This window comes from Microtus pennsylvanicus, chromosome 12, assembly GCF_037038515.1.
Source record: "Microtus pennsylvanicus isolate mMicPen1 chromosome 12, mMicPen1.hap1, whole genome shotgun sequence".
NCBI lineage: Eukaryota > Metazoa > Chordata > Mammalia > Rodentia > Cricetidae > Microtus > Microtus pennsylvanicus.
Window position 1 is genome coordinate 31169874 of NC_134590.1, and position 144179 is coordinate 31314052.

At 35.1% G+C, this 144179-nt stretch overlaps 1 protein-coding gene across 1 annotated transcript; it reads left to right on the forward strand.

Annotated features, from left to right (window-relative positions):
- The first annotated feature begins 7169 nt into the window (after positions 1–7169).
- Gabrg1 (gamma-aminobutyric acid type A receptor subunit gamma1) lies at positions 7170–80157 on the forward strand. Its single transcript, XM_075943179.1, has 9 exons — positions 7170–7422; positions 37234–37382; positions 49521–49588; positions 59481–59701; positions 61093–61175; positions 62340–62477; positions 62580–62732; positions 65670–65881; positions 77747–80157. Exons 1-9 carry the CDS (start codon positions 7319–7321, stop codon positions 78014–78016), a joined length of 1398 nt encoding a protein of 465 aa, XP_075799294.1. The 5' UTR covers positions 7170–7318; the 3' UTR covers positions 78017–80157.
- Positions 80158–144179: the final 64022 nt, after the last annotated feature.

Sequence of the window (144179 nt, forward strand, 5' to 3'; positions counted from 1 at the left end):
AGTGAGTGAACATAAAATGAAGCAGGAGAAAGAGGAATTTTCTTCCAATAGAAATTTGAAAATATTTCAATATGCAAATCTATCCAAATCAAATAGAAGAACTAGTCCTCAGTAAACTACACATATTTACCAACTGTCAGCTCTTCCAGGAATTGCTAGTAACATCTCTTGTTGAAGACAACATAGTCAACTCATAGAATAGAGAAATAAAGTTGGTATTGATGAAGAATCTTTATTTTTCTATATAAAGGTATAATGAATACTATTGTAGGACAAATTTACCATAAATATTACTCATCACTGAAACTTCCTAGCTACTAGGATTTTGATCCTGTTATACCAGTGGCACATATGTTATGGAAGTAACCATACATGGTATGCATGAGCATCTATTTGCATGTTAATTAAAAAACTACCTTTAAGACATGACCTACAAGATGGAATGATAGTTTTATTTTCTAGAATCTATGTCTAGCTAAGACATAGATCCTATGTCATGTTAAATGGACATAGTATTAAAATGACTGTAGTGGTGTATTGTTATACCCATGAATTGTGCATCTTTCAGCCTTTATCAGAGAATAAGAAAATACAGTCTTCCATCTTAAAAAGTACATACCCAGAACACTCCTTCTTCCAGAGCTCAAAGAATATCATGAAAGAGAGGGCAAAGTGATCTTAAGAGGTGGTAGATTAATTCAAGGAAACAGGGTTTACTGCCCAAACATTGCAGTTTCACGCATTAATACATATTGCTCAGAGCATGCACAAGATCTGAGCAAGATCATGCTAAATTAAATCCCATCTTGGAGAAAAGGGGCAGACTTGTAATCTAACACCTATCTGAGGTGCTATTGGTATATAATGGCCGGAGAGAGAAAGAGGAGAGAGAGAGAGAGAGAGAGAGAGAGAGAGAGAGAGAGAGAGAGAGAGAGAGAGAGAGAAACAGAGAGAGGAGAAACAGAGAAATTTTGTTAAGACTCTTAAAGCAACTCATCATTTAAGAATATTTGAGCAGCACAAATTGGGTTCAATAGGTTAAGAAAAAAAATGATAACATAGTTTGGTGAGTAGGAAGTTGGGGTAAATTTTGGCGGAGCTGAATGATGGAACAAATAGAGTAAACATGCAAAAATAAATTGTCTGAAACTCTCAAAGAATTAATGAAAATACTATAGAAAATTGTCACATACACCCCTGAAAGTTTGCAAGCTCAAGACTGTGCCCTTGGTTTGTAGAAGTAACCACTAAAAAGTTAGTTAAAATCGAGGGCTTAATTAGTAAAATATTCTTCTGGTAGAAATAGAATCTGATGTGATTATTTGGGGTTTGATGTACTAGAAGGGTGAGTCTGGTTTAAGAAATTGGTTACTGGGAGCCAACAGTTGAAGACTATATTTTGATTCTAGATTTTTATTCCCAACTCTTAGATGGGAACTTCATTTTTTTAATCTTCATGTCAAAAATAATGTATTCTTTGCAAATTATTTATCATATTTATTTATTTATTGTGGGACAAACAGGTATGGAGATCAGATGCTGGAGCTGTTTCTCTCCTTCTAGCACATGGGCCTCAGGGATCAAACTCAGATGGTCTGGCTTGAAGGCAACATCGTATCAACTGAGCAATCTGCCCCTGCATTAGCTTTTAATATGAACAAGGTGCTTGATTATTCCTATAAAGATAAAGAAAGGGCTAGAGTAAACATTTGGTGAGATAACTCAGCAGGAAAAAAGAGTGTGGACCTGCTTAGAATCCCTGGAACTTAGAGGAGAAACGAGTAATTAACACCAACGTTTGTTCTCTGACACCGATAGGCAACACACTAATCAGAAAACAAAACGAAAACAAAAAGAACAAAAAGTCAACACATTTATAAAAAACAAACCAATGAAAAGTCCAAACAAACACAAGAAAATGAAATAAATTCAAATGATAAAAATAACTTTTAAATAAACAATATAAAAATAATTTTTTCTTAAATCTACATTTTTGTGATTTGTGTGTTATTTTTTTTTATTTGTCACTCCCCACCAAGTCTTTGCTACTGACAGCCATGAGGCGATCACATTTCTCTGCTATATTATACACAATGATGTTCTGCCCCCTTTTATCAACCATTTATGGACTGTATTCTCAAAAGCTGTGAACCAGAAAATCTTCTCTCTTTTAGCTGTCATTTGCAAACTCTTTTTCATAGTGACAAAAAGAACTAACACAAATGAACATGTGTAGCCAGTACTCAAAATGTCATATGTCTGTCCTATATTTCAGAATATTCTTCAGTGAGAAATTAATAATTATTTCTCAGAAAAATGACAATTAGGTAAATGCAGTGTCATGCTGACAATGGAGGTGGGAGTCCCATAGCCTAAGAGGAGGGTATGCAATAGAAGAAAATACTGTGCTATTTAGTGGTTAAGTTTAGAATCACGGGGTTCATAAAAGAAACATAGCTTTAGAGATAAAAATTAAATAAAAATTTACCTTTTCTCTGAAGAAGTCAGATATAGAGATAATGTTGAGGGCATGCATAATGTGGTCATTTTCATTTACCTTCTTTAGAACTTCAGACTCTTACTATTCTGTCAGTTAGACAAACTGAATTATATTTTAAATATACCATGAATTAGGTATAGCAACAATAACCAAAATTTGGACTTATTTCTATTATAAAGGCAATTAATTATATGGATAACTCGATGTAATCCTGAAAGCAACTTGTGCTCTATGTAGAATTTATACACACACACACACACACACACACACACACACACACACACAATACACAATGTGTATAGGTATCAAAGATCTTCCTGCTTAGTAAGAGACATTGTCTCAAATAATAAGGCAGACAATGATAGAAGTAATCATCTGTTGTTGAGCTCGGGGCTCCACATGTCAGTATATATCTGTACTTGCGCATACACACACACACACACACACACACACACACACACACACATACACAATCATGGCGAAATACCATGCCGCACAGAAAAACTAAAGCAAGAAAAGAAAGAAGCTAGGGCATAAATCTGTACTTTTGTCACCACTGTATTTTACAATCAGTCTTTGTATCTAAATCATAGTTTATGAATGACAGGTTGGATCGTTAGTACTTCTTGTCTGCTTAGTGTCAGGGCTGCATGTGGCACCATCATGCCACTGTATCACTAGTCATTTTACAAGATGACAGAATGGCAAGGTCTCCCAAATTATGGTATGTGAAAATATTAAGTGTTTATTACTATAACATCTAATCCATTTGTACCACCTGTAGGTATAACAACTGTTTTAAAGTGATAGCATAATAAAAAAAAACCACAAAACTTTCTAAAATGAAAGTAGTATGGCTACAAGTTGATAGTCATTGCACATAGATATTAAACTAATAGATATGCAATAGGTATGAGTATAGGATTCTATGAGATAATACTCTTGTAGATTGTAAACTTTTGTCACTTGTATTAGTTTAATAAAATGCTGACTGATCAGTAACCAGGCAGTAAATATAGGTGGGGTAACCAGACTGGGAAGAGGGAAGACAAAGTTGAAATCACCAGCCAGATGTAGAGGAAACAAGATGAAATGCCTCACTGAGAAAATGTAGCAAGCTATGTGCTAAATATACGTAAGAATTGTGGGTTAAATTAAGTTGCAAGAGCCAGTTAACAATAAATCTGAGCTAATTGGTCAAGCAGTTTATAACTAGTAAAAACCTCTGTGAGTTTCTTTGGAATAACTGGCTGTGGGACTGGGCAGGACAAAATTTTTATCTACAGAGCAATATATCATTAGAAGTTACTTTATGACTTTGTGCCTTTCATAATAAGATCAGATAATCATTCAACTCCCATTGTGATTGAAGCTTATTTTGCTGACAACGGTAATCAGCACAAGGGCATACAGTTGACAACAAATAAAGACTGAGTTTCTGGAACACTCGGCACTGTGCCAGTGGTGGTGGATGACTCCGAGGAAACTCCAGATACAAAAAAGCTGCTGAGCATAAGGTTTAAGAGAGACTGTGAGGATACATACAAAACCTGCCCAGATTTCTAGGACAGAAAATAAGAAGTAGACCCAAAGTCTTACCATCACTAAGAAGCTTTTTTTTTCCCAATTGATAGTTTCTGGGAGGGAAAACAAAATCACAATTGCCTAATGGAGTGTTACTGGGTATGTCAACCATATTCCAGGTCAGGCTCCATGCTAAGTAGCAGTTGGCCAACATAAAAATGATTCCATATTTCTTTTTATTTTAAATAAATTATCGTAGTATGTGTAACTTTTTTGACTTTTTTGTTTAGTTTGCTGTGATATTTTGTCTTATTTTTGAGGAAAAAAAGAACATGAAGTTGGATGATAAGGAAGTAGGCATGATCTTTGAGTGAAAATATGTACAAGTATATTGTATGAAAGCTGTTCAAATAATAAAAAAATTAACAGGTAATGATTATGGTCCAGTCATTCAAATGAATGAGAAAGAGAAGAGTGACTTTAATGACAGTCAATGAAAAAAAAAATAACTGTGGTATAGTATACTTACTCGTCCCCTTCACTCCCCTTCTTTTCCTTGTTACCACTGAGAGTTTATGCTTGAATTCTTCATCATCGGATGAGTTTTCATATATTTCAGAGTATAAACAAAATATTAGCTTCCACTTAATAACATTCAATAGTTGACTACAACCTATCTTCACTCCACAACTGCAACAACAAAAAATGTCTCCCAACTTTAACAAATCTCATGTCAAAATTGTCCTGAAATGAAAATAACCACCACAATGTTCTCGTTCCAGTTCCTCACCTACAGCTACTTCTGGCCTCAACCTTGAAGTCTAGGACACATGGCCTGCCCTTCCTAAGTGGTCCTCCTGTGAAAAGGTGGTTAATTTGATGGATACAGGGGAACTTACTATATTTATTCACAGCCTAGACTCCCTAGTCACTAGTCACCATATGCATATGGCTATTTTATCTTGTCCAAAAAAGAAAGACTGTTAGAGTCAAATTATCAAGTTGTAACCAGTACACAAACCTATCATGGTTTTTTCTTTCAGATAACAAAGAGCTTACATCCATTTTACAAAGATTAGAGAGAACTATAATCTACAATTCTAGCTACAGAGAGTGAGACTTTTTTAGATGTCTACCTCAGCACATTTTGGGGAAATTTTATTTTGGAAAATGTAGAAAACTCCCATTATCACATCCCTTTCCGTTTTATGAGTGTAAGTATACTATCCAAGGAAACATCCTTCACCTTTCCTTTCCATTAATTTCTGGGAACGGCTGTCAGCACTTTCCAGTAACATATGAAAATAACAAAACCTTTTTGAAAGTTTTTGGTAGGATGGTCTAAGATTACTGTTGTAGAACGTTAGACTGTATCATCAATCCGCTAAAATGTTGAAAAACCCCATTTAATATTAGGAAAAGCCAGGAGTAACCAGAAAGTATTTGCTATGGACTAGTTATTTCCAGGGAATTAATTCCTGCCTCACTGGTTAATCATATCCTTGAATTTAGGTGTGCACCCTGTGAAATAGTTAAATAATAATGCACGACACATTGTTAATCGACGTAGAAAAATAAATAAAAACAGCTTATTTATATGGACGTCACAGGCTACGTAAATGCACTTGCTCCAGAATCTATTATAATGTACTTCAATTGTTATTTGTATTATTATTAGGTATGAGCTGCTTTAATTAACATACTTTGTGGAAGAGAAAAATGCTAAATAGCGTGGAGTAAGAGAATAGGAACAAGGAAGGTCACTACATATTTTATAGATGATAGGGAGTCAGAGAAAAGAAAAAATACTGCAACATCTGCTATTCTGGGCAACAAGAGAGGAAGAAAGGAAGGGAGAGAGACAAAGAAAGTCTATCAGTCTGTAACCCCGTTATGCTCATCTGGTTCCTTTAATGGATTTCAGTGGCTGTTGTAGCAACAGTTCCCTGGCCGCCGCCGTGCATGCACAAACAGTTACTTCTGCTTTGAACTGTCTGCTTCTCAAGTAACTACACGGTACATTTCATTTCATCTCTGAATTTGGGCATTTCCAGGTGGTGTGGAGTGATTAATGATGCAGCTTAGGACCCCCATCCTTGGGCGACATCCCCGGGAAGCAGGGATTTAGCAAGGCGTAAAGGCAGAAGATGGCTGGGCACTGAGCCCTTTTCTCCATAGCCACGGTCTTTGCAGTACAGTTGTTCCAGCTGCCAGAGGCTTTCTGGTTGCCATGGCAACCCTTGGGCTCTGTTGAGAACTCAAAGCAGAGCCTCTGAAGTTAGGAACCAAACACAGAAGCTCCACAAATGCAAATGAAATGCGCTTGAGCAGGGGAAACACAAGAATCGCCCGTGTCATCTGCTAGGACGTCTTTGACGGCGGAAGCTAGTACAATCAGTTTTGTGTTTGTAAAACGAGAGAGTTCTTGCCTGGTATTCTTCATTACTGACATCTTCCCGTGATGGGAGATAATACGTTGCAAATCGGCGCACTAGAGCGCAGGCTGTAGCAGGGGGAGGGACCGAAACGTGCTTAACGGGAAGGCACCCAGACGGCTCATTCATTCACTTGAGTTTTACATTGTCCACCTCTAGAGAGCTCATTTGTGCAGGGCATTGTGTCCCGTCCTACATCTGCAAAAAGAAACAAGACACTGTCCCGGAATCAAAATGAAGTAACGATAATTACTCAAAAATAACAGGATTCTCGCAAGCCCGAAGAAAGTCTATTAAGCTCTTTCCACAGAGGGAGAGTTCCCTGGGCATTCTCTTGAAGGCAAATAAAAAAAAATTAAATGAATAAATAAGTAACTAAAAGGATAAATAAATAAATAATTCCTAACTCAGAAGAGGGAAGAGGTAGTGACCAGATACATTCCAATATACGGAAGGGCAGCAAAATAGCAGCGTTTCCCTTGGGAGCCCAACTGTCAAGGCCACGCCAATGTTTCTTACAGGCGCTGGAACGGAGAAGAGGTTTATTTTTCTTTCATTAAAAAAAAAAAAAAAAGCGGAGCTCTTTTCCCCACTGGGCTGGGCTTGATTTCTAGTATGGTAAACCCCGCCTTTCTGGAGCACTGATTGGTCCAACTCGTTTTGAGATAATTTATGCCGGCGTCCTCCCCGTCTGATTGGCTCCTTGGCTCAGTTCTTCTGGGAGTCGCATCCTACCTGGTTAGGAGGTGTCCTGTCTTTCCACACTCTCCCTTGTACTCACTGGGCGGCTGCTGAGGCTTGAGACAAACTCTGGGCTTGGGGACTGAGCTAGCAGAGGAGGGACCATAAAAACGACCTGATGGGTTCTAGGAAAGCCTTCCTCTTCTCTCCTTCGCTCCTGTGGAGTCAAACTAGAGGAGTGAGGTTGATGTTCCTGTTACTAACCCTGCATTTGGGAAACTGGTGAGTAAATTCAAAGACTTAAAACTGTCTCCTTTAATTAATTAATTTATTTTGTCCCACAATCATTACAAGAAATTTGCATTTTCCCGGGAACATGTGCAATGTTTGCCGTCATTGTATTTTCTGAGCTATCTGTTTACTTGGAGACAACATGAAATCAGCCTTTTCTGAAGCCGGGGTGTTCACTTGTTTTTGAGTTCTATCGGGTTATAAACTAATAGAGGAACTAGAAGTAGAATTGATTTTCCTGCTGTATTTGGAATCAGATACTGTTGACAAACTTTATGCATTTTAAATAATTTCAGAAACTTCTTGTTACATGTCATCATGTATATACTATTTGTATATAAGCCAATATTGTGATTTTTTCTCATTCGTGTTGGGGTAACTTTCTTGATTAAGTCAATCTTTTATATGCTATATTTGACCACGTATCTATCAGCTATGAAAAAATATATATCTCAGAAAGAGTTCTGTGTGTTTCATTAGAATCACTTTTGAAAGTCTTCACTGTAATTGGTTGCTTACTAATTAAAATTAAAAATATTCTGAATGTCTTAGCTGCATTTTTGTGTGATCATACCAAGCACAAATCTGCAGTCTGACAGGAACAAGAGTGGACTGTAAAACATATCAAAAACTTTGAAGTTGTGCTGATAGTGAAAGAAAAAGCTCACACTTGGACTAGGAACAAGCAAAGTGTGGAAGAAGTTGCCACATTTGCTTAAGACATATATTCTTTAATAGCTTTTTAAAAATGTACTATCCATGCATTGCATTATTTGTTTTATATACATTTACATTCAAGGTTGTGACATTTGATGCTTTAGTGCTGTTTAGAACTCCAGTAGAGCCAAATTACTAGGAAGATAATTTTATGTAGATTTTCCTTCTCTTTACCAGTAGATAGAACATCTGCAAAGCCTCAGAATGTAGGCACTGAATATGATCATAATTAAAATTGGCCTTCCTGGATTCAAAATTTGATATTTGGTATGTTTGTGTTTCATTTGGGAATTGCAATTTTATTTATCTTTCTGCCTTCGTATTTTAAATGTTCTCTATGTACAGACAATGTAATAAATGTTTCATCCTATATAATGTCCAGTAATGGGTTATGTCCTTGAATATATCACATTTATAGACGATATTTAAGTAGAATAGGTACTTTTACACCACTGAACAAGTAAAATCAGATTGGCCCACTGGTTTTCTAGAGTAAGAGCCTGCATGCTCTTTTTGTCTTTATAGCTGCACATTTCTATGTAATCGTGTAAGGATACTGTCTTACAGAGAGCATATTGTCAGTCCCAATAGATACTTCATTTGGAAGAGTTTTACATTGCATTCATTGTTGCCAGCTTCCAAACTCTCATCAAGCTGATACAGGGTAAAGTGTGCTGCGGTGCAGTGGGCAGGGCACTCACTGGATTTCCTACTCTTATGTGCCACAGCTCTTTAAACACACTCCATACAATAGTTTCTTCTGCAACATGTATTATAGCAGTAGACCATGATGACTGCTTCCAATGTTCAAATTCATCTCTGATTTGAAATGAAATATGCAGTGATTTAAGGGTCTCTTCACAGGCCTGAGTAGTAGTAAAGAGGAAAATTCTAATATGACTACCATTCCCTATTTTTTTACTATATGTTTGAAAGACTGAAATTAAGTTACAAGGTTCAAATTTATGAATAATTTATTTTATCTTTATTGTATATATAAACTGGATTTCTTTGTCAAATGAACAAATAAATATTGAAACAAATATATATATATATACATACACACACATATATATGTTGCTACTATAACTATGGTTTGAGTGCTTGGGTTATGAGTTTTTATGACTTCGTTTTATATAGCAGACAAATTTGTTATAAATTTTATATTCTTTCAATATAGATTTGGAGAAAATTGGCATCAATACTTATAAACTATGTATGATCATATATATATATATATATATATATATATAGTTTCCTCTTTGTGTGTGTAGCTTATTTTTATAGCAAATCACAGACAGTTCTGTTTGAAGGAATTTCAATGTCATACTAGTTTTAAAATACACATTCAATGCCATCTATTTGGAGATTACTAAGTTGGATTATATTACTTTTTATATAAATTCAATGGGCAGGTCTTATCTCTATTAGTTTCCATGAAAAGTGAAGGGAGACAGTGTATTGACTTTCCTCATTGCTGAATTATGAAAACGGATCCTAAAAGCTCTGACCTGTTGTATCTAAAAGCTCTGACCATGGATGCTGTTCTTCATTCTCCAGGAGAATCTGTGGCATCCTGACAACTTGGTTCATATTTCATCTGCTTGATTTCACTCTTTGTAATCTAGAGACAAATATGAGTGTAATCAAGTTTAGAAATAGTTTGAAAAGTATCTTGAGATCTTAGATATTCTAAAAGGTAATCTAAATAGTAATATTTGTCTGAGAAGTTACTTGAGTAGAAAACCAAAGAAATTCAACTTATTTTAAAAATTTCCATCAATAAAAACATTGTCATCCAATTTTCAACATTAAGTTCAAATGCACTTACTTTTAAAATGTACTATTTTAGGTTATTTCATAAATAAGTTTTGGGGTGTTGTGCTTAATAAATGATTTTTCTTCAGGTTTCTAGCTTTTAAACTTACTTTTGTAGTATAAACCAATGCAAATGTTACACAATTACTTGTTCAAAGGACCCAAGGATAAACTGATTTTGAGATAAGATTGCAATTGATAAAAGTCCCCAATTGAAAATCTTTTAAATTACCCAAACACAAAATCCAGTCCAGTTGCTTTCCATTCTACAGATTGAAACACCTGTTGGGTAAGTAGAAGAGGAAATGCTTCATACTGAATTCAAATTTCATAAACATTTTGTATCTATATTCATGTTATTATGTTTGCTTATGAGTATAAGAATAAAGGTAGAGCCCCAAGGAGTTAGAGGCAAGGAAGGTAGGATATAAAGCTGAATAAGGGCTGTGGAGGTCGTGGTAAAATGAAGGTAGCATGTGGCAAGTGACTTCCTAGATGAAAGGGAATGAGTGGGAACAAGCTAAATGAAAAATTTTAGGTGAAAATTGTACATGGGAGGTATCAAATGAGAATTCTGATCTTTGTTGTCCAGTTTCAATTTCAGTTCCATTGTCACTTCTTCCTGAATGATTTCAGACAAACTTTTGGGGCACATCGAACTCATTTTTCAAAATTATTTCAAGAACATTAAAAATATTCAGGAACAGGACAGAAAAATTTGGGAATGACATAGTAAGAAATATGCTATAGACTCATCATAATTCTCATATTATTTATCTTTGTTAAAGTGGTTTGAAATACAATAGAATTGAATATCGAATGTTAGATATTATTAAATACCCAAAAGGAATATGTTTCTTTGCTTGGTTCTATATGTGGTATATTAAAGAAATGTATCTTTCTTATTGTTCTTCCCTTAATGGCGAGACCTTGTAACATGTCCTCCACCAATGTTGGGATGATAAATGAAATTTATTATTTAAATTCTGTTTGGGCAACTATACAGTTGAGATTTCATGGGTGCAGCTTCCCTGTCACATCTAAAGAACCCTATCTAGCAGAAAGTGTCCTGATCCTTTGGCTTTAACAATCTTCTATCTCCTCTTCTTCCATTTTCTGTTAGCCTTAGTGTACGGGTTGCATTGTACATGTGTTAACTGGTGATGAGGTACTCCATGGTCTCTGCATTTTGGCCAGTTGTTTATCTCTACAATCTTCTTAATTTGTTGGAAAAGAAAGCTATTTGATGGGCTTATACTCTTATTCATGAGTATACAAACAATTATTGAGAAAACAGTTAACTATTATATTAGTTTAGGAAAAACTGCTAGGAGGTGCTCCTCTAGTGTTTATGATGTCTCTAGTCAAGGGTAGTTGGCTAGGTTGTAGAATCAGTTATTAATTCCCTCCTATTGAGTAGGCCTTAAGTATGATTAGACAGCTGTTGGTTACCCTCCAATTAAATAACTCATTATTATACCAGCGGTGGTTTCTCATCAGTTGGTAATTGTTGTGGCTAACTGGCTTTATGATGGATAGGAACAGCAATTGCTTTTCTCTCTTGGCAGGTTACACAGCAATTTCTGATAATACAGGAGCTAGCACTCCTTTCAGAAGTGGCTTTCAGAACACTCCCAGCTTGGTTGCCTCAAGTCCTGTGACTGAACTGTATGTAGTCTTACCTTTGAAGTAAGCCAAGAGTAGTGGTAATAATCTATGTTGTTTTGAGAGTCTATTTGACCCACCTGACTAACTCAACAGGCAGTGTCTCATTACTGATATGGAAGTTTTGTTAGATAGTCTGTGGCTACAGGGATGAGCATTATAACCCCATAATGAGTAGCATTATGAACATTGTCTCTCTCAGGATAATTTTTCTAGTTCCATCATTTGTCTGCAAATATTGTGATATTTTATTTTTAATAACTGAATAATACTCCATTATGTAAATGTACCACATTTTTTTTACTCATTCTTCAGATAAGGGACATCTAGGTTGTTTCCAGGTACTGGCTATTATGAATAAAGCTTCTAAGAACACATTTGAACAAGTGTCCTAGTGGTAGGATGGAGCATCATTTGGCTATATGCCCAAGAGTGGTATAGCTGCATCTTGAGGTAAATTTTTTTCTCAATATTTTGAGAAATTGTCAGTTTCCAAAATAGCTATACAAGTTTGCATTCCCACCAGCAATGGAAGAGTTTTCCCTTTGTTCCACGTCCTCACAGCATGAACTGTTTTGATCTTAGCCATTCTGACAGGTGTAAGATGGAATCTCTGGGTTGTTTTGATTTGCATTTCCCTGAAGACTAAGGATGTTGAACACCTCTTTAAGTGTTTCTTGGTTGTTTCAGATTCAAATGTTAAAACTTCTTTGTTTAGATCTGTACCCCATTTTTAAATTGGACTGTTTGGTTTGTTGTGTCTAGTTTCTTGGGTTATTTATATATTTTGTGTATTAGCTCCTCTGTCACATGTGGAATTGAGAATTTATTTCCCATTCTGTAAGCTGTCATTTTCTCTCATTGATGGTATTCTTTCATATTCAGGTTCATGAGGTCTCATTTATTAATTGTTGATATTAGTGTCATGCTATTGTTGATCTGTTCAGGAAGTTAAGTCAGAGAAAGTGAAAATTAATTTTCTCCACGAAAGAGCTTCCTCTTAGTTTATCTAATCTGACTGCTCAGCCATTGTATATAAGACCAATCCTTAGTAGATTCAATTGGATATGCATATATGTAGTAGGATTTATGGCCTCTCTAATTATGAAGAGCCTAGCCATATACATATAATAAGAAAATCAAATATGAAAAGGAATAGGATTTTGAATACTGCTACTTGCCTCATTTTACAAAAGGAAAGAGAAAGGCACAGATACTTTTAGAATATATTAAGAGTTATCGTTTACTTAAGTGACGAATTCAAGATAGAAACTCACGTTTCTGTCCAGAATCTACATTCTTTTTTTTTTCCAAAGAGCAGGTTTTATTGTTTTTATTGAGCTATACATTTTTTTCACTCCCTTTCCTTTCTCCCCTCTCATCTTCTAGGAGTGTGCTCTGCCCCCCACACTCCTAATTTACTCAGGACATCTTGTCTTTTTCTCCTTCCTAAGTGGATTCATGTATGTCTGTCTTAGGGTTCTCTTTGTTGTCCACGTTCTCTAGAGTTATGCACTGTAGGCTGGTTATCCTTTGCTTTATGACTAATATCCACTTATGAGAGAGTGTATACAATTATATCTTTCTGGGTCTGGGTTACCTCACTTAGTATGGTTTTTTCCTAGTTCTGACAATTTGCTTGCGAATTTCAAGATGTCATTATTTTTTAGCACTGAGTAGTATTCCATTGTGTAAATGTACCATATTTTCCGTATCCAGTCTTTGAATGATGAGCATCGATGTTGTTTCCAGGCTCTGAATATTTTAAATAATACTGCTATGAATATAGTTGAGCAAATGGCCTTGTAGTATGAGTATGCATCTTTTTAGTATTTGCCCAAGAGAGGTGTTGCTAGGTCTTGAAGTAGATTAATTCCCAATTTTCTAAGAAACAGCTGTACTGATTTCCAAAGCAGATATATAAGTTTGTACTACCACCAGTAATGGAAGAATGTTCTCCTTACTCCACATCCTCTTCAGCATAAGCTGTCCTTAGTGTTTTTGTTCTTGGCCATTTTTATAGGTGCTATCTCAGAGTTGTTTTGATTTGCATTTCTTTTATGACTAAGGAAGTTGAACATTTCCTTAAGTGTTTTTTGGCTATTTGAGATTCGTCTATTAAGAATTCTTTGTCAAGAGCTGTACCCCATTTTCTAATTGGATTATTTGGTATGTCTAAGTTTTTATATATTTTAGAGATAAGTTCTCTGTCGAATGTGGATATGGTAAAGATCTGTGCCCATTTTATAGGCTGCTGTTTAGTATTGTTGACTATATTCTTTGCTTTACAGGAACTTCTCAGTTTTATGTGGTTCTATTTATTAATTGTTGCTATCAGTGACTGTGATACTGGAGTTATATTTAAGAAATGCTTCTTGTCCTGTACCAATGCATTCAAGGGACCTTCCCACTCTTTCTGGCACAAGGTTCAGTGTGGTTAGTTTTATGTCGAGGTCTTTGATCCATTTGGAGTTGAGTTTTGGGCATGGTGCGAAAAGTATGATTTTATTTGCATTTTTCTAAATGTTGACATCCAGTTATGCCATCACCATTTGTGAAAGATGTTTTCTTTTTTCCATTTTATGATTTTAACTTCTTTGTCAAAAATCTGGTGTTCATAGTTGTGTGGATTGATATCTGGTTCTTTGATTCTATTCCATTAATCCCCATCTGTTTTTATGCCAATATCAAGTTGTTTACATTATTGTAGCTCTGTAGTAGAGTTTGAAGTCAGGGATGCTTGCGCCTCCAGAAGATACTTTATTATACAGGATTGTTTTTGGCTATCCTGTTATTTTGATTTTCTGTATGAAATCAACTATCTTTCTTTTGAGGTCTGCGAAGAGTTGTGCTAGGATTTTGATGGGTATTGAATTTAATCTGTAGATTGCTTTTGGTAAGTTTGCCATTTATACAGTATTAATCATATCTGTACAAGAACATGAGAGCTCTTCCCATTTTCTGATGTCTTCTTTCATTTCTTTCTTCAAAAATTTAATACAAGTCCTTCATTTGTTTGGTTAGATTTCCCCAATATATTTTATGATATTTGGGGCTGTTTTAAAGGGTGAAGCTTCTCTGCTTTCTTTTTTAGGCTATTTATCATCTGTATATAGGAGAACTACTAATATTCTTTGAGTTACTCTTGTATCGTGCTACATTACTGAAGGTGTTTATCAGTTGTAGGATTTCCCTGGTAGAATTTTGGGGATCACTTAAGCATACGTATTGAATCACCAGCAAATAGTCAAAGTCTGACTTTTTCTTTTTCAATTTGTTTCCCTTTGATCGCCTTTTGTTGTCTTATATTTCTTACTAGAATGTCAAGTACTATGTTGAATAAATATGGAGAGAGTATGCAGCTTTGTCATGTCCTTAATTTCAGTGGGACTGCTTTGAGTTTTCTCTCTATTTAGTTTGATGTTGGTTGTTGGCTTGCTGTATATTGCCTTTATTATATTTAGTTATATTCCTTATATTTCTGCTCTATCCAAGACTTTTATCACAAAGGAAATTTGTGTTTTCTCAAAGACTTTTCAGCATCTAGTTAGATGATCACGTGTTTTTTTCTCTTTCAGTTTATTTATATGGCAGATTGCATTGATAGATTTCTTTTTTTTTTTTTTTTTTGCATGCTGAACTATCCCTGCATCTCTGTGATGAAGCCATCTTGGTCATAGTGGATGACTTTTCTGATATATTCTTGGATTCAGTTTGCCAGTATTTTATTGTGTATTTTTGCATCAATGTTCATGAATGAGATTGATCTGTAATTCTGTTTCTTGGTTGAGTCTTTGTGTGGTTTTGCACCAGGGTAACTGTAGCCCACCAAAAGAGTTTGACAATGTTCCTCCTTTTTCTATTGTTTAGAACAACTTTAAGAATGTTGGTATTAGTTTTTCTTTGAAGTTCTTAAAGAATTCTGCACTGAAAATATCTGGCCATCGAATTTATTTATTTATTTATTTATTTGAGAATTTTGATGACTGTTTCTATTTACTTAGAGGTTATAGGTCTATTTGCTTATCTGGTTTTGATTTAATTTTGGTAAGTGATATTTATCAAAATATTCGTCCAATCCCTTTGTTTTCCAATTTTGTGGAGTACAGGTGTTTGAAGTATAACCTGATAATTATCTGATTACCTCTCTGTCTATTTTTATCTCTCCCTTTTCATTTCTGATTTTGTTAATTCAAAAATTCTCCCTTTGTCTTTTGGTTAGTTTGGATAAGGAATTGTCTATTTGTTGATTTTCTGGAAGGACCAAATCTTTGTCTTATTGGGTCTTTGTCTTGTTTTCTTTGTTTTTATTTTGTTGATTTCAGCTCTTAATTTGATTATTTCTTGTTATCTAGACCTCCTGGGTGAGTTTCCTTCTTTTTATTCTATAGCTTTCAATTTCTTTTTTTTTTTTTTGTTAATTTGCTAGTGTGAGATTTTTCCAACTTCTGCATGTAGGCACTTAGTGCTTATGAACTTTCCTCTTTGCACTGCTTTCATTGTGTCCCATAGGTTTGAGTATGTTGTACAGTCATTTTCATTGAATTTTAGGAAGTCTTTCATTTCTTCCTTAGCCCAGTGGTGATACATTTGAGCATTGTTCAGTTTCCATGTCTTTGTGGGCTTTCTGCAATTAGTGTTGCTGTTGAATTCTAGCTTTAAGCAATAATGATCCAATAAGATACAAGGGGTTATTCCAATTTTTTTGTGTGTGTCTGTTAAGATTTGATTTGTTACTGAGCACCAGGAGAGGAAGCCTCAGCAACGTAGTAAGCCGTGACAACAGGAGTGGCCTTTGGAGATTGTCTGACCACCAGTGCCTCATCCTCAGTGCCGACTACAACTGGAGGAACAGCTATAGGTGCAATAGTCATGCCTGTACCAGGAGGAATGCCCATCTGAGTTGTGGGCCTGTAGGCACCTGGAGTAATGATTACAGAAGGCTCTGCCTGGCTTATACTTCAAGGAAACTTTAAGGGAACCACAGCCCCCAGCCATAACAACTGGAGGTAAAGAGACACTCCTGAAATGTAGGCCCCATCTGTTCCAATTGGAGGAAGAGATGAGTAGACAACAGGGTAAGAATACACTCAACAACCATAAATAATAATACAGCACCACCAGAAACAGGTGTTTGTACAACAGCAAGACATAAGCATCTTAACACAGATGAAGCAGAAGAAAATGACCATAAAAATAATTTTATGAAAATAATTGAGGCCCTTCAAGAGGAAATGAAAAATTTCCTTAAAGCAATGGATAAAAAAGCAAATAAAAATTAGAAAACATCAGCAAAACCCTTAAATAAAACCAAGAAAAAGAAATCAAACAGGTTAAAAAATGCTTCCAGATCTGAAAAGGGGAAATAGAGGCAATAAAGAAAACAAAAACTGAGGGAAATCTGGAAATTGAAAATCTAGGTAAATAATCAGGAACTACAGAAGCAAACACAAACAACAGGATATAAGATGAGAGAGAGAGAGAGAGAGAGAGAGAGAGAGAGAGAGAGAGAGAGAGAGAGAGAGAGAGAGAGTCTGAAGTGTTGAAATATGATCGAGGAAATAGATATGTTGGTCAAAGAAAATGTTAAATCTAACAAATCCTTACTAAAAAGTATCCAGGAAATCTGGGACACCTAGAAATAACTGAACCTAAGAGTAATAGGGATAGAAAAAGAAGTTCAACTTAAAGGCACAGAAATATATTTAATAAAATGATAGATAAATAATTTCCCAACCTAAAAAGGACATGCTTATGATGATACAAGAAAATTACAAAACACCAAATAGACTAGACCTGCCCCCCTTTAAAAAAGTCCCTTTGCCACATAACAATCAAAACATTAAACATGCAAAGTAAAGAAAGAATATTAAGATCTGGAAAGAAAAATGGCCAACTAACATATAAAGGCAGACCCATTATAATTATACTCGACTTCTCAGTGGAAACAATGAAAGCCAGAACTTCCTGGTCAGGCACTGTTCAGACACTAAGAGACCACATACGCCAGCTCAGACTATTATATCTGGCAAAGCTTTCAGTCAATATAGACAGAGAAAACAAGATATTCCATGACATAACCAGATTAAACCAAAGCTGTTCTCAAATCCAGTCTTATAGAGAGTACTAGAAGTAAAACTCCAATTTTCCAGAAAGTTAGCTACACCCACAAAAAACACAGGAAATAGAAAATCCCACACCAGAAAACCCCAAAGAAGAGAAAAGCACACACAATACCACCACCACCATCATCAACAACAACAACAACAAAAAACAAATATAACAGAAACTGGTCATTAATATTACTTAATATAAATAGATTCAACTCACTTATAAAAATACACAGGCTAACAGATTGGATACAAAAACAGAACTCATCTTTCTGCTGAATACAAGAAAAACACCTCAACTTCAAAGACAGGCATCACCTCAGAGTAAAGCGGTGTTAAAAGATTTTCCAATCAAATGAACCTAAGAAACAAGCTGGTGTAGCTATTCTGACATCTAACAAAATAGACTTCAAATTAAAATTAGGCAATAGAGAGGATGAAAGTCATTATATATTTATCACAAGAAAAATTCACAAAAATGAAATATCAATGCTGAACATCTATGTTCCCTCAATCACAACAGATATTACTAAAGTTTAAATCACGCTTCCAGCCCCACACATTAATAGTGGGCCACTTCAGTATCCGATTCTCACCACTGGATAGGTCTACCAGACAGAAACTTAACTGATAAATAAAGGAACTAACATATGTCATGGCTCAAATGGACTTAACAGATATCTGTAGAATATTTTAGCCAAGCACAAAAGAATATGCCTTCTTCTCAGCATCTTATGGATCCTTCCCAGTTCCTAAATTCTAAACCAAACATTTCATATCACAAATACTTTGTAAGTCAGATCAATGGGTTTAGTTCTGCATGGAGGTAACTGGGGAGAGAAGAAAGAGACAATGAAAATACTGTGTAATATCTTTATTACATAATTTTAGGAGAAAAGGGGAGAAGAGAGAGTAATGAAAACCTATGGTAGTGTAGTTGTGGGTTCATTGAAGCAAGCACAATAGGTAGGAAATCTATTATGTACCTATCACATGGTTCACTGACTCTCTTATGCAATGCTAGCTTCATTGTTTAGGGAAAACGTTCGGCAACCTGGAGTACTTGATCATTAAAAATTTGCCACAGAGAGAAGAATTAAAAGTAAGAACTTACATTTTCGGTACATTTTGTTTTACGAAGTGGCTACTTATTTCTCAGGGTTCTATAGAAAGTTATGGTGAAATTTGTTAGTTATGGGTATACGGCACACTAAACTAATAATAAAAGTAACAGGAGTCACAGTTTCGCTACACAGAGATAAAGGATAGCTCATCACCAGACCCATTCAAGCAGAAGCTTGTTAGAATGTTCCTGTACTCAGTGGGAGGCTGATGAGATTTATGGGTTTTATCTATTTTTAAGCAGTATCTAATTTTCTCAGTACTAAAATAGTTTGGCCAATTGAATTCTAATGCTTTAACAAATAGCCTTAGCTATTAATCCAGTCAACGAATATTTCTTGCCCATTATTCATCCAACAACTATTTACTCAGTGCTCACCATGGGTTAAGCAGCATTTTGGAACCTGGTGCTAAAGTGGTAATCAGAAAAAAAAATCCTTAGGTGCCTTGTGTTTTTAAGGAATAAAGAAGGACATAGGTGATACTCAAATGCCAGATGCCAATGGCAGAGATGTGGTGTGTTATTACTATTGAGCCTGAGTTCTCTTGCTCTGTGGATTGGTGGTTTGTTGATAGAAATATGTAAAGCCGTGTTCCACATGCTAAAGGAGGTACAGGGCTAATGGTGAATACTCTGCCATCAATGCAAGGCCGAATAAAGACCATATTCTATGAGCTTTGTTAAAGCTGAGTTCAGGACAGAGTTCAGAAAGAAAACTTATGTGTGGGAGGTGATGTCAGTGTGTTTGGTAGTAGCAGTAACTTTATTTTGATCTTCTCATGTGGCATTAAGCATCAGCAGCCTTACAGTATGGGTTCCTTAATTTTCTATCAGTGAGGTTCTGAAAATCAGGTCAGAAAATCAGTGCTTTGAACTGGGTTTGAAGACCATTCCCTATGGATGGATTCCTTACTCTGTCTTGGTAAAGGGGGAATGGCCTGGTCCTGCTTCAGCTTGATATGCCAGACATTGCTAACTACCCATGGGAGGCCTTACCTATCCTGAGGGTTAGGTGGGAGGAGTATGGGAGGTGGCAAACTGGGATTTGGAGGAGGGGAGGGAGGGGGAACTATGATTAGTATGTAAAATGAAAAACAAACTTTTAAATAAAATAAAAATAAAATTAATACTTAAAACATGTTGGGTTTAATATTTACATTTTACTCTTGGTGTGATCAAGTTTCTGAAATATCTTTAGAAGTATTAGAAGGAGGGTTCTGGCAACTCGTTAATGACTGCGTGTACTCTGAGATGATCTCTTATGGTTGTGTGATGTCTGAATTGTGTAAATGTACAGATGCATCTGGTCCTTAGTCATCCTAGATGCATGTACTCACAGAAGACTCATCTAATATGTGTAATTCAGGGTCTACAAAAAAGAATACATTTTCTATAAAGTAGCCATATTGACTAGATTGAATCTGATCTCAGACAACTGCACTCTGTTAGGTAGTTAGTTATTTGAGCAACTGATGTGTGAATAAATGCTTATTTTAAGGATTTGCTTAGTAGCAATTCCTTAACAGCCTCAGACTGCCACAATTAGCATAGATGAAGAAGAAGGATTGCATGTTGCTGCTATACTCATTTGTCTCCCTTGTCTTCTGAAGGGAGTGCTCCAAGAGTATCTTATGCTAATGAATATTGTATTCTTATTTTAGATCCCAAGACAATAAAATGGTGTGGGCCTCTTATTTGGATATATTCATGCTCAATTCTTTCACTTTTAAGATATTTCAAATTGTTCTGTAATAGAGTAAGAATCAACATGATGCCTTTACACAATTCTTGCAGACTTAAAGCATTTATCTGATGCATAAAAGCATCAAAGATTTAGAAAATGTGAATATCGTTAAGGATTGCATCACATATAAATCTAATTTATGTCCTGTCAGGCTCTCTGGATATAAATTGAAATGGTGACTTGGCTGTTTATTTTAATATAGTTTATACACAGTGGTAACTTAAAAAATACTGTACTAAAGATTATGCTAGCTTTCTTTTCCTCAAAAAAGCACGATAATGCTTACATGGAAGTACTTACAGAAGATATTTATAATATTTGGGTATTTACCATATCCCTGAACACTTTTCATAGGACACGTAATTGTTCATTTTCTAAAGATGATTGATTTCAGAGAGTTCTCAGAAGACCAAAGTTCAGTTCCTAGAATTCACATTGAGTGGCTGGAAACTTTAAATCCATTTGCACTCCAGTGTGTTCATTACCCTGGCCTGTCTTCCAGAGGTACTTGTGCTTGTGTGTATAGTAAGGAGGAAGCTGCTTGTTGGTTCCTGGCCACCCGGCTAGCTTAGACTGAAAATAAACACACAGAAACTGTACTAATTAAATTACTGCTTGGCCCACTAGCTCTAGCTTCTTGTTGCCTAACTCTTACATTTTAATTTAACCCATTTCTATTGATCTGTGTATGGTCATGTGACAGGAGCTTACTGGCTAAAGTTCTCAGCTTCTGTCTCCAGTGGCTCCATTGCTTCTCTCTGACTCTGCCCTTCTTTCTTCCAGCATTGAGTGCAGCTTTTCCTGCCTACCTAACTTTTGCCTTGCTATAGGTCCAAAACAGATTTTTTTATTCATTAGTGGTAATCACAGCAAACAGAGGGAACTTGCACATCATGTGTGTATACCCCACCTCCACATATACAGAGTTAAAAATAACCTTTCATTTAAAGGACAGAGTTAACACAGAAAATAAACAAAACATAGACAAAAACAAAAATGTTGGTAAGTTGCATGTTTTATTAGTAAGATTTGTTATGATATATGGATAGCTGTTAGTATGTTATAATAGTATATTTTTTCAATAAAGAAAATATAAATTTCAGAATTATTATCTAAAATATTAAGAAAAGTATTTTTATCATTTGATCTTTTTTATCTTATTCCTAAATATATATGCCTATCATCATGAATTTTTTAAAGAAAATTTACTTTCCTATTATTTTGTCTCTTTATCATTAGTGAAAAAGTTTTTAATTTTGATAGCTCTAATATAATTAAATAAATTCTCTTGCAAAAGCTTAGGAATTTTCCAAATTTTTTTCTAAAACAATAGTGATCTATGAAGGCTCCACTCCTGTTGGAGAAGCTATGAGCGGTTGGTAGATGCTAAGAGGAGATTCACTGGCCTGGCTGCTGGTTGGCTGCTTGAGCCCCATTGGACAGACACGGACACATATCTGTGTGTACAAGGGGAGCACTAATAGGAATTTCCAGGTTCTAAAAATAAAAACAAAATACAAAAAGAGGATATGAAGCTTGGGAAGGAGGTAGAATGAGCCTCACCAGCTTCCCCATCCCACTCTCCATTCATTCCTCAGAGAGGATAAGGGGAATCATCAAAGTCTGCAATACCAAGTTGAGGCAGGACCAAGCCCCTTCCCACTGAATCAGGCTGGGCAAAGTATCCCGCCATGGGTAATGAACTCCAAAAAGCCAGTTCATGTACCTGGGATAAGTCCTGGTCCCACTGCCAGAACCCCGACTCCCACCTAAGCATATCAAGCCACATAACTATCATCCATATTCAGAGGGCCTAGTTAGGTCCCATGCAGGTTACCCAGATATCAGTCGAGAGTCCCTTAGCTACCCCTAACTGGGGCTGGCTGTCTTTGTAGTTTTCCCCATCACAATCTTGACCCTCCTTGCTCATATGATCCCTCCTCCATCTGTTCAGCTGAACTCCAGGCGGTCAGCCCAGTGCTTAGCTCTGGATCACTGCATTGTCTTCCATCAGTTACAGGATATAGGTTCTATGATGAGAGTCATGGTGGTCAGTAATATGATTACAGGGGAAGGACAGTTCGGGGACTCTCTGCACTACTTTTAGGAGTCTTAGCTGAAGTCATCCTTGTTGATTCCTAGGAGTTTCCCAAGCAGGAAGTTTCTCCCTAACCCAATATGACTCCTTCTATCACGATATCTCTTTCATTGCTCCCCTCCTCCATTCCTTGCCTATCTTTGCCGTCTGGAAACCTCATGTTCCCTTTCCCCATCCCCTCCCTTCTTATGCCTCCCAGTTTATGTGAGAGATCTTAACTATTTCTCCTTCCTGAGATCTTCCTTGTGTATCCTTCTTAGTGTCCTCCTTTTTTACCTAGCTTCTCTGGGACTATGGATTATAGCCTGGTTATCCTTTGCTGTACATCTAATATCCACTTATGAGGGAGTAAATATGGTGTTGTCTCTCTGGGACTGGATTACCTAACTCAGGATGGTTTTCTCTAGTTCCATACATTTACCTGCACATTTCAAGATGTCTATTTTTTTATTACCACTGAGTAATACTACATTCATTGCTCAAGACCCAGCAATACCTCTCTTGTGCATGTATCCAAAGGAAGCACATTCATACCACAAGGACATTTGCTAAACTATATTCAAAGCAGCATTATTCATCATAGCCAGAGCCGGGAAACAACCTAGATGCACCTCAATAGAAGAATGGATAAAGAAATATTATACATTTACGCAATGAAGTATTACTCAGCAGTAAAAAACACAAGATGAATTTGACAAAACACAGCATTGGAAGGGGAGGTAGGCTTGAAATCTCACTTTTTTTTTTAGACGTTTAAACTTTATTTATTTTATTTATTTTTTTAAAACTTTATTTTTTTTAAATTTATTGTTTTTATTAAAAATTTCCGCCTCCTCCCCGCTTCCCTTTTCCCCCCTCCCCCCACTCCCCACATCCCACTCTCCTCCCCCTTCCTCTCCAGTCCAAAGAGTAGTCAGCGTTCCCTGCCATGTGGGGAGCCCAAGGTCCTCCCCCCTCCATCCAGGTCTAGGAATGTGAGCATCCAAACAGGCTAGGCTCCCACAAAGCCAGTACATGCAGTAGGATCAAAACCTAGTGCCATTGACCTTAGCTTCTCAGCAACCCTCATTGTTCACCATGTTCAGAGAGTCCGGTTTTATCCCATGCTTTTTCAGTCCCAGTCCAGCTGGCCTTGGTGAGCTCCCAAATCAGCCCCACTGTCTCAGTGGGTGGGTGCCCCCCTTGCGGTCTTGATTGAGCTCCCAAGGTACAAATGAGGAGCAGAAGGAGGGAGAACATGAGCAATGAAATCTCACTTCTAATGAGGAGCTATTAGCAACGGATAGCTTCTGGAAGAGGGAAAGTCAGTTTTCTTACATGGCGTGGACTCTGGTAGTTGGACCTTACTCCAGTGGATACATCCGAAGGAATTTGAGCAACACAATTTGGACTCAAAGGGGGATGGGAACGACACATAGTTATCTATGTGGGAAAAGAAGTGACTCTGTGGAACTTTAGTAGGGTGTTGAATATGACCAAAATGCATTGTTTAAAATTTTCAAAGGTCTAATATAAATGAAAATAAACAAAGTTTGTTTTTCTAGAGCAGCAGATCACAGGTAGGATCTGTGGAGGAAATGCAAATTTTGCTCAAATATTTATATGTGATCTGTTACGTAATTTGTTATTTTGGAGTTTGATATTTAATAAGGGGAAAAAGTAATATACATTGAATATATGTGTGTATTTATGTGTGTGTATATACATATATATTCATAAGCATACATCAAATGTTTTCTGTGTTGAAATAATTTTAATATGAATTAAGTATTTAAATATGTGTGGATTTTAGAAAGATAATGGGGTTTTAAAATAAAAAAAATACCTTAGCCATGGAGGTATGGAATTTGTAGGCCAAATTAAAATTTCACAGAAAATGATCAAGTAAATATTTCATAAACAATAAAAGTAGCTGAAATGTTATGCAAGATAAATAAATGTTTGACAAGAAAGAAGTTGGGAGACTAGATTGTGTGGTCTGTGGGAGTTGCTCTTAGTTACATAGAAAACCATCACACTAAGATCCAGTACTCTGAAAATGGAGAATTCATATATATAAGTTGATATATGTATATTTTATATAAGTATATATATTCTGATATCTGTGCCTGTATTTTTAGAGCATTTCAGTTGTTATTATGTTTTTCATTGAGTACAGGGACACAAGAGTTGAAATAGAGATATGTATGAAAGTGCCTTCACAATTTGGGACTTTCTAGTGAGTTCTGTCTTGCAACTAGAAATGTGAATTTGGGTAAGTTCTTCACACCTTTCAGAAAGTCCTTATATTTACTTATAAAATTAGGCCATAGGATATCTCTTATGTAGGGTGCATACACATTTATTCAGTTATGGAGCAAATAATAATTGAGAGCCTGTTTTTTTTGTTTTTTGTTTTTTTTTTGCCATAGAGTATCATAGACAATGAGCCTGCATCAGAAAACAAAACAGGCAAACTCCAACAGACAGGGTTCCTTTGAGAGTGCATGCTCAGAAATCAGAAGAGAGTTTATATTTTAAGATTGTCTTGAAGACAGGAATTCATTTCAATGTAAACAAGTTCCAAGATCCTCAGGGGAAGAATCGTGTACATTTATCTACTACTTGCTGAATGTATATGTGCACAGCAGTAAGAAAACATGGACTAAAAAGGCTGAGCTGCAGTTCCAAAGCCTGAGTTTACAACTGCTCCTCAGAGATTTACTCTCACAAATGAGATTACCCTGACAAAATCATGGCGCATTTAAAGAGCAGGACCTTAAAATGTTTGGATTTACTCAAACTATATAATTTCTTTCTTTAAATAAGAATATCTACAAGAAAAATTTGGACACCTAATAATTATTAAGCATAAAATATTGAGTATGGCCAGATTAGTTAAGCTGAGCAAAATAGAACCAAACCTCTTAAAATTAACTTGAGAAAAAGATATGTATTAGAAAATATGAACTCACTTTGTTTTTCTATTAAATGTTTCCCCAGTAGTAAAAGATTCTGAATAATTATATATTTCACACTTCTCATTTTCTGCTATACAAAATCTTGGTTATATATTTCCAATTGTTTATGGAGTAAGGAGCATTTCTAACACACTTTTGAAATATTTACATGTTCAATGAATGCTCAGAATGTGCTATGAAATTCATTCTTTTGTTACACTTATGTTTCATGTTTTGGAACCATGTCTCTTTTGCTTCTCTCCTACCAATAAATATAAGACAGATTGCATATCTTTTTTCCCTTAATTTGTTTGTTTGTCTGTCAATGTGTTTTGAACTATATAATTATACTCATCCTAAAACAAACTGCATTCATACAAACCAAATAAGTCAAGTATATGCACATGATCTACATAGAAGTGGTGATGTGATAATTATAAGAGCCATAGCTAGCGACTCCAAGGAAAAAGGCTCTTCCTGACACAGGAAGGTTGATGAACATGCAAATTCTCAAAGAATATAGTATGCACAAGACATGCGCAAACTCAAACAAAATCACAACTGGAAAGGGGGAAGTAGGCACAAAGTTCTACACCAATCAGGAAGATATTACAATTGATTCTTGGAGGAGAAAAATTAGTTTTCTTTAATGTGATACTTTAAGTGTATCTAAACACTCAAATGACAGGCGTTGTGTTAGTGAACTATTCAATAACACAACACGTGTGTGTGTGTGTGTGTGTGTGTGTGTGTGAATTCATTCTGTGTGTGCATGAGCGCTGTTATATTTGATACCTTTTTGGTTTTCGTTATTGTGTTTTTGAGAGAGAGTGAGCAAGAGTGAAGTTTGGTGGTTTTTGAAAAGGCAAGATTTGGAAGGACTTGGAGAAGGGGGAAAAGAATGATCCAAATATATTGAGCATAATAAATGAAAGAAAATATTAGCCATTTAGCAAGAGACAATGAGGTGCTATAGAACTCTGAGGAAAAATAATTCTGTTCAATTCCTTGTTTAAATTTGACCTTTTGTAGAATCTATTTGAGCAATTGCATACAAACTCACAACATGTAGTTTCTTAAAACTGGCAGTGTGTGTGTCTGGGAGAAGCGTTGTGGTATTGATCAAGTCCCTATGTATTACTTACACACACACACACACACACACACACACACACACACACACACGCCAATTTAGTGTTGTTATGGAATTACTAAGTGTACAATGAATGACTCTCTGATTCTTTTGCCTTCTCTCTCTCCTTTTTGGCCTTCTGTTAGTTTGTTTTGCACAATTTCAATGTGTTAGGTTTTGTTTTTTATCTTCTCTTTTATATTTTATTGTACTATTACCCATGAAAACCTGTTTGTTCTCTAATGAGACAGAAATGGCATGGTTCTGCATGGAAAGGGAGGTGGGATATGATCTGGGGGGTTAGAGGGAGGGGAAGCTGTTTTCAATAATTGGGAAAAACGAATTCATGAAACTGAAATAATTGTCTTTTAAATTTTTATGTTTTAAATATAATAATTACTACTTTTTCAACTACTCTCCACATCATTTATGTATGCGGGCAGCAAAGTTAGGCAGCTATGGGGCTCTTCATATTACAGCACCTCTCCTGCTTCAGTAAAAAACAGCTGTGTATGCTATGGTTGTTATCTTTTGCTGTTCTTTAAGCTTCACTGAATTGATTATCTTTAATTTTATTTTGCTTTATGCAAGTGAGCTTTAGAATGGACCCATATCTGCTGCCCGTTCATTTGTCTGAGTCTTCATGGAGGGTTTACCTCCGACTACAGAAAGGACCATCTTCTAGATTCCCAGATGGGTACAACCCCATTGCTCATTGCAGAGTTTGGGTTTTAGAAATCTCCTTTCTAGGCAACGGTAGTGCTTGGGAAACACTTGCCCACTTTATGACTTCTGATTGGATTCTGAGAAACACAGAGTACCATAAAACTGTAACTTTAAAAATACAGTATTCGTCCATTTTCTAAAGATTTTCAAATACATAAAATATAAGAACTCTGTGTCAAAAACTTTTAATGCCTTGTTAAAGCCTCACAATTTCATTAAATGATTAATACTAATACAGACTCTAAACCTTCTATTTCCAGTTTTCCTCTGTGAGTATTATTTATTCAACCCTTATATGCTCATCATTCAAAAATAGGCCAAGTCCATAATAATTACCCAATAGTTATTGTAAGTAATATAATTTGTTATAATACAATGAATAATAATGTATCATTTGTCATATTATAAATAATTGTAAATATAATCATGTTAAAGTAGCAATAAAATTGAAGATGGACTATAATTCACAGAAGCTATGTGGTCTAAGCAATTTTTCCAAATAAACTGGTGCTATATGTTGAACGTTATTCTATTTCACTCATGTATTATTATCAGTGACCCATTTTCCTAGCATTTAAGGGAATTATGTATTATTTCATATTCACTATAATTACAAAATGAATTATGCAATTATATTCATCAATATATAAAATGTGCATGTGTCATTTAGTGATATATATATATATATATATATATATATATATATATATATATCCAGCAAAATACAACTCTAATACTTAAATTTGCTATAATATTCTGGCAATAAAGAGGGAGTAAATCAGATGATTGTGCCCCTTAAATGGTTGTTAAGTTCGTATATAGTTGACAATTGTATTATTACCTATGATTTTAAAAGTTAATATTTTAAATAATATTTTAAGAATTAATATTGACATTATTTAAGATCAAAAAGTTCATATAATTAAATATACAAATGATGTTAAAATAAGATCAAAACTTGTAGTCACAATATCTGAGGTTATTATTTTTCCTTTGAAAATACCTAATGGCGTCAACTCTGGTTTACTGTTCAAGTACACTTTTCCTTCACCACTTAATATCTATTACTCATTCTTATTTCTGGAGAGTCAAGTTAGTATAATATCAAAAAATAATACTAAAGATAATGTAAATTATGAAATTCTGTATTTTTATAAGCTTAGTAGCAGTAGTAGTACTTTTTCTTGTGATGGTATAGTAGTTATCACTGAATTAGTCTCAAAGTGTTAAAGTATGAGTAACAATAGAAAAATATGTATTGTATTTGTTACTCTGAGATTCTTTTCATATATACTCAATACAATAGACTGTAATGAGCCTGTCTTTTCCCAGAAAATATATAGGGAATACCTATATAAAATTTATGGCCCTGTCAGTGGATGTCACTTGAAATTATAACCTTTGTTCAAACCATGGGAAGCAGGCAGATCAATACTCCTTCAAAGTTTAGAGAAATTCCTTAGGCAATTCATTAAACTGGTCTGGATTACACCGTGTTTTCTTGTAGATTAATGGGAGAGGTTCCCTCGTGTGTCAGAATCAGAACACACTGCCCTTTTTATGTGTGCTATCTATGGAGTTGCTCTATAATTCATCATCCAAACTAGGTCATCTTGTAAGTGAGAGGGAGGTGCCTGGAATTATTCCAGGGAAACAGTTCTACAATAGTCTTGTCCTGAGAAAAGTTAAGAATATTCATCTTCTATGTGAACATTGGTCAGTAGCAGTTGCTTGATATGCTAGTCCCATCTCTTCATTTGCCTTTACTTAAATTGTTGCTTAAATTCCAGGTAAAAGCACTTATGCTATGAAAAATAGTAATATAGCCATCAAAGTAGTTTTTATGTGTCAGAACATTGTATAGTGCTTTACAGGAAGAGCTTAGAAAGCCATGATCCATATGACTCAAAAACTTTCGCTAGTAACTAGTCATAAGAACTGTAGAAACAGAAGCCTCAGAGTAAAATACAGTTGCCAAAATGAGACGAGAGATGTTTGAGACATCTGAGTGAAAGGTATGGGAAAAGTTGATGGGACAGGAGGCATAAAGGAGAGAGAAGCTTTGTGCAAAAGCACAATTTTCCTATCTGTGACGCTGGAGAGGGAAGAGGAAGTTTAGGATGGAGGACTCAAGAGGACATTGCTCTGCTAAGAACCTTCACGTTCAATTATTGCCTGACCGCAGCTTTGATAGCAATGGTCTGCATAGTCTCAGGGCTGCTCCCAGGTGCTAGCAGCTGGCTAGCCTGAAGAGCAGTGTTCCCAGGCCAGTGAGCTAACAGTCAATTTCAGGGCTGTCATGACAATTTGTTGACAGAAAAATGTTCTATCTCTCCCGCAAAAAGGCTCCCTTTATTTATTTTTTAAGATTAGAAATTCAATTCAGAACAGTTTTTGGTATAGACAGTGCAGCAGTTTATTTTTAGGTTAGGATGTCTACTATATTAACTCCTTCCTGTGTATTAATATTATAAATTATGTACTGGAAAACTGTATAATACTATTGAATAAAAAAGCTTCTATAGTTCTTCTGATGTAGAATATTAGGTATTTTTCTTCTCTGTTTCTTCACAAAACATTTAGAATCATTTTACACATAAAGGATGATAGCAGCCAACTTTTTACTGTTATTTTTCCTATGATATTGTGATTATAATATCATATCAAATAGACTTGGTTAAGTAATGGTATGTAGAAAGATTTTTCTTTTCCACCTGCCTGTTCCCAAACTGAACATGGACTGAATATTAATTATAAATATTCGACTGACAGCTCAAGTTTGCTACTATCAAACCCTTCCATTCATATTTCTTATCTGCCCTCAGCCACATGACGGCACCTGCCCTCAGCCACATGATGGTACCTGCCTTCAGCACAGCATGTTCATTTGGTTCTCTGCTTCTCTCGAGACTCCTCAGACTCCATGTTTCTTCTTCCCAGCATTCTCTTTGTCCCCAAATTCCTGCCTGTCTCTAGACCCATCAACTTTTTGTTAACAATGAAAGCAACATATTTTCACAATTAACCAAAGGAGTATTCCACAGCAATCCTGAAGATTGATTTTCAGACCTTATGCATGATAGAGAAGTGCTTGAGCTCTCAATTTGCTTTGCTATGTTTCTAGCCTTTTTTGCAAGTCATCTATAAACACTGGTTGGTTAAATGTGCACAATGTATGATATGCATATTTCACTATTTATTAAAACATCCTGTTGTTTAAAATGTATGCCCATTTTTAAATTAAGTAACCACTGTTGTGTTTGATGTTTTCCAATATCATTTGTTTCAATAGATCTGCCCCATTCTAGGAAATATTCGCTACAACAGGAACATCCCATTATTTGTTTTTGCATTTCCAGAACTTCACACTTTTTAAATACATGGTAATTGCTCCATAAATGAATGAAAATTCCGTGCTGGAGACAGTTCCTTAGAAAGCCTTTTTCACAGAGAAGATGTGATTCATTAATAGTCACACTTTCAAAAGTGTGATCTCTTGAGGTTATTATTTTACCTTCTTGGTACCAAAGGATGACTGAGGAGGCTTTATAAACTTATGTAGTCTAACAAGCTTCCCAATTGGATGCTATTTATGTTGTGCTCCTTCAAAGTAGCAAATCCACATCCCACCATTTGGATTATTCAGAAAGGATAAATCAGATGATTCATGGAATTATCATAAGGAACATGTTTACAGTTTATATGAATCTTTAGAAAAGAAAAAAAGCTATTTCTACTATTTATAGTGATGTCCTGTAAAACAAGCCCATTCTTATCTTTGAGCTAGAGATGTAAATGTGGTTTCCCCAGAATTAATGGAGATTAGATGACATTACATATGGTCAGAACCACCACCGGATATTTTGTAGGTTCAGTTCCTTAAAACCATTGATATTTGTTATGCCCAATTGGTGATAATAACAATTAAACCATCAGTTATAGTATACAATTGAGAAAAATCACATATCAAGAGGCAAAGACTCATTGAGGTTACAATTGCATGAATTTAAATTACTTGTAGACTTCTTTGAAAATGAATTCAGAAATATCTATAGTGTCAGTAAAGAAAAACGAATAATGAATATTTAGTTCCTATAAATGAATAGGTGTCTAAAATAGACCAGTTTTGTAGTATTCTCCCATCTTTTTGCAATATCTACATATCTAGTAGAGTGTAACAATTATGTTTCAAAACTGGTGTTTTTAATTATCCACATAATACCAAAGTAATGTTAAAATAATTAACAAATATTCTGAAACTGATTTGAATAGCTTGAAGTAAAGTGTAAAGAAATTAGCACTAATGAAATTCCTTTCTGTGCTGAGATAAAATCAGAAAAGAAAACTCTAATATAACCAAGGTCAATTTTCTCTGCTTCCTGCAAGAGAAAATATAACTCCCTGGGAATGTGTGATTTTCTTTATCAAAATGTTGTTACCATACAAACTAGAGTGAACATCCTTTAGTTTATTGAGAAATTTGACTACAATCATGTTTCAATTGAAGACTGGACACTTGTATGTTCAATGACTCTTCCATATCCAGCAAATAGCTCTTTCTATGAAGGAGGGATGTAAGGAAGACTAAAACACAGCTTATTTACAATTCTCCAGTAAGTATAATTTGATATAATATTCTTCCAAGTTGGCTCACCAGCCGGGAACCCAAGAATTTCAATGTTTGAGGTATCTCAGTTTACCTAAATATGTACTTGTTTATTTTAGAGAAAACAGTGAGAAAATGTTAAAGGAAATAATGTAAAGTTCTATGAGAAGAAGCACTAAATATTTTAAAAACAATTCAAGAAATAAAATATGTGAAAATCTAGTAACTGCATATGTATGGCACATTATCTTTGTACTCATGATAGCTATTGGAGTCTTTGAAGTGCGGCCAAAAGCCTTCATCTTCATTTTAAAGTTTACCACAAAGAAAGCAGTATTTAATTGTCTTTTTTATAGATAATATATACTTCTTAGTTGTTTATTTTAATTTCAGTTTTTATTGGTTTTATTGAGCTATACATTTTTCTCTGCCCTGCTCCATTCCTCTCCCTTCCCCTTCAACCCTCTCCCATGTTCCCCATTTTCCCAATTTACTCACGAAATTGTTGAGGGAGAGAGGGCCTGCCTTTTGTCCCAACCACCTAGCTAGCTTACATCCGAAATAACCACACATAAATTCTATTCATTTAAACACAGCCTGGCCTATTATCTCTAGCCTCCTATTGGCTACCTCTCACATCTTGATTTAACCCATTTTTATTAATTTGTATATATGAACACGATGTCATGGCTTACTGGAAAAGATTCAGATGTCTGATTCCGGCAGCTCCATGGCAGTTCTCTGTCTCTGCTTTCTTCCTCCCAAAATTCAGTGCTATCTTCTCTGCCTACCTAAGTTCTTCCCTATCAAAAGGCCAAGGCAGTTTCTTTATTCAACCAATGAAAGCAACATATAGACAGAAGGACCTCCTACACCAGGAAATCTTGTCTTTTTTCTACTTCCCATGTAGATTAGATTCATGTATGTCTCTCTTAGGTTCTTCATTGTAGTCTAGGTTCTCTAGGGTTGTTATTTGTAGGCTGTTTTTTGTTGTTTTATGTTTAAAGCCCACTTATGAGTGAGTACATGTGATAATTGTCTTTCTGGGTCTGGGTTACCTCACTCAATATCAAGTTTTCTAGCTCCATTCATTTGCCTGCAGTTTTCAAGGTGTCATCATTTTTTCCCATAGTGTAGTACTCCATTGTGTAAAGGTACCACGTTTTCCTTATCCATTCTTTGGTAGAAGGGCATTTAGGTTGCTTCCAGGTTCTGGCTATGACAAACAATGCTGCTATAAACATAGTAACATCATCTTTTACAATAGCCACAAATAGCATAAAATATCTAGGAGTAGCTCTAACTGGAAGACTTGTATGACAAGAACTTTAAATCTTTGAAGAAAGAAATTGAAGAAGACACCAGAAAGTGGAAAGTTCTCCCATGCTCTTTGGTAGGTAGAATTAACATAATAAAAATGGCAATCTTACCAAAAACAATCTACAGATTCAATCGAATGCCCATCAAACTCCCAGCAAAATTCTTCACAGACTTTGAGAGAATGGTACTCAACTTCATATGAAAAATCAAAAAATTCAGGATAGCCAAAACGATCTTGTACAATAAAAGAATTTCTGGAGGCATCACAATCCCTGACTTCAAACTCTACTACAGAGCTACAGTACTGAAAACAGCATGGTATTGGCATAAAAATTGACAGGAAGACCAATGGAACCAAATAGAAGAGCCCGGATATTAATCCACACACCTTTGAACACTTGATTTTGACAAAGAAGAAAAAAATATTAAATAATATTTAACTGTCTTTACTGAGCAGGGCAAGTGTGAGAATCTCAGAACCACCTGTGTTTTGTGTGTCAAACAATTAATTCCTCTGGGGCTATTCCAGGTCTATAATGTACAGAATACAGAGAATATGGCAGAAGTGTAATGTTGTGGCCTAGCAATTGCCTTGTGACTCTACAAAGGATATTTCTTGATGTTGTGCAAAAAGTACATTTTATTCATTTGAATTTAATCATTTAAAAGATAAAATGAAAGGGCAAAGAGCTTACTCAGGTTGCCTGGTTACTTGTTGTGGCCTTGGTGAGAGAAACTGATGAGCATTTAAGGAAGTCAGCCTGAGGCAAGAGTAAATAACACATGTTCATTTGTTTCCTAAAATATGAAATAAAAGTCAAACAGACTTTCCTATAAATAAAATAGGAAAATGCATATTTTTTAGCAACCTTTGTTATTTTACATATCAATCCCAGTTCTCTCTCCCTCTCCTCCTCTTGCTCCCTCAAATCAATTCCAAGTCCAGTCCTCAGAGAGGGTGAGGCCTCCCACGTGGAGTAAACCAAGTTTGTCACATCACTTAAAGCAGGACTTCTTCCCTCATCCCTGTATGTAGGCTGAGCAAGATATCCATCCATAGGGAATGGGCTCTAAATAGCAGGTTCATGCACTAGGGATAAATACTGGTTCCATGTCTGGTGGCCCCACAAACTGCCCAAGCCACACAACTGTAACCCACATTCCTAGGACCTGGTTTGGTCCTAGGGAGGTTCCTGAGCTCTCCACCTAGAGTCAGATCCCACTAGCTCAGGTTAGCTGTTTTTGTGGGTATCTCTATTATAGTTTTGACCCCTTTGCTCATGTTACCACTCCTCCCTCTCTACAACTGGACTCCAGGAGCTCACCCCAATGCTTATCTGGGGATCTCTGCATCTGCTTCTGTTAGTTACTGCATAAGGTTCTATGATGACAATTAAGGTAGTCATTAATCTGTTTACAGGGGGAAGGATTAGTAAAGGCACCCTCTCCACTATAGCTTAGATTCTTAGCAAAGGTCATACTTGTAGATTTCTGGGTATTTCTCTAGTGCCAGGTTACTTGCTGACACAATTATGGCTCCCTCTATCAAGATATCTCTTTCCTTGTTCTCCTTCTCTCTACTTCCCCCAGCTCAAAGTTACAAATCACTCATGGTCTCCTTCCCCTTCTCCTATCCCCACTCCCTTTACACACTCACACCACACTCCCCAATTTACTCTGAAGATTTTGTGTATTTCCCTTTCCCATGGGGTATCTATTTATGTCTCTCTTAGGGTCCCCCTTGTTTCCTGGCTTCCCTGGGGTTATGTACTGTAGTCTGACTATCTTTTGCTTTATATCTAATCTCTACTTATAAGCGAGTTCACACAGTGTTTGTCTTTATGGGTCAGGATGACTTTACTTGGGTTTTTTTTCTAGTTCCATCTATTTGCCTGCAAAATTCAAGATGTCTTTTTTTTTAACTGCTGACTCCATAGTGTAAATGTACATTTTCTTTATCCATTCTTTGGTTGAGGGGCATCTAGGTTGTTTCTAAGTTCTGGATATTACAAATAAGTAATATTTGTACTTATTTGTACATAGAACATAATTGAGCAAATGTTTTTTTTTTTTTTGGTATGATTGAACATCCTTTGTGTATACTCACAAGAGTGGAATTGCTGAGTCCTGAGGCAGATTGATTCCCAGTTGTCTGAGAAATCACCATACCGATTTCCAACGTGATTGTTTGCACTCACACCAGCAATGGAGAAGTGTTCCCTTTACACCACATCCTCTCCAGCATAAGCTGTCATTAGTAGATTTGATCCTAGCCATTCTGACAGGTGTAAGTTAGTATCTCAGAGTTGTTTTGGTTTGCATTTTCTTGATAGATAAGGATGTTGAGCAATTCCTTAAGTGCCTTTCAACTATTTGAGATTCCTTTGTTGAGAGCTCTCTGTTTAGCTCTGTACAGAAACTTTAGATATGTAAAGATATCATGAAATATCTGTGACTTTCAAACTTAGGCTACTTGATTATTATAGTTCAAGTGTGTCTTGTCCATGCCACTCTCATTCTTGGACTGAACAGATGGAGAGAGGTTAAATGTAACTAATCACCTGCATGGTAAATTAATATGATATTAGACTTTCTGCTTGGTAGTGATAAATATTTTTCAAAACCATTTAAATAGTCAAATATAAGTTTAAGAGGCCAAGGTTTGTACAATCCTCTTGGATTGCCAAGTCAAATCCTCAAGGATGGCCAAGTCAGAAGCCAGTGGGTTGATAAGTGTTTTTCCATAGAGAAGAAAGGACATTGATAAGAAATACTTGGGATAAAAAAACCCAAGTCATTATATGCTCAACATATCAGAATTACTGAGGAGATAAGCTAAGAAATAAAGTTCTTTTAAATTAAGCTTTGATTTATTGTATTAATATTGCATTATTCATCTCTTTGTACTCTAAAAAATAGCTGATACAATCAATATATGTGATAAAAAAATTGTATTTTAATCTATTCTGTGTTTCTATTTATAGATGTAAGCAAATATACATATAGGTACAATATAACATGAAGAAAAGAGAAAACAAAGTTAAATGTAAGGGGATGAGTAAGGACTGAATGTAGTAACAATGGGCATGAGTTAGAAGAAAAGATATACAGTCAGCTTTTTTTTTTCAAATTCTAATTCTGTCTTGGAGTTTTTAGTTTTGATTTTGGTGGTGGATAAATGAATAAAATATGTATGTTGCTGAAAGGATAAAATTTAACAAGAAGCTGCACAGCCTCTGTTCTCAATGATGGTTCACACTATATAAATTCATTGAGTTGTATTGACTTTAAGTCTTGTTAACTATGAAGTGTGATGTTTATTTATTTGCAAAGTTTTATAATATACTTTATAAAATTAAATAGAAACAATAAGAATCAATAAATTAGTTTAAAAGAATAAAGCTGGGAAAGAAACATTAAAATATTACCTAGACTGTTGTAGTTGTGTTCCCAGTTTTGTGGGTAAGGAGACTTATGTTTATCTGGTTTCCTTCATTATCAGTGTTTTACTTAGAAACTAAATTCTTAATATTTAGAAGTCAGGTTCTCTGCATTCCCTTAACATATATTAAGAAGGCACGTGTCCCTTTATTGATCTCACAATCAGAAAATCCTCAATATTTGCTTTAGCATGCTTATTAATTATTGATTTTGATGTATTTATTTTATCAGCTAATAAATTTTAAAGTGTTATATATGATCATACTACTATATGTTAGAATAATTCTGAAATAAATTATATATTTTAATTGAGAAGATTTTGATGGAACTTTTACTATACAATGTTCTCTTTGAATCATTTAGTGTTGATAAAGCGGATGATGAAGATGATGAAGATTTAACCATGAATAAAACATGGGTTTTGGCACCAAAAATTCATGAAGGAGATATCACACAAATTCTCAATTCATTACTTCAAGGTTATGATAACAAACTTCGTCCAGACATAGGAGGTAAGTCTGATGTTATCATCTAGGATTTTGATGACTTCCCTGGTGCAATTTTAGTCCTTTTTGAATATCCAAGGCAAGCTACAGATTGTTATAGTTGAGGGTACTTAACTGCAGTGGCCAGGGTCTTTGAGGAATTCACAATGAGAGAAGAAACAGAAAACAAGGCCCTTTAGTGTAGTGGTTCATCAATAGGTGATATAAAAGGTGTTAGCAGAGAGTTTTGATGAAACTGTTTGTAGAAAAAGAAGTTCCTGAAAGTAATTGTGTTGACAAAAATGAAAGGTTCCAATTTCGTGACAGTGGAAGACATTTAACTAGCATATAACTATATTAGTGATAGCAAAGTTAGTGGAGGCAATCGACTTTGTTTAAGATTGTATGTCTAAGTCTATTGCAAATGTGGATACATTTAACAGTACAATTAACTGATAAATTTCTCTGAGTGACTTTAAAACAAAACCAAGTAAGCAAACAAAAATAAAATTTTAATAGAGAATTTAAGATTACTAGTAACAATGAAATCTTTACATATTTAAATTTCCAGGGGATAAGATATTTAATGTTGTAAATTATTTTTCCTTAAAAAGTTATGGTAAGAAACGTTATCTTTTTCTTTTTGTTTGTTTATTTACTTGGTTTTGTTTGGTTTGATTTTTTTCTATTATATTTCTTATCAGGGGCACTGCAGGGGTGAGCAGAGGGCATAGAGGAACTGACAGCTAAGTGGAATTACGATGAATGATGTATAATTCCCAGAGATTCAATAAAATAAATTATGTTAAAGATGAATAAAATTGCTATGAACATAAAAAAGAAATGTTGTTAAATATAATTAGATATGTTTGAAGTTTTATGAATAGTAATTGTATTTCCCTAAAATAAGTACTTAGCTTATATAAAAAAATCAATTTTGTATATTTACTCACAATTGATTAAACTTCATTACTTAATGTGAGATAATTCTTCATTTATGTTAGTAATAGAAAAATGTAATTTGTTTACAATAATGAATACTTTACTTGTTTAATTTCATTCCAAGTGCCCTGGCAGGACAAAAGCACAAAGTTCAATTGTTTTGGATTGTTTCTGATTATCAGAAGCCAACTTCCATTTCATTACTATTGAGGAATGATGATGTTTATGAGAAATTGTTAAGACCCTCCTCTGCTTGTTACTTTCTGTTCATATAGAGCAAGGGTTATTGTTTTCACTGAAACTTCATATGCTTTATAATATAGAACATGCATAGTTTGTCCATAATTTTATGGTCTTTCCTCTAGAAATAAGATTCAATCATTTATTAAATTTAAATGGATTTAATATTTTATTAAAAGTATATGTGTTTTTGAGTGTGTATTTGATGTTTTTTTTCCTGGAACACAATTAGGATGGTCCAGATGGAGGAAGGACAGTGTTGGAGAGCAATGAAAGAGATATCTTGATTGAGGGATCATTATGGGGCTAACAAGAAACCTGGCACTACAGAAATTCCTAGGAATCTACAAGTATGATACCAGCTAAGACCCTAAGCAATAGAGGAAAGGTTGCCGGAACTGGCCTTGCCCTGTAGTCAGATTGATGAATATCTTAAATGTCACCATAGAACCTTCATCCAGCACCTTATGGAAACAGAGGCAGGGAAATCCAGTGCAGCACTGGGCTGAGTTCCCAAAGTTCAGTTGAAAAGTTGGAAGAGTGAGAATATGAGCAAAGAGGTCAAGAATATAATGGGGATGCCCATTGTAACAGTTTACCTGAACTAACGGGAGCTCACCAACTCTAGCCAGACAGGGAAGGAACCAGCATAGAAACAAACTAGATCCTTTGAATGTAGATGACAGTTGCATGGCTGGAGTAGACTGTAGGGCCACTGGCAGTGGCACCAAAATTTATTCCTACTACTTGTACTGATTCTTTGGGAACCCATTCTCTTTAGGTGGATACCTTGCTCAGTCTAGATACAACAGGGGGAGCCTTGGACCTTCCACCAAGCAATGTGCCTTATCCTCCTTGAAGGGTGAATGAGGGTTGACATGTTGGGGGAGAAGGTGGAGGGCATGGGAGAAGGAGAGAATGAAAAAACTGGGATTGGTATGTAAAATAAAAAAGAGATAGTTTCTTTCCTTTTTGAAAAATTAAAAGTTAAAAGAAGAAATAGTATATTACATATTAGGATGAAGATGGCTGTATGTCAGCCAAAGAAATAAAATTAAATAATCCAAAAAAAAACCAAATCAGAAGCTATAATATATATGCAAAGACCTGTAGTGATTTTTTTTAAAAAAACACCCCTAATTAATATTATGAGAGAAAAAAAATCCCTCAAAATATGCCTTTGACTTGGTTTTGTGTTGGTCATCTAGCAGCAGATTTGTGGCCTTTTCTTAATGGTGGTGTGTTTCCCTAGTGAGACTTTTCTATAGAAAACAAATTTTTAGGTTGCAAGCTGCTAGCAGTGAGGGATAGCTTCTGGGTTATAGAAGAGCCTGTGTCCCGCCCTCATTTCAGGTCTAAGACCCCATTTGGTCGAGACCCCTGTTGGCCCTGCACATGCTGCCATAGTCTCTCTGAGTTTATATTTTTGCTAACTCTGTTGTGTCTAGAAGACCTTGATATTTCAGTGTACTCCATTTACACTAGGTTTACATTCTTCCCACCTCCTCTTCTGCAGAGTTCTCTGAGCCCTGAGAGAATGGATTTGATGGAGATAGCCCATTCATGAGTCCAGTTGGGAGCAAAGAGGGTACAGTAGAACGATTGGATGGAGTAAAGGGAAAATAGAAAATTATATAACTATACCTTAATTTAAAGAGAGAAAGAGCACTAACCACTTGAGTGTCCTTGAGTCTGAATTTACCTACAGGTTTTATTACAGTCCTGTAATGCCTCAGCAATATATAACAATATAATATATAATATATAACAGCAATATAACAGCCTACAATACCTCCACAATAATGTTGTCCCTTTTCAATCCACTGCATCAGGAGGTTGTGGTACTGTTCTATTCTAGTTCAACTTATCACTTGTGATAATAATGTTTTTAATATGCATAATTACTTAGCCTTTCAAGTTCGTCCCTTTCTGATTAATATTTTTAAAGGTATACTGTGAAACTATACAAAAGTTTTCCAGCACACCCCTCCATTATTTTAGAATCATCAGTGAGTCACACCTGTGACATTTAAAACTGCTCTAACTTTCAAATAGATTCAATAATGCAATTATTCATCCTACACATATTGACTAAAATACTATCATAAGGTACAGTGGAGCTTTCTCTTGCAATTGCTTACCTATTATTACTAGCATCATCAAAGGCCATGAGCAGTTATTTTGTTTTACATTTCATAGTCCATTACTATCATTATTCATTGTATTGTACAATGTGAAACATTTAGTCACAGGAGCTTCTTACAATTTGTTCCCTTCATATGGGTATGTGTTCCTACTGTTTTAGAAGCTCATGGTTTCTTTTCTCACATCACACATTCTAGCTCATCCTGACCCGGAACTAGAATTAGCTCATCCTCCAAGGACATTGAGTTCTTTTGTACTTTTATTTATTTTTGGAATGACATTTAGAATTCAAGATCTAAGCCCCAGGTGTATTAATCACTATACAGTTTAATTCAGTTTTTAAAAATCTCTTCAGCTGACTAGAGTAAAAAATGGTGTATTTTCTACACACATATAGGTATTAATACTCATGGGTTTTTTTCTTTTATACATGTACTATGAGACATGACTTTGTACTGTAGATTTGACTCAAATAAAAACATCACAGTATTCATTCTAACCTTCAATTCATTCTTTTTACAACTTACATTTTCAGCAATAATAACTTGATTTTCATGTCACTACAATATAGTCTCATGTTTGGCAAATCCTCATAAAGTCATATAATTTTAGAACTTAATTTATTTCTGTGCACAATATATGTCTTTAAAAACAAATTTCCTAATGAATAAAAAAGTCGGGCACAATTTTATGCTTTTATTTTTAAATACAATTGTATTTTGAATAATATTTCTGGATTTGGTATAAATTCTGTATTTAGCTGTAACAGGAGGGCCCACTTGATTGTCCCGGCTGCCTGGCTAACTTATCACCGAAATAACTACACAGAAATTGTATTAATTAAAACACTGCTTGGCCCATTAGCTCTAACTTCTTTTTGGAAAAGTCTTACATCTTAATTTAATCCATTTTTATTAATCAGTGTATTGCCACATGGCAGTGGCTTACAGGCAAAGCATGTCTATCACTGGCAGCCGGTCCATGACATGAGTCCCTTGACTCTGCTTTCTTCCTCCCAGCGTGCCATCTTGTTTTCCCTGCCTTCCTAAGTTTTGTTCTACCCTATCAGACTAAGCCAGTTCTGTTAGCTTACAGAAAACAGTATTTTCAAATTAGTTCTCATTTTGTTATAATATTTTAGTGTTTTGTGCATTATTAAAGTTTAAATATTTATCATTTAGTAGTCCTTTCCATTGTTTTTGAAATTTTCTGAGTCATTCCTTATGTAGACTTTCCATACATTGTTCATGAATGGATAGCCTTTTCTGTTGACTTGTTCTTTACGTGTAGAACATACAGGTGCAAAAGCTTGGGTTCACCCTTTCTCTGCTGACTTTCTTCTTGGTTGGGTATTTTGTCTGTGGCACTCTTGGCTTGTTTCTTTTGAAAAGTGTGATAAAAATTCAATGCTTATTTTATTTTAAGTTTTTCTTTCAGGAGATTACTGAAATTAACAAAAATAAATTTTAAAAGAATAGCATTGCTATCAAATGCCCAAGAATGATTCAGTTTGGTTAACCTCTCTCCCAAATACTTAATAATTTCTTTAAAGAGTATTGAATTGTTCTTTTAATGCCAGGAAGAATTATTTTTTATTTCACATGGCTCCATTATTATTTCTAATCTGATGCATTGATTTCTTCATCAATTCTATTAGAGATAAGTTAATAACAATTACCTGCCATGTATTTATATTGTATTTAGTTTTTTTAGTGGCTACAGTCTATTATTAATTTTTTTCTGTATTCACTATTGGTCATGTGTGATTCCATTTTGGTGTCTATTTCACATAGTTCTCCAGTCAGGTTCTGTTTCTTGGTTTACAGGACAGGAATTGCAGCCCAGGGTTACTGCCTGAATTTCTGATTCAGAGTGGTTATCATATTCCAAAGGCTTGTTAAATATAAGCAGCTACTCTTGAGTATTTTCCTCTGAGATTTCTACTGCGTATTGTCTGTAAGCATTTTTCCATAGTTTGATTAGGGTGGTTCTTAATTCTTTGGCAATATTTCTTTTGTTTAATTATTTTGTGCTTTGTAGATATTTTCCATAGCTTCATAGTTTCACTCCATTGATGTTCTTACATGGTCACTTACAAAGTTTTAATGGATTTAGTAGGTTTAATGGTGATGTTTCTTTTGTGTTGGAAGAGGATTGAATGGCATTCAAATTATTGGATTCTGTTTCTTATAGAAACACATAATTCTTGTTTGGTTCTTTTTCCATCTGTTTTAAAGCATATTTCTATTTTCATTTTTGATACTGGACTTTGTCCAGAAACACCTTGTTTTGAAGAATGTTCGATAACACAGTTAGTCCTAGATTTCTTTCCTCTTACTATTTGTTCTAGCCTCAGAGCACAGTTTTAAGTACCTTCAGATGGATGGCACACAGTTCCATTTAATGGGATTTTCACATCAGTCTTAAGCTTGTTACTGATTCCCATCTCTCACAAACTTGATTACACTCTGTGGACAAAAACAAAAGTCTTACACAGAGTGAGACTGTGCTTGAGGTATTTCTAACAGAATTTGTCCTCATTCCTTGTCTCACTTCTTTCTTCTTTATCTCTTTTTCTGTCTTTTCCTGGAAACATGTTTTGGAATTTGAACATAGATCCTTTATGTGTTCTCTGTACTATTTGTTGCTTTTTGCTAGTCTACTGTTTTGCTGAAAATGATGTAACCTGAGACAGATTATACACATTTTTTTTAATCAATGCTTTAGCCACATTGAGATTATTCCTCTTTTCTTTTTGGAAACATGGTAAATTAATGATTATTGATTAATCTTAATAAATTAGCGGTGTTTTAGAAATTTTATCATTGGATTTTTTTTCTACTGAGCAAAAATTCTTTAATTTTCTAGTCTTAAGATATGTGTTCAGAACCAGCTTTCTTGGAAGCACAGAAAGTAACTGAAGTTTTCCTAAATTATCATAATTATTTCACAACTGTTCATATTCGGTTTGTAGTGTCATATGTACAACTTTGGGATGTCAGATGCTTGGAGAATTTTCACTCAGAATGTTGAATCCCATTTCATGCTCTTTCCCTGATTACAGAGAAATTCTAGCTCTCTCAACAGCACTTACTCCTATTTTCTCTTCACATTTGTAAGATAGTACAAAATGTGATATGGACCTGAAGCTTTCTTTGTTGAAAGATGAGAAATCACTAATTCAAAGTCTTTGATAATACATGGATTCTTCAATAATTCCTTACTGTGATCACTGACTTGACTGTGCTTTCATTATATAATATTTATTTCCCTAGATTTTCTTTTATCTCTGCATTATTTTGTGAACTTACATCCAAAGTATTTTGAGATTTTTCATATACAATTATATGAGGGCATCAACATAGACTTGTATTTAGTTTAATTTCATGCACGTACTGTACAACAATCAGAACTATAATGGTAATACTAATATATTGATATTGATTACTGAGACTGCTTTTCCAATTATTTCAGTCATATGTTTACAGGTTAAGGCTCTGGGGAAATTGTAACTAAAATGTCTCAGCCAACTCTATGGTCTCATTGTCTTAAAGACTATTTTGATAAAAAAAAAAGTCTGTAAAACTTTCTTCCAAGTATTATTATTTGATTTAAATGAACTGCCTTAATCAACAAAAATGCACAGAAAGATGCATAGAGATTACAGAAGGACTATATTAATGCAAACTATATATTCAAAACATTTATTTAAAAAAGATATGTACTTTGCTGAAACAATCTGAGAGAATCTGGACAATAGAGTCGAAGAATACAAGATTAGAGTCTACTGTAGAGAAAATACCTCACTAATGCTTCTTTTTAAATATAATTTGTGCTGTACTTTCCCTCCTGTGTATGATTAAGTTATCCCAAACCTCTGTTCTTTCTGTATATTCACTCCTTCGGGGGTGTCTTTTATAGTCTTGGTGTATGTTTATGGGATATTTAGTCCCAATGTGAGCTGAACAAGGCATGCCAAAGTGGATGGTGAAAGGCCCACAAGGCCTCAGTCCTATACATTGCACTGTAGAAAACTGAGGAAAGGCTGGAGAGTGAGAGGTAGTCTTTCACATCCCTGAACACACACACAGGAGAGGTCTACTGATAACAGATCATATTTAGGAATACATATGTATATACACATGCATGCTTGCATGTAATAACAATTAGTGAAAAAAGAAGTCATGAGTTTGATGAAGAGTGCTGGGAATCAGAGCGGTTGGAGTGAGGTGAGGGAAGGAAGAAATGCTGTAAATATATTATAATTACCCAAATAAAATTAGAAAGTTAAAATTTTTAGCAGCACAGAAAAGAATATTTAAACCATGGCTCAGAAGAAACCTTAAAACACTTATGCAGCCTTCTCTAAAATCTTCTCTATAAAAGAAAGGTAGTTTTTTTTTTTGTCAGTGCTTGGGTTTCTTATTTATTGTGGGATTGTGGCATAGAAATATTTGATATCTCTGTGTATTGATGAATTGAACATTATCTCTGCTGATTGTTAAAAATCATTTAATGATCCCAGATGGCATTCCCTCTAAATTGCACTTCAATGGATTGGGCTGGAATATTTTTTCCTTTCAAATTTCTTAGAAATGCTGCAGTTATCTGACTCTGGACAAATAGAATGATGGCAGGAAAAAGTATTTCCAAGTTTTAAAGACTTTTAATTTTGAATAATTATGATTATAAACAATCTTCATAATATAAGTCAATCATAGAGGCAATGAGTCACTGTGACACTTTTATGGTTACTTTTTCGTTAATTCTGTACTTTGTATGTTATAATAATTAAGCTTGTCTTCCAAATTAGCCTGAAATATTTTCTTTAATTTTCACATTAATATTTCTTCATCTTCTATAGGGTTATTGATTAAAAGATCTGAATAATGCCAGCAGGCACGAGTTACCATATTTAGATTTAGAAAATAGATTCATAGTTAGAAAAGATACATTTTATGGTTGTTAATTGAATATTTTGTCAGCACTATAAAGCAAGGAGGTTAAGGAGAAAATTGCCCATTTTCTATAAACAAACATGGAGAGTATTTTCTTATTAGTAATTGCTATCAGGGTTTTCTGTCCTGCCCAGTTCCCACAATCATTGAGTCCCAACGAAATCACACAGAGGTCTACATTAACTATAAACTGATTGGCCCATTAGTTCATGTCTTTTTTTAACTCTTAAACTTGTATCATTATTCTTATCTGTGTTAGCCACCTAGCTCAGTACTTTTTTCAGCAAGGCAATCACATCTTGCTTCTATGGCTGGGCTAAGACTGTGGAGGAATGGGTTTCCTTCTTCCCAGAATTCTATTCTCCTTTACCTCTACTTCCTGTCTGGTTGTCCTGCCTATACTTCCTGCCTGGCTAAAATGCTCTGTCTCTCGGAAGAGCCAGAGATCACGCTAGCAGCATAACCCAGAAAGCTGGCATTTTAAAACTATGCACCTTTTTTCCTGCTGTGGCTCCTGAGTCAGGAAAATCTGTCTTAAAGGAACTACGGGATACTGCAAGCAAACAGCAAAAAGCTGTGTTAAACTCTCTCTCTCTCTTTTTTTTTCTTCTAGAATTTCTTTTTCAAGTCCTCTCAGGTTTTACATAGAATTAGTTAACCACATTGGAGGCATCAATTTTTGGAGCAGGGAGGCTCTTGTTTGTCCCAGCTGCCTGGATAGCTTACACCCGAAATAACCACACAGAAACTGTATTAATTAAAATACTGTTTGGCCATTAGCTCTAACTTATTATTGGCTAACTCTTACATATTATTTAAACACATCTCCATTACCGGAGATTCTAACCAGCATCCATCTCCAGAAGAGGATTCATGGGTTCTTTGACACTGCCCTTCCTTCCAGCATTCAGTTCTGTTTTCTCTGCCTACCTAAGTTTTAAGGCCAAGACAGTTTTTTTTTATTCATTAACCAATGAAAGCAACACACAAACAGAAGGAACTCCTACACCACATAATAATTTTTATCTTGGTATCATTTTCTTAAAAATATATTGCACATGTTTTATTCAAATTTTCTTTTCTTATACAATAAACTATTGGTTTACATATTAATAAAACACTAATATAAGAATTAGAATATCTTTATCAACAGCAATTCTTTTATCTTGAACTAAGGTTGTTACTTCCCTTGTTGGATCCACAGTGGTCTTGATTGATTTTGTTGGTCAGTAGTTCTCCCAGTAATAGAATGCCATGTAGCCTGTGCCCTAACACCAGAATTAATATTTGCGTAACAAACACAGCTTCATGTTATAAGAGGCTCGAAAATATTGATATTATGGAGTCAAGGTAATGTTGGATGAGGACGCTCTTTTGTTCCCGGCTGCAGGGCTAGCTTAGCCCAGAAATAATCACACAGAAACTGTATTACTTAAAACACTGCTTTGCCCATTATCTCTAGCTTCTTATTGGCTAACTCTTATATCTTAATTTAACCCATTTCTATTAATCTGTATATCACCATGAGGTTGTGGTCTACCAGCAAAGTTTCAGCATGTCTATCTTCAGCAGCAGATCCATGCATCTCCCTTACTCTGCCCTTTTTCCTCCCAGCAATCAGCTTAGCTTTCCCTGCTTACCTAAGTTCTGCCTTGCTACAGGTACAAAGAAGTTTATTTATTCATTGATGGTAATCACAGCACACAGAGGGGAATCCCACATCAGGGTAACTCTTAATATATGGAATTCCTACACTTTACTACAACAAACATGTCTTGCAAAATAAATACCCACTAGTTTTTTGTTTCTACTGTAGGCAGAATCCAGTGCTAAGTGTTTTTCATTAAATGTAGAAATCAAATATTTGTTGATTTATGAGCATAAAGGAAAAAATCTGATTATGAAAGAGTTGTGTGTTTAGATCAGTTGTAATTGCTTAGAAATGGCAATAAATATACTTACAAATTCGAATAAGGAACCTGTTATATTGTTGTTAATTGGCTTCATAAAAATTATCCTTTAAATCCTGGCTGTAATTTGCTTAATTATCTATTTATTGCCTCCAGTAAATAGTTCACAGAAATAAATGACAATTAAAGGCACTCATCACAGAAGTCATCACTCTCATATAAATTTCCTCTTAATCACATGACCTATTTTTATTTAAGACAACTGCTTGAGGCTAGCAAGTTAATTTACCCTTCCTGTGTTTTGTCAGTCTGAAAGCCCAACTTTCTTTTAAACTAATTCAAAATGACTTATTTATATTTCTTGTTAATAAATGTATGTATCGTTTAATAATTTTTTGTCTGAGGAAACACATAAATAAATCTATTTAGACAATGAATGGTTCTCCAAGTGCTGATGCTAATCATTGCAGGGTATTCAAAAAATAAACATCATGGTTTGTGAGCACTGATTTTCAAAATTAAGACTAAATTCCACTGATTTTTTTTGTAGCTTGAGGGCTTTGCCACATAGACGAGTAAAATTGAGAAAATATTGAGACTGACAGATTTGGCCCTCTGCAGCAAGAAAGGTAACCAGTGAAGACTCACACAGCCTTTGAATATGGGTGAGGAATATGAGAGGTCAGAAAGGGAAAGTGTTCAAAGCTTACAGTGGTAGAAAAGTGAACGAACAAACATGGCTCCCACAAACATCGAACCACAAGGAGACTTTTCTTTATCAAGTTCTCTGGAAGACATGAAGGATCTTCTTGCAATTCTTGTGCTGCAGTGTCTACTTTGTGAATACTTTGTTTCTCAACTAGAAGCTATTGAAATAAAGACTAAATTATACTCTACATGTTATATTTTGGATTTTACGAATAGTGTTTAACATACTATGTAGAGCTATTGTTCATTGCAAAAAAGAACATTGCAATTATTCTGGTAAATCTCATTAAAGGGAAGTTTAAAAAGGAGCAAAGAACCACAGTCACCATCAGATATGAGACTGTAGTGGATGAGCTTTAATTATAAATTATATCACTTTGTAATCATTTAAAATGCTGACCATTTAGGTGCATTTTTGATAGGATATGCAAAGATTAGATATACCATCTGAAGGTACCTGAGAAAGCCCGAATGACAACATACAAACCAAAGTAGATGAGACAATGGAAATATCTATGTGGTTGTCAGTAAAATTCAACTATCAACAAGATAAAGGAATATTGTTACCAAAACAGAAAGGATGGAGGAATAAATAAATATTTAAAAGATCCCCATGTGAGTCAGTCTGGAAGCAGTGTGTTACACACATTGTCTCCTTTGATATCCATTCTATAGGTTTCAGTGTTTGTCATAACTGGCTCTCAGTAGACCCTTACTATTTATCTTCTCAACTCTGTATTCAGGGACTTCACAGTGTACATTTAAACTAGTTATCGAGGAATGATTCACCATTTAATTAGCATCTTGGAATAGTTAACCATTTAGAAATCAGCAAAAGTTAGAAATCAAGGCCTTTTCTCTTACTTTCTGAGAGTAAGGCTGTTATGCACTCACCATCAAACTCTTTATTAGCTTTAAATAATAATAATATTATATACAAAATATATTCTAAATCTAAAGGCCTAGAGCAAGGAAAACTATGTTAAAAATTTTATTGAATTTAAAGTCTTTTATATAGTTGGGCAGTTTTCAGAAGTTCATAATATCTTTAGATTGTACCCATGAAATATTTAGTTAACTCATTAATTTATATTTATATAACTTATTTCAAATTAAATTTTTATGATTTTGTAAGAGGCTTTTTTGTTACAATTCATAATAGATATATTATGATTGAAATAGTAAAATGTGATCCACTACTAAATTTAAGGTCTCTTTAGAACAATCCTGTGTAACATAAAGCATTCTGTGTTACTTTGCAGTGAGGCCCACAGTAATTGAAACTGACGTTTATGTAAACAGCATTGGACCAGTTGACCCAATAAACATGGTGAGTATAGCCTGTTACAATACAGATTCCTGAGTGTGTGCCTTCTAGAATAAGGAAGTGTGTGATTTAAGATAGTTTATTGTGAAGCATTTTTTTTAAGATTGCAATTATTATTGTACTGGTTAGTTTGCCAATTTGACACAAAGCAAGATCATCTGAGCAGAGAGGACCTTCATTGAGATAAACTGACTCTATCAGATTGACCGTATGCAAGTGTGTAGGGAATTTTCTTAATTAATGATCAATGTGGGGGGACCAAACCCACTTCCCACTTTGGGCAGTGCCACATCTAGGCAGGTGTTCCTGGGTTGTACAGGAGTAGGATGAGCAAGCTATGGAGAACAAGGTAGTAGCCAGAAATCTTCCATGATCAAGGATCAAATTTCTTCTACAAAGGTTTTACGCTTTCTAAGTTACAGATGCGACTTTGCTCAATGATGGACTGTGACCTGTGAGAAGATAAACACATTCTTTATCAAGTTGAATTTGTTTGTGGTCCTTATTTCCACAATAGAAAACATACTAGGAAAACTGTGTCAAGCATTGGCCAGTGGAACTAAAACACTCCTTATGGAAGAACTAGTAGTTTCTTATTGCAATGGATTGCATTTATAGTGCATAAATAATTACCATTAGTTCTATCAAAAGTCAATCTCTGAAGAAATCTGGGAGAAGAAAAATTAGGAAGCTCAATGGAAAAGGATCTGAGATTGAAAAGGCATAGTAGGAAAAAAACAAATAAAAGGGACATAGTTTATGCCTTCGATATTGATTAAAGTTATTCATTAAGAATAAATAAATTTAGAATTAATTAAGAATAAATTAAATAATATTTAATTAAGAATAAACCTTTTAAGGCCATAGGGAAGCTACAATAACCCCATGCACATGTACACACAGACTCATTTCCACAATTGTATTTTTTTATATGTAGTGCTTTCTTGGGTTAGGATATAGAGCCCCAAACAGGCTAGTCAAGTCATCTACAAATGAACTATGTGCCTAGCTCATTAATCTCTTCATATCTGGAGAACTAGCATGATATGGTTAAGTTTGCCTGCTTGTCTTCCTCATAATAGTACTACACCTTACTCGGTTTAGCTTATTCCTGGCTCAGCAGTTAAGCACACTGATTGCTTCTCCAGAAGAGTCCTGTGTTTGATTCCCATCACCCATATGAAAACTTATAACCAAAGCCTGTGATATCTGACACCTTCTTTTAGGGGAACTGCACACAAATAGTGCATGGACATATATGCAGGAAAGACATACATGCATACAAATAAGTATTGAGCAGTTCTTCTGAGTATGGTGCCACTAACTTTCACAGCTGTCTGTACTGATGACCACAATGCCAAGCATTTGGATGGTACCATAACTGATATACTAGTCATTTTAAGGCAAGTGAGTATAAACAGGATTTTGTTAAAAAGATTTGAGATGATAATGGGGGCCACATTGGACTGACCTAGAAAATGATCTTAATTATGGGCTAACGCTCAGGTGAAAGACAGGGTTACAACTAGGTCTTTGTCAAGAATTATCTTAACCTCTTTCTTTTTAAAAGCTAATTAAATGGAAGTGCTATTGAACCTGACACTAAATATGCTGAGAAAAAACGAAAATCATAGTTATAAAAAGGGACTGATAAGAAGCCTGTGTAGAAGATAATTTTAACTAAGGAATTTAGGACAAACAAAACTCACATTTCATAAAATGAACAAAATTATTTTGCTGTGAGTGTAGTAGAGTAATAAGAGGATGGGCGCGCAATTCAACAGACAAAGGGTAGCTTCACATTTTTCTCACTAATTGCCCATAAAATTGCAGTGAGAACAAAATTTTCATGTAACTGCTTTTTAGACAAGATATTTTCTTTGTTACAAAAATGTTTGCTTTCTTTTCGAAGAGGTCTACATCAAGGAACACATTATAAGAAGTAAAACTTAATTTCATAATTGGATACAGATTTCTTCCCCTTGTTTCATTTATGAATTTGTAGTATCATATCCCTATAAAATCGGGTATTATATTAACTTCATGAATGGATCAGTCAATTAATAGATAATTTCCTTAATTATTGTTTTGAGAACTTACATTAAAATGAATACAGAATATATTAAGGAAGGTTGAAATAAACTAAATACTGTAAAGAAGCATTATTGTTTGCTTACATTGTAATCAAAATGCTTAAATATAAGTAAAAATGCAGATATACACAGATCTGAAGGCTAGATAATGTCAAATGATATTAGTTGAATGGAAAAAATTTCTGCCTAGTGAATTTTCAGTCTTTGGGAAGCAGGTATGATTTTGCTTTGTTGATCACCCATAGCCCGGTAATTACATTCTGATTGGTGGATAAAAACCATCAAGTGTTAAAGTTATTCCTGCAGCAAAGTCAATAGAAGGTAAGTATCGAGAAAGCTGAAGAGCTCATGTACAACCATAGGGGACTAAGCAGAAGATTAGCTAGTGTAAACACCTTCAATTGACAATTACAAACATACACTGGATATGAGTTCCTCAGTGGGAACACTGGAAATGAAAGACAGGGAGAAGCAACCTTTACAAACTTGTTAGGAGGGAGAAAACATGCTTCATTTGCTGAACATAATCCCTGCTATCCTAGTCACAAGAGTGGCCTTTCATGTAGACACAAAATACAGTTTCTGGAACTGTATAGATCCTTCTTACTAGAATTCTAGTAAGTCTCAAATTCTCAAAGTCATTTGAGAATTGACAGAGGGGTGAGGAAGAGGAATCCAGATGTGAAGTTGGTAATTCAGAGATCATTTGGAGACTCAGTGGAACTGTACTTCAAAACAACAAACTATATGGCAAACAGCACAAACAGGCTTGGGTCAATTTAGTAAATAAAGTGAAAATATATTTGTCAGTATATAAGTAATTAACAAGCACAATAATTTTTAAATTAATATCAAAAGCAAAGGAAACCCAGGAAAAATGTAAACAAATGTACTTGTAGAGCAGCAAAGTCAGAAGCACAGTTCAAAATGGAGCGGAGGTAGAGGGTGGCCCTCTGCAAGCGCAAGGAGGAGAATTTGCTTTGTTTTCATTTTCAAGTGTTTAGTAGAATGGGAAATTGTCAAAAATGTGGTGTGTGTGTGTGTGTGTGAGAGAGAGAGAGAGAGAGAGAGAGAGAGACAGAGACAGAGACAGAGAGACAGAGAGAGACAGAGAGATAGAGGGGAGTATATGTAGGTGCCCATGTCTATGTCTGAATATTTGTGCTGAGAATTTTTAAATAATATGTTTTATTTTCACTGTATTGTCCTATGAATAAGAAAGGCAGATGCAAAATTACCTCCACTCCTTTGTAGACCGGCTCTTGTTCCGTTTTCTCTCCTTTCTTCTATTCAGTTACTTTTGCATTTAGGAAGAAAAAGCCTGAGATGTAGCTTTTACACATCGAAGAAAATATTTTCTTTTCTTTTACTATATAGACAGGAAATGTCACTGTGCTAAGTGTATTAACTTGAAAATTCAGGAGGAGGAAATGTGGCACAAGAATAAGACTGTTTTTTTTTTCCTCTTCTCAGATTGGGTAGCTTGCATGTGCTGTGGAGGGGAGAACATGCTTTTGGTACTTGGGGGATGATGTGTGGCTGTGGGATTTGAAGAAACACACCTGAACTTTTGACTTTGAAGTTTGTTTCCTTGGCTTTTAGGATACTTAAAGTCTTACCACACAGTTGAGTTTCCTTACCTATGCACCAGTATTAACTTTTGTCACCCGTTGCTTATAATCTACATTTTTTACCACACATCTTATTTTAGGACAATGTAACACATTTTTAAAATCACTATCAAAGAAGAGGTGAAAGTTGTACATGAGTAGCATCTCCTTCTCCTGGCCTCTTAGATCTTGTTTGCTCATTTGCCGTTAACTTACTTATTATATTAATATAAGTGCCTACAATTTAAAATTTCTTGCCTTAGGGGAAAAACCTTCTTTTATGTTGTTTTGTCAACTTTATTTTCTATATTTTGAAACCTTTTGTTTCCATTTATGATGTGTGTGTAGAGGTCAACTTTGTGGAAAGTGTTGTGTTCTTCCCCCTAAGACCTGGATTCTGAGGATCAAACTCAAGCTGCTAGACTAACATGAGAAAGACTTTTGCCTGATGATCAATCTTACTGGCCCAACACTTTTATCTTTTTTAGGTTTTATCATATTTATTGTTGATTATCTTATAAAAATTTATGCAAATACTTTTCAGAAATATAAGGCATCTTTCTATGAGAGATGAAAAATATAGCAAAAAAAAGTTGCTCCATTTTTGGGAAAAAAAAGAGACTGATCTTTCAATAAGTAGATAAATATAAATGTCAGGATATGTATATGAATCCATATTGATTTAAAATGGTAATGGTGAGCCCAGTGCCACTTGTTATAAGAAAATTGGTAATGAGTAGCTTTCCTATGTTGTAAAACAGATGCGGAATTGGGATTCAGTCTAGTAATGCAGTCCCCAGTAAACCTGGTAGGCAGGGAGAAAGTTCAAAAAGGAGGGAGAAAGGAAGAAAATAGAGGAGGAAAGAACCAGCAGTGTAATGGCGAAGTTACACATGTGGCATCTGTGATCAAAATTTCTAAAACATGGTAGGTCTTTATATTTGTCCTGCATTATAATTTGGGCAAGAAAAATCAGATGAGCGTAAAAAAACAGAGATTGAAAATCTAGAATAATTATTTTGCAAAAAAATTATAGGCACTAGAAGTAAAATGAGAATGCTTTGTGGAAAATTATACTTAGTCATCTGTGCAATGAAATAATCAAATGTGCGTATGAATACACCTTCTATCTTACAAATGGTGTTTCACACACCAAAACATGGCTCCTAATGGCTTTTCAGGTTTCATTTTTTTCTGGGAATTTTTCTGAATTTCTCTGAACATCACTTCAGGATTGCTCGATTTTTTTCAGAATTGATGATCATTTGGGTAAAACTTAGAGTACAGTGAAAATACAAACATGAACCTGTAAGTATAAATCTTTAGTTTATTTCTTCCATTCAACAGAGAAATCTGAAACAAATTTGACTGAAACGATGACATGAAAGGACATGAAAACAAGCATGAACACTCTTGGAAAACAGGATAAATTTCTTCCTACCACCAACAAAATACCAATTTTCCCTTGTCTGGAAATAGAGAGGTGATACATTGTGTTACATGTTCCAAAGCCACAGGAAACTAGCCATTCCTATGATGGCAGCATGACGGGAATTTCTGAGTTATTTTGCCTTGGTTAAGGTTACCAGCTATTTGTCCAAAATACTATCTTTGACTGCTTCTGAAAGTTTTTTTTTTATGTTGCTACCGTAAATTACAATAGTTTTGAATGACTCAAGCTAGCTACTATAACATGGTTGAGTGTCACACAATCACATGAGAGCTTAAGAGAACACATTCGGTTCCTCAAGACGACAGTCTGGGCCTCCTGAATGGCAAGCTTGACGCTGGAGCGTCACCTTGCCCCTGATTGCTAGCTTCCTGTCTGCTGTGCAGATTTTAAACTAATCACACCTCTAATAGTACAGGAGCCAATTCTGTATAAGTGGCCATTTTCTCTTTCACCTTCCCTTCTAGCCTATCTGCTCTTTCTCCGGACAAAATGATGAAATACAAATCCATGAGGCAGATTTGTGCAGACCTGAGTGCTTAGTGTCTGGACATGCGTGTTGATGCTGGCCTTGCAGTGGAGCTAGAGTCTCCCTAAGGCCAGAGAAGTGCTTATCTTTTGTATTATGGAGTTTTTATTAAGAGTTCTGTGACCATACTAATTTTGATATTTTACTCTTAAATTATAAGCTAATTTATATAAATTTAAATTACATAAAATTTATACCTAATAGTAAATATATGACTAATTATGATATAGAGAATCAGCAATAATTTATTAAGACTTTGGATTCTTTTACCCCAATTTTAGTATTATATGTATTTATAGCTATTTTTATATCTTAGAAAAATTGAGGATTTTATATTAAATTGGCAAGTGCTTACAGATATAAAATGTTCTGCGTATCAAGGAAAGTACATCTCTGACACACAAAAACATGACCTCTCCTTTGTTATGTGAGGTTTATACTCCTTCACCCTTTTAAGAGGTTCTGCATTTTAGAGTCTTGTGACCAATTTATTAATCACAGTCCTTGTATTGTCCTAGTTTCTGACTGAATGCACCTTATATCAACAAGTCTTTCTGAATTTCCCCAGCTGAAACAATCTCTACCAGTTTATTTCTTTTTATCTGTACCTATCTCAACTTAAATTCAATTTCAAGTTTTAATTAAGCCCAGATTCATATCTAAGAGGCTTCCATTGCTGTCCTCTTGAAGCAAACAAATTGAAAGATCACAGTAACTAAACTGTCAAACATTGCTTGCTGAACAAGTTATCAAATTAATATGCATGATACATTGTGAAATTTGCAAGCACCATTCACAGAAATAAACAGACCCCAGAGCCAAAAGATTCACATTTGAATCAAGGATTCATGAGGATTTATTGATTATCTTTCATTATATTGTCACATGACCTCCATGAAAATTTGAGAAAATAAGGCCATCAAAATATTTTACTTATTGTGATATTCTCAAGAAGCTTTTGTTTTTACAATAATTTAGCAAAATATATTTTATATCTGTGAAATGTTTACTAACACTTATATAATATGAGTTTATAATAATGAACTCATCTCTTTGCCTGCGTTTATCTTTCTTTTAGTTTACTGCTGACCAGGGTTTAATTTAGACTTTTATTTTAGTCATGTGATCAGGTAGTTTGAGTAAATGTTAATATGAATGTAGACAGACAAGATCAGGATCAATCCAACTACACAATAAAGTTTTGCATCTGTTTCAATTGCTTAGGACAATTATGCCTTTTGCATTTTTTTCCATTCCAAAAGCAGATAGAACCCCACCTCCAATACTGCATTAACCAATACTTATAAGTGTGAGGTGAGGTACACAGCTGCAATATGCAAATTTGGTTACTGTAGTAATATACATTTATGGTTTTCCTGTCTACCTTATAAATCAAAGTAGCACACTTTTCACATTTATTTCTTTTGTTGGTTAAATTTCAAGGAGACAGTAAAATTGTCATGTCATGTCAGCCTCAAGTATTAAATGTACTGTTCCTCTCTCAAAACGTTTCTTCTAGAAGGTATTGTACTTGTTCTGAGTCAATAGAAATTCAATTTCAAGGTTTTTTTCTTATTTTTATGCAGATGATTATAACCTTTAAATAGGAACATGAAGTACAAGAACAGAGTTTGATCATTTTCTGGAAATTACTCTACTATGAATGAGTAAACAAAATTGGATTTTTTGATTACAAGTAAAATGGCACAGACTTTAATAACCTTCTTATCTCAGTAAGACATTTATTAAGGATTAGCAGTTTAAAGGGGCTTGGGACTATAGTTCCTGCGAGGCTTTGTGAAGGACAACTTATCAAGAAATGTGCTCTGCATTTCTTTCTTTTGATCATAGATTAATTGTGAGTAGTTCCTTTCACTTTTCTTTAATATTTTATCTTTAGGGAAATCTGACCTGTTAGAAATCATAATCCCTCCAACAGCTGTGAGCACATTAGAATTATGTATTATAAAACACATTTCCATGCAGAACATACGGCTGTGCAGGCAGAAAGATCTGTATTTTTGGCCCAGGTTTGGAATTAATACATTCCTTGAGCTGCTGAATGGTGTTCATGATGTTTGCAAAATTCTATTACTAGAAATATAATTCTTAAATGCTGCTTCTGATGCTATCATAGGAATTTGAAATTAAGTGTGCTTAAGTGTCATGATGCTCTTTATACTAGCCATTGTTCATTTTCTTCCAAGACCCCAATCCTGCCTACTTTCTTATGAAATTTCTGCTATATTTTCCCTGTTCAAATATATGATTTGACTCAGCTGAACAACATTGGTTATACTCTCTTTCCAACTTGTACAGACCCTTCTCTCTGTTCATATTTATTGTTACAAAACAACTTTCTATCATTGGCAAAGTCAATGTTGGGCTTAAAGGAGTTAATCATTTGAATAAGTAGAGAGGACATTTAAATAAATCTCACTTATCTCCAATATTTCTTAAGTGCCATTGGTCCTGACAAGGAAGTGAGAAAAGGTGTTAAAGATAATATATGTCCATGTATTTTCCATAAGTTTCAAGCATCAGTCAGGTCAGTAACATTAGCCTTACTAAACAAATACAGAAATTATGTAGCATGCCGCTGATAATATTCATTAAATGATTAAGAATCTATGCCACAAGTGTGTGATAAAATGAAGCTTCCTTCTCAATTTATCTCTATATTCCAGTAACCAAATAATAAATATTCTTGCAGCAATCTAGGATTTGATCCAACTTCCCTACTGATAAGTTGAATCTCAGACTGTTTACTCATTAGTCTCCCTGGCTTAAAAAATAGATATTAAATATTCATTAACCAAACTCACAGTCATGCTTCCATTTCTTTTGGTAAATATTTCCTTTCAGGCCAATTGACCAATTGACCAATTGCAAGTATCATATCACGAAAGACAACTCAATCTTCTCTGCTATGTGTAGCCAATATAGTACTTCATAATTTTAAACATTTTTCCTTCCTCTTTTAATGTCTAAGTTAAGCATGCAAGCAAACAGTCACACAGAGACGACAATTTTTTTCAGTTCCTTTATTCTACACCACATATTATTGTTCTTCCCTTAAGTTTTGTGGAAAGTTTTAATGCTTATAAGATTGTAGGCATTTCATCAGGACACAGATGTGGGTAATACTTGATCTCAGGCCTCTTTCTTTTTTTTTTTTTTGATTTTTTTTATTGATAAAAGGAGGATAAAGAAAAGAAAAAAAAAACAAATTTTCACCTCCTCCCACCAGCCTCCCATTTCCCTCCCCCTCCTCCCACTCTTCTCCCCCTCCTCCCACTCTTCTCCCCCTCCTCCCACCCCTCTCCCCTTCCCCCCACTCCTCTCCCCCTCCCTTTCCAGTCCAAAGAGCTGTCAGGGTTCCCTGCCCTGTGGTAAGTCCTAGGTCCTCCCCCCTCCATCCATATCTAGGAAGGTGAACATCCAGACTGGCCTCTTTCTTAACTGCACGACTTGCTCCTTTCTGTGAACAGAGTTTTGAGACCTAGGTCCTTGCTATGAGAACTGGAATATGAATGCAAGGTTTAGCTTTGTAAATGTCCATTGGAAATTATGATCTCTAATATGGGGAAGAGTTCTTTACCTTTTATCATTTGATATTTTTGGAAAACATTTATTAATGTGACATTTACTTCACAAAGTGTTGGAAGGTTTTAACAACAGGATAGCATACAGAACCATTATTGTGATCTTTAGCACGTTATAATTGTTTAGCTGGTTCCTTTTGTGGTCAATATGAGATATTAAACACTACTGTCCAGATATTTAACACTGCTGTCTTGAAATGATGGGAATCTAATACTCAGACTAAAGACATTTTTAGTGGTTTTAGATAATTTGATGGATAGTTACCCTTTGATTTTGGACATGTTTATGGAGGTATATTGTAAATATAATCAAATTTATCAAGGTTAACAATAAAACAGTTACTAATTGCTAAAATTGATGAATTATGAAACTTAAAAACAGCATAAGAGGTTAAAGGAGAGAAGGCATCTAGAATTTCTGAATTTTGTTTTATATGAGTCACTTGAAATAATTTGAAAAGAAGTTGAAAGTACCAGAATTATTTTCTTCCCAAGAATGAATCTAATTGCTATCAACTTATAGGAAATTTGCACTAAAAAATTTCAATTTCTAAGGAAAACATCTAAAATGATGGCATCATTAATGTCAGTATCTTTCAATCTTGTAGGAGTATACCATAGATATAATTTTTGCCCAAACCTGGTTTGACAGCCGCTTAAAGTTCAATAGCACCATGAAAGTGCTTATGCTTAACAGCAACATGGTGGGGAAAATCTGGATTCCTGACACATTCTTCAGAAACTCAAGAAAATCTGATGCACATTGGATAACAACACCTAATCGCCTGCTGCGGATTTGGAGTGATGGAAGAGTTCTATACACTCTACGGTAATATTTATACAAACTGAGGTTGTATTTTCAGCTCTTAAAAAACCTTCTTCACACCAGCAGGGTAGGACATAGGGGCACCTTTCATTTGTTAAAATCTAACATGGTGAACTATTTGGTGATACATTTTTATATTCGGAGTTACTATCAAACGAAAGGACGAGAAAAATATTTGGTCTTCCTACTTGGAAGCAAGAAAGGTTTTAACTCATATTTTAAATTTTATTCATTGATTAATTTGATGATGCTTTAAATATTTTATTTTGTATGTACATAAATTTTGTTTGCTTTTTCACTACACACATACCTTGTGAAAACCAGAAGAGAAACTTGGATCCCCTGAAACTGGAGTCACAGATGGTTGTGAGTCACTCTGTGGGTACTGGGAACCAAAACAGGTCCTCTGCAAGATGAGTGAGTGTTTAAATCCTGATTCTACTCAGCCATGGTTAATATTTATAAGTGTATAATTTAAATTCCTGTGATTTTTCCCTTGTAATTTATTATTATTTTGATTTTTAGCACTGTTGTGAAACATCACCATTAAATAATTGATCCTTGAGTTCAAATCTACCTAATTTATCCCTGTCAAAATATATGCTTATTAAAAATTACTACCTTGTTTTTACTTTTTAAATTTTATTTAGAGTTACATTTCTCCCTTTTTTATCCTCTCTCCAAACCTTTCCATCTAAATCTCCCAGTTCTCCTTCAAATACTAGGCTTCTTTCTTTACTAATTGTTATTGCATAAATATATTTGTGTGCGTCTCTATGTATATGTGTATATAAATATGCATATACATATACACTTTTTAAATATAGCATGCTCAATATATAGAGTGTTATATATGTTATTAGGGAGAAGCACTTGGCATTGGACAACCAATGAGTGTAATGTTTTCTGGGAAGAACAACTCTCATGCGCCCATTTTTTCCTTGTTGTCTATAGGTCTTTGTGTTTTCTATTTCTACTTTGGCATGTTCAGTGGTGTCATCCTTGAAGATTATCATGCTAAATTCAGAGAAAAAAATCATGCATAGCCTTGTATAATGTATTACTTATTGTGTGTCTTTGAACATATTAATTTCATATATATACACTATATATTTATATATATAATTCATGAAACTGCAGAAGCTTTATTTTTAATGCGAAAGCAGAGATTGACATATAGAAAGTAGATACTTAGTTGTCTGAAGAAATGTTTGAATTTCATACTCAGCAGTGAATGATATAATATTCAGTATTAAATTTAAGATTATCTTTGTATTTTATTAGACGATAGTCCATTATAGGATGCCCAAGTGATGTTTTAAAATCAGATAAGTAGTTTTTGAAGACTTAAACAACTCTGCTTTGTGCAATACTTATTTTTTTCTTCTAAATAGATTAACAATTAATGCAGAATGCTATCTTCAACTTCATAACTTTCCTATGGATGAACATTCCTGTCCACTGGAATTTTCAAGCTGTAAGTGAAAGAAATGATAATCCTACAAATTTGGGCTTAAAATTATTTCATTAGCTTATAGAATGAAATCAAATATGATCTTAGAAATATGTTGATTGTTATTCCACTTTTAAGTTTAATAAATGTAAGTACTACATTTGTTTATTGATTTTAAATTTAAAAAATAAAAGTTTTTAGTGAATATACATATTGCAAAATAATCTTTTTAACTCAGTTTTATTTCAATGCCTTTTTCTTTATTTTTCTACTTTGTTTTGTTGAAATTTGATTTTTCTGCATTGTATTCTAATTACAATCCTGATTTTCTCAACTCCTCCTAAGTGCTTTCTACCTCCACTCCCACTCGAGTCACACCCATTCTGTCTCTTCTTGGAAAACAAACAGGTGTCTAAAGAATAACATAAAAAGATAAAACGAATAAACTGGAGTAGAAAAAAGTAAACAAACATTCCATTTTCTCATTCTAAATACTCAAATGGGCTGTGAATCTAGGCTGCATTCATTCAAATGATTTTACACAACTAGAATTAAAAACTCTTTGAAACTATATCAATTTTCCTGATGCAATATCTCACTTTATTGGATTTTAAAGTAGGTTTCAAAAATTGGTTGAGGAAAAAGTGTTTGCTTTTATAAATGATTTCAAATAAATAAGGATTTTAGCCACTGGAATTCATATAAGAAATTATAAGCAGAAAGGTAGGCTTACAATCAACTCAGATATGAGTATATTTTAAAAACACATTGAAGTCTTGTGTTGATTTTTGACAATATTTTGGGGATTAAATAGTAAATACCAGGTCACAGTAATTTTAGCACACGAGAGTCTGAGATGGTTCCCAAGTTCCAGGTAAATAATAATAGTGACAATCTGAGATTTATGAATCAAGACAGTAGGACAACATCAAACTTCCCTCTCTCTCAAACTACTCAGTGCAAAAACAAAACTCATACTTGTGATCATCATAAGTGCTATATAATTCTTTAAAGCACACACATACCACACACACACATACACACTTCAGTTAGTATTTTCTGTATTTGACAAAATTTATAGTATTGAATGAGAGAAGGATCACAAATACTCATTGGATGGTGTTGGTATTGCAATAATATTTTAAATTTTTCTAAAGTACATATATTTTACTACAATTTTTTCTCCAGATGGATATCCTAAAAATGAAATTGAGTACAAGTGGAAAAAGCCCTCTGTGGAAGTGGCTGATCCTAAGTACTGGAGGTTATACCAGTTTGCATTTGTAGGATTACGAAATTCAACTGAAATCTCTCACACAATCTCTGGTAAGGAGGAAACAAAAGAAGACGTTGTTATTTAGGTATAGAAAGCAGAATGTAGATTTTCCTATGTTTTACTCACTATCTAACATATCTATTTCTTTATAGGAGATTATATTATTATGACCATCTTCTTTGACCTGAGCAGGCGGATGGGCTATTTCACCATCCAGACCTACATCCCATGCATTCTAACAGTTGTTCTTTCTTGGGTTTCCTTTTGGATCAATAAAGATGCAGTACCAGCCAGAACATCACTGGGTAAGACTGTGCTACTATAGCACAAGCTCTTAAAAATTAATAAATAAAAATTCATTGATGCATATTTTAGAAATATCCTCTAGACTATAATGAGGTAATAATGGATAAAAAATTTAGTATTATACAAAATTGAAAGGACTTCAAATAGTATAGGATTTTACATAGTAAAGAATTTGGAATTAGAAAACTCATATTTTACCCGTAAACAGGACTAAATATTCACACACACACACACACACACACACACACACACACACAATGTGTGTGTGTTTAAGAATTAACACATAAAAAGCAGAGAAGGGAAAATTTCTGAATCTCATTTGCTAAATATTTTAATTGCCTTACAACGAATATTGACGATGATTTAGCAGGATCACAAATCATCACCGTTTAATTTACTAGTTAATACTATAATTGCAAATTGATGGCCAGCTGTTCCAAAAGAGAGATATCTGGATAGAACAAGAGCTTCCTGATTTCTAAAACATCAAAAGCAGTGAAACTAATCTGTTCCTTTTAGAGTTTCTTATACAATGCCAATGTTTACTAGAGTAATTTCTGCTTCATCTTTTAAAAGGTTGATGACGATCTTTCTATAATAGTGCACCATAATGATCACAATATATAGTAAACAAATGGCTGATTTTATACATGTTTTAACAAAGTGACAATCTATAGTCTCTTCAATATTATACAAGAAAAGCTTATTAATAATTGATTCATATTCAGAATAAAGATTCAATCACATTGTGATTATAATTTTATCTAAAAATGTAAAGTTAGATGAGTTTTATTTTTAATGATTAATAGGTTTTCCTGTAGTTTCTATAATAGCTGGAAAAAATGTTCATTCAATTAACATAGTAGATTTAAAATCACATAAATAGGTCAGTAGTAGATCCTGAAATATTATGTATCCTAAAAAAAAATTATGGAGTCCTACCATAGGTATAGAGTAAGTGAGTGAACAAAATCTATCTATCTATATATATAAATTTTATTTACCCTATCCTTTAAGATATTTTATGTTTCTAATTAAAAGATTTATTGAAACTTATTTGTATTATAATAAAATTTTAGCTTAGGAACTTGGGATACTGATGATAATAATCTTTAGGCATAAGAATAAATCATTATCCTGTTTTTCTTAAGATCACACAGCAAATAAATGAATGTAAGAAGTGGAGATTTAGAATTGAACTTAAATTTACCTCCATTCTTCAAAACCTCTGCATTTGTATTATTTTTTCTTTTTAACACTAATTATCCATGGGAGAATAATGATGAGGTTCTCTGAGAATTATTTCAGCATATTCTAGTGGTCACATGAGAAAAAATGATCCCCAAATTGCTCCTCCTATACTAAAGATTTTTTGTAGCCATTTATTTAAATTAAATTACGTCCATATTTACAAATACATATTTATTTAGCATTATACTTAGCATATTTAAAAACCTTAAACATTCAGTTCACAGAGCTATGGTTGTGGCAATAAAGAATAAGAATGGAGTTGGGGGTAGCTGGAGAGGTAACTTGGTGGTTTGGAGTACATGCTGCTCTTGTAAGGAGCCAGGTTTGGTTTCCAGCACACATATGGTGACTCACAACCATCTCTAACTATAGTTCCAGGGGTTTCAATCCTGTCTTGCAGCTTCTTGCAGTGTATCCATGTGGCACATATACAAATATAATTATTTAAGTGTTTTCGTGTATGAGTGTACAAGCACTTAAATAATAATATTTGTAGAAGAATGAAAAACACAAAAAATATAGAGCTTCTTATTTAAATGACTTAAGACTAACAATGGTGAGAATAGTAAGACGACTATTATATAAAGGAAGAGATAAAGGAGTCCAAAGATGGACACAGGGACTTGGCTTTGACATGTATCAGAATTACACATACTAAAATTTTAAAAATATAAAAATTCATGAAGTGTATTTGAAATGCAAAATATATTGTTATAATTCTGCATCCTTAAATTTGATGTTTTTAAACTAAGTTCAAATTATCACAAAAGAAAATATTACATTAATACATTAGTTAGGCTTCTCTTACTGAATGAGGCAAACAAAAAAAATAAACAAACAAAATAAACACAACCAAAAAAACCCTCCAATAACTGTTCCTTCAAGTAATTTGAAAACTACTTGCTTCTGCTGCACAGGTACATAAGTGCTCACTATGGTGTCATATACTGTGGAGAAAGGGATTCAGAGACTTTTGGTTCTTGGCTGTATGTGTGGTTTGTGACTTGAATTTCCATAGCCATCTCATCGTTCAAGGTGGCTGCTGGCTTATGGTCATAGTATTGCAGTAGAAAGAAGAGGAGGGAATAAAGCAAGGCATCTCTCACATTGTGGTGTCTTCTAGACTTTAATTCTTGGCTTAGTCCCCCTGGTACAATCTTACCTTCTGGTCACACTCTGCTTCAGAGAAGTGCCCAGTGAAATTGCACTTTAAGAAAACCTCCTGTCAGCCCAGCAAGTGGTGGCACACTCTTTAATTCCAGCACTTAGGAGGCAAAGACAGGAGGATCTCTGTGAGTTCGAGGCCAGCCTGGTCTACAAGAGCTAGTTCCAGGAAAAGTTCCAAAGCTACAGAGAAACCCTGTCTCAAAAAGCCAAAAAGAGAAAGAAAGAAAAGAGAAAACCTCCTGTCAACTAAAAATGTTTATTTTTTAACCATGGAGAAGGGAAGAGTGAATATTAGGAGCCAACCTGAAATTCATAGTGATTTGAATCATTAAACTTTCCTACACAAAGAACACAGTGAACATAATGTAGCCATGGTTACTAGTAATTCTTTCTGGCAATCATATCCTTTTGTTTCCATTGTTTATTTCAGCTGACATTAATGTTAAATTAGAAGAAAAGAATAAAAATGTTCTGTTAAATTACCTGTAATCATCTATTATTTTCCCTTTTCTTCACAGGTATCACTACGGTCTTGACTATGACAACCCTCAGTACAATTGCCAGGAAATCTTTACCTAAGGTTTCTTACGTGACAGCAATGGATCTTTTTGTCTCTGTTTGTTTTATTTTTGTGTTTGCAGCACTGATGGAATATGGAACCTTGCATTATTTTACTAGCAATAATAAAGGAAAAACCACCAGAGACAGGAAGCATAAAAACAGAACTTCGGTATGTTTTATTTTTATTCCTTTTTAATAGTAATATTTTTGAGAATTTCATACATGAATGTTGTATTTACATCACTGTCTCCCTTTCCCTTCTTCCCTCTCTCTCTTCCTTCCAAATTCACAATCTCTTCTTTAATATTATCATTACGCATACATACGTGTGGGATATAATAAGATGTAAGAGTTGGGACCTTGTAGCATTACTTGTGTTTGTTTTGGCTTGTCAACCTGGGTTGTCATGATGATCTTGTTAAGACAAGTAGGTTGTTGGTAATTCATAGGTGTATTTCCTTGTTATGTCTAGGGGCCATGGTCTATTCACAGCTATCCTTAGCCACTGTCTAGTATAATGTTTCCATCCCCTCTTCCATGAATTCCACTTAGCCTCAGGTTTAGCAGTTGTGCTGCACGTATATCACTTGGGGTTGCATATACCACAGTCACTCATTTTCTGAATTTGTACTATGTGTATCAATATAATGGTCTGCATCTCTTGCAAAAAGAAGTTTCTTCGATAAGCAGTGAGAGTTACTCTTAGCTGTTGTTACAAGGATAGGTATTTTGAAAATGGTTGGAAAGCTACCCACTGACATAAGAAGCTTCTCTGGCAAAAGTTGGGACCAGCCCAAATCTACAGATATAACTCCTTATAAGGCAGCTTGATAACATGACCATTAGCAGAACATCAATAGGATAGTTTTTTTTCTCTATTGTCTAATTCTTCCCTAGCCATGATTTTGATCTTGATTCCAATGCCCCTCCTATGAATCAGGTCTCAAGTCCAGTCAAGGGAGCAATTGTATAGATAGAATTATATTATTGTACAGTGTACAGATCCTGTTTAGCAGGTCAGAAATAGAGCTACATAACATCACTGATATCCTTTCTTCCCCCACAAGCTTGCATAACACCTTGCAATGCTATGAAAAATAGGTAGCAGGTAGAGTTTCCTGGTTAGCTCAGGAATGATTTGTTTTATAAATGTCACCAATGTATATGGTTTCTTCAGCAGCAGGATCTAATTATGGTGAACAACCTAGAGTAATGGCAAAGTGCTGTATTGTTTGAGATGGTATTGAGACATCCCTAACCAAAACTCTTAGGGAAATAACCCCATTTCTCTAAGGTTTTCTTTTAACAACCTGTCTCTTCTTGGAATAGTATTTTCCACTACTGCAGAGTACTTCTGTTCACATTCCTTTAAAAAATATTATAAATTAGCTTACAAATTATTGGGTTTCATGGATCTTCTTTGTACATCCTTAGTTTTGGTTAGTCTGTCATCTATACCTCTCCGCAAGTCTTTGTTTTAGTTACTGGTCTATTCCTGTGAAGAGACACCGTGACTAATGTAATTTTTGTGAATGGAAACATTTAGTTGGGGGGTTGCTTAGAATTTCAGAGGATTACTCTATGCTTATCATGCCAGGGAGCAGACAGGTATGGTACTGGAGCAGTAGCTGAGGGCTTTACATACTGATTAACAGGCATCAGACTCTCTCTCTCTCTCTCTCTCTCTCTCTCTCTCTCTCTCTCTCACACACACACACACACACACACACACACACACACACTGTCTGTCTGTCTGTCTCTCTGTCTCTCACACACACACAAACATACAGAGATGGGGAGACAGTCAGACAGAGATTCGGACTAACATGGCTCTTGAAGCCATGCCCATTGTTTTTCAAACAAAGCCACACTTGCTAATCCTTTCTAAAAGTCCAACTGAGAAGGAAACATTCAAATCTATGAGCCTATGGGCCATTCTTATTCAAGCCACTACAATTCCCCATTCCCACTTAATCCTTTATTGTCCCTGTGTAACCTTATATTACATGTTTTCTGTTATCCTCTCTTGCTGTATTTTTACTTGAATTACAAGATCATAGGTTCCCAATATGCTGTTCATGCATGCTTCGTTTTAGTTAAGTCTTCCCATGGGGCCATATTGCCTACAATCCCCATTACTCCATTAAGTACTTCAGTGTTTCTGCCCCAAGCATTCACCTTCTCTATTTTCAATTCAAATGTATTCTGAAACACCCTTCTCTAAATGCACCTCCTCCACCAAAGCCCTCTTCATGTTTCCTAGTCTCCACATATGATGCATGTTACACATAGAGAGAAAAATAATTGAGGAATAATATGCAAAAATTTTCAGTAGGGACCTATGTGGCTTCAATGTATAACACCTTTACCTCCATCATCTGCCTGCAAATTTCATCATTCTGCTTTCTTTATAATTAATATTCCATTGCATATATGTATGTACCACATTATTCACATTTCATGTGGCAGTTGACAGATATAAGGGTTAATTCCGTTTTCTAGCCACTGTGAATAAAGTAGCAATCCATATGACTGTGCAAGCTATCTTTATTGCAAGCTATAAAGTGGTTTCATATGCGTATGTGTAAGAGTGATTTAAACTTGGACATCTGTAGATCTCTTTTTAACATTTGGAGAGGCCTGCCTCCTGGTTTTCTGAGTTGCTAAACTAGTTTATGCTCTCATTAATAATATGTGATGCTGACAAACAAAACCCAAGATTATATGAGCGGACCATTCATCAAGACCAAGAGCTTCATTCTAGAGATGCAGGCATGGTTCAACAAGTGTAAATGCTTTTGGCAAAATTACTTCAACATTTCTAAATGACAAAAGTTACAGAGATCTAAGATTGGGGGAGCATGCCTCAACATAATAAAGGTGTGTATAGTAAAAATAAATAGCTAATATTCTCTTAAAGGAAGAAAATCTCATAGCATTTCTACTAAGATCAGAGAAAAGACATGTGTTCTCATCATTTGTATTCAATTAGTACAAGATTCTCTAATGCTACATTCTTTGTCAAAAGTGTAATAGTATCTAAACCTATTTAAGATATATTTTTGAATCTGGTTATGGTTTTTTACACCTGCTATCCCAGCAGTTGAAAGGTAGAGGTAGGGAGACTGTCTTGCACGATGAGCTATAAATTAAGACGTTGCATTAGTACAACAAAATAAAATATTAATTGATTTCTTTTTCACAAGTATCTGTGGATTTGCAAGAATGAGTGGCACACATAATTAATTCACTTTTAGAGAGTAAGATCTCTTTTAAGGCTATAGCCTACCAAGAGTAGAAAGTCGTAGCTCTTACACTTTCTCTAGTTTCTGTACAATTATATACTTTTAATCCACACCCAATCACAATGACTAACTTACATATTGTATCAAATTATATGTTAAAATTGATTATAATAACTCGAATATATGTAACAATTAAATGATTGACTGTAATTTAAGTTTATAATAGCATTATAGCAACCTGAATGCAATATCTAACATTCATTGAGGGTTCCAGACAGATCTGAGCATTTCACATGCTTTCATTTGTGCTCAAAGAAACCCAACAAATGCAAGTTCATCGACTTTCACAAGGCAGCTTTGTCAGTGATAGATCCAAGATTCATGCTCAGGTCTCTTTGTAAGCCGAGAGCTCCATTTTTTTAAAGCCTTCATTTTAACATTTTATTCTGTTCCAAACACTTAGAAAAGTAGACTTTTATTTCACCAATATTGACAATGTGACAGTATGCTACAGATTTCAGTAAATACATTCAGAACAAATACTCAAATAAAGACAGTGCAAGACATCCATCCTTGACAAACAGCTTGTAAGGCTGCTATAATATGTTTACCATGAGACTCAAGTGATCAAATTTCTTTAAGTTTAGGGACTGAATGGCTTTGTTCTATTTTTTCTTTTTATGATTTTTATTTTAGAAATGTGAATATATCTTAATTCTTTATTTTTCATAATATATTTTAAGAGTTAAGGCTAGTAAACTTTGTATTTAGGTCCAATGATGTTCAATGTCAAAGAAGACATTGCTAGATGTAAAGATCTGAGAATTTGCTTCAAACCACAATTCTGTTACTGTTACAAATTCACAATACTTTGTTCATAAAGATCATGTTTATGACTTTATGAACAAAGTACAAAAGAATAATGATTTCCACTTGAATAATCGGTACTAGACTTATTAGATTTAAAATAAATTTTATTATCATGTGAATACAGATGATGTGGAGTGTGTTCTTACACGTACCAGAGCAAACATGAGGGGGTCAGATGAAAACACAGCAGGATAGATTTCCTAATTACATCTTTATGTGGATTCCAGAAATCAAACTCATATTTTCATGTCAACAAGGTAAGGATTTCACCCACTGAGTCATTTTGGGTGCTTGTGCACTGATAAATTTTAAAGAAAGAAACTGAACGTTCTTACTATTTTTTTCCTCACCCAAACTAAACCTCTTCTCTGTTTTCCATTTCATTCTTTCGTCCTCATTTTAAAATGTAAATGCCCACACTTGTGTGTAACAATTGTATTTTTTTATTTAATTCTTATAACTTTTGTTAGAGATTCCAAGAATAAAAACAAATGACATTAACACACATGTAATATGTAATGCTATATGAGTTTTATAGTTTCTTTTATACAGATATGTAACCGAGATGGATTACTAACTGAAACACACCTTATGGGTGATTGAACAGCTAGCTACCCAGTGCAACCTCAAGTCATAAACTATAGAGCACAGCTCCAAGTGTCATGTTGACTCAGGGGAGCTGAAGCATAAAAATGGAAACTTAAAATTATGGTGTTTTTAAACATTAATTTATCAAAATATATTAAGAACTACCCAAAGTCTCGACATAATTTTACTACAGTTATTCAAGAAAAGAATCATGCCTAGTCTGTTAAATTTAGCAACAGTCTCAGCAAATTAAATACTAAAAATGGAAAAGAAACGACAACGAGATGACAGTATTGACGTATTAAATGGCAAATAGCAATAGTTCACAGTTGACATATTAATTGACTGGAGAGCATAAAAATATTTCATAGACATTCAGTACAAACTTTATGTGTCTTTCATGCTTCCTGAGATACATATTTCATTAGCTCTTACAACATTAAATGACAATTTGAAAAATTGGGACCAGCAATCAAATTTGTATACCTGCTTGGTTTGTTTTCAGCCATCATGGCCTTGCTAATCTAATGCACTGATATAGAGGATAGACAGCTCTGTCCATTTTGGCTCACTTTTTCCATAAAACATATTGTGGAATCTACATTTTCCATTTTTTCCAACCCAGACACACCTTCTGCAGCATGTATGCTTACACTGATTCTCATATTTCAGATTACAACTATCCTTTCTCTCTTTCTCCTTCCATATGGGAGCATTCATTAAGAAGCTAGAAAATCTGAATCGTCTGGAGTCCATAATTTTCCCTCTCTATTGTTTATGATAGGAAATATAGAGTGCCTTGAATATGGATATGAATATATATGTATGTATTCATATATATAATCACATTAATATATATTCATATATTAAGAGATGACATCTAGTAAAATATGTTAAATAATGATATGCATTTAATAAAGATATCTTATACTTTTCACATTAAATATTTGATTCTATCTTCCTTTCCCTCTTCCCTCCTCTCTCTTTTTTTATTCCTTTAATCTTTCATTTCTTTCTCATTTCTGCTTTATCTGAATTATTATTTTTACTCTGCCTATACCTGTCTTCTAAAAAAAGTCCCATTCAATATGTGGGTTTTATCTCTTAATACACACACTATTAAATTATTTGCATGCGGTTAAAGAAAATAAAGGTTTAGAAGTTAGGTTAAGCGTACTGCACTGTGATTCAGACTCTTGTGAAAGGGGTAAGAACTGTAGACATGTAATGTCAGTAAACCACCATCACACCACCAATGATGAACATTTCATGTTGAAGCTTCAATATCCATAGGCTATAATAAATCTCATGAAACCATGAGATACCTACACTTTGGGACTGATTGCAGAATTGGACAGTACTGGATTAATTTTAGGCTCTCAAGATTTTTAAAGTGTAAAATTATGGGTATTTATTTTTTCACCAATGCAAAGACAATTTTTAGACAAAAGAAATTGAATGTGTACTCTGCTTCAGGAGTGTTTAGAGCTAGGAGTAGACAAGCTTGACAGACAAGAATGGTGTCCAGAATTATATCCTCAACAGTCATGTAAAGATTGGATGTAGAAATGCTCTCTGCAGGAAGTCTTACACATTTACCTACCTCAGACCCCAGTGCAAGATGCTGTTTAAAAAAGGAATGTAGAAACTTCATGTGTATTAGCACTCAAGACTGACCTCTCACTCCCTTATACACATAAATCAGCTTTTCAAAGAATGCAGAGTGTGATTTAGACGGTTAGGAGGATCATCTACATCCTATCTTCACTCAGCTTCAGTTTCAATTTTCTATAGCACATTTCCTTGAGCTATTATAATAGTCTCCAAAATTTTCACCTTTCCTCTTTTGCCAATTGAGGCTGTATATTATGCATGTCAATTCATTTCTTATTTATTTATTTATTAAAGATTTCTGCTTTCTCCCCGCCACTGCCTCCCATTTCCCTCCCCCTCCCCCAATCAACTCCCCTCCCTCATCAACCCCAAGAGCAGTCAGGGTTCTCTGCCCTGTGGGAAGTTAAGGACTTTCTGCACTCATGTACACTCATGTGTAAACACATGCACACATACACATAAAAAGCAGAAAATAATTTACAAACCCAAAGTGATTATATAGGCTATGAGAGAATTATCAATGAGAATGGTAGTTTCTAAAACATTTTTTTCAAATGCAAGGTATTTCACTAAAATGAATACCAATAAGATGAAGTCATTTTTAAAAGAGCAAAAGAGCTGCAATTTTCGAAACAGACAACCACCATAAATCTGGAACTACACTGGACATACCTAGCATCCAAGAATTGCAGAAGACACTGTGAAATATAGTCTATGTGGTAGAGAGTCTTAGACACATAGCATTGCAAAGAAGGTTATGGGAATGTGGGTCACAGGCCACTCAGAAAGTTTTCCTTTCATTTCAAGTGAGAAGAATTCATTTATAAAGCATTTACACTGAGTCTAAAGGAAATCTGGCAGAGAAAAAAATCAGAGGCAGTGTAGCCTGTTGAAGCAGTCATTTGGAAAATAAGCTGAAGTTTCAGAAGAATAAATTTGGGGGAACATTTAAAACCGAGAAAATCACAAGAACTGAGTTGAGGCTTGTAGATTGTGGGGAAGATAAACTTCTGCTCAATTGTATAGTTTCTAATATGGTAGCTATTATAAACTTTAGGTGGGTCCAAACTGATACAAACTGAACAAAATTCCAAATGTACCATCTATCTCCATAGCATTATTAGACAACGTGTCTAATAGTCACATGTGACTTCCATCCTGGGCATCTTAAATATGGGGTATTTTCGCAGTTCTGTTGGACACCTACTGGCTTACAGCATAGGAACTTTAGGGACAAAATCACCCATGTTGAAGACAGAGCAGTGTTGGTGGGCAGCTTGTGGATTTCTAATGTCATGTTAAGACTATAGCTTTTGTTTTTTTCACTCTGGTGTGTCAGAGAAACTTCTAAACAGAATGGCAAAGTTGCATCTATGTGCTGTCAAGATAACTGGAGGTTAGTACACAGTCTGTATTCTTAAGTTGCAGAAGGGGCGGGGGCGCTCAATTTGGAGACCACTGTAATAGCTTAAGAAGCAATGTATTACTGAAAATAAGAACCAGAGCCTCAAGGGAAGATAATGTGTGGAAGGGTCTCCCAACTCTTCAATTTACAGACTCCATTCTGTAAAAGGCTAACATCTTTTCCAGCTAGTACATGTCTACATGAATAAACATCCATCTACCCTTCAGAGGATGTAATGGAATAACAAACACCTGTATCAATCTGCAATTTCACAAATCATAAAAGATTTTTTTTCTTCTGAAATGGTGTTTGCCAAAGCTCCCAGGAGGTCTTTTGTGATATTGGTAATATGATAAATACAACAAAAAAGGTCTGCTTCATTAATTATCAAATGTCAGGTATGGTGGGATATTTTAGGCGACGGCAATCATTAGATGTCGATTGCAACGGCAGTCAGGTGACGTGCTTCTGTGTGCAACTGGGCCCTGCTCGCTGTTTGCTTTCCGTTCTGACATCATAATAGCATCCTTTCATGTTACTCTTCACAGACTCGATAAATGGATTGATCGCTGAATAAAACTCTCATTAAAAATCTAAATTTATATGAATAGTGGTACTTGAATGAATTTGAATCAAATGGAAAATGAATCATATAAACAAATAATGTTTATATGAGGAATGAAGGCACTGCCTATAACTCTTGGTCATAGATTTCAGAATTAAAATAATTTTTGTGGTTTTCATCTGATGGGTACTTTCATTTGTTTATAATATTTGTATAAATTATTTCAAAGCATCAATCATGGAAAAGGGAAAGTAATTATTTTATATGAAAGGTAATTTTTTGCCATTTTCTTCCCTTTTTATCGTGTATATATATATGAAATATTATATATAAAAATTATATATATCTTTTTTCACATAGGTTAAATTTAAATTCATGGTTATGAACAATTCTAGTGTCACTATTGTTTATTTTTACCTCTAAATTTTATCATGTTTTATAATATAAAATAATAAATAAGACCAGTTTATTGTCCATATTGTTAATTTTTATTGATGTCAGTTTTATTATTTTTCTCAAATATTTATTTTCTTTTCTTTGACTGTGTGTGGATATGTGTATATGAGTACAGGGGACCTTAGAGTTCAGAAGAGAACACTTAATCCTCTGGAACTATAATAACAGGCATTTGTGGACCATTCATAGGGAATGCTAGGACTCAAACTCAGCTCCTCTGAAAGAGCCATATGCCTATGTACTCTTAAATACTGAGGTGTTTTTAAGTCTTTTCTTGATTATTATTATTTATTATGAAAATATCTATTTTATCCTCTAAAAGTAGTCATTAATTCTTTTATTCTTGTTTGGAAATTTCATGTATGCTTGCTTATATTTTGATCAAGTAGATGCCCATTCCCTCATCTATAATTTTACCCTACACCTCCCAACAAGTTTCTCTTCTATTTCTGTGCGTTCTCCTTTCATACTCATTGAGTACACTTACTGCTACTGGTATGTGCATAGATGTAGGGCCGTTTACTAGACCACAAGCCTGAAGAAGACTAACTCTACTTCCTCTGCAGTTATTAATTGCCAACACCTCCTGAAATATGAATGGGACTTCAGGAAGCCCTTCTCAAGTTACCTTGGGACTGGCAGGCTTTATCTTGCTCAGGTCTTGTGCATTTGATCATTGGTACTATGAGTTACTGTCTGCAATAGCTCTGTCATTTTGGTGAAACTGTTTCACCATAGATGTTGACTGCCTCTGGCTCTTATAATGTTTCCTCTGCCTTTGACCATAATGACTCTTGAGTCTTGAATTTGGGGTGTGATGTCCCATTTCTATAGCTCTTATTTTCTGACCATTGAACTTTTGTCAGTCTTTGAAAAAAGAAGTTTAACTGATAAGGGTTGAGAGGCACACTAATCTACACATCTTGATTTCCTAGGCAACATACTGTCCAAATGTTCTTCTTTTTATCTCTTGCATCACAATATATTTTTAATTAGCTTACAAAATAGACTTTTACATTCTTTACACACCATACATTTTCTTTAACCCTTTCCCTCTCTTTTTCTCTCCACGTTCCCATCTCCTGCCCTAATTCCAGCATAAACCTTTATTTAGCTCCTGATACAGTCCAGACCCTCTATTTCATGTCATCTGTGTTCTATCATGCTTTCATAAATTTTACTTTGGTGGCAAGATCATTGTTCACATCCATATGTTTACATTACAAAATGTCTATAGTTCATGTTGTTAACCCTTTCCGTTACCCCTTGTTCCATAATCTCCATCATTTTATGACCAGCCTGGATCTATTTGCCTCTACTCCCCCTCCTCTCTACCTTCATTTTCATGTTACTCTCATTGGCCCCTCTCTCCTCACTGAATCCCCTTCCCTGGACCGTTTCTAGTTTCCTACCTTTCACATGAACTCCAGAACAGAAGGTAAGAAGTTAGAATCCTCCACTTAATTGAGATGCGGTCTCCCACTGAACCCACGGCTCACGGAGTAGGCTAGTAGAGGTAGCTGGCTTGCGCAGACTCTGTCTTTTGGCTCCTGAGCTCTGTTGTAATCAGCAGCCACCACACCTGCGAGTCATTTTATTTGGGTTCTGAGAATCTGTGCTTGACTGCACAGATTTGCAGAGCCAATGCTCTATCCGCTGATCCATTTTCCATGTGTTGCGTGTGCTTGATTATTAGTATTTATTTGTCTTTGTTTTCTACGATTTAAAAGCACAATAGCTTTGAATGAAAGTTCAAACTTTAAGAAATCCTTTATCTGTTTGACTTTTAAACATTGCCATAAAATATTTCATGGCTGTGAGATACAGCTTTTCAAATTTTAACATAAAGAAAAAAATTTGTAAACATCTATATTAGAAAGAATTAAACTCAGAGAAATGATTTTATAGTCTTGACTTCTAATAACTGCCAATTTGACAATGAAACAATGATTACAGTGAGATTTCCAATGCACAGCTTAGTTAAATGAAGACATTTGAGTGATTCATTTTTTTCTAGTATCTACTCTTGTTGTTAGCATTGTGAGTGTGTGTGCTTTGCCATGAATTTTGTAGTGTACTGTGACACGACGTTTTCAGAGAGCAATAGCAACAACAAAAGCAACGGCAGTAGTAAGTGCTGTCTACTTGCTATACACGCCCCATTTAATCATCAGTGTGGTCTGTCGTATTACAGTTGTCACCTTTGCATGACAGGCATCTCAGAGGCAGAGGAGCAGTCACATTTTCTGTTCAAGTTCACACAAGCCCTGTTTCATGCGAAACATCTCTCCCAAGTGTGTCTGACTCTAAAGTGCTTAGTTTAAGTTGCACAGTTTTCGAAGCTTGCCCATGCTATGAGATTTTTCAAATATTGTTTTTACTACAGTTGATTATTCAGATCCTGAGTCAGGATGGTTTCTCTGAAGGTAAAGATAGAAACTCCAATGACTGGCGATCTGAGTTCAGTATCCTGTCTTAAAATTGTTACATGTCCTGTAACAGATGAATGTTTGTTCTTACAGATGTACACAGAAATACATGTACAAAGACATATATTAAAATAAAAATTTTACTCAGAACCTATTGTGTGATTTTAGTTTGGTATTTATCTCAAATAATCCTGGTAAAATAGGAATTATAGTTATCATCAAACTGAGCTTGATTTTTCTATAATATGCTACAAATTTACATAGGCGCTCATATGCTACACACGGGGAGAATTGTTGCACTGTTCAAATGAGCCTAGTTTTTCACATCTATTGGTCTTGAAACTGTGTTTTTAAATTTTTATAAAATGGCTCTTTGCACTCACTCACTCCTATATATGCCATATTTTCTCTGTCCTTTCTGGCATTTCCAACTCTTTTCAACATCAGACTATCTCTTTCCATTATTTATTCTCATTATAACTAAGTGAATTATATAACTTTCAATATAAAATCATTTGTGACATTATGATTGTAAGTGTTCAAAACCATAAAAATATAAAGTTTATTATCATTTCATGCTTAGATTTATGGTTGACAATATCTTCATAGATTAACTTTGTAGAGGCATATGAGTTTTATTTCTAAAGTTATTTTTTTCTTTACATACATTTTGGAAGAGAAGAAAAGTTAATTATGCCAGTAATTTAAATCTCAAAATACATTACAGTTGAAAATAATCAATATTTGGAAATCAAACTATTTTTTAATTGACTTTCATTTTTTTAGTGCCTCACTGGCAGAAATATATTTATTTTCTTTGATCCTGTTTTTGGTCTCAACATCTCATTTATCATTTTCTCAGGTATCCCCAGCTCTCCATGCTGGATCCACTCTGATTCCCATGAATAACATTTCTCTGCCTCAAGGAGAAGATGATTATGGCTACCAATGTTTGGAGGGCAAAGATTGTGCTAGCTTTTTCTGCTGCTTCGAAGATTGCAGGACAGGGTCCTGGAGGGAAGGACGGATACACATACGCATAGCCAAAATCGATTCCTACTCAAGAATCTTTTTCCCGACAGCTTTTGCCTTGTTCAATCTGGTTTATTGGGTTGCATACCTTTACTTGTAAATTCCACTAATAGATAAAAATCATAAATGTATGGCTTAGACCAATAGACTCAGTTATATTCTAGTAACATGAAGTTTAAATTTAAAATAAAAGAGTCAATTGGTAAAAATCTGAATCATACTGTTAAAAGACTAGGGCTTTCATACACGAGTAAGGCAGAAATATTCAGGTTAATTTATCTAAATGGACATGAAAACTGATTGTCAAGTATAACACACTGAAATTATAATGTATATTTTTACTTTACTTTTCTTTATTTTGCTTGTATTTTATTAATATTGGAACTTAATACTTCTGTGAGACATATTTTGAATATGAAATAATTTTAATACATATTTTATTTAAATATAACTATTGCTTATAATGAAAGATTAATGCCTAGTATTAAAGTACTCTTTGCCTAGATTAGTCATTAATTTGATTTTATTTCTTGTTTTTACTTGCCCTGTTTGGGATATAGATTGTTTAAAACAAAGCCATGATTTTCTTGGATTTATTTCCATGATACATTACTCTTGAGAAGAAAATAATATGTGTATTAATGCCTTTTTAAATAATTTCCCTTTGTGAGCTGTTAATTTGTAATTGTACATGTTTATGGATTTACAGAATAAACAGTGCTGTTGTGTCTTATGTTGGATATGTGAAACCATTAAATCAAGCTACTTGGCAACTACAATTTCTAAAATGGCCAATTTTATCTGTAATCCACTTGCTTTCCTGCTCAAGTGTTAAACAAAATCAAGCCACATTTAATTTGAAGATTTTCAAAGTTGGATAGAAAATACTAAAGCCATTTTTTTTTTACTTTGTTTGTACTGCAAGGTGAGAAAAATATCAAAGTTATTTTCTGCCTTGTACGATTGATAAGGTATAAAGAGGTTAAAAATGTACCAACAAAAACTCAAGTGGGAAATGTTCCTTTTTCTCATTATGCACTACAAAAAAGAGTTCAAAGGAGCATTACGTCAAAGTGTTTGATTTAACTCTGCTTAAAGAGCCTTCTAGCAATCTAAGCTTCAGGTTGTCTTTGAAGATAGACTTAAATATATTCCATTGACATTTTATAAGGCAGATATATTTGGGAAACCTTGTCAGAATGTTTTATATACCCACTGAAATTTGAGGTGAGCTTTACAATGTAGTATAATCACTGAGTTCTCTCTTTTAGACATGTGGGAAGCCGCAAAATTCACCTTACAAGTGGACTTTGTGAGAGGTATCTGTAATGGACTTGAGTAAGGACATCTCAAAATCCCTCCAGTGAGGAGAACAAAGACTGTAGAGAGACTCCTTGTAAGGAAAGTCAATGCTACATCTGGGAGCAGAGGCTTCAGCTTAGATATAAACAGTAGAAATCTTCGCTGTGGTTTTAGAGAGATGGCTCAGTATATAAGGGCATTTTATGCTTCTGCAGAGGACCCAGGTTCAGTGCCCAGCATCCAATGACAGTTTACAACATTCTGTAATGCTTCGAATTAGAAGTTCTCTTCTGGTGTGGCTGAGCCGCATGTACTTGGTGTACATAAAGACATGCAGGCAAATGTTCACACACAGTAGAAATAAATATGTAAATCTCAGAAATGAAGAAATGCTCAATGTTCACAGCAGCCATCACAATGAAAGGTTTCATATGGAAGGGCATGTTGAGTTTGGAGAGCAAGCTGCCATGGGCATGTTTGACACACATGTTTGTATTTCAATAATTGCTCCCTGTGGTGTGGCATTCTCTGGACGAATTTCGAATGTATTACAATGTGATTTTGCCAGCTAAGTAATCTTCCATCATTCTCAAAACCTCTAAAAAACACACAGGAGTTGAAGGACAATAAATATTAACTTTTTAAAAAAGTAAAATGCCAAATAAAGTTTTGGCTATATGTACACTAACTTTTAGATATTCCACTCATTTTTTGTTGACATTAAATATCCATATATGTTAGTAAGATGAACATTCACGTAAGAAAGAAATGAAATATGGAGTATCTGTTAAGACATAACATGCTTCAGTATACTTTTTGTCTATTTTCCATATTTGTATTATTGGCTTGCTCATCGTTAATGGTGTTTAATTTAGTGGCTCTTTGAATTGTATCTAAGCATGACTAATTGTTAAAATACTTTTAAATGCTTGATATAAATACCCTCGAGTTTTCATTGCTGTTTTATAAACTAGGCTATAATGTTGACAATATTTAGCAGTGAAAATAAAATTATTAAAAATATATGCTTTTACATATATTCCTTGTATATATGCATACACACATATATACATATATATGTATATGTGTGTATAAATCATCAAATAAGCACTTTGTTTCAAAGCCAATGGTATTATATTTAATTAGAAAGATTAGAAAAAGTGGCATGCAAGCCTAATTACATTGAAACCTAGAACCAAAAAAGTAAAATTTTATTTAGGTATTAATGACTCAGATGAAACTTATAGCTTATTTTTAAGGGAATAAAACCCAATTTTTGTTTTAGTCCATGTTTTCAAATTTAAAGTCAACTATGTTGAATTATTTAAATTAATATGACTTTTTTATCTAGATGATTTGAAATAATTAATTAGGTTTATGTGGAGATTTTTCCTATACACATGGGAAAATTATTTTTAGTACTAACATAAACCAAAAATATAATCACTAGGAATGACAAGTAAATGTCAAACAGAAAGATGTAAAATAATTTGAAAAAGTGTTAATTTATATAGACTCAGTTTCCAGTCACACAATTAGTATTCAAAAATTTAGGAAGCAGAATGTGCACAGCAGTATTTTATCCACCTAAATAAAACAGCATAGTAGCATTTTATATGTACAGTAGCATTTATATACACTTGATTTGCATCCTAAGTGGTTTTCTCTATATATCCTGTTATATCCAGAACATTATTTTGAACAATAATGCGCCCCTCACATGTTAAAATACATACACAAGAACAATTGTTAACAAAGCCTGGCCAATTGGAATGACCTTTGTGACTGAGTTGTGTTTTCTCCCAATTTAAAGTGACATACCCATACCACAGTAGAAATAAAATGAGGGCAATCAGGGATACAATGCCAACTGAGTCTGCCCTTCAAGTGGTAAGACTCTGAAGAGCTGAATATTTTGTGTCTATGATGTGCAGGCAAAAATTGAAGAAATTATTTCCAGTTTCTAGTGGAACAAATGCTAAAAACCCTAAAATGGATGTTATGGCTCTTCAACCCCAAATCTAAAACAAAGAGATAACTGTAAATGGGTTTCCCTACTGAAGAAATTGTGGCAAGGTGAAAGTAAGCACTGTCACAGAAATTTTTTTAGTGTGTATATAGAACTAGACATAAACACAGAGGATGTCAATACAGATATAAACATATACTTGCTGTTTTATTGTTTATTTAATTACTGGTTATGAGTTTAAATTTTATTGATCATGCTTAAAGTTATTTCTTGTATAATCAAAGTATAGGTCATAATAATAAAAATATGTCTTTACCCTAGATACATTTACTGAGAGATACCCATTGCTTGAAAGGATTCTGCTTTTCTGTTGCTGAGCAATTTGCAAAAATGCAAACTTCAATGTTGTCTGTTCTAAAAGAAAAAGGAATTGACCATTTTACCATTGAACAAAGATATCAGAATATGGACACACAATGAAAACATTTTGGCTTACTTTCATTCAGTCTAGTTGTGACTTTTAAAAAATGTATTAATGAATTCTTTAACTTTGAAATTTATTAAATGAATTCTCTAATTTTTACATCTCAACTCCATTATTTAGGTTAGTTGAAGTTTCTTGTCTGCCCATTGAATTTTCAGATATTCTACTCCTTACTCTATTACTCTATTCTAAAACAGTTTGAAACTATAGAGATTTAATTCAAATATGTTAAATTTTCTGTTAACTTAATTATATTTTTAGATTAATTAATTTATTTTAGGTTAATGAACATTGCATTGAGATATATGGGTACAAAGGAGGCCACTACTAATACCATTACAAAGATTTTATACTAAAAGTGTGCATGGATATTAAGGGTGAGAAAATTAATGAAGTGCGTTCTAGGACTGAAAGATGAAGATTATACTGTTGAGAGAAGTTATCAGTGGTAAATAGGAACTTAGCCTGGATTACGAGAGATAAAGGTTAGATAATGAATTTCAAATGATAAACAAAATTATCAAACATATTAAGTTCAGTTCTTGCATGTTTGTGAATAAACACTAAAGCAAAGTTTGGATGTACTGCAGTCATGTTGGCTGTTGCACTGCAATTTATTTTAGTTTACATCATCTGTATTTTTGTCTTACGGATGAAGAAAAGGGATTATATCTCAAAATATAAATTGTAGGTAATCTACCAACATAATTACTATTTTTATAAATATCTTCCGTATTAAATATTCCCCACTCCAAATATCAATTCTTTACAACCAAGAAATACACACTCCCTCCTCCCACACACTTGAACAAAAAGAAAGAAAATATGATTGTATTTCAGATTGTAAAATGGCTGCTGCACATATGTGTTGACATGGTTTTGAATCCCGAGTACCTTTGTAAAATACCACACATGGTACTACATGCTTATAAATCCCGGTGTTGGGGGCCAGACACAAGCAGAAGCCAAAGGTCATTAGTGACTCAGTATGTTCAAATCAATGAACTTGAGGGTGGATATGAAACCCTGTCTCAAATGGTGAGTTAGAGACCAATCAAGGAAACACTTCCAATCAAGGAGACATCTGACCTCCACACATACATTTATAGACACACTTGTGCACACATATGAACACATACATACAACAAATACACATATACAATTTCATATAAACCAACACACAACCACACATGATTTTTATGTAGATAAACTACCATTGGACCTGATAAATCCATAAAGTTGATTTTTTTAAAAATTTTTGACAGAAAATCAACCTATAATTATTTGTCACAAGAATAAATGAATATTTATTAGGAGGAAGTGAAATTTATGAGGACTAGATGAGTGTGAATAAGAGAGATTGTGATAACCGAAAAACAGGTAAGCAAGGAGGGATTATACAAAGATTGTAAGGCAAAATTTACTTAAAAGAAAATAGTTCCTGTCTTGATAAGTCACTGTAATAACAGTTATTTGCATCCATTAAGTGTGCACAGCCACTTTGCATAATAAAGTATCAGGCTTGTGATTACAGTGACTTTTGTTATGCTTCAGCCTCCTCATTTTGCAGAACATTTGCAAATGTCTCAGAAAAAAATTGCAATTTTTGAAAACATTTTGTACCTTCCTGATTCTAAATATAAAGAAAATCCTGTAACTTTTTATGACATAAAGAGTTCCAGGTTACATTTTCTCAAAATGTTTTCTTTTGATAGTTTCATGCATGCTTCCCGTGCTTTGGTGACAGCAACATGAAGTTAAATTCTGGTTAAGGTTGTTTCATAGTTTTTAAATAAAAAAAATCATTTTTGATAGGAAATTTTTTAAAGAATTAAGCTACAGGAGATCAGGTAAACATGTCTGTTCATGATTTTCATTGCTAAGTGTGTATTCTGGACTATTCTAACAATTGGTAAGTTAAATGAGAATTTCTGAGGTGAATTTAAAGGAAGGAAGGAAGGAGGGTGTGTTGTTGCTTGGGTACCTTCTGTGTGCTGGACCTTTAATGTGTTGTATGTTAATATTTTAAATTTGAAGGAGAGGAGGTTTGATTCACAATGCAAAAACAGAAGCTCAGAATGGAACATCAGTTCTACAAGCTCATGTCTTTGGAAGTCAATTGAATTTGTGTACCTCTGCTCACATAAACTATTTTTCAATTATATAGAGTCATCCTAATGACAAAGTGATTGCTCATTTTTTAATAATTGAATATGTTGCTTTCACAAGAAAAAGAAGTAAGTTCCAAAAAGAGACAGCTTGTTATTTTCTGTTTAGAGGATAAAATCAACAGCCAAAGCTATTCATTGATATCATAGGAATGAAAATCTTCTTTATTACCTCCTTAATTCAAAAGTGCATTTTGGTTCAGACGAAATCTACCTATAGTGAATAAGCTTTTAGAAAGACTGCTTAGTTGGAAATGGTAGCTCATGCCTTGAATCTCAGCCATGAACAGCTTGGATAAAATGATCATAAGTTTGAAAGCAACTGGGCTACCCATAGAGAACCTGTAGTAAAGTAAAACAAGTAAGAAAGTGATGTGGGAGTTCCCTTTGTGTACTGTGATTACCATTAATGAATAAAGAAACTGCCTTGGGCTGTTGATAGGGCCGAACTTAAGTAAGCAGGGAGGACTGAACTGAATGCTGGGAGAAAGACGGCAGAGTCAGACAGGGACACCATGAAGCCACCAGAGTCAGGCATGCCGAATCTTTGCTGGTAAGCCATTGCCATGTGGCAATATACAAATTAATAGAAATGAGTTAAATTAAGGTGTAAGAATTAGTCAATAAGAAGCAAGAGCTAATGGGCCAAGCAGTGATTTAATTAATACCTAATACCGTTTATATGTGGTTATTCAGTTCTAGGTGGCTGGGACGAACAAGCAGCCTCCTCCTACTAGCAAGCAAACAAACCAATAAACAAATAAAAATGAACCAAATCGAAATACAAATGTTCTGAGTTTTGGAAAAGAGGCTATAAACTACAGGCGATTAATTTTTAAGTTATAAGCACAACTCCTCATTTACATACCATCCAGTGATGTGGGATTCCCCTCTGTATGTTGTGATTACCATTAATAACTAAAAAGAACTACTTTGGACCTATAGCAGGGCAGAACTCAGCTAGGCAGAGGAAATCTAAACTGAATGACGGGAGAAAGAAGGGACAGGTGTAGCCCTGTCAGACAGAGACGCTGGGACTTTAGCAGCTAAACCACAGCCACATGGTGATGCACAGATTAATGGAGATGAGTTAAATTAATATGTAAGAGCTAGCTGATAAGAAGTTGGAGCTAATAGGCCAAGCAGTAATTTAATTGATACAGTTTCTGTGTGGTTATTATGGGGCTGAGCAGCTGGGAAACAAACAAACAACCTCTTTACAGCAATCCAGATTTACTGTACCAATTAGAAAGCACCATATCTGAAACATAACTTATCTTCTACTTTTCTTAATTTTTAAACTTTCAAAAGATCTTGGTTAAATTGAGTTTCTTATAAAGCAGTGAATTAATGTTTTTTCCTTCCTTGCCTGTCAATTTATCTGACAAAGACTGATAAATTAAATCTACATCCTTTTGAGAAGATTTTTTAATAAACATATATGCCTTTTTTATTAATAGAAATAGTTGGTTAATTAAAATTATGTCCATGTAACTTGAAATTAGTAGGATAATCTAGAGTTGAGTTTACAACTTTGTAACTTAAGTTGACACAAGGTTCTTTAAATAAAACATAAGTGATAGCTGTAAATAATATTTCATGTCTTCTCCCTTGAGACAACAAGGGATTTATTCATTAAAATAGTTTATGACAGTATTAAATTCTTGCATTATCACTAAATTCAAGCAGTTATACATGAACACTTTTGATATCATGTTTATTTCACATTGCACAGCATCATGCTTTCTCTCTTCACTTCACTGGGTATATTCTAACCAATCCAACTTATGTTTCAAATACCCACAAAGAGTTTATCAGGAAACAAACGTTATGAAAAAATAGGAGATACTCCGGAAGTGGATGCTGTACGTTAGGTTATCTACTCCGTTGGAATACTTGGATTTGTAATGTTTTTAGTTTCTTGGCTTCAGATAATTCGCCATTTTTTATTTTTTGTTTTGTTCATTTTGTTTTGAGACATGGTTGTCCTGGATGCTCTCTGGACTAGGCTGACCTCCAAGTTGTAGAGAGCTGGGATTAAAGGCATGCGCCACTGCTACCTGCCTTGGCCATTTTGTTTAATGGACAAGTATTACATTAAAATCCAAAAATTTAAAAATAGTAAAAATGACAAGTATAAAAATCAATATAAGGCTTTAAAAGCTACCCCTAAGCATAAATGCTAAAAATTAATATTGAGAGCTTATGTCAAAATCAGATATAAAGTCTAAAATAAACCCCTACTTCTGTCTATCTTTCACTGAAGATCAATTTTTCTTTATTCATTATTATTTATTTTTGCCTATTTGATTACATTTTTTTCTTTTATTCAGAATAGATTTTTAGGTATCCATCCCTAAGGAATGGACTCCATGATCCAGGGATAAATAGTGGTTCCACTGCTAGTAAACTCCTCAAGCCACACAACCGTCATCCACATTCAGAGGCCTAGTTCTGTCTTGTGCAGGTTCCCCAGCTGTCAGACAGGAGTCAGCTGTTTCTCTAGATTTCCCCATCATGTTGATCCCTTTGCTCATATTATTGCTTCTTCCTCTCTACAACTGGAGTTCAGGAGTTTGGCCCAGTGCTTAGCTGTGGATCTCTGCATCTGCTTCCATTAGCTACTGTATGATGGTTCTATGGTGACAATTAAGGTAGTCATCAATCTGATTACAGGGGAAAATAGTTAAAACACCCTCTCTACTAAACCTTAAAATAGTAGTTTGGGTCACTTTGGGGATTCCATGGAATTTCCCTTGTGCCTGGAAGATACTGGGGGGTGGGGAGAGACCTTTGTCCTGCCTCAAGTGATGTGACAGACTTTGTTAACTCTCTATGGAAGGACTCATCCTCTCTGAGGAGTAGATAGAGGGTGGGGAGGGGTGGGGAGAAGGTGTGGGAAGCAGGAGGATGGCAGGGAGAAGAAACTGGGATTGTATGTGTAATAAGATTGTTTTAAAAATAAAATAAGAAAAGAAAATTGATTTTAGCCAAAGAGTGGTGGCACGTCTTTAATCCTAGGACTAAGGAGGCAGAGGCAGGTGGATCTCTGTGAGTTTGATGTTAGTCTGGTTTACAAAGTGAGTTCCAGGGCAGCCAAGACTATACAGCGAAACTTGTATTGAAAAACCACACACACACACACACACACACACACACACACACACACACACACACATATTCTCTTCTCAGATAATATAACCTAATATAACCTGATTACAGTTTCCCCTCCCTCTATTCCTCCCAGTTAAAAGACTTACTAATAATACAAAATTTATAATCTGAAAGGCTTTTTATGTAAGATATTAATTTTTCTGTTATTGATTTGAAGTTGCCATCAGCTAACCTATGGAATCTAATATGGGATGAACCTATTTTAGATAGTTTATTTGACAAAATGTAGGGAGCCCTGGAACTTACACACCATTACATGCAAGGGTGTAGGATTTTGCTTTAATTCTCCATCCCTCTCTCCCTTCTCTTCCTTCCTCCCTCCCTCCCTTACTTTGCTACTCAAGGATGAATAAGGAACATTAGAGAATTTATACTCATCTCAAAATGCTTTCAATGTGCTTTTAGGAGTGCCTTATGATGCTTAAATTGTCTGACTTGAAAGCTCATAATAATTTCACACTTTAGAAGATATAGGGAAGACTTAGAAAATTCACACAAAGAATTTTCAGATTCTGGAAATGAGTTAGATAGTAAAAAACTGGGACGTAGAACAAAGGGATAAAAAAAGGTAGAGAAAGAGGTCAAGAACAGCTGTGGTTCTTAGAACTTACCCCTGTGAGACCTGAGGCATCATACTGCACAGGAGCAGGACTGAACCAGTGACCAGGCACGGAGCAGGCCGGGGATAGCTGAACTACACAGAAGCCGGTCTGGGCCAACAACCTTGGGCTGGAAGAGGCCTGAGGCAGAAAACTTCACAATAGCAGGATTGAGCCAGTGCCCTGGGCCAGAATGGGCCTGGGAATGTGAACTCGAAGGTAGCAGGAGTGGATCCAGACCAGGAACATTTGTGAAAGCAGGGCTAGCACAGCAGCAACGTAGGCTGGAACAGGCCTGGGGTGCTGAGCTCCACAGGAGCAGGTACAGGGGAGCAACTGCTGAGCATGTGGGACAGAGTAAGATTCACGGCCTCTGTGAATCTATGCAAAGGTTTGGGACCTCTGAGGGAGTATGCCTGAACCAAGTCCTTTGCGGGTCTGGGCACACCTGAGTCTGGGACCTCCGAGGGAGTATATCAGAGCCACAGACCTTTGCAGGACCAACCCCAAGCCAGAAGAGCTGCAAAGGAAAACGATCAAGTAACCTAGAAAGGCAGACCTATCAGAATTACACTTGACTTCTCATTGAAGTCAATGAAAGACAGAATGTCATGGTCAAGTGTTATGCAGACATTAAGAAACCACAGATACCAGCCCAGACTACTATACCCAGCAAAACTTTCAATCATTATAGAAGGACAAAAAAAGATATTCCATGACAAAACCAGATTTAACCAATACCTAGCCACAAATCCAGACCTACACAAAGTACTAGAAGGAAAACTCCAACCAAGGAAGTTGGCTACATCAACAAAAACACAGAAAATTGAAGATCTCACAGTCACAAATCCCAAAGAAGGGAAAAACACACAAATTAACATCACCAACAATGAAAACTAAATAATTAGGAGATAGCAATTGCTGGTCATTAATATCCCTTAATATAGATGGACTCAACTCACCTATAAAAAGGCACAGGCTAACAGATTGAATACGAATATGAAAACAGAATCCATCTTTCTGCTGCATAAAGAAACACACAATAACCTCAAAGACAGATGTTGCCTCAGAGTAAAGGGTTGGGAAAAATTTCCAATCAAATGAACCTAAGAAACAAGCTGGTATAGATAGTCTAATATCTAACAAAATAGACTTCAAACTAAAATCAATCAAAAGAGACAAAGAAGGACATTTCATATTAGTCACAGGAAAAATCCATCAAGAAGAAATCTCAATACTGAACATCTATGCTCCCAATACAAGGGCACCCTCATATGTAAAGCAACACCTCTAAAGCTTAAATCATACATTAAACCCCATACTAATAGTGGGAGACTTCAACACTCCACTCTCACTACTGGACAGGTCAGTCAGACAAAAAACGAACAGATAAATAAAGGAACTAACAGATGTTATGAGACTAATGGACTTAACAGATATCTATAGAATATTCCATCCAAACAGAAAAGAATATACCTTCTTCTCAGCACCTCATGAAATCTTCTCAAAAACTGACCACATAGTTGGTAACAAAACAAATCTCAAAAGATACCAAAAAAAAATTGGAATAATAACATGTACCTTATCAGATCACCATGGCTTAAAACTAGAATTCAACAGCAATACTAATTACAGAAAGTCCACAAACACATGGAAATTAAACAATGCTCACCTGAAAATCAAAGGGTCAAGGAATAAATAAAGGGAGAAATTAAAGACTTCCTGAAATTAATGAAAATGACCACACATCATACCCAAATTTATGGGACACAATGAAATCAGTGTTAAGAGGAAAGTTCATAGCACTAAATGCCTTCATAAAGAAGCAAATTAACAGAACATTTGAAAACTTTATTACTAAAAGAAGCAAACTCAACCAAGAGACATGGACAGTAGGAAGTAATCAAATTGAGAGCTGATATCAACAAAATAGAAACAAAGAAAACAATTCAAAGAATCAATGAGACAAAGAGTTGGTTCTTCAAGAAAATCAACAAAATAGACAAATCTTTATACAAACTAACCAAAAGGAAGAGAGGGAATATCCAAATTAACAAAATCAGAAATGAAAAGTGGGGCATAACAACAGACATGGAGGAAATACAGAGGACCATCATATTGTATTTTGAAAACCTGAACTCCACAAAATTGGAAAACTTAAAGGAAACGGACAACTTTCTGGATAAATATCATTAACCAAAATAAAATCAAGGCCAGATAAGCAAATTAAACAGACCTATAACTACTGAAGATATACAAACAGTCATCAAAATTCTCCCAACCAAAAAGAGGCCAGGACCAGATGGTTTCAGCTCAGAATTCCACAAGACTTTCAATGAAGAACTAATACCAATCCTCCTCAAATTACTGCATACAACAGAAACAAAAGAAACATTGCCAAACTCTTTTTATGAGGCTACAATTACCCTGATATCCAAACCACAGAAAGACATTACTAAGAAAGAGAATTACAGACCAATCTCACTCAAGAACTTGATGCAAAAATACTAAATAAAATACTGGCAAATTGAATCCAATAACACATCAGAACCATCATATGATACATAACCATATGGGTGGGTGTTGAAGCTAGTATTGAAGGTAATTAAATTAAGATGATTAAGGGAATCTGTTACAAAAAGAAAATCAAAGGGCAATTCTGTTGTTACGATGAATCTAATGCAGTCAAACTATAGAACTGAGAAGTAAAATGATAGCTAAGAGGGGTCTAGTCTGAGACTAAGCTAGACGTTTCAATCTTGCAAGATAAATATTGTATATTTTAATTGTTTCTGGTTTTGCTTTGCAGCAAGGAATCTTCTGCTATAGTTTAGGCGATGGAGCTTATGATCATCTGTATCAGGCTCCTGAAGTTTTGAGATTAAACCCTTCTGTCCCTATGCATAGTATATATAATTTTGAACATGTATATATAGGTATGCACATAGGATGTAGGTATGTGCAATCATGAGTTGCTCTTATGTAGTGAAATCGCAAGCTTGGCTGAGTAGCGTAAATGAAAACACCTTTGCTTTGCTTCATTTTCACTCACACTTCAGATTGAGCCCACAGCTTTGTGATTACTCAGCAGGTGCTGTCCTCATGATATACCCATAATATCCCATTTCAGGAAACAAATTTAAAATTTGGAATGGAATTTTTGCTGCTTCTTTTATTTACATAACTGTAAAGGAATCACCTAGACTTCTAATCTTGCTTTTTCATCTAAACTCAAGAGTAATATATATTCCTGATGACTTTAAAAAGCTAATATTCATGAAAATATTCAGCATCCTGTAGACACTTAAAATTTTCAGGCAACATCACTGATACTTATGTAAAATGTTTAGAAAAAGGAGACCTCTGGAAATAGAGACCTCTTGATTCAGAACTCTAGTTCAGTCAGCACCAAGGATGGACACCTTACACTGAGTCTTACCAAATGCTTTCCCTGTTTTTCTTTAAAGAGAAGAAAAAATATCTCCTGAGATTTTGTTTGGCCACTGTGGATGAATCTCTATTTGTAGAGTGTTCCTACAGCATCCCAAAAGTATACATCCTAGGTGTATATTTCAGTTGCCATGAAACTGCCCTTGGTGGTATCTGCTTGAAATCCCAATATTTGGCAGTTTGACACAGGATTAAGAGAATTCAAAGTCCTCTGCAACTATATTGTTAATTTGACGCCATCTAGGCCAACAAAGATCCTGTCTCCAAAAGTAAAATGAAAGCAAAGGAAACAAAATATAAACCAACTAACCGATGAAAACAAATTGTCAGTTAAGGAACTAGAGTTTGATTTATAACCTGTAGGGTGAAGGGTTAAACACAAATTCTGTAATGTTGGTCTGAATGCCACATGAGCAAGTTTGCAAACATACGCATGCATCGCATACACACATAAACACAAAACACGTGTTTAAACTGAAATGAAATAAATGATTTGAAAGTATGAGCATGTAATCTAGTCACAATTAACATCGTCTAAGGTAAGACATAGGCTCTTACGTGTTTATTGATTTTTTTTAAGAAATTTATTAGACTGATGTATGAAACCAGTCTTTAGAGCTATCAGCTCTTGCCTTACCATTTTATCCTCTGAAAAATTAAGACATAAACACCAGAGGTGAAAGAGTGAATTTATGGTACTACGTAATTGCCATTTAACTCTTAGACCACTTATTTTAGAATTTCTTGCCTCATAAATGGGTTAAATAAAAAAAAGTCACATGTATTTGAAATAGCAGAAGCCTACAAAACTAAAAGGAACCAATGGAAGAGAGCACCTTGTATGGTGACTTAATTCACGCCCACAGCACACAGGCAGGCCAGGGGAGAGCACCTCTCAGGTGTTTCATCTTTCACATTCGTTAATGCCGAGCACTGGTGAGAAAATGTGTTTACAAGAAATCAATAATTACATGGTGATCAATATTTGTACTAATGTCTTTTCAGTCACAGTGCTAAGGATTGCTAATTATACCACTGGTTTAATCAGTTTCCTGAGAGCTTATTCCAACCCATTATTTTGATTTTTGTCTTTGTGGCACTGGATAGTGAATTTAAGGCTCCTGTCACATCTCCAGCCCCTGTTTTCATGGCACAATCTTACTGAGATGTCCAGAATGGCTTATTCTTAGGATCTTCCTTTTCAGGCTCCTGTACATGCCTGTACCACCACAGTTGCCAACTGCCAATATACCCTGATGGATTCATTGGGATGTTATAGAAACAAACATCCAAGATCATAACAGTGTAATGTAAAAATTGCTGAAGAAATTGACAAAATCATTCTGAGGATGAATTTCACTGTTGCATTAAAAATATTCAAAGTATATCTGGTTTGGACTATTTTGATGAATCTTAAAATATCTTGTGGCAAGTAGAGTGTCCTTGCCATATGCTCAAGCTTTAGTTCATTGATTGGTTTATTGAGCTGAGCTGACTTCCTAGTGTAAAGCTGATTCATTTTATAATTTATCATAGGAAAAGCTAATGAGAACCTTGGATGCCTTTTCTGCTCTCCTGGAATATGTGTCTTTCCTAATGGCTTTTAAATGGCGTGGCTCTCAACCATGACCTTGATTTCATCTCTCCAAGATGAAAATTAAGATAGCGTTTAAATTAAAATGTGTTCTTCAGTGAAGTAAAGATGTTTCTGGTTCTTTAAAAGAGACACAGACCCTAACATATTTCAGAGCTCATTATTTGCTTAACTAGTGTGTTCCAGTGTGGTTTCCAGAAACGGCTCTAGCAACATTTCCCAATGCATACATTCTAATAGTAAGACTTTGAGGAGTCTCTCATCAACAAGTCAGACCTGTTATGCTCCTTCAAAATCTAGAGAGACTTAAAAGGAAGGCAGCATATTACAGTTGAACCCCAGACACCTGAAATATATTTTCAGGTATTATCAGTAACAGTGAAGTGTGGAAGGTCTAGGATTGATGTGGCAACATTAGCTGGAACAGTAACATCACCAATATGCTTCAAGAGACAATGATGCTGGGGCCATAAAAATTCAGCAGTTAATTATTATAACACCTGAGTTGGTATCTTTGGTAAGAACTTGAGACCAAACAATTTTACCATCATGGGAATGGCCTCCTAAAATACAAAAGAGGAAAAGCAGATCTAAGAAATCTTTACCCTGTTACAAGCTGCAGCATTAATGCATGTAGGCAATGCATCCTTATATAAAATTCTAGCAAGTGAAATTCATCAACCAGAGTTTCATGGCAAGCAAAGTGCTAGTTAAATATTACCGTGATCTTCTGGAATGATAATGAAGAAGTCTGTGACCAGCAATAACTCTCAGCGATCACAAGCTGTGGCTTCCACAAACAATTTTTTGAGAATAGATTTTTAAAAATATGCAGAGTGTAGAAATGACACTTCATGCAAATAATAATTTAACCTTTCAAAATCTGTTTGGTTTTACACAGTATATTGTTTGTGTGTGTCTCTGTGTGCACATGTATGTGGTTGATATGTGTGTATATGTGGATGCCTTAGCATGTTTGTGGAGGTCAGTAAATACCTTTGATGAGTCCATTCTCTCATTTTACCATGTGGGTGACATGGTAACTCATGTTGCCAGTCCTGGCAGTAAGCGACTTCATGCGACAAGCTAAGTTGTTAGCCTACAATAACAAATAAAGGCACGTTGTTCATAGAAAACACACTCTAATTGCAAACTCCCTGTTGCTCTGGCTTGTGTAATTTTCCCACTGTCTTCTACAGTGATCCTTGAACCTCAGGTACAGAAGGTGTATTGAAGTTCATCTTTAGATTGAGTTCTGTGACTCTGCATTTTGATTCATTGTAATTTTATGTAATGGCCTAGGAATTTCAAAAGCTATCTTCATAAAGTATTGGGAAGATGTCTAACTAGATGTGACCTGAACAAGGAGGACAATAGACACATTAACACGGATGGAAGAAAGCCCAGGAGGCCTCAACCATACACAAAGAACTGCAATCAACAAAGACATTTCCAAGAAGTAGAAATAGTCTTCCCCAGTGAAGAGAACACCAATTTGTTCAATGCCAAATCAACAGCCCTAAAAACATAGATGCAGTTAGTGTTATAGAGACTGAACAGATTTTAACTATGAGAGACATGTGTGTGTGTAACAATTAATGAAAAAAAAACATGTTTGAAAAAGCAGGGGTATATAACGGGGCTTGAAGAAAGGAACATGAAGAGGAAAATAATGCATTTATATTATAATTTCAGAAACTAAGAGAAATAATTCTAAAAAGCACAGCTTGCTTAAAGTTTTAGAAAGTTTGATAGTAATATATATGTTCATATACAAATTTAACTTTAACATTTCAAAGACAATTATGCAAAACTGATTTACTTTAGACAACTTTACAAGTGTTGAAGACATTACAAAAAAGAAAGTAAATGTGTTTTAAAGGATGATTTAAAATCATTTTAATTCAAAAAATTAACCCCAAACTGACTATTAGAGCTCCCAATTCCACCTCTTTAATTTTCTTTCCCACAGACAAGCTTCATGCAGCAGGTTCTTTTTTTTATTTCTCAAGGTCAGCTTAAGCACATGGACTCTTTCTGTGAATGATTTGGTTCAATCCCTTTAAAATGCCCAGTGCAGCAGTAAAGAGTGGGGGTGAAGATAGAAAAGAGCCGTGCTAAGAAAAAGCACTCTCTGTTTCACATGCTCGCCTACTAGCAATGCTTGTTCATTGTTTCAGTCAATTCTTTTAGCTCTCCCCTTTGAAGCTGTTATTTTTAAATTAGCAACAAAATTTTTTGGTACCAGAGATACTGGTTAAGGGCATGGTGGTAAGATCTGTATTTGGAGTTAACCTGATGGCAGAAACCAGGCACACGTTCTTTATTCTATATTCCATAATCTGTTATTTCACAACCATCATAAAATAATTACAATTTGTGTGCATGTATATATGTAATATTAGCTATTGAAGACAACTAGAATTTGAGAGGGTGATGTGTGAGAGGCACAGTTATAGCCTGAAAAGGAGGATGGTTGCATGTGATGTAAATACAGTACTCACATGAAATTCTCCAAAAACAATTTCTCTCCAAAATGAAACAAAGTGAAAATATTTTCTACTAGAAACTCACTGACTATAAAGAGAAAAACAATGAGTGTACATCCACACTGGACACAGGGTCTTAGGATTTTCTATTGCTGTAAAAAGCTAAATGACCATGGCAACTCTTATAAGGAAAATATTTACTTGAAAGGACTTGGTAACAGTTTCAGAGGTTCAGTTCATAATCGTCATGGCAGGGAGCATGGTGGCATCAGGCAGTTGTGGTGCTGGAGAATTAGCTCAGAGTCCTACATCTTACAGACATCAAGAAGTCAACCAAGACAGTGGGCTGTATCCTGAGCATAGAAAACCTCAAGCCCTGACCCCACAGTGACACACATTTTTCAACAAGGTTATATTCACTCCAACAAAACCACACCTCCTGATAGTGCCAATCCCTGTGAGATTATGGGGTCCTATTAAATTCAAATCACCACAAACAGTAAGACTCCATACACAGTATCAATGTGGACAAAGCATTATTCCTTTGAAAGATATTGTTTCCGAAAGATATTTTATTTCCAAATCATCAAGCAGCTATAAGCACAAAGATACCATATTTTCAAAGCCCATGGACTAAGTAAGAGACTGAAGGTGCATTAGTCTCAGGGTTGGAGAAACTGGCTGCTGATGAAATGATACATTTAAAAGTCAAAGAAAAACACTGAGTAATTTTAACAAAGTCTAAATTTCCTAGTGAGCAAAGGAAGATGAAATAATATTTTAATAACAATTAACTACTTGAGTAGTCTCAATATCATTTTAATTCCTATTCAAATTATTATAATCTACACTTAGATCCTTTATGTGATGACTTTTAACGATGGTCAGCCAACGTGAACAAATAAATAAACATAAGCCTCCAACTTCTTTTTCTTTTGCCTCCATAACTTTAAATTTAAAATCCTTCCCTGAATTTTCATGAATAAAACTCAGTGTGTGATAATTACATTTGTGTTTTGTGGTGGTTTATATTTCTAAACCTTGAGTACTAAGGCTATTCATACGTCTGTTAATAGTAACTATTTCATATTTAGTATGCGTAGTAGTTTTAAGAAGTCTGATAAAAATCCATTAGAGTCAAATAGAAAAATATTGAAATAGAATATTAAGTTGTAATAAATGCACTTTAGCATTGTATGTATATATGTGTATATATTGTACAAGGGAGTGCGTGTTCTGGTGTGTGTGAACTATGTGTGTGTTTACATGCATTTGCGAGAGCACATGTGCACAAAGAGTCACTGTCAGGTGTTTTTTTGCATCTTTCGCACCTTCATATTTTTAAGAGTCCTCACACTGAGCCCAAAGTTCACCAATTGACTAGAGTGGCCAGAGGCTGTGGGGAGTCCTCCTTTCATCAAGCCTCACAGATGGGGCTATGAGTGTCCAATTTATCGTTTTCAACACAACAGGATTCAATTCTCTCCCTGTTAGCTTCAACTGTCAACTCAAAATAGCCCAGAGTTATCTGAAGGAATCTCAGAGGATTGCCTCCTTCACATTGGTCTATGTGCATGCATGTGAGACATTTTAATTGCTAATTGGTGTAAGAGGGTTCAGCTAGTGAGTAGGGGGCCAGGGCTATATAAGGAAGCAAGCCAAGATTAGCAGGCCAGTTTCTGCTTCAGTTCCTGGTTGGGTAAGTGCTCTGACTTCCTTCATGATGGACTGACTGGAAGTCTAATTCAAATAAGCCCTTCCTTCTACCAGCTGCTAAGGTAATGTTTTCTTTTTGTTTTAAACAGAAAGGGAACTTGGAATATGTTCATGTACTTTGAACTTGTTTTGAGAATTTTAATCTGGAGTTCTATCAATAATCCCCCTCCAGTAAGAAACCATCTGTTTCAATAGGTATCCAAATAGAAAATTACATCTAGCAAATACTAAGAATCAGTGTGATAAGGGTGGAGAGATGGCTCAGATCAAGGTATTTGCCGAACAAGCTGAGTTAAATTCTTAAGCCCACGTGAAAGATAGAAGGGAAAATGGCCTAAAAAGTCTTCCTCTGATCACTACAAGCACACCATAAAAAGTGCATCCACACTCACATTATACACACATACACAGGAGCAAATGAATACATATATGCGTATACACCTACATACAAAAATCAATCAATAATTTTATTGTGGGAGTGTTAGCATAGTACACCAGGAATTATAACACTGCCTGTATCCCAAGCACTCAGGAGGCAGACACAGCAAGGTCAAGAACTGGAGGATATCCCTAGCTACCTAGCAAGGGCATGGATGAGAACCTGATACCCTAGAAGAGAAAAGTAAACAATGCTAATAAAAGTAAACAGAAACTAAACTAAATCCATTTAATTCTTACGAGAATCAGCCTTTAGAAAATCAAACAACCCAGCAATTTCACTTGTAACGCATACTTTGAAAACAGCACTATAGATTTATCCAACTGCAGGGTCAATAGTTTTGAATTTCTCTTATTGCATTCCACACAATTAGATTATTTCACACATTTTATAGGGTATATCTTTGAGGTAAATTCTGAAAGTTTAATCAACACATTAATTCTGTTTGTTGGTATATATGTAATTGTGTGGTGGAGGAATAATATATAATTTTATAATTGAGTTATAACATACAGAGAAGCTGCCATGAGACTAAACATGCAAATGATTATTGGGAGCAGAGCCCAAGATGCAGCAATGAAATGAGCAAGAGAAGATGAAGAGCATCCAGTCGCCATGGGTGTTAAACATCTGTGAAAGAAATGGAGTGAGAAGAAATGGGTTAGAACAATTATAACTACAGTCCAAGTCTATGAAAGATATGGCAAGATCAAAGAGGAATATTAAAACCATTTCTCCAGTTAGAACAGTTCTGAGACTCAAACAAGACAAAACCTTAGTGCTCTTGTCATCCTAATACAGTACCTCTGAATCACTTTGGGAAACTGTACAATTAGTACGAAGTTCAGACTGGGAGATCTGTGCAGTGCTCTGTTAATGACTCTCATTGCCAGAAGATTCTGTACTGCAAACTGCTCGCAAGTAAACACACAGAAGCTTAATAAATGATGGCCAATAGCTCAGGCTTATTACTAGCTAACTCTTATGTTTAAATTAACCCATATTTATTATCTCGAATTAGCTATGTGGCTTGGTATCTTTTCTTCCAGCATTCCATCTTGTTTCTCTTAGTGTCTGCTTGCTACTCCTCTGACTCCTCCCTTGGTTCAATCTCTGTGAGCCCCTATAATTCCAGATTAGTCCATTTTGTGGTGTTTTTTTGTTGATATCCTTGATTCCTCTGGCTGCCATAATCCTTCCTGCTCCTCTTTGGTTACTTGTCCTTTCTACAAGATGCAGGGTGAGAAACCAATGACTGGTCCAGCCTAAAATTCATACTATGAGAGAAAGTCCACCCCTGTCACTGCCTGGGGTGCCAGGAGCCAGAGGTTGGATAGGAGAGAACCACACAGGACCATCCATTTAAAAAATCAATGAAATGATTCCAATTGATGTTTTTGCTATTACAGTAGCCTGGAGCTTAGCCTAGTCATCAGCAGAGAAGTTTCTTCCAGCAGCTGATGGAAACAGATGCAGAGAGCCAGTGTCAATGTTTAACCATGAGAAGACAGAACTCTTTTTCCAGGTGTTCAACTGATTGGATAAAGAATCATCTATATCTAAGAAGAATGATATATTTTGCTTTTCTTCTTTTAAGTAACTGATATAAATCTATATTTCATCCAGAAAACTTTAAATCCCATTTCTCCCAAATATTACTTGTTAAAATTATGTGTCTGCCTCAAACGATTAATGTTATATGTGATACATGATGTTCTTTATATTCAATTTGTAATAGTTCATCAACTTTAATATTCATTCGGGAGACATTAGTTGCTTGCGAGGTGAACAAAAAATTCACCACAATGTTTCTTTGAATATTTTAGAACCAGTCCTAATTTTCGAATGAGTATACAATTTTTTGGATCAATAAGACATTTCTGAAGTTTATTGGACTTTTAGTGGGATCAGTCCTTTTCCTTTATTGGGAAGGTAGACACATTTGTGAGGCGTGCTGATTGTGACTGGAATCCCTTTGTTCTAAATCATTTAAGAGTACATAAAGTTAGATATTTGTGTGTGTGTGTGTGTGTGTGTGTGTGTGTGTGTGTGTGTGTGATAGCACTGAGCAATGTAGTGAGAGGTTTTACCATGAGAGACATGACAATGAACACAGAGACAGGAAAAAAACAGAGTTCATTGTACTGAGCTTGGCTTCAATATATCTGTATACAGTGATAATTTTATAAAGCAACTATTATCTATTAACTCAGCTCAGTTTTCTCAACTAATATTTCTCATTTCATTTCCATTCCCACTCCCACTACAGAAAAAGTTTTATAAGTGTTTTAAATATAATTCTATCCCCATAAGACATTATCAGACTGAATTGCAATCAGTAAATCTGGAAAGTGTATTATCTCTTCCCTATGAAGAAAAACAGCAGAGATGTCTAACAAAGGTCCCTAAACTATTTGGTCATAGCAGCATCCTTTTCCATTTTTGCAAAAGTGGAAACTAATCACGTTCTAATAGTGCAGATATATTCTGAAAAAAATGACAATCTAGAACATTTCTACAGAGAAATGATACGGATGGGGCAGAGCTAAAATGAACATAGCTTGTTCACACATCAAACAGCACAAAATAATTTCTTTTATGGGCTGGAAAATGGGGAATACTAAGGGAGTTTTTTGAATTTTGTTTTTTCAAGAAAGATTCAAGGAAGGCTTAGCCCGGGTATGCTCCTGTGCTGTCCCAGATGCTGGCATAATGACCACTTATATAAAGATTGTTAATTTGAATCGAATTCGGGAGAATAATTTTCAGTTTCTTCACGCAGAAACACTTGTGTTTCTTTGTGTAGCAGCAGAGATTCCAGCTACAAGGACTTGGGATTACAATGGACAAATTGTCTCACTTGCCTAGAACTACTGCCTTCATAACAGATCTATCGCTACATTGAAACTTTGTTCTGCCCAGATTACACAGTGATACGTTGTGTCAATACACAATAAATAAGTAAAAAGAAATTAAAGTTAATATTATATGTGTGTGTGTGTGTGTACATATGAGAAAGCATTCTTATGGGAGATAGGAGAAAGAGGATAATTATGTTTCAGTGAATAAAACACATTGCTGTGCAAGAATGAGGGCCTGAGTTCAGATCCCAGCACTAAATAAAATAATAAGCGTGGACCTGTGGATGTAGAAACAAAAGGAATAGGACTCCTGACATCAGACTTTACTCGCTGTCTGCATTGTCACGAACACATGTGGACACAAGAGTGTGAATGGATACACACACACAAACACATATTAAGGTTTATAATATCATTACATGAGCAGATACTCAACTGACAAGACCTAGTATCATTTATTCTTTACCTCTTTTTATTTTGTTTTGTTCTTTTTACATAAAAAGATTTGGGACACATTGAAAGAACAAAAATCCCTAAAACAAAATCTGATAGATACCATTAAGCACAAAAATTCTAAATTTTGGATTTCTTGAAAGCAAATCTTGATATGTGTGCACTCACTTATCTGCCTGCGGAAACCACAGTAGGCTGTTAAGTGCCCTCCTTTAACCTCTAATTCTCTGTATTATTCCTTTGAAACAGGATCTCTCAGCTGGACTGGGAAGGAACAAGCTTAGGACCTCACAAGTCCCTCTGAATGTGGCTGACAGTTGTATGGCTGGGGCAGACTGAGAGGCCACTGTCAGTGGCACTGGAATTTATCTCTACTGCATGTACTGGCTTTTGGGGATTTTATTCTCTTTAGATGGATACCTTGCTCAGCCTAGATGTAGTAGGGAGGGCCTCGGACTTTCCACAAAGCAAAGCAACTTACCCTCTTTTAGGATTAGAGGAGGTGAGGCTGGAGGGTGTGTGGAGGTAACAGGAGGAGGGGAGGGAGTGGGAATTTGGATTGGTATTTTTAGAAAAAGAAACAGATCTCTCATTTAACTGGGAATCTCTGGACCTCTCCTCCCAGCACTGAGGTTATATTCACAAACAGCCACAGAGGCTTTTTATGTAGTTTCTTGGGATCCAAAAGCAGGTTCTTAGGTTTGCACAGCCAGTGTTTTTATTAACTGAACCATCTCCCCGGTCTTTGCATGATTTACTTTATTTAATACAGATGACTTACTTTTGTCAGTATTTTGAAGTATATATTCTTGCTTCAAATACGCATGTTGTCTTTATATTTTACCAGACACAATATCCATCAGTTGAGATTAAAGAATGAACAACATTTGAGCCCTGCTAATAAGTAGCTTAGAGCAACAGATGAAGTGAGGCATATAATCAGGTGTGGGATGACATGTTAGAAGGGTGATGACAATATGTATATTAGAGCACAGAATTTCTTGACGATAATAGCATTAGTATTTTAACATATGAGCATCAGAAGCCTCGCAAAGATGCTGTATCCATAGAAAAGTGGGGTTGGGTGTGCTGAAGGAAGCTCTTATTATGAGATACGGCATGTAGCATCTTTGCCTATTTTTTCAGACCTATTTTAAGGGAAAGTTTGAGAAAGTAGAAGGCGTCATGACCTTTCAACTCTGTTGATTTACAAAAGATAACTCTATAGAGTTCATTAACATTGTATGTAGCGAAGGTTATGATTATTACATATATTTTCATAACTCCATTAAATATTAAAATGGATAATACAGAAGAGTCCATCCTGACAGGAGATGTAGTGATACTGCTTGTATCTATAGAATGTATAGATAATTAATTTGATTATTGTTATAGTTTGGAGTTTTGCTTTTATGAGACAGGATCTAAATATGTTGTCCTGGATTGGTGTGAGATTCCCCTCTGTATGCTGTGAATACCGTTGGTTAATAAAGAAACTGTCTTGACCCATTGATTGGGCAGAACTTAGGTAGGTGGGGAAAAGTGGACTGAATGCTGGGAGAAGGAGGCAGAGAGAGGAGAAGCCATGTAGCCTTGCCAGAGACAGACACCAGAACTTTTCCCAGCCAGAGCCTCGTGGTGATACACAGATTAAGAGAAATGGCTTAAATTAATATGTAAGAGTTAGGCAACAAGAAGCTAAAGTTAATGGGTCAAGCAGTGATTTAATTAATACAGTTTCCATGTGATTATTTCTGGGCTGGACACCTGGGAACCAACAAGCGGCCTCCTCCAACACTGAATGATCCTGACTCCACTATAGCTAAGTTGACTTTAATAATGATCTTTACCCCCAGTCTCCTGAGTGCTTAGACTACAGGTGTGTCCTATACCCAGTTTACAATCTAGAAATTCTGATAAACACTTGTGGAAACAAAATTTATTGTTCCTCTGGAATGGAAGAGCACAGGGAACTGGGCTGGTTGAGTTGAGTGAGTGGTATTAGGAAAGATAGGTACTTGAGCTGCAGTTATGCTGAGTGCCAGGCACATTTTCACCTTTACTCATTGGTGAAATGCATGCAAAATTAGCAGTGAGCTAAAACACAGACTGGGAGAGCCCCCCCCCCCCCCTTTCTCAGTTTTGAAAGGGTGATAGATCTCTCTTTCTGTTTGGACGAAAGGTTTTTATGTAATGACCAAATCATTTCACATATGCTAATGAAGCCCTTATTATAAAGTTTGTGCACAAACTTAGAAGGAAGCAATTTGTATGTGTCATGCATGTTTCTGAAAGTCGGACACATTCCTAAGCTGTTTCTTTTTTCCCCCTGTGTCTCCTTATAAATAAACCGTGTGAAACAGAGGCACAGGGCAGTTAGATAGCTTTCCTTCTTCCTCTTGAGGCTGTTTTTATCTTTTATTTTCCAATTAATTCTGTCTGGTCTCTCATTGCTCCACATTACTCTCCGAATTTCCGTGGTAGGGATCACTGCTCTTTTCATTGTGGCAGAACAACTAACCAAACTGTCTCAACATTTTCATCATAAAGGCGACATGGGCTCTTCTAGTCGAGATATTTATTTGCTGGGAGGCCAAAGGGAAGCCAAGGAAGGTTAAATGAAATTGACTTCTTCACTATTCCCTTTGAGCTCAAACTGCTACTTTTTCTTTGCTTCTTCACTATAACACACATCTAACTAATACCTAATACATCATTCATTCTACTCCCCAACTGTTATGTGGGTCCTCACTCAGAAATACACGTCTTCTCCTCTCCTAAATCAATTACTTCTCTTCCATTACAAGTCTGTGATTTACCACGTCACTTCTGATTGGACAGTTTAAAATCCTCTTACTCTCCTTCTATCTTCCACCTACATTCTTAAATATCTCTGGGACTTTCAAAAGTGTTTTTTCCTCCCCCTAGTACATATTATCTTAAATATGACCTTTACAAACTACAGGTCAGAACACCGTTGTCAGTTTTTTATTCTGTATAATGCTTAAGTTATCCAAACTGTCCTTGTTCCACATTCTACTTAGCAAATTACAGATATAATATATATATACATATATATATATATATATGTATATATATATATATATATTATATGTGTGTTTGTGTGTGTATGTGTTTGTGTGTGCTTTTTAATTTTTTACCCACTACACTGTGCTCTATGCTACCACAAATACACATTATGTGTGGCAATCTCTGAAACGGAAGTGATACTCTTCCTTTCAGATTAATGCTCCATACTCCTTATGTTTCTATCTCTTCTGAATCTCTTAGGAGTTCCCACAGAAGGTCTGCAAATATCTTCATGTTCTTGACTTTATTTACAGCTTCCCAAAGGTGCTTTCAGGTTCTTGGTTAGCTGTCATTTCTTTAAAGGGACAGCTGCTCTTTGGCCCCTATCTGCTTATTGATCATTCAGATGCTATTTATACATCACCATCTCCAAAGCCATGTCAGAACCTCAGGTTAAGCATCTTTTATTTTGTGCTGCTGCTACACTTCCAGGATAGCTGGCAAACATTTCTGATATTATATGTATTTGAAACATTTTTGTATCTTTGCATACACCCATAAATTTCATGGTTTGCAGATTTGTGCTATGTGCTCATTGGATTTGCTATTTTAAAAATATATGTGAAAGAATTACCTTTTAAAGTTTAATTATGTTTTAATTTATTATTTTAGGGGCATAAGTCCATAATAAAATGTCTCTGTTGTGTTGGGGCATGTAGAACACACTCCAATATAGCACATTGAAGCTGTAATACATTGTGTTAGCTGAGGAACAATGAGAAGAGGCTAGAGTATCAATACCCAGGCAAAGTCATTCTCCAGGGAAATTAATTTCTTTCTGTTGTAAATCTGTTTTTTAAGGCTTCCACCATACTCCCAAAGTTGTATCATCTTTCATACTGGAGTTCTAAGAATATTTTAAATCAGAGCAGGCTATGGCGCTTGTGTGTGTGTGTGTGTGTGTGTGTGTGTGTGTGTGTGTGTGTGTGCCCACGTGCACACACGTTTTTTGAGACAGGATTTTTCTATGTAATAGCCATCTTGGAACTTGCTTTGTAGACCAGGCTGGCCTTGAACTCACAGGAATCTGGTTGCTCTGCTTCCCAAGTTCTCAGATTAAGGGCATGTGCCACCATACTATGAAGAGCTCCCATGACTAAGGCTACTATAACACAGGAAAGAGTTTATGGGAGCCCAGAGTTCCATAACTACCATGCCGAGAACCAAGCACAAAAGTATGTCACTGGAGCAGTAGCTGAGAGCTCACATTTTGGGAACAGTGATGAAGAGGGAGCTAACTGTGAACGATATAAGCTTTTCGAGCCTCAAAGCACACCCTGTAAACTTCATCAAATAAGGCCAAGTCTCTAAATATTTTTCAAACAATGCAACATACTTGGAAACTAGTAATCAGATATGTGTGCTTATGTGGGCTGTCTTCATTTAAACTACCACAGAAATGTAATTAACTGTTAATGTATGTCTTTCCCTTTTTTTTATAATTAGTTTTTATTTTCTTATTTTAGTTTGCCTTGATCATGGTATATAACTTGTGTTTGTAAGTTAACAATTCTTCATGAACACGGCACATATTAAAATGTATTCTGTATAATGTGTTTTACTAATTGAAATTAATGAATTATCTCTAACAGTAACTTTTGCATTTTTGTAGTTTCAAAAGTATTAAGCTTATAAGATTTATAAGGCTGTTACACTTTCATGTTAACCAAAATGCTTTATAATCTGAAACAAAATTATAAAATTTTATTTTTAGGTAAAATAATTAAAATGTTTCAAATCCCATGATAAATATTTTGAAACTCATTTGCATAATGATGATTATTAATTTACCTTCTCTCTGAGAATATAAAAAGTTCTATTCAGTATAAACCCTTTATTTAGAATATTCTTATATTCTCACCCATGCTATTTCAATAAAAACAAAGCTTATTTATCATTTTTAAGTCTACATTTTTTCCTTCCCGATTAAGTTCACTTTTTCTGCAAGTAATACTTATGCTTCATTTTTAATTAGCTGTGCATGTTTTTCTACATTACTCTATTTAAATATTTCAATTGGATTAATGAAAAAGTTAGTATAACCACATAGGGTATCACTTAAAGCAAATATTTATTCTGCTTCATGTTTTCTGTTGACTCTATATTTACAATTATTTTTGCACTTAAAATGCAGGTATCACTCTTTCCCTGAATTATTGGTCTGACCAGAGCTCATCTTCATTGTCACCCCAAGCAAGTACCTTTTTTCATCACCTTACCCTTTAAATGTAAGACAAAGAACATGCAAATGGATTCAACGATCCATAGTGGCCCTTTCAGAATCTTAACTATGGTGTCAGAACACAGAATCTCTGCTCCTTCTCATTATGTCACATTGTCCTTTATGTATCTAACTAGGAATAAAAATATTCCTGTATTTAAAAGTATTCTTAATTTTATTATCTGTTTTCTACAATTTTCAAAAGTTTTTAGAAAATATACTTTATTTTGAGCACTAAACTATGTGATTCCAACAACTTAGAAGAGTTGTTAAGGTTATAATAGATTGTTTTATTTTAAAATATAAGAAAAACAGTTTTGCAGGCAAAATTCACGAAGTCATTGTTTTTCACAGCTGAGTAGTACTCTAATATGTATATATTCCACACTTTCTTCATCCATTCTTCCATTGAAGGGCATCTAGGTTGTTTCCAAGTCCTGGCTATTACAAACAATGCTGCTATGAACATAGTTGAACAAATGCTTTTGTCATATGATAGGGCATCTCTTGGGTATATTCCCAAGAGTGGTATTACTGGATCTTGGGGTAGGTTGATCCCGAATTTCCTGAGAAATCGCCACACTGATTTCCAAAGTTGTTGCACAAGTTTGCATTCCCACCAGCAATGGATGAGTATGCCCCTTACTCCACAACCTCTCCAGCAAAGGCTATCATTGGTGTTTTTGATTTTAGCCATTCTGACAGGTGTAATGGATGGAAATAGAAAACACTATCCTGAGTGAGGTATCCCAGACCCAAAAAGATGAACATGGGATGCACTCACTCATAATTGGTTTCTAGCCATAAATAAAGGACATTGAGCATATAATTTGCGATCTTAGAGAAGCGAAATAAGAAGGTGACCCCCCCCAAAAAAAAACATATAGTCATCCGCCTGGATATGGGAAGTAGACAAGATTGCCGGGCAAAACCTGGGAACTTGGGGGTGAGGTGGCATGGGGCTAAGGGGAAATGGGGTGAGAAACGTGAGAAGAGGAAAATGGGGGAGCTTGGGGGAATGGGATGGTTGGGATAAAGGAAGGGTGGACACGGGAGCAGAGAAATATATATCCTAATTAAGGGAGCCATCTTAGGGTTGGCAAGAGACTTGACTCTAGAGGGGCTCGCAGGTGTCCAGGGAGATGTCCCCAGCTAGTACCTTGAGCAACTGAGGAGAGGGAACCTGAAATGACCCTATCCTATAGCCATACTGATGAATATCTTGCATATCACCTTAGAACCTTCATCTGGCGATGGATCGAGAAAGAGACAGAGACCCAAATTGGAGCACCGGACTGAGCTCTTAAGATTCAAATGAGGAGCAGAAGGAGGGAGAACATGAGCAAGGAAGTCAGGACCACGAGGGGTGCACCCACCCACTGTGACAGTGGATCTGATCTATTGGGAGCTCACCAAGGCCAGCGAGACTGTGACTGAATAAGCATGGGATGAAACCGGACTTTCTGAACTTGGCGGACAATGAAGGCTGATGAGAAGCCAAGGACAATGGCACTAGGTTTTGATCCTAATACATGAACTGGCTTCGTGTGAGCCTAGCCTGTTTGGATGCTCACCTTCCTGGTCCTGGATAGAAGTGGGAGGACCTTGGACTTCCCACAGAGCAGGAAATCTGGACTGCTCTTCATTCTCCAGAGGGAGGGGGAATGGAGAGTGGCGGGGAGTGGGGTAGGGGAGGGAGGGGAGGGCGCGATGTTTGCGAGGAGGGGGAGGGAAATGGGAAACGGGGAGGAGGCAGAAGTTTTTTTTTTACAACAACTAAAAAAAATAAAATAAACAAAAAAAGAGAAAAAAAAACAGTTTTATGTTCTAGCTTGGACCCACATGATACATTTAATTGTTAAAGATTCAGATGTCTGTTGTACTTTAGATGGATATAGACAAATGAGGAACTTATATCAGATACTGCAGACAGGAACAATTTCTCTCACATTCACTTTGCTCTCAACTTTGATACAGTAACCCAGTTGCTGACCTGCAAGAATTGCAAGAATTGCTTTTGACTTTTACTCTTAAAAATGAAATTCAAAAATGTTAACCACGTATTTTTGAAACATCATTATTCATAATTATTTGGCACATGATTTCATAAGAATTCAGATTTTCCATGAGTTATATGAGAAAAATGCCGTAAGCTTGTGATAGTGCTTTCTATGTAAACACAAAACCATACGATTTACTACAAAACGTTGGTGGAACTTATCATTTACAATGCTCAGAGTGGTACATAAAATAAGTCTCTAGACCTTAATTTTCATAAACTAAAAGTGGATTTAACTAATGTCATTATAATAGATACTACTCAAAGCCTACCAATTAAAATAAATTTTTAAAAAGAGTAAATTCTATGCCAATTATTAAAAGTACTGATCTTAGCTTTCACTAATAAGTCATACTGCATTTAACCAACCAAGAGATATTACAAAAGGTTGTGTTATCTCTCTTATGTTAGATGCTATAAGGACCATTAAGTTTTTTTGTACAGTTGTTACATTTTCCCCAAGAGAGGCCAGGAGACAATCTTGTACTAAAATGTTAACACAGAAGTCTGGATGTCTCCACAGGCCACACCTGTTGCAGATTTGCCAGTGGCAGTGGAATATCATACACATGTGCCCCACTTGCTGAAGGACACTGAGGAGCAGCTCCCCTTAATTTACAATGTCAGGTCTCTAAGTTGTGATTTAGTATTGCAAAGCATTATATTCAAGGGCTGGAACATGTTCCAAGATATTGGGCTTGACTTCTTATCTCAGAATGTTACATCCCTGTAATTTCTGTTGTTGTTCTTAAGAACTTCAAATGAAGAATTTGAGAAAACAAAATTCATTTCCTAGTTCTTGAATCCTGTTCCAAGCATTTAAGGCTGCTTTGTGGCATAGGGTCAAGATTTGGGAGGGTGGAGATGGAGGAAAGGCAGATAAAGGAGCAGGGAAGAAGATACCTACATTAAGGGATCCATTTTCGTGTTGGCAAGAGACTTGTCTCTAGAGGGGATCCCAGGTGTCCACGGGGATGTCCCGAGTGAGGTCCTTGAACAGCAGAGGAGAGGGTACCTGAACAGTCCTTGCCCCACTATCACGCTGATGATTATCTCGCATATCACCATAGAATCTTCATTCCGTGACAGATGGAGATAGAGACAGAAACCCTCATAAGAGGAACAGACTGAGCTCCCAAGGTCCAGTTGAAAGGCAGAAGGAGGGAGAAGACAAGCAAAGATGTCAGGACTCTCTGATTGTGGCTGACAATGGGGGCTGACTGAGAAGCCATTGATAAAGGCACTGGGACTTGTTTATATGGCATGTTCTGGCTTTTTGGGACCCTAGTCTATTTGGATGCACAGCTCCCTAGGCCTAGATGTAGCAGGAGGGCCTTGGACTTCCCACAGAGCAGGGTTGCCTGCCCTCTCTCAAGCAGGGTGCGAGAGGGAAGAGGAGGTGTGGGGGTGCGGGAGAGGATTGGGAGGAGGGAAAGAAGGGTAAATACTTGAATAGAAAAATAAAACACACACAAAACAAATAAAGTGATAAAAAAGTGAAAAAAACTAAAAAAAAAAAAAGATTTGTTCATTGTAAAGAGCTTGAGCTTGTGGGTCAGCATAAGTTCCCTCACTAAAAATTTGATCTTGGAAAGCTCAAGTCCTTTTGTTTTCCCCTATTGTTCTAAAATTTTAGTGTCTTCCTTGAAATAACATTTAAACATCAGTTGAGGCCCATCATCCACGACTGCTGAAATTAAATGAAGCTAGTCATGTAGCATAGCTTTAATGCTAGAAGACCATGTTTTTACCATCTCCCTAACAAATGCAAAATGCAAGCAGTATGTTACTATTGTTCCCTTAATTTCTTTTAGATCATTCATTCCTATAGGTATCCATCTACCTTCTTTGGATCCTTTTGGGTCTTTAGAACTTGATGCTTTGTCAGAGTAGATTGCATGGTAGGAAGTTAAAATCCTGGGTAAGTCATCTCTGACAGGTATTGATGATGTTAAATACTGTCCTTGAACCTTATTTCCCTGCTCATCAGCTCCAATAGTTTCTTCAATTGTTTCAAATTTTTTTATTACTGTCTTTTGTAAAGCGTGAATCTTCTGGCCTGTGTATATCTTTAGTGATTACATTGAGGCACCCAGCATCTGGTCCTCATTCTTCACATGTGATTCTAAGGTCTGAAGTTCTTTCCTTTAAAGATAACACCTTGGACATTATTTGGATAGCGTGTATTTTGCTATCTTGGAGAGACACTCTATCTGCTAACCTATCAAAACGTTTTAACAAATTTTGATTGTCAAATTCAACAGTATGAATTCTTTCAGATAATTTCTCCTTACCCTTTGACATGGATTCAATTTTGTCTGTCAAATTGATGTTACCCTTTTCAATAGTACTAATTTTTTCAGGTAACTTTTGATTTTCCATGGTATTAATCCTGTCAGCTAGCTGTTCATTATTAGTCTGTAAAGACTGCACCATTCCTAAAAGTGCCTCATTCTTGGCTCTGTAATCAAGCCATTTGCCTAAGGATGTAATATGAAAAAAATTGATAAGTGGATGTATCACAATAACCATATAAGCCTTGAAGAATACAATCTGTAGTATTAGCAAAGAAGTTACTGTAATTTTCCATGGTAATGTTGTCTGCCATTATATATTGATTTAAGAATTACCTGTTATGAGGTCTGGTAAATTATGTTTGGTGTGATTATGTTTATTGTCCAGTAGGTGTTGTAGTTGCAGGGTCACAAGTAGCAGTGCAACCTGGTGCCACTAACAGTCCTAAGCTGCTTTGTACTTTTTCACCTTGGTGCTGGTTAAATACTGAGAAATAGGCCTTGCTTAACAACTTAAAAGCAATTAAATCAATTCGGTACATGAAGCAAGAAGCCCAGAACTCATGGGCAGGGGACACAAACTGGAAGCTGGGCAAGACATCACATGGCAGGAAATGTGGCAGTGGGGGAGGGGATATGCACGAGTTTGGGAAATTTCCAAGTCACATGCAGTTAGCTCTGATGTGGCAGGGGTTTTACAAAACACTACTTAAGTAAAAGTAAGCCAAATGGGCATGGGTGGGAGACTTTCTGGGCTGTGGACTGGTTAGGCCTTTAAGTTGGTCTCCCTGGTAGGTGTGGAGTATGGATCCATGAAGGCAACAGATGAATATGGACGCTTAAAAGAAATACCAGACTAACTCAGAATTGAGTAAAACAGAGGGTTATTTATTTAGGGGTAGACTCACAGATTATAGTCCTATGCTCGAACGGGGAACAGCAAATTTATTCCATAGCTAGAAGAGAGGCCGGACACCTGCTTTACATTGCTATGTATAGTATGAGAGGCCACACCCAAGTGGGTGGGTAACTTAAAGGCTACTGGCTATAGGGATTCCTACATCATGATGCGATTCTTATTTTATTCAATAATGATTGCATCATGAATAAAACCAGAAAAGACTATTAGCTTTCAAACAGTTTTTCTTGATGGTTTTTTTTCAATAAGTGTTGAGAAAGAATAGAGTAAAACTGAGATTATTAATTTGTATATCTAGTATGCAGTACAGAATAATGATTTGCTGTTATGGGATTATTGAACTGAGACTTGGTGAGAAAAAAATCTGTGAAGATTAGCTCCTTTAAATAAGGCAGTGATCATTTTTGTTAAAAATGTTGATAATAGTTAATGCAAATTAAGTTATCAATTTTTTATTTGGGGTATGTGTTCTTGGTGTTGACAGTGTTTCATTAATGAGAAAAATAATAGAAAATGTGTTATTAAATGAATTATTTTGCTACCATATCAATTAGATATATAATCCCGTTAAAAACAGAAATTAGGGTGATAACTAGGCCAGCAGAAAGGTGTAGTCCGAGAAGAGACATGAGGACACTGCAGCACCGAAGCCCAGACCATGAAACATATAGGGTTGCATGTGGTATACTCACTATCAACTCAAATAAAGATATTCTGAAACTGGGTTCAACTGAGGTCATGGGAAACACTTTTCATTCATGGATAAGACTGATGAGAGTTTAGTGAGTAAATATATCTTATGGTATGTTTAGAATAAAATTAGAGTATATTCAAAATTCTATAGCAAATCCTATCACGATATCTGTGACCATTTGTCAGACACAAAAGTATATTTGTACAGACTTAAATTGTTATTGTATGTATGCACACACTTAAAATACACAATTATCACTTCTTGGAAATACTCAGTTGTTAATATGCACCAGCATACCTGAAAGTTTATCTTAAACATTAGCTTATCTTACCAATATACCAGCCATGTATAGATAATATTTTTTCCTACCTAGATATTAAGAAACTGAGGCATATAGAGGTAAACTTCATGAACTGCTCAATTTCACATAATTATCAGGAGAACAGATGTATCGATTAAATCTTGAGGATTTAGCCCATACATTGCTTCTTTTTTAAACTGAATTGGATTTCAGATCTATTTCTATATCTTACTTATATTTGTTAAGTATTTGAACTCAGTGCACAAATATTATTGTTATATGGTGATGCTGCTGAATACTATTCTTTAAAAAGTATTCTCAACAGTACTTTAACAATTCTATTGAGAAACATGAATGAAGGCTAGGATTAATAACACAATCTTGCTGGCTAGGATGTGGAACAAGTGAAACACTCCTCCTTGCTGGTGGGAGTGCAAACTTGTACAGTGATTATGGAAATCTGTGTGGCACTTTCTCAGAACGTTGGTAATTGATCTATCTCATGACCCAACTATATCACCCTTGGACAAGTACTCAATAGATGCTCTCTCCATCTTACCAAAAATAACCTTGGTCTACCATGCTCATTATGTTTTTATTCATAATAGCAAAAAACTGGAAAAAAAAACTTAGATGCCTCTCAACAGAAGAATGGATAAAAAAAATGTGGTACATTTACACAAAGGATTATTATTCAACTGTTAAAACTTATATGAAAATTGCAGGCTTCCAGTGAAGGATGGGGCTGCATTCAGTTGAGTTGTTGGCCAATGGTGTTTCATAGAAATCCTCAAAGAATTCAAACTGACATTAAGACAAAGGCTTCTGCTCCATATACTGACAGTAAGGTCTCATTGCTGAAGATAATAGGCAAATAACTCATTGAATATTCAGAAGTCAAACTTGTGCCTACCTGGAGCCTTCATGTCTACTTTCTAGTCTTGTTAGTGTGTTAAGATACTCTGTAGGCTACTAAAAGGGAAGACTGGATCACAACCCAGCCACAAAACTGATGACCTCCATCTGTCCTGCCTGCGAAATACACTAGGGCAGTGGTAGCACAGAACTTGTGTGGACAGTAGCCAACAAATGACTGATTTGATATAAGGCGCACACCATGAGAAGTAAACCACATTGGGCATTGCTTTGGTAACAAAGAACCAGAGACCTAATGCAAAACAAAATGCTGATGGTCTCAAAAACTCAATAAAATGATTCTTAATGATAATCTTCTCTACTCATAGATCAGTGTCTTATCCAGTTATCACCAGAGAGGTTTCCTCTGGCCATAGGAAGGAACAGATGCAGAGACACTCAGTCAGATATTATGTGGAGAGAGAGTCAAATTTGAGGTCTCCATCAAACCCCTCCACTAAGTGCTCAGGAAATTACACAGAAGAGGAGGCAGAAAGCTTGAAATTGTCTAAGGGTATAAGTAAACCAGGACAAGGACCTCTGAATCAACTAATCAAGGCACATATGAGCTCCCAGAGACTGAAGCAGCAAGCACAGGGTCTTCATTGTTATACAGCTGCAGATATATTATAAATTACCTTAGGATTATATGGGACTCCCGATTATTAGAAAAAGTGGGCCACTGAGTCTTTTGCCTGTTTTGGGGACTCTTCCACCTGTTGAAATACCATGTCCTAATTTGATGTGACAGTTTTTGCTTCCATCTTATTACATTCATTTTGTCATGTTTAATTGCTATATCTTAGAAGCCTTTTCTTTTCTGATGAGAGATAGGAAGGTAATGGAACCAGTGGTGAGGGGAGGTGAGGAGAAATTTTGAGGAGTAAAATGAGTAAAAACTACAATCAGGAGCTATTGTATGTGAAAATAAACTATTTCCTATAAAAGGGAAAAATAAAGAGGAAAGTATTGAGCCTTGTTTTTCTCAGCAGCAAAGATATCTTGAAAGCATACTTCAGCTTTAGGAATACATAGTTAAGTTAGTGCACAGTTAAGCCTTAAAAGTTTTAGTATAAAAGTTTTTTTAGTAAAAGATGTGAGACCCTCTTAAACATTTTTGGCGCTGGCAGAAGTTTCAACTCTGTCAGAAAACTAGAATATAGATTTAATAAACTGCAGTACAATTTAGTTTGTTACAATAACTCAACACACATTATTATAATATTGTACTACACAGCTTTATAATTGCTGAGAAAGGAGTGAATACCAAGATAGATTTCAAAAATGTACAAACTCACTAAAGTAGATGATACTAGATCTATTAGAAATATCATGCTGCTCATAGTACAGATGTGAACATTGTTGAAGCCCATTCCATTCCTAGTAGAATCAAGTAGTTTGGTTTTGAAGAGAAAAAAAAATTTCCTGACTGAATTTATCTACTGTAAAATAAGTACTGAGATAGCATTTATAAAGTGAAACTGTCTGAGGAATTAAATGTGAAGATATACCCTCTAATTCTTAGCTGGAAATCAGGCCATGTGGTAAGAATTTAATGTTAGCAGTTCTGTCCCTTTGAATCACTCATGTGTTCCAGATAAATAAGAAAAATGGGTGATTGAACATTCGAGAAGTATGTGTTCCCTTCAAATAAGCCTAGAGAAATAAGATGACTAGACTACAGTTAACCCAATGTTTTGGGGACTATATGATGAACTGGTCTCACTCTGTAGAACAGTGGTTCCCAACTTTCCTTATGTTGTGAAACTTTAACACAGTTCCTTGTGTTGTGAGCCACAACCATAGAATTATTTTCTTTGATACTTCATAACTAAATTTGCAACTGCTATGAATTGTAACCTAAATATCCTTGGTTTCTGATTGTCTTCAGTGACCCCTGTAAAAAGGCCCTTTGACCACACAAAAGATTCAAAACCCACATGTTGGAAACCTCTGCTCTAGATAATTCTCTACGACTTTTGTTAGATTATGTCCAGCAAGCCAATTCCTGTCATTTCTTTGACTAGGAAAATTTGATATGAAATATATAATAATCAGAAATTGGATTTAGAAATTAATGAAATTGGGACCAGGCAAAGTCAGGAAGATCAGGCATTTGGGCATAAGTAAAGTCCATATCTAAAAAAAGGAAGTGAACAACAAAACAAATATTTTGCAAAGCCATTGTTCTAAAATGGGAGCTTGGACCACTCATTTGCCAACATCCAGTCACATTTACAGTAGATAACAAAAATGAAATGTGTCCTCAATGAAAGAGTTAGACAAATTGGAAGACTTAAACTTTGTTATCCTTTTAATAGATATTGACAATTTGAATTATTATATATATATATTTCTGTTTCTGGGTTTTATTAATCATGCTACAAGAATATATATCCATAAAGACTCAACTACATGCATGGCTTTCTAAACGTGTTGCACAAAATGACACCAATGGGCATGGTAACATGGACAGGGTAAACTCACTAGGCTTCAACATGTGCACATGTGTATGTGTGTGTGTGACCAATAAATGTAAAAAATGATGCTGAAATGTTTGAGAGCAAGATGGGATACAGGCAAGATATGGAAGAAAGAAAGGGAGGGGAAAATATTGTAATTATATTATAATATAAAAGTAAAAGAAAAAAATTTAACAATAAAACAGTCCAGCACCACGCCTAATATTGCACACATTCTTGAATAAGAACATACACAAGCAAGCAAGAATTTGCCCTAGTTGCTGTGATTTTTTATTAACAAAGGACAGTTTCAGAAATCTATCCCTCATTGGGAGCATGAGGATGGGTTTAAAAAGCATACCTAAATATTTCAGATGAACATAGGTCAGAAATTCTCAAACACTGCCGATAGCCTTATTCTCAGTGGCTTTTTAACCATGCCTTCTGAAGACAGAAGCTTCAATAATTTAAACTATACAGCCATCCCTTTTCCAGTACATGGTTAAGAGATTTCATAGTCTACTTTTCACAAAGTCATGTTAAAATCTTGTTAAAAAATCAAAGTATAGTATCTAATTCCTTAAGTTTTGAAAATTGTATAATGAAATTCCCCCCACATTAGATTTTGTTTCAAAAGCCAATGTAGAGAAAAACTATTAAATCTGCAGTGTACAGAAAACACACACAAGTGCCTTGAGGTTTTGGTCATGGTTCAGAATAACTAGGTCTTGATCCTGCGTCTCTGAACTTGGGGAAATGTGAGTCATCAAAAGTCAGTCTATCCCTCTGATGCTGATTGCCTAATGTGATCATCAGGGTGAGAAGCCACCTGGAGTCCTATCAGCCTCCAGAATCTAATTTTATATAACACATTCAAAGTCCTCTCATCAAAAGAGATCCCTTAGAGATCGATATTCCTTATAAAACTCTTAGAAAATATGTCAACAAAGAGCATATTCCCCACGTATCATATGACCAAGATATTACCATCTGACACAATTGTTCTTGGTGATTCACCAGATGCTGTCTTACTAAATCGATGGTAAATATTTAGTTCTTGGGTACTTGGTGGTATTTGGTATGTTTAAAAGGGAAACAACAGAGTTAACATTTTCACCAAATGTAAAAAAAAAAAGGAATGGTTTGTCCTTTGTAATCCACAGAATATGTTAAATGCTTACTATATATTTTACAATGGGATGAAAAACAAACAAGACAAGAGAGAATTAGTGGGAACGGTATTGCTAGTATTAAATTCAGTGAATTGAATTTGCCTTAGGATTTATTTTGACAGCTTGTGGCACTATTGGTATTTGGACTTGTGGAACCTTTAGAAAGTGAATCCTGGTGAGGAGTAAATTACTGGAGACATCCTTGGTCAAGATGAAAAAGATTGGAATTCTGTGCCCTCCTCTTCTTCCTCCTCTTCTTCTCCTTACTCCTACTCCTCTTCTTGGACGTCAAGATGGCATTAAAGAAGTAGAGCAATGGATAGAAACCTCTAAGGCAATGCACCAAATATAATTTCCTCAGGCATTTTGTCACAGTAATGAAAAATTTACTAAGACAAAGAAAAAGCAGACATGTAAGAATCATTTAAAAAATGAAAATACTATTATTATTTTATTACTTGAGTTATAGATAACACTTGCACAATAATGTAATAAAGGTTGAGAAAAATATTTAAATAGAAAAATATTTCTTAGGATATAAAATGTAAATATTCTGAATTAGTGGCTTTTATGTTAGTTCATAGGGCAATGAAAATTTTAAAAATCACAAGAAGAATAAATTGAAAAGTGAGAAAGCTTACTTAAGGGAGTGAATTTCTGAATTGGCTACAGCTACTTACTCTTGTAGAGATGCTGCTGTGCTTTAGACATGTTCTGTTTACTCTTTGTTAATGGCTAAGTTCACCCCAAAGTAGACCCATATCAGATCTATAGGTTTCACCTTTCAGTCACATTAAGCTCTTATTCAAAAGCCCAAAGTTGAAGGTTTCTCCAAAAGCCTAATAGAGTTCCTATTTCAGGAAGAGTAGAAAGACAAAGACCACAAATCTTCTGTTACTGAAGGTATGAGGTGAATGTCTCTCTGCTGAAAACTGTTAGTGCCATAAAATAACAGAATCTCTAGGCTATGGGCCTTGGCATTCATGAGGATGGGCTAGCACTGGGTTGAGAAATGTGTGATCTGGCCATAGGTGGCCTTTATTCCAAGATGAGACCTTCAAGAATGAATTTGGATGCTTGTGACAAGGATAAAGAATTTAACGGCAGACCAAAGTGGCTGAGTTCCATGAAACTGGCCAATAGAAGAGCAATAAGTCTCCATTTGTACAGTTAGCATTGTATTAGAGTAACATTGTTGTTAATCAACAACCATTGTAATCTAAATTCTCTGAAGACAGGTATTTTGATTTTTTTAAATATATATAAGCCAGTAACCTCTAAATCAGACTGCCAGGGACTTTCTAGAACAAGAAAGAACAACATTTTGATGGCCGGGTAGGTTCAATTCAGGCAATGATGACCAAAATATCCCTTTAGGTTGCAAAGATCAGTAAGATGAATTTTTTATCGATCTTATTTTATAAATTTTTTAGTGAATCCATTAATAAATATTCTTAAAAGCGATACTATAGGACAGATTTCAAATGAGCAAAAGACTTTTACATTTGTCTTGCTTTAAAAAATGTCAAAAAGAAGAAGAAAAATAGTCTCCGCAAAACTGACTTTGATAAAAATTCCAGGCTCTTGAGACTGTCAGATCTGTATCTTTCCACCTTTTTTGAGAGAGAAAAGAAGTCATCAAAACTCTGCTGAGCAATGTTGATAGAAAACTTGTTTCTCCTTATGCTAACTGCAAAGAAAGAAATCACCGTGACTCAGTGCTTATTTCTTGACATTTCTATAGGATTTCTTGACATTAACAGCCTACAAGCTACCAGAGTCATTTAGTAGTTCCTTTGGAGGAGGAGATAAAATGCAATTAGATCTCGCAGACTCACTTTATTTCAAAATAAGTGACTTGGTGACAAATAGGAAGAATATCAGAACTGCTTTTGGTTTTAAACTTTGATTTTTAAATAAAAAGAAATTTGAAATGCAAGTTATGGCAGTATTCTAGTTAATAGGAGCGGCACATGAGGCAGGACTAAAGAAGATTAATTTTCCCCATTGTTTCATAGGATTTCATTCATGATGACAGTTTATACATACTTCCGGAAAGTCACATGTTGAGGTAACTGTGTGGTGGACACCTGATATGGACAGGGAACAGAGAGAAAAGGAGATGGGTTAATCTTCAAAGTAGCGCATTCTGTAATCTAATCCTTTCATCCAGACCCCACTTCTTTATATTTCCATCACTAGCTTCTTGGGGAACAGTGTTCAACACAACATCCTTAGCAGACATTTCACATAAAAGCCCTATTACTATTAAGACCTTACTAAACATAATCTGAAATTAATTTACATGTTTTGGGGAGGCTGAGAAGGAAGCTTTTATTTTAGTATCTATTGTCATGTCTCTTTAGTAATAGAACTCCTAACTATCAGCCCAAAGTGTGGTTATTAGAGTTAACATCACATTTCTAATTTTCAGCTTGTTATAAAAGTTTCACAAAGAGCTTTCAAAGTGTTTGCTTTCTCTTGCTGTCCTTAAGAAGCAGATTTCCTCTGCAATTATTTTTCTTTTTCTGGATGAAATGAGACCAATCTTCCAGTCATTTTTTTAGTGAATATAGGCTTTAGAAGCAACAAAAACTATTCACTAATTTCTCCTTGAAGCTTCAATCAGTCCCAGGTACACGTAGTTAGTTAACCAAGGCTAACATAATCACAAGTTGACTCCTCCAGCATCCCTTCCTGAAAAGTCCAGGTATCAGTTTCAATTTTGTAGTTCCTTGTTATGACTTTATATTTTGAAATATCCTTTGCATACTGCTTTGGGAATCCTAACTTCAAATATTAGCATTTATTTCTTATAACTTTCATTGATTATTTATGGATTTTACTCCATGCATTCCGATCCCACTTATCTCCCTATACCCTCACATGTGCCCTCTGCCCTTACAATCTTCCCCCCAAATTAAAACCAAATTAAAAAGGAAAACCAACCAACAAACAAAACAAAGAGACAAAAAAAAGCCAGAAACAAAAACAACATTAAAAAAAATATCTTGCACGGTAGCTGTAGTGTGGTCTGTTGAGTCACACATTACATTCAGCCCGTTTATACGTTTTGCAAGTGTTCATTTCCAGGAGTCATTGGTCTGGCTTGAGGCCCCTGGTTTCTACTACAGGACAGAATATGGGCTGTCATTGGGGCTCCTCTTGGATATCCTGTTGTTGTGCTGTGTCTGGAAGATCCTGTGGTTTTGGATCTGTAGATTTATCCCCTTCATAGAAATGGTGGATGTTGGGGTGGGCTAACTCATAGTCTGGGTTCTAGGCCTGGTTTGCAACAGGGTTGGTCAGCTCACCAGCTTTCCCTCATTGTCACTGACTGGGTGAGGTCTCCTCACTGCCTCAGCTAGCTTACCCAGTGCAGCCTACAACCAGGAGCCTGCCCCATTCTGCTCTAAGGCCCTCATATATGGGTTCCTCTCACATCACCAGGACCAGATCCTATCTTTTTCCCAGTCATGGTGCAGAGCCTTCTCTTCTGATTGTTGTATGTAAAATGAATAGATGGGTCAGTTCTCCTGTTCTCATGTTCTCAAGGCCAGCTCACTTGGACCCCTGCTGTCAGGGTCAGCCCTCTTGTACTTCCAGATGGGAAATAGAGCCCCCATATTAGTATTTTATAATAAAAGCATGTTTCCCCACACTAAACTTCCATATATTAGTTAATATTTCTTTAGGCTGAGAAGAGTGTTCAGTAAATTAAGTCTTTGATGTGCCAGCATGAAGATTTGAGTTTGACCACTGGAACCCACATAAAATGCCAGGGATAGTGGCAGAATCCTAAGTCTTGGAAAGTAGAAACAGGTGGATCCCTGGTACTCACTGGCCAATCAATTTAAACTAGCCTAGCTGGTTAATCTAAGCAAATAAAATCTCTCTCAAGAAAAGAAAGAGAAAAATAGATTTATGGTATCTGAAGAATGACACCAGATGTTGATCTCTGGCTTCCACACTCACGTCCACACATATTCACCTGCACATAAGATTGCACAGGCACATACATACACACAGAGATAAATAACAAAGAAACAATTATTCAGCTCTTCATTTAAATATTGCTTGAAATATTTATACATAGCATATTATTTGTTCTAATATATATATATATATATATATATATATATATATATATATATATATATATATATATATATATATATAAACTTTCTGCCAAACACACAGGTAATAAAAAGGCAAGTCAAAATTTAAAACAAATTCTTTATGGGCCTAATGAGTGCTGCCAAGTAACTGGAGAGTTTATACATATGTGGTTCATTCCATCTGCATATGATAGAAGAACATACATTTTTTTGTTTTTAATTTTCTGCTTATTTCCTAGATTAAATTTTTTAAACCTCTAAATCTCCTTTCATTTTTGTCTTTCTTTTAAGTGTTTTGCTTTCTCCTTTCAGTTTTCTTCACACTTTGGGAAGGGAATGCACACAGTATTCCAAATTAGAACCGTGGGATGACTACTTTACATTCACTGTCTGAGGAGAAATCAGGAATCCCTTTACCTGCATAAAAGCTGCCATTAGTCTTGGAGCCATAACTTTTTTTTTGTTGTTGTTGTTTTTTGTTTTTCGAGACAGGGTTTCTCTGTGGCTTTGGAGCCTGTCCTGGAACTAGTTCTGTAGACCAGGCTGGTCTCTAACTCACAGAGATCCGCCTGCCTCTGCCTTCCCAGTGCTGGGATTAAAGGCATGCGCCACCATTGCCCAGCCTGGAGCTATAACCTTATAACTGCAAAATTACGTTTTTGAAACAATAAATTCATCTTATGGGATTGTTGTGCAGTCAAATCTATGGCGGGACCAATTTCCTTTTTATTGTCCCCTTTTCTTCATTCAGCGCATGTATTTGAGCTACTTCAAGTCATTGCTCCACAACACAGTGCGCTTCACAGTGAGCCCCTTCTTTTTTGTTTTGATTGGTATATTTGGAGTTGGGAGATCAGTTCACATTTCTAATGTGACAACAATGACATTTCTAAAAATAAAAAAACCCTACTAAACAGAAGATAATGAAGTCAAATGCTTCCACAGTGAGTTTTATTGTTCCAGCCCTTCTTTGTATTCAGAAAGAAAGGGAATTAATACTTCTCATTTTTAGGCATGAGGGACCTATACATCCACCTATACATCCAATTCTCTCAAATTAACAGCATTTGTCCTAGCCATGCTTGTTGTAGACAAATGGAATGTTTATCTAATATACTGATTAATCAACAATGGTCTATGGCTTGACCTCAATGTTTCATCACCGGAAAAGTAATGTGAAGAGATTTAAAATATCTAAGCTAAAAAGCAAAACTGACCTGACTTCGTTGAGTATTTTTTCCATATTAAATGCATCTTTTTTAAAGACCAAACTAAGTATTTACACACACACACACACAAATATATACCTATACATATGTATATGTGTGTGTATGTATATACATATATCAGTATGTGTGTATTTTATGATAGCATGTGCATATTTAACTCATCACAAAGACAGATCCCCTACCATGATCTTGAATTATCTTTAGAACAGTTAAGAACCTTGTTTTGAATCATACTGTAATTTTTATTGCCTGTGTGTTTGGTGTGATATTAGTTTTCTATAATATCTTATTATTATCACCTATAAAATAAAAATTATAGCTATAGTATGAGTTAATAATTAACTGGAAAAAATAAGTCAAATTAAAATCAGGAAAATCTGTAGCAGGAGAGGTGACTTTCCCCTTGGAAGATCAAAGCTATTGGCCATCAAATATTCAGTCCTGAAACCATACATATAGTTAACATATGGATTGATTAGGCTATACTTAGAAATATATGTATACAATATACATATATGCATGCAGTAGAAATTAGTAGAAAAAGAGTCATGGATTTGAAGGAGAGTTTAGAAGGGGAAAGTGAAATGTAATTAAATTATAATTTCAAAAAGAATAAGAAAAGCTCTAAGAACATATTTAAAATATTATACTCCCTCATTTGAGGAAATAATTATGTCCCCATAGGCTATTCGTTAAATAAAACAAGTATATTGTATAAACTATTAAAGCTTGAGTAAACTACGAAAGCTTGAGGAATTTTTATTATGGTTAATATAAACCAACACAGTTATTTCATAACAAGCTAAATTTCTATGCAAATTGAGATGAAGTATTAAGCATAACATAAAATAAAAGTTTACAGTATAATTGTATCATTTTCATTTTATATGAGTAATATATTCCAACAAAGTTATACTCATCTAGTTCTAATAAAAAATTTAGTTAAAAATGTGAGCCAGTTCTTTTTTTAATTAATTAATTAATTTATTTAAGGATTTCTGCCTCCTCCCCGCCACCGCCTCCCAATTCCCTCCCCCTCCCCCGATAAAGTCCCCCTCCCTGATCAGCTCAAAGAGCAGTCAGGGTTCCCTGCCTTTTGGGAGGCCCAAGGGCCGCCCAGCTCTATCCAGGTCTAGTAAGGTGAGCATCCAATGTGAGCCAGTTCTTAAGTCTACAAAATTTCAGTTGGATGTTTTCAGAGTGACTCTCAAAAGAAGCTTATCAAAGTAAACAACACTTTCACTATTTCAAGGACGTCCACTTTTATTATATGTTTAGGTCTTTAATTAGTGCGCATATTGTTTTAAGACTCCACCCAGGTTACTAGAATTTACTAAATAAGATAAAATGAGCATTAAATATATTTTCATATTTTATTCAATAACATTTTAAATTCTGAACAGTTTTTAATTAAAAAGACTACTTAAGGAACACATGGCTTATACTCAAGCCACAGAAATATCATTATATAAGTCAATAAAATAGCTTCATCTACATTATCTTTTTGAGTCTGGACAACCTAATTAAAGATGATTTTTTTTTCCTAATTCCATTTGTTTGCTTGTGATTTTCATAATGTCTTCTTTTTAACAACTGAGTAATACTCCATTGTCTAAAGATACCACACTTTCTTTAACCATTCTTCGGTTGAGGGGCATCTAAGTTGTTTCCACTTTATTTCTATTATGACTAGAGCTGTAATGAACATGGTAGAGCAAGTCTGAGAGACTCCATATTATAAACAATATTTGCTTCCTTTGAATGCAAACATTCAATACTCTGGTGCTTGTGTAAACACCACCATCTGGCTGTCACCATATAGAAGGCAGAAAGAAGGCTAATGACTGAAATTAAAATGAATGCCACCCCATAAATTTATAAATCTGAATTAGGACTAAATTACCAACTAGGCATATTAAAACCATGTTAGGAAAATGTAACTGAAAACATAGCAAATACTTCACGGTGCAGTATCCTCATTTGCATACTATAAAGAGGAGGACACTAGACCCTATAATGGCACCAACCTGCAACTTCATCAACACTGTCTGTGAGGTATGTAGGTACATGTATGCACTACATAGAGAAATGCTAACTGTCAAGAGGCATATCTTGGTTTGTCCCCAAATTGATATGGCTGCTAAAATATAACCTGTCCATTTTCTTACTCATTCATCCATATCTGGGCTTGAACTTCTACACTAAGGGTCTAGTGTTTTCCAGGTTCAGCTTAGTTCTGCAGCTTAACTTTACCCAAAGGCTGGTTAGTCCTCTGATCAAACGGCTTTGGTTGGCAACAGCAAAATCAGCAGGTTTTCCTATCTAATTCCCACATGAATAGCCCATCTCTATCAACATTTTTATTTCTCCAGTGAAGACTATTTGGAAATCCTCAGACTGTTTCTGGTGTCCTTGTACCTCGTAGTCATTCTGTAAACCCCACAGTTAAGTATATAGACAAATGGAAGCATAGAGAGATAATGATAGATAGGTAGATAGATAGATGATACACAGACAGACAGACAGTCAGATGGATAGATTGACTCTATAAGAGGTAATGTGTGACCTGAAATTTAATATTAGTAGCTAAGTTTGTAGTGAATAAAGTTAAATTTTCTTCAGTTATCTACCAAGAAAAAATTGACTTCTTGGCAAATCACAGCCAATGGTATTAATGTAACTTACACGTTTATTTCTATTCAAAAAAAAATCTTTCATTGAGGACTCACATGTGTCTATATGTGTTTCTGGTATAGCACTTCCTCTTTTTCTAAAGCCACTAATCTCAACATAGTCCCTACACACCCCATGACCTTCTTTAATTATAACCATCTCCCAAAGTCAAAATCTTCAAATATCAACATACAAATTTGACAATTAAAATTTTACCACATGAGCTTTTGAGAAAACATTCATATCATATGGAAGTAATTTAGAAAGACTGTAAAGTTCATGTCAAATTAATTATTACCTTAATCAAATTTTATGTGTGACTCTTAGTTATTAAATCTATAGACTTTGAAATCAGACAGTATCAATATTAAGTATGTAATATCCAGTAATTTTATTCATCTTTTAAAACTTACCTTTTTGTTAATTTTTATTATAATGATTATCATGGAGTTTTGTGGCATTTCCATAGACCAATATATATATTATTCATAGAAGAAATTTTAGGATTTGGAATAAAATATCAAGAAATGCTAGCTAAAATTGTTTGTCCTTACAGGTAAATACAAAAATGTTAGAAATGGATAACAATTGTTTTGGTTAGTAAATATCTCTGGGCTTTGAAATATTTTATAAAAATTAAAGCAGAAATTCTTCCATAGACTTGAGATTGCTTTCATCAGCTTCATATCACTGTAGCAAAATATCATGGACTAAATAAACCATTCCAAACATAAATTAATTTGCCTTATATTTACGGACAATGTTAAGTGATGGAGGAAGGTCATTGGCTAATAAAGGAACTGCTTTGGCCCATTTCTATCTAGCCTCTTCCAGGCTAATTCTCGTACCTGGACTAGCCCATTTCTTATCATCTGTATAGCACCGGTCTTACCGGGAAGATTCTAGCCTAAGTCCATCCTGGGTAGGAGCTTCATAGCGTGCATCTTCCCTGGAGCGGGGAGCATGGCGTGCATCTTCCCTGGAGCGGGGAGCATGGCGTCTCTCTGAGGCGTCTGCTCCGGAGAGGAGAGCTGTCGAGTCTGAGCTCACTTCCTCTTCCTCTCAGCGTTTTGTTCTGTTTACTCCTCCCACCTATCTTCTAACCAATGAAATGGGCCAAGGCAGTTCCTTTATTAGCCAATGACCTTCCTCCATCATTTCCCCTTTTTCTGTTTAAACAAAAAAAAAAAGGAAGCAGTTCCTTTATTAGCCAATGACCTTCCTCCATCAGTTAAGTCCAAGTTGAAAGAGTCAACATCTAATAAGGGCTATTACTTTACAGTATACTATACAGTATACTAAAAATGAAAGCTAGAGAGGTAGAATGAGAGATAACAAACAAGAGAGAAAGAAAGAAAGAAGGAAAGAAAGAAAGAAAGAAAGAAAGAAAGAAAGGAAGGAAGGAAGGAAAGGAAAGATGAGAGCAGAGAGAAAGAGAACAAAAGAAGGTGAGAATGAAAGAGAAAAGAGAGAGAAGACTAAATGTTTTTATACATACTAGTTCTGGAAATATTTAAGGTAACTCTAAAGCTGTTTCTACTGAATCCATATTCTAAAATAAGCCACAGTAATAGCTCAGTGATAGATCATGGAAACAAAAGAAGTTAGCAGTTATTTAACACACTATTGCGTGATTCATTTCTAAGTTTTACAGGAGCAAGACCTTCACAGTGAAGCCTGGAACCCTCTGAAACTGTACTCAATGTCAAAGATTCTTCATTCTCTATATAGATTATGGAGCCAATGTAAAATTTGTATGGAATGTAGAGCAAAGTTTTACACTGGTCTTTTTGGTGCCAACAATAAGATAATTTCTCTTTTCATTTCTTACCTTAGCAGACTATTAGTTAGTGTTGTTTCAGTAATCAGAATCCTTTGCAGTATTTTATATTCAGTGTTTGCTCATCAGAGTGCTCATGGCTGCATGTGTGAAACAGGCAACCATGGAAGCTGTGCAGTGGGACAAAGGCTACACATCTGGTAAGGAACTTCAAAGTTAACAATAAGACAAATATTGCAAATACAAGATGAAAAGTTAAAAATACTTAAGGTGTTTTTTTCAATTATGAAATATGAATTCTTTATTATTATTATTATTATTACAAATTTTCATCTCCTCACCTTTTCCCATTTTCCTCCCCCTCCCCCCATTCCTCCTCTCCCTACCTCTCCAGTCCAATATAATATTAATGATTTATTCTTACTGAAACACAAAATGAGACTTTTAAAACTGACTTGGCTTCTAATTGTTTTCTTTTAGAAAATTCTGTTTGAGCAATGAACAAATGTATTAAGGTAGTATATATGAGCACATAAAGTAGTACTATGTGTAATTGGTTTATAACTCAGAGCACATGAATGCTAAGTACTTGGTATATTTAGAAACTGTGACTATGAACAAAATTTCTATCTAGTATAGAAGATTCTTACGAAACAAAAATTTCATATGAAATTTGTTCTGATTCCTAAGTAATTTGTGAACAGATCATAATAAAAATGCTTACCTTTTTATGTAGTGATGTGAATGTAACTGATTACATACATGTTAAAATGCACAGTGATGACTCCACGTGAGTCATGACATAACCACATGGCACATATAGTGAGTCCTATCTTCACATTTATCTTTAAGATAAATTGACAATCCACAAGGAAGAAAAACATATTTTCATGGCCATAAGTAGGTACTTTGTGGACTGTGTTGTAAAAGTTAAGCATCTCTCTTCTCTCAGAAACTGGGAGATAAGAGTATTGTTTTTTAAATGACAGTGTTTGAAATAGACGGTTTCTAGATCCTTGAAAAGTAGAATTATGGGCCTAAGAATCTGGGAACAGAAAGTTAACAAACAAACAAACAAATACGTAAACAACAATAAAACCCTTTTATACATTCTAAACAATAGGAAGAATAATTTCGATTTGAATTTTCTGAAGCAGATATTTAAGCAAACATTTAAGCATAAAAGATAGGTTTTCTTTTGTTCTTTAAGGAAGGAAAATAAGGTACCATAATTTTAATTTTTATTAGCTCTATGTGCTGCTTATGATGGACAAGTTTTGAAAGCAGTGAAATTATTTATGAATGAAATGTTGTAGGGGTAAACTATCAAAATCAGGAAAACCAGACACTATCCTAAGAAGACATTTGGGATTTATATTGCATGGTGTATTTTCTAAGTTTCATATTGAAAGATACTAGCAGATTATTCCACAAAATTTATATTAAATAATCTTGTAAAGACAGATAATTAATACACAGCCCCATATTTATGTGATGGTTTTATTTGAATGGACTTTCGTTTCTAGTCTTTTTCATCCTCAAACTTTCAATTTGCTAATATTTGCTTTGTGTATGGTCCAAATAGGTCCCTGGTGCAGCTTATTGTAACAAAAGTCATGTTTTATGCATAGCTCCCTTTCCTTTAGAGGATTTTTATAACTGCAAATGATTAATTGAGATATTGTTACTAATTATCATTGCTCATTTTAGAAAAACAGGCATTGTTTCTTTTAACTCTGTATCTAATTCACGATTTCTCATGATGCCTCAAATTACCTACAAAGTACCATCATAAGGAGTAATTTTTCAAAAGTAAGTATTTTAATGACTGTTTGAGATGCCTTTACTCTTATTGAAGTGAACACAGATTAATAAGATTTCATGAAACATAGCTGCTTGGCTATGATACAACCATAATGAAGGTGCCCATCCCTTCAGTTTGACTTTCTTATGGAGATTATGACTTAAACAGCAACCTTAGATAAATGATCTTAGATATTGAGTATGTCATGAGAAGTGATGGTGATGGCACATCTCCTCGGGGAGGGGGTGTGGCTTCTCATTGAAGTGTGTGTTAAAATAAATTCTACATTCTAGAAAATTTTTTATGACAAAATCAGGGTGCAAAGTTTCAACTGGTTTTTCTTGGTCAGATACTGGAAAGTCTTGAGGACTTCTGTATAATTGCAAAAAATCCAAACTTAAAACATCTGTACCTACCAACATGGAGCAACCACCCTTAAAGCATGCTGGAAACTTAGAGCCTCACAATGTGATTGTGGTGTGTGTGTGCATAATGGGTCTTGGAAAATTTAAGTATCTAAACTATTTTCATAAGGTAAATGAAGTCATTTCTAATGGTGTGATGTCCTATAAGGCAAGGAACTCTAAGCATTGCTGCTGATCATCAGACACCAGAAGAGGCATGGGACATGCTGTCCCAAAGAGACTCAAGAGGAATCAACAGTACCAGTTCCTTGATTCTATACTTTTAGACTCCAGAGAGATGGGAAAATAAATTTCCACTTTTGGAAGTCTCTTTCTGTGCTGAAAAATATGTTACAGCCTTTGGAAAACAAACACATTACTCTTCTGGCAGCCATTTCCTGTCAAGTGTCAGGTGGTAAAATATTCTAGACTATGTGCCATGTATTTTCTCCATGGCATGTATTTCTTCATTCCAGTTTTAAGATTCTTTACCACACAAAACTGTTTCTAGACATGTGGATCACACATATATAAATCATATCACATTTGACTTAGAAATCATATTTTTTACAATACCCTATTTTTGATTCCATTAATATATATCCGTATATTTATTCTGAAAGATGAAATAGAATAAGTCACTATAAACAGGTATCAATTTGGAAAATTGCTTTAATTTTGAGTTTGTTGTGTCTTTCTCTGTCTGTCTGTCAACAACAAAGGGATCCTCTCTTTGTTGCTTTCTCACATACATGTTAATTAATGATTCAATAATTAATTCATAATAAAGCTTGAATCATGGAATCTCTTCATTATGAATATGTTTATCAGCATCATTTATTTGCTAGAAGGAAAAATGTCTTTCTGAATGATTAAAACAATCAAATAGAAATTATACCAGACCATTTGTATCACTACCATCATTTTTTGTTTATTTTGTCTTCCATCCATTACAAAGTATATATCCTTGGTCAGTTTTTAATTAATTCTTGACTAATATATACAGGTTAGTGACAACAAGAAATTGTTAAGGTTTGATTTCGAGCTTGATTTATCTGGACAATTAGATAATATCATTGTAGGCAATGTATTGAACCATTTATGAGGTTGTAAAATTCTTTTTGTTATTTTGTTATTTATGTCCTATTTGAAAGTGAAATTCCTACAATTCTGAGCATCAGAATTTTATATTACTTTTCCACCAGGAAAAAACATGGAAACAACACAAATGTGAAAATTACTCCTCAAATATAAAAGTTTTATTATATGTTGCAAATAATATCAGTAGCTTGGGTGTTAATGGAGTTAACAACACTTATTTTTTGTTGTGTCTTTAAAGAATATCAAACCCTTTGTCTCCTCTCTTTTTTCTTGAAGAAGGGAGACACAGGGCTCATATAGTCCAGCATGGTGGTACTGATGATGAAGTAGAATTATTAAATTACTAGAATGGACTTCTTTTTTGAATATTTGACTATCCTAGGTGTTTTAGTTTGTCAAGACACTTTCCTTATCATTGAAATTATTTATGGGCCAAAAGAAGAGTTCAGTCAATTCTCTTGGTCAACTCACCTTCCATAACACATCTTCTATATTGACTCCAAATGAACAAAGCTTTATAGAACCAAACTCTGGATTCTTATGTTTATAACAACCTTCTGAATGTATCTCTGCAGATCCTCACTTTGTTTTCTAGTAATTTATTTAATTTATCAAAATGAAATATTTAGGGGAAAGGTTAAAGCAGTTTCTGTAAGCTACAGAAACAAACTCTTTGGAGGCAAGATTTTAATTCACAGTCACCTAATGTTTCATCCACTCCTTCTCTGCTTCACTGATTGCTTACTAATCAAGGTGCTACAGCAATTTAGTTTGTGAGGGTGCATTTCCTGCAGGAGATGCAGAAAGTCAAAATTTACCATTTCCGAGTTGCTAAATGTTTGAATAAATCTTGTGTCCAAGTCTTTTGAGGATTCCTTTGCCTGCTAAGTTTAATGCATTCTACTATTCTATTAAAAACTGGTTGGTATACCCAATGTTCAGAACAGTTACAAATAAATGAGAATAATGTTTTTAAAGTTGTTTTTCAAATTCTGTTTCACATTGGTGTCAAAACTCTGAATGTTGAAACATTTCTAATGTCAGTTAAAGTTAAAATATTGTTAAATTTTTTAATTAATTAATTAATTATATTATACTTCATTTTAAAAAAGATTTCAGAAGAACCTGTAGATGGTTTACTTTCTTTGTCATAGAATTCAGGAACCTACAAAATCAGTATCTACCTTTAAGACAAAGTTGATAAACACAATTGGACATAAATACTAAAGTAAGTTTTAAGGTTCCCTTAAGTCACATTTGTCTAATTGTTATGGGCGAAATCTTGAATCAAAAATGATTTGATAGTTGTAAACAAAACTGTTGTCATAATTTCCTCTAATGTTTTGGATAGAAATATCTGTGACTTACTTTTACATGAGAAACTTAATTTAACAGGTACTTTAAACATCTCCATCTAATGCTTAAATCCTAAAATCACAGAATCTTGGTAAAATCCGTTTTCTGTACAGTTCCTTCTTTTCCTTGCTTAGCCCATTTCCTAACTACAGAGAGACAAAACAAAAGAACTGTTTGTACATAAATACTTGTCATCCTATGTATGTTTTTCATATGGTAAAACTTCATCATCTGTGTCTCACCAAATATAATTTAGTACCTTGTGATAGATGAGGCCTCAGATAATCTTCCTGTATATGGAAGAGAGTTTGTCAGAACCAGGGCCATAATTCCATAGTGAATAAGAATATATGCATTGAACATTTTCTATAAGAGAATAAGGAAAGTTTGATTAACTTCATTCATAAATCCTTTTGTCATATTCATATATCACATTACAACTCCTACAGCTCTATACTGCATTCTGCCACACTTAAGATTCACACCATCATTTTCACACATATATTTTCAAGTACAGATTTATTTTCCTTAGTCTTTTGCTTATGGTATGACTTTGTATTTATTTCAATAGAGACTTATACTGAGGTTTTTAAAGAGAATAGGCATATAGTTCAGCGGTAGACAATTATCTAAATTGTGCAAGGCCCAATATGTAATTACATATAATAATTTATATAAAACACTCATCTGTAATCATACCTGCAGACACAGAAATTTATTTCACCAACAGGGACTTACTGGCAAAAAAAACCTTTTGAATATTAAAGAATTCTCTAGAATACAAAGATGTATGTATGTATGTATGTATGTATGTATACAGATGCATACAAACCATTGCTTGTTGCACAGCCTGAAGAACATGTGGACTCCTGAGAAAAATGATATAAATGAATCCCGTTTGCCTTTTATAGAGGGACACCCTGTTACCCAGGAGCAACTAACTGAGAAAAGCCCTCTTGCCAGTGAGAAGAAGAAAATATCTTTAAAAGTTGAAACTGGAAAGGAAACATTTTATGTCATATCTTGGCAACCAGAGATGACACGGCAGGAACGTCAACCAAAGTGTACAAATGAGGAACTTTAACCATAAACAGATCTGGGATTCAAACATGGTATGGATGTCTAACTATTTTCATTCATAAATCAGATAAGCACCTGGATTATTTGAGCTGAGTATCTTTCCTCTAAATAGTATTTTTTGTAACAACTTTAGAAATTAAAAATTACTAGCAACATGCTTCCTGTGTTGATGCTATTCAATACATGATAGTTTTTAAATTGATATTTTTAATTACGAGGACGGTCAGAAGAAGAATACATGTACCAACTCATTATGCCTTCATATTCTTAATGAAAGATTCCCTTTGTTTGATGCACAATGTTCATATCTGTTGCAATTTATAATAAAATAGTTTGATACGAGCTCAGAATGGAGTATAATAAAGGTTTATTTATTTAGGGGTAGACTCATAGAAAAAGCAGTGGTCAGCAGTCCTCTTCGTGAGCAGGGAACTGGAACCAAATCCAGCAGCCAATGGGCCCAGGCATGCTTTTTGTCTGCATTTATAGTATGTGAGAACACACCCAAAGTTGGCTAATTGAGTTCTCCCAGCACATCCAATTTTGAAAATGTGGATGAAGGAGATAAGTTTCAGGTGCAATTGTATATATGTTGATTTATCCTCAGAGTACAAACGACCGTAGGAGTGAGACAGAATTGATAAATACAGAATAATCTGATATAAGAGAATATTTTATGCCAGACATTTGACAGAAAGTTTTGAATCCGAGACGTTTCCTTTGTCACTGCTCTTGCATTTTCCTAAGAATACTTTATGCAGAACCACCTGGAATTGTTTTTCCAAGAAAAGAGATAATAGCTATAAACCTGAGGAGATGTTGGAATTGAGAGCTTCTTGCATCAAGCCAGTGGGGACAAGAGATGAGTGACAGTGCAAAGAGAGAAATGGCCCTCTTCCAGCATTATTACTTAAATGAATATGATAATTCTTGTCTAAATGAATGTCACTGTGTTATCAACTTAAGTCCCTGCCTATGAGAAATATACTATTTCCCTCCATGGAATAATATAATAATAATAAGAGAAGGTGAGCCTTATGTTTGTGTGGTGATTTATATAAGAGTAGCCACATAGACTCAAGTGTTTGACTGCTTGGCTCATAGGGGCTTGTACTATTAGAAGGTATGGCCTTGTTGGAATAGGTATGGTTTTGTTGGAGAAAGTGTGTCACTGTGGAAGCAGGCTTTGAGGTCTTAAAAGCTCAAACTAGACCTAATGTGGCAGTATCTTTCTGCTGCCTGCAGATCAAGATGTGAAATTCTCAGCTTCTCCAGCACCATATCTACTTGTATGCACCATGCTTCTTGCCATGATGATAATGAACTAACCCTCTGACACTGTAAGCCAGCCCCAAGTAAATGTTTTCCTTTATAAGAGTTGCTGTGATCCTGATGTCTTCACAGCAATAGAAACACTGAGACAGAAGTTGGTGCTTGGTAATTGGAAATTGTTGAGATAAACTAGACTGTGTTTTTGTTTGGAGTAATGCATACTTTGGGATTGTGTATTAGAAGTGTTGTTGAGTACTGTAAGTGGGGATTAATGAGCCTTCCTATTAGAAACCCTGAAGACAGTGGTGCGGAGGGAGATTTAAACTGTTTAGGGGCCTTGTTCAAGAATCTTTAGTGGTGAATGGTAATATGCAACCTAAAGACCAGTTTTGTTGTGTTTTGGCAAAGAATGTGGCTGCTTTTTGTCTTTGTCTGAAAAGTCTGCCTAAGGCTGAATTGAAAAGTTTTGAATTAATTCTATTGGCAGGGGAAATCTCAAAACAGCCTAATATTGACTCTGTGGTATGGTTATTAGTGTTCCCTGTTATGAAAGGAGCAAACTAGGCAAGGAAAAATACAAAATGTACAGTTCAAGGAGAAAAGGCACACCAGGAAGTAGAATGGAGTTATGTTTTGTGCTCGAGGAGATAAACCGATTGAAGAAAAGCCTTGTATTATGGGGAATAAAGGGATAGGTCCTCGGGGCAAAATCCTATCTTACTAAACTTCCAACTTGTGAAAAAGAATTAAAGAAAAGCTCAGACCTAGGTTTGGTGGTGCACTACATTAATCTCAGCACTCCAGAAACAAAGGTAAGCAGAGGGTCTCTGATTTTAAGGCCAGTATGGTTTACAGGACAGACGAACTTGGGCAGTGAAGGAAACCAGCAAAAACATAAAGCTAAAGAAGCAGGACAAATGAAAATGTTCTAGAGAGGCAGAAAAGATGGAGGACTTAGTGGGTCCTTGTTTTGTCTGTTTTTTGTTTTTGTTTGATTTTGTATTATTGGTTTTATTTTTTGTTTATGCTTGCTTAATTGTTTGCTTGTTTTCTTTTGGTGGGTTTAATTTTTTTATTTTTATTTTTTTGGTGGGCAGCTGCAGCAGAAATGGAAGGAACTGCAGGTACTGAGAGGTACTGGAATTGTAGTGCATGATATGAAATTCCTAAATATTCAATAAGAAAATTATATTAAGTATAAATAAATTGATAAAATAGTATTTAAAAAATTAAGAAAAGAGAGATGGAATTGAATGAGGGGAGCATGATCCATTCCTAGCAAGCTGCAGATCTTGGAAGCTGCAGATCATGGCAAAAGGTTCTGGCTTTAGAGCCAAGGATAGAAGAAAGTAATTATGTAATATCTCCTCCCTGCCTTTAATGATTAAGGAAAGTTGCTAAGGCCAGGCCTGTGTCAGGGGTATCCATGAATAGAGGACTAGAGAAGCCATTGTGTGAAGATGTGAAGGAAAGCCTGGATTTCCTTGGAGTCCGCAAAGATGTTGAAGATGCTAGAGTCATGGGATTACTACTGAGGAAAGCTGCTAATAAGGAGTAGAACCAATCCAAGAGAAAAATGTGTGCTGCAATCAACAGAGCTGAAAGGAATTGAATATCTGAGGAAAAATTTGACATCAAACATGGAGATGCAGAGTTTGGAGTTTGCCCAGCAGCTTTTCTTGCTTTAGTTCAGTCTTTCCTTACTGTGCTTCCTGTAGGAGGTTCTTCTGTTCATGTGTTGTTTTCATTGGTTAATGAATAAAGAACTGCTTTAGGCCTGATAGGGCAGAACTTCGGTAGGTGGAGAAAACAGAACTGAATGCTGGGAAGAAGAGCAACATGAGAGATGCCATAGATCTGCTTGAGAGGGACACTGGTTAGAATCTTGCTGGTAAGCCGCAGACACGTAGTGATACACAGATTGATAGACATGGATTAAATTAAGATGTAAGAATTGGCCAATAAGAAACTAGAGCAAATGGGCCAAGCAGTGTTTTAATGCATACAGTTTCTGTGTGGTGATTTCGAGTGTAAGCTAGCTGGGTGGACTGGAAAAACAAGGGCTCCCTCTCCTTTACAACATATGCTCCCTTTGCTCCCTTTTCGAACGTACTATATACCCTGCACCATTAGATGTTGCAAGTGTGTGATCTGCTTTTGGATTTTGATTTTATAGTGCATTACAGTTAAGAAATTGCATGAATCTCAGAAACTCTGAATTTTGAACTTTTAAGTAAGTTTGAGACTTTATTAGACTATGGGAACTTTTGAAGTCAGACTGAAAGTATTTCTGCATTATGGTATGCCTACAAGCCTATGAGAACCAGGAAGTGGAATGCAGTGATTGGAATAGGAATGGCTCTTATAGATTCATGTGTTTGAATGCTTTGCCCATAGGGAATGTCATTTTTAGGAAGTCTGATTTTTGGGGAGTAGATGTGGTCTGCTTGGAGGAAGTGTATCACTGTGGAGGTGGGGTTTGATGTCTTATGTGTCCAAGTTAGGCTTAGTGTGGCACTTTCCTTCTAATTCCTGCAGATGAAGAAGTAGAATACTCAGCTCTTTCAGAAGTATCATGTCTGCCTTCATGTTGCCATGCTTCTTGGCATGACAATAATGATCTTAACTTCTGAGACTGTAAACCATCTCATCAACATTAAATGATATCCTTTATAAAAGTTGCCATGAATAAAACCCTAATTAAGAAGCCATGCTTAGTACATTATGCAAACAGATACATGCATTGTCAGTCAATTCATGTACTTCAAGGCAGACCATGTATTTGATTCTTCCCAAGACAGTGTTATACTTTAGGATCAGTAATGTTTTTCCAGAATTTCTGCATGTAATTCTGAAGCATATTTCCTTCAAACTGTAGAATCCTGTATAAATTTATTATTTTTAGTAAATATAACTGAGTGAGTCTATTGGAATCCACCCTTCCATGAATAGCTGTTCTTTTCTCACTGATGTACCAAGCAAGGATACATAATTAGATATAATTAGATCTCATATTATCTGTAAGGATTCTACTAAGACAAAATTTAGGGGTCAGCACACAAAAATAGAAATCAAAGCCAAAAATGGGGGAGGTCAATCTTATAGGTTGACATTACTGGAATTCCTGACATATGTATTTTCTATAAACAATGAAAAGCTAGCTATCTCAAAAGATAAAAATCATTGTTTATATTTGATTGGTTAATAGCTACCTATACTTTTAAGAAGAATGAGGTCATGGCTAAGTATTGGGACTAGATTTTGCTAGATGTGAAATTTCAAACTGTAGCTTCCATTTTCTCAACTATTATAGTATTTAAAGGAAGGCAAACCATGTCCTGTAGGACAATTGTATCCTGCTATCTGTTTCTATAAAGAAACTTTATTTAAAAATGCATTCTATTTGAAAGATTATGAAATTATTACAACTTCTGCACCAGTCATCTTTTTTTCTCTTAATCAATTGACTCGTGTTTCCTTCCAAACTTTTGCAAAAAATACCATTTAAGCTGGGCTGCACTCAATACAGAGCACAGTAAATTCAACAAACACTGTCTCATATTCTGAAAGAATGTGTGGACCTTGTTAAAATGTCAAAGACAGATTCTTAGGAAATTGTCATAAAAATGGCCTAATTCTCTTAAATAAGTATGTTTTATAGTTGGCATTTTCATTTGACCCCTCAAAATTTCATTTGAGCCAAGCTAGAAGTGATTCATAAATTATCAGCAAAAACTCTAAAAATTAAAGGCAAACTGTGGCCAACACTCAGCCACCTTCTTCAGTCTAGAAACTAACTTTGGAGATTTGTCTAGAGGTAAAATGGAAAAAAAACACACCTTCTCTGTAATAATGGTACAGAATTTAAAAAAAAATTGTCAGGGTGTGGTACTGTGCAGAAAGTTCCTTGCCATGTACATTTTGTATACAATGGTGTGTTTATGGGTGTTGCTTGCTTTTGTACCTTTCTAAGTCCCAACTTCCTGCTATGTCAAATGGCACACAGTTCCTTCCTTTCTTAAACACAAAGCATTATGTACAGGGCTTTGAGGTATCTTCCTATTTTTAGATGATTGTGGGAGGTTTTCAGAGATATCTCAGGCCATCATCACTTCACTCTGCCTCTGCAGACCACATATTAAAAGTGAGTCTAACTTCAGGAGGAACAGCTGCCAGTTACTGTAGAAAGAGAAGGAAGGAACACACACACACACACACACACAATTAAGTTTGTTAAAAGGACTGATTGGGCCTATTCATATGAATATGACACTGTCAGATTTTCTGGCCTACGTTTTTTTAGAGAGAGAAATTGTAGCAGCCAGGGAAATGAACAATTGGATCTGCTGTCATGAATGGCTTCCGACTCAATGGCAACAAGTGCAGTTAATTGGCAGCCTCTGGCTCTTAACACCTTGCATTCTCTAACTCCGCTCATCATGAGAAGCCCCAAGCCAGTTGCTGAGCATAGTGGAACATTAAAATGAAGTAAATTTCCTTAATGCATGTTTTTTTTTCAGCAGGTAAGTTTCAATACAGACTGTCCTGTGAGCTATTGAATACCCTCCTATATTTTCTTGGCAGTTGGACACTTCCTCTGTCTAATCTTCCTTCCCTCATCTCTTAAGCAGTATGTTCCAAAGAAAATCTCTTGTCTTTCTTACATATTCCTCAAAATTTACTTCTGAGACTATCTGACTCACATATTAAGATTTAGTGCCATATTGTTTTTGGTTCATAAACTAGTTAATTGGTAGCTAACTTGCTTTTACACAGATATTTCTTCTTAGCACTGTAGTGTGTGTTCAACAGTTGCATAGTATTTATGTTTTTAATCTTAATTAAATTTCCTTTAAATATTTTTAGTCTGTTTAATATTGGGAAATATTGATATATTTGCTGTAATACTGTTAAAAACTTGTTTGAACTTTGCAATGATAAAATATTTGCACCAATCATTTTTCAAACCATATTTCATATTCTCAACTTTGCTCCTCCAAAAAGTGTTAAGACAATTAAAGTCAGTGGTGATAATATGGCTCACTTACCAGACTGGACTCTCTCAGTCTTCAGTGATGAAGACATGTATCTTAGTCACAATTTTAATGTTGCAAAGAGACACGATGAACAAGGATACTTATAAAAGAAAACATTTATTTGGTGGATATTTGCAGCTTCAGAGAATGTGTCAATGTCAGCCAGCATAGAAGCAGGCAGGCATGGAACTGGAGGAGTAGAAGAGAGCCTTAATCTTTCAGTAGTAAGTTGTGAGCAGAGAAAGAGAGAGAGTTAACTAGGAATGACGGGGGTCTAAAGAAACTTCAAAGCCTATCTCCAGTGATACATTTCCTCCAACCCACCTACAACCTAATGCATCTTTAAATATTTCTATCAGCTGCAGACCATGTACCCAACTCTGTATGTCTATGTGGTCATTCTCACTGAAACCATCACAACATACACTTTTTTTTTCTCTTTTCTGTCCAACTTCTATTTGTTCCCCACTTATATCTCCGGTTCTGTTGTATCTCAGCTAGATCTAGAGTTAGTGCTCTGGTTTGTGGTAGGATTAGGTTTAACAACGTCTTAATACAACGCTCAAGGCTTGAAACCCTAATAATTTCTAAGACATTAACTTTATCTTTGGTAAATAGATCCTGAGAAAGAACTCAACACAGGGGTCTCATTAGACATTCTGCAGAGCTTCAGTACTTAGACATTACACCAGGGAAATACTTTTGTAAATGTTACTGATAGAGAAGCAGACAACAGTGACCTCGTAATTGCATATCATTATGTCAGCTAAGCTAATTTTGTTTTCTGGTGTCTTCGAGACCTCTAACTCTTTTGCCTACTATGAATACAACATTACTCACTGAATTTCCTGTCTGGGAAACTGGGAATACTATAGTAACCTCACAGGACTGTGAAGAAACATTGAGGCACTATTTATAGAGATTCTAAGCTTTTTATATGTCATATTGAATTAATAGAAAAATTCACAAGACTGAGACTCATTGCCAGCTCTATTTTTTAATATCTATACAGTATTGCTCTAGTGAATATATCTCTGAAGTTCACTGAGAACTTGTTAAAACACTAATTCCCAGTTTCCACCACAGAACTAATAATAATAACAAGACTGGAAAAAATATTTAGAAATTAATTTATATATAAAAAGATACTTTACAAATGAAACACCTCAGGTAAAACTTTAATACAGTTTATTAAAGAACCAAAGTTTTCTTCTTGTGCTCAGAATTTATCAAGTAAGTTTTAAAGTATAAATTTTGTAATGAATTGTTTTGTAGCTATAGGAACTAACATACATATTATTAGACTCTAGTATTCAAACTTAAGGTCTAGGTTTCTGTAGTCACTCTGATTTTTTAATTAAAACTGCATTAATAATCAAATATTAAAAATTATTGATAATAAATGTTAAATATGCATATAAATGACTTTAAACTCCTCAGCCTCAGAAGGTTTTTATCCAGAATATTGGATAGTAATTTCATGGAGGTACAAGGTTTCAGATGGGTAAACTGATGATTAGAAAAAAGTTCCATGTCACTCCCGTTTTTTTCTTCAAATACAACTGTATCATTAGAGGCAAAAATTAAAATTCATTTTTTATAAATGGTATCTCTGATCATAAAACACCTAAGAGTGACATTTAATCCAAGGGAAATGGACATTGCAGAGCTTAAGATAATGAAAGTAACGCATCATACTACCAACCCCAAAAACATGTAGACAGTCAAATAAATAAAAAATCATGCAAAATGAGGGAAGAAAGAAGAAAGATGAGGAGGAAAGAAAAAACATACTTCATAATTAGCTTTATCCATACAGATATCAAAGAATTTAAAACTAAATATATTTATTAAAACACCTTAATGAACATATGCTCTCAAATTTTAATGTAGTATAACAACTGTTTATTTTACCAGATGATGTTTTCATTGCTTAACGTATTATATGTAATCTTGGTTTCTAAATTATACAGGTTTGTGTTTCAGTGACTAAGACGAAAGAATTGAAAAATCTGTTGACTTTAGTACATTTTAGCTTCTAGAACCAATTTCATATGAATAATAAAGAGATAGAAAATCCCCTCTTAAAATGACACATAGCAATGTTTTTTAAAAGTTATTTTGTATTATTATTTTATTTTGTTATTTTATATTGTTTGGAAATATTACTATATGCTTTTATGAGGGAGAAGTTGTAACTATATTCACTAGGTATGTTAGTTTAAAAGTGAATCCAGACAAAATGATAATGCCTATTGGGAATAGTATGTAGTGAAGTGCTGCTCACTATGTTCATATTCAAACAAGCCAATAATATATGAGTATTTTCTCAACCTTGATTCCTTGATTGTTGTTTATAGACTTTTAAGTATACCTACTCCATGTTCATTGATCATTAAATACAACAATAACTCAAAAGTATATTAGGAGGAATGTGTATTTTATTTCTCGTTCACTGGTCTGAAAAGGAAATGTGTTAGAAAGCTAAAACAATTCGAGAAGTTTGTTGTGCTCACTGAAAAGTAACTAGATTTCACCAGGGAAAATGGGATTCAGGTTCTCATGAGCACAGAGACTGTTGACTGTGTAAAGCAGCTCAGGAGATGGGCTATGGGTTTTAGGTAAATCCAAACTTCAAATCCAGTGAACTTGTTATAACATATTGTATTAATCACTGTGCTGGAAACAGCAAAGAACTTAACTGTGCCAACTCTTTTGATTCTAGCTTATCCTTCTTATAAATAATCCAAACTAACTCCAACAGCTTTTGTCTAAAATACTTGCCAGAATCTTGAAGTTTTCTCTTTGATAGCTTAAATATTAGAAAGTGAAGGAGATCCCAATATTTGAACTAATGGAAACCTATTTCTTGTGGTTGAATTAAATATTTTAAAATATACATGACAGTTTACACTGATAGAAATGAGAGGTAATTACAGATATTTTTAATCCAGGGTTTTATTTCTAAGATTTCATTTGCCTTTTGTATGTTCTTTCCTAAATAAATATAAATCATGCCGAAAATAAATATTTTCAGTTAGTGTTTCTTACTGTGCATAGTTGAGGAATCATTCAACTGTATCTTGTATTATAAGTGGATGAGTGCAAATGATGTTAGAGACAGCCATTTGAGTAGAAGAGGATGGCAGAAACCAAAAACATGATCCATATTGATGAGGGAAAAATGCCATGCAAGATATTCTAACACACACAAAAACTACATGCCAATTATTTTTTCACAAGAAAATCTATAGCTAAGGAAATATTTTTACAATATAACGGTAGAAAACAACTAGGAATGAACTGAAATTATAGGCTTATATGAGAAATTAAATGCAATTGTAGTAGTTGTAGGATATGTTACTCATCATTCTCTTCCAGATAATCTGTTGCTAAGAATGATCAGGAATGTTACAGTGAGACTGGACTTTCTAGCTATGGGAAGGAAGCCACACCCATGAACTATCAGCTATATGTCTTCCTACACAAGACTTGGACAATGGAAACAACTCTTGACATCCCAAAGTATATTGATTAAATCTCGAGGGGCTCTATCCCTACATAAGCAATTAACAACTACAAGAAGGAAAATTACTTTCCATGAGGAATTAACCCCTGATTGGTGGTTTTCTAAAACCAAATGGTCAGCCCTGGAAGCATATATACTCAGAGAACACTTAATCAGCAGGTTGTATTTATATGGATTTATATATATATTAATTTTAAAAAGAGGAGATAAAAATTTAGGAAGAAGTTGCAGCAGTAGATGAACATGGAAGGCTTAGAAGAAAGTAGAAGGGAGCAAGCAATTTAACAATATTTTAATTCAAGTTTTTGAAAAGGAATAATTCTGGGTGACAGAATATAGCTGTTCTGTATCAACAGAAGCATGTTATCATGACGAATGCAGAAGGGAATACATTTAAAGAAATAAAAGATGCATTTTGGTTCACTGTTGTAGATGCGTCTTGGCTTATTCATTTTGTGCTTTGTGGAGACAGCATATCATTGCTTAGGACGCATGGCTCAATGTACATTTCTTCTCAAAACTCTAAAGAATGAGAAAGAAGGGGAAATGAGCTGGTATTACATTAATCTTTCAACGGCACATATTCAATTAATAACTCACCCCTTGGGGTAGGTAACTTTCTGAATATCATTTTGAATATGTTCGGTGGACATCTATCAGATCCCAAGAGATCCATGGGTAGAGGACAATGCTTTCATCATACAGATTTTGTAAATATTTAACCTCCAAGTAATTGCTTTTTGTTACTGCCCCATATAATTCTCAAAGAAAAAGAAAAAAATGCTGTGAAATCTCTTAAAAACTTTTCAACATCTTATCAATTACAGAAATTTATATTAAAACCACATTGAGATTTTATTTTATCCAGTTAGGAATATCCAAGATCTAGAAAACATCTTACAACAAATGCTAGGGAAGGGAAGAAGTAATCTGTATACACAGTTTGTGGGATTACAAGATGGTGCCACCACTGTGGAGATCATTATGGATAATTTTCAAAAAAGCTAAAAATAGATATACATCTAAATGAGAATCAGTGCCTTGTTCAATCCTCAGCTGAGAAGCTACAGGCAGTAGATGGTAAAGAACAGAGACCCACAATTGTACAATGTACAAAGTGAACTACCTTTTAGCACTTAGTCCTAAATGAGATGCAAAACACTTGCCTTCAATGCTTAAAGAATCTATGCTTTAAGGAGGAAGAGGAGGCAGAAAGATTGTAAGGTTCAAAGGTGGAGGTGGACTCCAAAGAAACAGTGCCTCCCAAATACAACAACCTGTGCACATATGAATTCACAGAGATTATGAGCATACATAGAACGTAAATGTATACATTAATGTGATGTGTTCTGAAAAGTCCATTCTCTTCACTCTTTTATTTCTTTTACACCCCGTCAGTACCCCTTTATTACCATGTTCATGAAACTTTGCTTTGTTTTGTTACACATGGCCAGAGTGTGACCATGAACACTGAATTATCCACTGGAGCTTACTGGTCACTTCAGTGATAGACTTGGCAGCAGCGTAGTTAGGTTCTGTAACGCTTGACATAAATTGATGCATAAGAAGTAAGAGGAGCAGGCATATTGTGGCAAAATTAGAAAGCATTAGAGAGAGCCCTCTTAGACACTGCCATTCCCTTGTGTACTTTTGTGAGGGTTCCTGAAACTGGCAGTGTTTATGAGACAACGATGAGTCAGGCTTCTCATAAGCATATGTGGGCGATCTGAGTTCCGCCAAGCCTTCAGTACTTTAAATACACAGGACATTCTTTAGAATGAAAATGACTGGCACTTCTTTGGTGTTGTAGGATGGCTTTTCAGTTAAAATCAAGTGTCATTTATATCCGAGCAGTCATTAGTTTCTATAGTTCTGTAAAATATCAGCTTGGGGAATATTGTACAGATGGAGCCTGTTGCCTGAATACTAAACAAAATCATATTGATTTCAGTTGCACTTTGCCTGCTAGCATTTGCATCATAAATATCAGAAATGTAGAGCTCAGATTTCACACAATGGAGAGTGAGCATCACTCCACAGTATGACAGTCTCAAAG

Excerpts from the sequence above, each read along its gene's own strand:
- Gabrg1 (XM_075943179.1), top strand. The coding sequence starts at position 7,319 with ATGGGTTCTAGGAAAGCCTTCCTCTTCTCTCCTTCGCTCCTGTGGAGT. Across the intron at positions 49,589-59,480 it reads CAGTTGACCCAATAAACATG|GAGTATACCATAGATATAAT; the intron begins GTGAGTATAGCC and ends TCAATCTTGTAG. Across the intron at positions 59,702-61,092 it reads AGAGTTCTATACACTCTACG|ATTAACAATTAATGCAGAAT; the intron begins GTAATATTTATA and ends TCTTCTAAATAG.